Raw genomic sequence first — 144,179 nt, 5'->3', positions numbered from 1 at the left:
TCAAGATTATTCATTACTGTGGCAAGTAATAAGATACAAAAGTAACCAATGTATTGGACTGGAGAGTCCACAAATGAATGCCACCAAAATCATACCACAAGGATTTAAAAAAAAAAAAAAAAAACTCATGCACAAAGAATCACAGATTCATACCCATTACATAGTAACAATAAAGACATGAATTAAGGGGAATAATGGTAGTATACACAACAGTTTATTCTATTCAATTAATACCTTCATAATCACAGAATATTTGGCTCTGTGTTAAAAGTAACAATTGGGGAGAAGATATAAAACTATTTTCAAACAAGTCAGAGGGTTTTAAGTATACTTATAAAAGTAAGCATATTCTGAAAGTATAAATATATAATTAATGCTTCAGAAAAACTAGCTCACCAATATAACAGATCTAATAACAAATACTCCAAGAACATGTAGAAAACTGTAACTCTTCAGTTACTATTATCTTCTACTAACAATTTTCAACACAGAATCTTTCCAAAACATAGTCATTAGTTTCTTTAAAGACAGTTTTCCCCAATCTTTCCACTCATAAAACCTCAGCCTTCGTCTAGGAGATTCTGATAGCCCGTTTATATCTCCCAGCTGGGAGATATTACCCGGTGGCTTTTCCTCAAGCCCAACACATTAAGATTTTGTATTGAATATGGCTTGTCTCGTTTGAAGTTTGTATTATAAAAAGCAACACTTGTTGATTCTCCATTTTCCAAGTAAGTATAAAACTGTATTTTATATCAAACATGCCTTTTTGAACCAAGTACGCCTCTCTAAAGATACTAAAGCCCTCCAGATGGAATATTATTGATACAAAACATAGGGCAAAGGTAGAAATAAATAAATGCTTGTTGATATTAATAAGGCTATCAACATGCAGTCAAATCTATAAAAGGGATACTTTGGGGAAACGTTGTTCCTTAGATATAAACTGTAAAAAACTTGTTATACTAAAATGTTTACAAATCTTATAGCCCAATGCCTTCAAGATTTCTCTGAGAATCCCCAGAAGGCTCAAGGCCTAGCTGGGTGTCACCAGGATCCTGCCAGAGGCTCTAAGCCTCCTGGACCCCTGGAACAGAAGTCTTCAATCTAAGAAACATTATTCATTCCACAAAAATATTTAAGAGGAGAAAGAACACAGGCATGGTTTTTGAATCATTGAAAAAAGGTGCTAACGATAACCTATTTATGCAATAACAAACTAGAATTATAAAAATTCAGATGGCTAGGACTCACAATCTTTGAAACACTTACTAACTTCAAACATAGTAACACCTTTTTCTCCCCAAATCATAACCTTTTTTTCCAACTCTACTACCAGAAGCGTAATACTCATTTAAAAACTAAAGCCAGTTCCATCATACCAGTACTTAAATCAGTCATTACCAAGATCTACTGAAGAACAACCTACATCAAATTTCTGACGAACAGAAGAAAGCTTCTTCTTTCCCTTTGGTTTTCCAGGTTTGGCTGCAGAACCCCCTGTCCAGGGCAAAGATCCAGCACCCTCTACAAGACAGAAAAATAACAATCACCAGAGAGCCCAGGATAAGCTTTATCATGAGACAAATTTTTAATTTTTTTAAAAATTGTTTTTGACTAAGACTATAAGAGGTGACCTGTACCACTGAAGCTCCAAAAAATTAGGGGCAAAGAAACCACTCTGTCTATACCCATTTAGTTCGAAGTAACAGGCTTAGCTTCCACACACCTCCCCAACATGCTGCTACCCACTACCTTTGTTCTCACCAAGAGTTTGCCAACATAAGCCAGAGCTCTACCTTTCCAGAGCTCTTACCTTCCCTATGGCTATGGAAACCTTCTCCTAACTCCAAATGCCCTCTCTTCACACTCCTCAGCTTTATCATCCTGATGACCTACCCTCTTCCTCACCTCTCATTTAAGTGATCTAAATCCAGCTGAGCTAAATGGGAAATAAAGACCAAATGCCAGTGTAAGGACAGGGGGAATCACCTGCTTTAAAAAGTTTCTATGAGGAGCTCCCATCATGGCTCAGCAGTAATGAACCCAACTAGTATCCATGAGGATGTGGGTTCGATCCCTGGCCTCACTCAGTGGGTTAAGGATCTGGCGTTGCTGTGAGCTGTGGTGTAGGTCGCAGGTGCAGCTCAAATCCTAAGGTGTTGGAGCTGCAGCTCTGATCCCACCCCTAGCCTGGGAACTTCCATATGCCATGGGTACAGCCCTAAAAAGACAAAAAAAAAGGAAAAAAAAAGGTTCTATGAAAGAACCTGTATTACTACATAATAAAATATTTCTTCTGAGCAGTTCCAACAACATTTCATTTGCAAACAACAGATGTATCTGTTAAAGGAAGCTAAAGCCGAGTAAGCCCAGCTTTCAGTTCCCTGGTTTGCTGACTGACATCCCTGGAAGTTTTTCCACTCCCTTACCTGGTGTAGACACCAAAATCTGACAACGTGTGAGAATAGCCAGGAGGAAATCGTTGTGAGAATGGACTGAAAAAGGGAAGATTGTCACAAGTCAAATACAGACTATTTACAACATAAGGAAACCACTGTTTTAGTCCTAGCATTTAATTGGATATCCCCTATTCTGCCATTCTGTACACTTAATTTTAAATATCCACTTTGTTTAAATGCCCTTACATACCACTAAAACCAAAACTTTATTTTTTTAAGTGAAAAGACTTTAATTTACTGCAAATCTGGGAAAACTTCAGAATAGTAAAATAACTCCCCAGATAATTATTTTACCATTATCCTGTGTGAGAAGTCTATGAGCTTCAAGGTCAAACTCTTCTTTGCTGATCTTCTGCTTGAACCACAACTTTAAGTTAGCCCAGTATCTGCAGAGGCAGAAACAATATTAAGAATCACAGGGTTTGCTTCTTCCCCAAGTGCACCTTACCTGCCTCAACTCCCAGGGAAGGAAGGAAATTTTCCATTACTTAGTTGTGGCCCCCGAAAACCCTATGTTGAAGGCCTCAGTCCCAGCTCCTCAGAATGTGACTGTATCTGGAGACAGGGCCTTTAAAGAGGCCCTCCATGGAGTCGTCAGGGTGGGGGTGGGCCCTAACCCAATGTGACTGGTGTCCCTGGAAGAAGAGACACAGAGGTACAGCAGGCACTGGCCAATAGGAGAGGCCTCAGAAGACCACAACCTGCTTACATCGTGATGTCACTTCTAGACTCCAGAACTGTGAGAAATTAAATTTCTGTTGTTTAAGCCACCCAGGAATCAGAATATCATCGGAAGAGGAAAGCCCTCCCTAAAAGGGACTGACTAGTAGCCACAGAATCAGACTCATGAGCCAATGAATCAAAAACCACAGCTATATCTTTCCCTCCATACTGTCACCTTTCTAAAAGACCTACTACCCAGAAACCTACACTTAAGATTTATATTTTATTTTATTATTTTATTTTTTTTGGTCTTTTTGCCATTCCTTGGGCCACTCCCACGGCATATGGAGGTTCCCAGGCTAGGGGTCGAATCGGAGCTGTAGCTGCCGGCCTACGCCAGAGCCATAGCAACGCAGGATCCGAGCTGCGTCTGCAACCTACACCACAGCTCACGGCAACGCCGGATCCTTAACCCACTGAGCAAGGGCAGGGACCGAACCCGTAACCTCATGGTTCCTAGTCAGATTCGTTAACCACTGCGCCATGACGGGAACTCCAACATTTACATTTTAGAGCATTATTAAAATGATCAAATCCTGCATCATTAAAAATCGCTGAGAGAGTACACCTTAAAAGTTCTCATCACAAGGAAAAAACTTTCTAAACTATGTATGGTGAGAGTTGTTAACTAGACTTACTGTGATGATCGTTTCACAATATATATAAATAATGAAACATATTGTACACCTGAAACTAATATAAAGTTACATGTCCATCACACCTCAATTTTAAGAAAGATTTATATTTTATATTTTAAAACGTGTATGTTTTATGGTTTGAGGAATGGACATTAAAACTGATTCTGGGTGACCTCTTTATTTTCAAATGAACTCAAGTTTTAATCTGGCTGAAGTAATGGGTTTTAAAACACCTCACCACAAAGAAAATACTCATGCATATGAGAAACTTAGTGGTTTTTTTAAAGTGAAAACCATATACTAATAATAAAAAATTATTAGTTAACTGGTACCTTTTTATACCTTAGCAACATTATTAGAAATAGGAGTAAAATACTTTATTTTTCACATTCACACCCCTTGTTTCCATGCCTAAGGAAGCTTACTCCTTGCTCATGAAACAGAACTAAAAAATACTCAGTGCATGTTTTACCATCACTTTCAATTCACAATTAGCTACTTTCTAATGCTCATTTGGGTTTCTAAGAGGGAAAAAAAAAAAAAAAAGATTTCTAAATGGGAAGGTTTAATGCTCTCACTGCCCTGTTATACCTATGGCAGGGCTTCTCCTGTATATAAATTAGCTTAGGTTTGGCTAAGTAAATATGTAACCGCTTGGGTTCATGGGCTCCTCACCCTGTCCCCTGGAGAAAACCCATGGCTTTCGTGGAGTCTTAAAGATGCCCAAGACCCATTTCATTCAATAGCAAAACGTGTTTAATTCTAGAGCCTGGCACCATGTTTCACCTGACAGTCACACGCCTATTAGTCAATAATTTCTCAACGGTGAACAATGAAATGCACACCCTCTTTTTTTTTTTAAAGACAAGAACAATAAAAAAAAAGAAAGAAAGAAAAGCAAAAGTCTTTTCCTATCCCACAGAAAAGCAAAAGTCTTTCCCTATCCCATTCTATACAACAAAAGAGGATAGTAATGTGAAAAAAAGTTCATTATTTAAAAGCCCTGAATCCCGGAGTTGCCGTTGTGGCTCAGTGGTTAACAAATCCGATTAGGAACCATGAGGTTGCGGGCTCCATCCCTGGCCTCGCTCCGAGTTGCCCTGAGCTGTGGTGTAGGTTGCAGACATGGCTTGGATCCCTCGTTGCTGTGGCTCTGGCGTAGGTCAGCAGCTACAGCTCTGATTAGACCCCTAGCCTGCGAACCTCCATATACTGCGGGAGCAGCCCCAGAAAAGGCAAAAAGACAAAAAATAAAATAAAATAAAATAAAAAATAAAAATAAATAAATAAATAAAAGCCCTGAATCCTTATTTTACAAGAAAGATGCAAATACATATTTGGAATATGTGAACTTGTTCTAGAACTAAGGCCAACATGATGCTATCTACCTTCGCAGTGGCAAGCTTTCTAGCCCAAACAGCCAGCACTGGCTATCAAGCTGAAGTATTACCTCACTGTACAGCCATGAACAAATGACTATTTTTCTCAAAAACACCAAAAACAAAGTTAACCTCTATGTAGGTGAGGGTGATGGATGAGGAGTATAGTGGGTCAGACTAGGAAGCACTGGCTATAGCTGGAGAAAATTAAAGGCTAAATCATCAAAAAAACCTCACTAGGTACCCATTTGAACCTGACACTAAGAAAGGGAGTCAGCTAGCAAAGCTCATGTCTTTCTAGAAGCTGACATGAGCACACAACCTGATATAAAGGATATTATGGCCACTGCATAAACAGAAAACAACTTATATCTGAGTTTCTTATATACCTTATAATTTTTTTTTTTTTTTTGCCTTTTTAGGGACATACCTTCAGTACATGGAAGTTCCCAGGCTAGGGGTAGAATCGGAGCTACAGCTGCCAACCTACACCAAGCCACGGCAACTCAGGATCCAAGCCACGTCTGTGACCTACACCACAGCTCACGGCAACACAGGATCCTTAACCCACTGAGAAAGACCAAGGATGGAACCTGCATCCTCATGGATCCTAGTCAGGTTCACTACCACTGAGCCACGACGAAACTCCCCTTATATATTTTATCTATGACCAATGACCAAATTTAAATGGTCAGGTTGTACAAACCAAAGCAAACTACTCATGGAGGAAATGTGAGAAATTACTATATAGCAGTATCACAGATTGTTCAACCAAGAAGCACTTTTTAAGAAACATAAGGGGGAAAAAGACAGTGAGAGAATGGAAAAAAACTAATACAGAACAACACTGTACCAGGAACTGTTCCTGGCACAAAGGCATATTTTGATTGCACTGTTAGTAGAGATTTAGTTTAGATGTACCAATTTAGCTTTGGCATCTGTATTTGACCAACACCTGACAGCCAGTGTTGGCCTTTAAACACCAAACAGGGAATACTAACTTCAACATTTCTGGCAACCCCGAACCTGCGGATCAAAGGTCACCATCACATCTAATCAGTCAATTATACACACAAGCCTGGTCCTTCAGATTTATTGTAGTATGGAACATTCACTTTCAAGTGTTTGTAAGCATCCCAGATATAAAGCAAAGCGAAAAGTCTACGGTGTTTAAGAAATATACATTTTAGAAGTACCGGTTGTGGCTTAGCAGTATGGAACCCAAATAGTTTAACCCAACTAATATCCATGAGGATGTGGGTTCAATCCCTGGCCTCACTCAGTGGGTTAAGAATCCGGCATTACCCTGAGGTATGGTGCAGGCCAAAGATTCGGCTCAGATCCTGCATTGCTGGGGCTGTGGTGTATGCTGGCAGACGTAGCTCTGATTCCATCCCTAGGCTAGGAACTTCCATATGCTGGGGTGCGGCCCTAAAAAGACAGAAAAAAATAAAAATAAAATTTGTTTCTTTTACGTTTGAAAATAAAATTTTAATAACAACGTTTAGAAAATTCCCCAACTGGTCCTTGTTTCTCAGGAGGGCTCTTTCTACGACCTGGGCCTTTGCTGAATTACTGATTTTACACTAGACCACTTTAGCCTTTGATCCAATTACCAATTATGTAAACTCGGTCCCCTACTAGAACCAGGGTGAAAGTCTGGCTGGGCACCTCAGGGGTCCTTTGCAACCCTGTGTAAGGTATCAGAGGCAGAAATCAGACGCGAGGGTCCCAATCCCGCTGTGACTTTTGAAGAATTACTTAACCGCTCAAGATCTCAGTCTTCTCATCTATCAAATGGGAATAATAATGAGAATAACATCTCCACCGTGAGGATTAGATGAGATAGTACAATTAGCAATTACCGTGCTGAAAAGGTGCTCAATAAATGTCCGCTACTGCTATGTCACTATAACTGCAAAAGTGTTGGGTGACTATTATTTCTCAAGAGGGTCTGTATGCCTTCCAAAATAGTTGTTCACGCTTTACCGACAGTGCCTGCACAGTAAGCCTCCGCCTCCAGGAAGCCCTCCAGGAGCTGGCCGCCCAGCGTGGTGCCGACTCCGACTCGGGCCAAGGGAGAGCCACACGCCTCCCACACCCTCGCGCCCGGTCCGCGACTGCTCAACAGGCCCTTGAGCGTGAAGGCGTGGAGTGAGCTTTTCCTGCCCCACCCAGGGCAGAGACTCGGGTGAAGGCGCCCTCCTGGGTCCCCAGGGAGGCCCGGCCCCTCCAGACGGGTCCGAAGAGGTTGCTCGCCGCCCCGGCGCGGGCCGGAGGAACCTAGAGGGCCCGCCGACCGCAACGCAAGAGCTGCGCAGGCCTCGCGGCCGCGGGGACCCACACCCGGGTGGGTCGGCAGCCCCAAGCCAGGGGAGCACCCGCGCGGAGACTTGGACACTGCGTCCGGAGAGTTCTTACTGTTTCACGTTGTCCCCCAGAGCCTCGCTCAAGTTCTTCTTGGCCGCCTCCAGCTCGCTCACAAAGGTCGCCATTGCTCCCCAAGACTCAGCCCGACCTCGGACCTCTCAGCCACAGACACCAGCAACCGAAAAACCAACTCCGTGAAGGCTTCGGCTCTGGAGGCTCCGTCTGCTCCCGTCTGCCCCGCCCCCAAGCGCGCAGAGGACGTTTGTTTGGTTTTCGGCTCCGCCCGCCTTTCTGAAGAGAAAGTGCTGATTCAAATTCGGTGTTTTCGCGGTCCTCTTCCTCCCGCCCCCTCGAGTCACGTGACCCGCCCTACCTCGCGCTTCCCGCGCCCCACCTAAACCCGCCGGCAGGGCCGGGGCTGCAGCGTCACCTGCAGGGCTGGCGCATCTCAGTTCTCTCAGTTCTGCTGCTGGGCAAGCTCAGAAATTCGTTTTACCTGGTTAAATAGCTTCTCCCTCCAGGGCAAAAAGTAAATGCAGTATTGACTTTATTCTTTCTTTGCCTTATTCTTTTTTGCCGATAACTAGTCATCTAATATGCCATTTAAGTGACTTATCTTGTTAATTTTCTGCCTTCAATTAAAATGTGTAAGTTCTTTGAGGCAGGATTTGTTTTATTCACCACTGTCGTTCCCCAGTTCCTAGAGCAGTGTCTGGCACATAGTGGGCTCTCCACTGCTGAGTGAATGAAGTCATTATGAAAAACAGGGAAAATACACAGAACGATAAAGGAAAAAGAAAGAAAAAATGTTACCACCCCCAAACTCTTTTAACAGAGAGATTTCCCCCCTTCCCATAATTTATAAGCATACTCTATCTTCAGTTGTGCATCCTGGTAGGGTTTTTGGTTTGTTATTTAATATAATAATATAAATATTTTCCTCTGAGATTACATTGACTTTATAATCATAATTTTAATGACAGCATGTTAAATACCACACAATAACTGGTTTCCCAATTGTTAGATGGATTATTTCCATTTTTTCTATTAAAAACAATATTTTAATACACTTTATGCATAGTTTTTCCTCATCTAGGGTTATTACTCGAACAAAGTCCCATAAATAGAATTACTGGTTTAAATAATAGGAATTTATGAGCATCTTGGTGCATGCATATTGTCAAATTTTGTCCCCCAAATTTGAAATAATCCTAAATGACTTTTAAATCTTGTGTGATTTCTCCACAGAGTCTCCTTCAAGCTTCTTCATTCATTAAGAAAGGATACAGTGAGCTCCAGTTATGTGTCTGGCTGTCTTTTGAATGCTAGAAATACAAAGATGAACAAGGCAGGTAAAGTCTTCCTACCCGTGTCGTAAAACCTCAGATGAATTTTGAATTTTTAAAAAGTAATTATCCACTTACACTTTCCGTGGCTCCCCAGTGACTACTGAACAAAGTCTAAACTCCCTAACCTGGCTTTCAGATTGGCCTATGATCTGAATCTAGCCTCCTCTCCACTCACACCCAGGCCTGTCCCCATCACCCTTCATAATGCACTCCACATTCTAGTTACTTGACTTTCTATAAAAAAATCACATGACTCAGTCCAGATATATATATGTATGTATGTATGTATATGTGTATATATGTGTGTGTGTATGTGTGTGTATCCTTTCTTGTAGTTTTGAGACCTATGGGTAGCTACCTACATTTTTTGCAATCAAGTTCAAGTCTTCAAGGGTCCGTTCAGCAGGACTAGGAAGGGGCACAGATGTTTGGGTATATCTTCTAGGAACAGTCCTTGCTTCCTGACTCTACACACTAAGAAAAATATGACTCATCTCTCAGAATCAGTGCTTAAAACATGCATACCTCTACACATCCAGCACAGTTAAAGAGTCCTTTCTTTCCCATCACTTTGTACACCTATTAGCTCTAAGTTCCGTACAGTTATTCAGGTAAATGTCCATTTAAGCTGTAGTGTTACGCGGTATAACAAACACAGACATCTGACCGAACAACGTACTTAACAGAAATGAATACTAAAACCATTTGCAATTTGGTAATTTGTTTTAAAGAAACTAATTTTAAATCTTCTTTTAGCTATAGCAGTACTTGTAAAATGCATACCACATGTAGACAACTATTAACCAGCTTCAGAGAATGTGTGTGAAAGTCAGTTATAAAATGTAAAGAATTCTACCAATATTAATCTATTTTTTAAATTTTTAAATTATTGTTCTATAGCAATTTTCTCTTCCCCAATTGCAGAGTGGTTTAAGAGAAACCAGTAAAGTCAACTCAATAGGATATTGGGAACAGACAGTATAAAATATTTCCTTTATTTATATTATCCATATCTTTTTTTCCCATGTCATTAGGATGAATTGTTGAAGGCTGACTGTATTATTTATATATTGCCTATTTTATGCAGCTTCTTTCAAAATATTATATAAATTATAAATATAATTGTGTACAAAAGCAATGCAAAGGAAAAACCCCTAAAAAGGCTCTTTTCGTAACTATTTCACTTACATATCCATGAAAGCTTGCCCTCTGATTTTTCCCAATTCAGTATTATATAAAGCACTGGGTGGGCGTGGGGGTTGTGGGGGGGTTTTGGCATAAGATTTGATGTTGATGGAGTTGAGAGATGTCTCAGCTCTGGAGAGATGATGATAATAATGATTTCTCCCATATATGATATTTAGGTTCTTTAGACCTGTTTGTAAACCACCGACTTCTTCGTTATTTTGACTAGCCCCTAGTGCAGCAGAGATATTTGATTAACTTTCTTACTCTACTCATTGGCATTGAGGTTTTTTTTGAAGCACCATCTGCAAATGTGTGAACTGTTTCCATTTCAGACATCAGTAGCTCTGCTTAACTGAAAGGGTTGTTATAGTTCAGCTTTAAAATATTATTGATGGAGTTCCTATTTTGGCACCGTGGAAGCAAATCTGACTAGTATCCATGAGGACATGGGTTAGATCCCTGGCCTCAGTGGATTAAGGATCCGGCATTGCCGTGAGCTGTGTTGTAGGTTGCAGATGCAGTTTGGATCCAGTGTTGCCGCGGCTGTGGTGTAGGCCTGCAGTTGCAGCTCTGATTCAACCCTTAGCCTGGAACCTCCATGTGCCTCAGGTGTGGCCCTAAAAAGCAAATATATATATGTTATTGATAATATCTTTAGTTGCCCTATTGAAATTACCCTTATAATGTTCACAGTTATTTAATACTTATGTAGTATACTATGGACATATGGTACATGCATATGATATGTGTGTGTGTGTGTGTGTGTGTGTAACATACAATACCATAGAACATAGTGGCTCACACTCAATATTTCAACTGGTAGGATTAAATATTTTAGAAAATTCTATGAAACATTCTTATTCATCTGTATCTATATTAAGCTACAGATTTTAATATAGTTAGAGATTATAGACTAGAATGTATTAGGTCCTAGCAAAATTTATGGTTGAAAATTCTTGGAGAGGCATGTCACACTGACACCACATATATTTATTTTATGTCTGCCAGAAGAAGGTAAAGAGGTTCTTAATCTATTTTGTGTGTGTGTGTGCTATGAACCTCAACGGCAATCAGGTGAAGTTTTACAGTGCTGCTCAGAATAATATTTCGTAATGCATAAACTACATAGGATTACATTTTATTTTATTTATTTTTTCTTTCCTTTTCTTTTCTTTTTTTTTTTTTTAGGGCCACACCCATGGCATATGAAGTTTCCCAGGCTAATGGTCTAATCGGAGCTGTAGCTGCCAGCCTCCACCACAGCCACAGCAACCCGGGATCCTTAACCCACTGAGCAAGGCCAGGGATCAAACCCGAGTCCTCGTGGATACGAATCGGGTTAATTAAGCACCACTGAGCCAGAACGGGAACTTCAGGATTACATTTTAAAATAGTTTTATTGGAGTTCCCGTCGTGGCACAGTGGTTAACGAATCCGACTAGGAACCATGAGGTTGCGGGTTCGGTCCCTGCCCTTGCTCAGTGGGTTAACGATCCGGCGTTGCCATGAGCTGTGGTGTAGGTTGCAGACACGGCTCGGATCCAGCATTGCTGTGGCTCTGGCGTAGGCCAGTGGCTGCGGCTCCGATTCGACCCCTAGCGGCCCAAGAAATAGCAAAAAAAGACCAAAAAAAAAAAGATGCTAAAATAGTTTTATTGAAAGACAGTTCTATCCATGGGCCCCACCTCAACATTCTCTGAAGCTTTATAGGTATTTAGTTTGCTCAGGCTACTATAACAAATTATCACAGACTGGGTGGTTTAAACAACATTAATTTATCATCTCACAGTTTTGGAGGCTGAAAGTCTGTGATTAAGTTTGGTTTCTGGTGAGGGCTCTCACCTGGCTTGTAGACAGCCAACATCTCTCTATATCCTCACATGGCATGTCCTCAGTATGGAGAGAGAGGGAAATTGAGAAAGAAAGAGGGGAGCGCAGAAAGAGAGTGTTCTCTGGTGTCTGCTTGTAAGGACACTAATATATTTGATCAGGGCTTCACTCTTATGTCCTCATTTAACCTTAATTATTTCCTTAGAGGCCCCATCTCCAGATATAGCCACACTAGCAGGGGATGCAAATATTGAGTCTATAACAGTACTATGGGGTGGGGGGTGGAGGGGGGAGTTAACTATAGTTTTTCTTTCCCTTTCTCTGAAGCTCTTGGAAATTAAAGTTCTAGGACTCTGAGAAATGGAAGGCATCTAGGGATTTTAGTGATAAAAGACACCTATGCAACCCCCAGGAACACTAAAAGGTGAGCACTGTTTTTACAATGTGTTTTGGTAGTATCATGGTTGTAATTAATTCTTTAAAAAATTTTTTAGGTTTTTTTCTATTATAGTTGATTTACATTGTTCTCTCAATCTCTGCTGCACAGCAAAGTGGCCCAGTCATATGTGTGTGTGTGTGTACACACATTCTTTTTCTTACATTATCCTCCATCATGTTCCATCACAAGTGATTAGATATAGTTCCCTGTGCTGTACAGCAACATCTCATTGCTTATCCACTCCAAATGCAATAGTTTGCATCTACTAACCCCAAAGTGTCAGTCCATCCCACTCCCTCCTCCTCCTCCTCCTCCTCGGCAACCACAAATCTGTTCTCCAAGTCCATAAGTTTGTTTCTTTTCTGTAGAAAGGTTCATTTGCACCATATATTAGATTTCAGAATAAGTGATATCATACGGTATTTGTCTTTCTCTCTCTGACTTACTTCACTTAGTATGAAAGTCTCTAGTTCCATCCATGTTGCTACAAATGGCATTATTTTGTTCTTTTTATGGCTGAGTAGTATTCCATTCTGTATATATAGGACATCCTCTTTTTTTTTTATTTTCCCACTGTACATCAAGTGAATCAAGTTATCCTTACATGTATACATTACAATTACATTTCCCCCCCCCCCTTTGTTCTGTTGCAACATGAGTATTGAGACAAAGTTCTCAATGCTACTCAGCAGGATCTCCTTGTAAATCTATTCTAAGTTGTGTCTGATAAACCCAAGCTCCCGATCACTCCCACTCCCTCCCTATCCCATCAAGCAGCCACAAATCTTTTCTCCAAGTCCATGATTTTCTTTATATAGGACATCTTCTTAATCCATTCATCTGTCTTGATTAAAGTATTTTCCCTGCAGTTAGTGAGTCTTACAATAGAGGAACAGACATAGAAGGAATAGAAAGAAGGGGCATGATCCGCAATGTAGATAGAAGATAATTAGAAGCCTGTCAACTGTATAGTACTGGTCCATTATATAATAAAAGAAAAAATACTTGTTCATTATAAAATGTAAATAACTCTACAAATATTAGCTTAGTCTAGTTTCTTTAAAATTATTTTTTAAGTTACCCTAACAATTTTTCTTTCCCCAGTTAGAGGAGTATGAGTAAAAGTATACATATTATTGCAACTAAAAGAAGATTTAGAATTAGGACAATCACGGGAGTTCCTGTCGTGTCTCAATGGAAACAAATCTGACTAGCATCCATGAGGATGTGGGTTAGATCCTTGACCTCGCTTAGTGGGTTAAGGATCTGACGTTGCCATGAGCTGTGGTATAGGTCACAGACGCAGCTTGGATCTGGCGTTGCTGTGGCTGTGGCTTAGGCTGACAGCTGCAGCTCCACTTCGACCCCTAGCCTGGGAACCTCCGTATGCCTCAGGTACAGCCCTAAAAAGAAAAAAAAAAATTAGGACCATCAGCTGAGACCGTAGAGTTTACCTTTCAGCTAAGAGTGTAGGATATGTAGTAGAGCTGGACCACTAATGAGCTTCCCTATCAAAGAAGCAGTCAGTCATGAGCATGTTCCATGGGTCAGTCTCTCTAGGATAGTTCTGTATCTTGAAGGAAATCTCAGAAGCAGCTCTTCATTCTTTTCCCTCTTCTCACTCTAGAAGCCTGACAGCGAAGAGCCCCAATGGTCCTATGATAGCTGTAAGAATGCTACAAACAGTCTGCAAGGAGACAAAGCTTCCATAAAGGATGAAGTTAGTCCTGGGCATAATATCAGAGGTGTTTACAGAATCATTTTTAAAATTTTTCAAAACATGAGTTATTAAGCTGGAAACGTTGAAAACGAACTCCTCCAAGCCTCTGTGAGCAGCCAGCCAAACTAAAATTTGTAAAACTTGGCTGAAGCTTTTGGCCACTACTCAGAATGTAGATAAGAGCATCTCCGGGGTGCCAAAAGATATTTTCCTGTAGTGATGGAGCTCAGGCTTTGGAGACATCTTTGACACTGGAGGTAGCTGGAGATTCCAAACTGACCCACTATGTCTGGAGTTGCTAATAACATGCTGGATGGAGACCAGGCTCCACAAGTCACCCTCTGGAAGGAGGGAAAGCCACATGCTGATCCAGAAAGATGAACTGCTCTTTGCTGTTGCCCTGAATAGCCTGACCCCGGGGATGGAACTTGATAAGTGAAATTTAGAAGACTTGGCCAGGGCTCATTGTTTGATACCTAGGAGATGATTTGCTGACTGAAGCAAAAGCTGTAATTGTACCAAACAGAGCATCCCTCCACTTGCTGGAGTTTTGAGCCTGCTCTTTACCCATCAGAAGCAGCAAGCCTGCTAGGGGCCAGGGCTTCCTCCAAAGTAAGGAGCTCTGCCTTACATCTCTTAGGTTAGCTTTATGCCTAATTTCTTTGAAAGGTTTTGTTTTGTTTTGTTTTGTTTTTTAATGGCCGCACCTACAGCATATGGAAGTTCTTGGGCCAGGGATTGAATCCCAACAGCAGCTGGGACCTAGACTACAGGTGTGGCAAGGGACAAATGTCGGATCCTTTAACCCGCTGTGCCAGCTAGGAGAATGGAAGCTGTGCTTCCACAGCGACCTCAGCTGCTGTGGTGGGATTCTAAACCCACTATGCCACAGCAGGAATTCCCTAATTTCTTTTAAAGTTTTTGATGCTCTTATAAAGATATCTTTTGTGTCTATAACTTTTTTCCTTTATTAATGTAATCAGATTTGGTTTGTTCATTAATTGGAATGTGCAGAGACAAAATAACATAAAGTACAAGCTCTAGAGCTAGTCTGACTTGTCCTATTCTAGCTGTATGACTCTGAGCAGGTTAATTACTCTGCCTCTGTTAAGGTGGTAATAATAATAATACTTATTTAGGGATTGTTGTAAGATTTTTTTTGTCAGAATTATAATATGTAAGTGTATGTGAAAGCTTTTTGCACTGTGCCAAATGTATAGTAAATATCAATATGTGCAATTATTGTTATGCTGATCCTGTGTATAGCAACATTGCTAAACTCTTATTAACTCTGTAAGAGTTTATCTGCAGATGCTAATAGTTTTCTTAAATGTCCTGTCTACAGTTAGGGAAAACATTTTTTCTTTCCATTCCTTAGTCCTCTTACTTAATTTTCGTGGTTTTGTTGTACTAGCTAAACTAGCACTAGCTAATAGAACTTTATACAATGATGGAAATATTCAGTAGCTGGGTTGTCCAATATGGTAGCCATATATGACTGTTTAGCACTTGAAGTATGGCTAGTGAGACACGGGAATTGAATTTTTAGTTAAATTTGAAAAACCACCTGTGGCTAGTGGCAACCATATCAAATAGCTGAAGGCCAGACCCTCTGCTACAGTGTAGAGGAATGGTTATAATAGGGGACCTCTTTGCCTTCACAAGGCACTCCTCTGAGTTCACCAGTAAGTATGATATTTGCTGTATACTGAAAAATGCCCTTTATTCCTAGTTTACTGAGAGTTTTACCAAGAATTATCATTGAATGCATAAAAGCATTTCTGCATCTATTCAAAGGATTGTAGGGTTTTTCTCCTTTACTTTTATGGTGTGGTGAATTAACACTGATAGATTTTTATCTGATGTTAAACCACTCTTGTGTTTCTGGGATGAATCCTCCTTAATCGTGATGCATTTTTAAAATACACTGCTGTACTTGATAATATTTTGTTTAGGATCTTTGCATCTATGGTCATTAGTAATATGAATCTAAAATATTCAATATTTTGAATATTGTCTTTGGGTGTACACATTGCATCAGGACATGCATTGGGAGTCTTCCCACTTTTTCTGTTCTCTGCAACTGTGTTTATAAAGGGGAGGGAGGCTTCTCTGTTCTTTGAAAGTTGGGAAAATTTCTCATGAAACTGGTTGAACCTGCCCTGGTGGAGAAGAGGACAGGTTTTTCAGATTTCAAATTTAATTCCATGATTATTGGGTTTCTTATTTTTTCTTGAGCTGTTTTTGTTAAGTGAGGTGTTTTTATACTTTTCCATTTCCTCTAGTTTTCAAAGCAGTGCAGTGTTGACCCTGGGCTAATCTTGCTGGAGTCGGGGTGGGCTCCTGTAGGGAATGGGTCCCCCCCTTAACACCAGCACCTTGCTTCGAATCTCTGTGGACACAAGATAATGTTGCTACTATTTTCCTCACACCTCTAAGAACAGCCCCCACCTCCGGTCTACTTTATACCGACTTTATTCTAAAGAAAACTCAGGAAGGTCCCGTGGTGAAGGAAAGGCCGGATTGTGGGTTCTCTAATTTTACTTCCCAGTTTTTCCACTACTTCTTGATAAAGAGGCAGTTTAGGTTCTTGGATTTGCAAATCCAGTTTGGAGGCCGGTCTCCTTCCCTGATCTACCTTCCGCCTGGGAAATCTACGTTCAACCTCACCAAAGTGCACTCTGCAAAGCAGCTCTCGAGCAGCCCCAAATAATTTCTGCGCCAAGAAAGTGGATTCCCCATCCCAAGGCCGGTCGTGGTCCTGCCTCTCCCCAAGGAGGCCTAACTGTGTGGTGCCTCGGGCAGGTGGACCGAAAGCGACATAGAGCAGGTTTGGGGAGCCACGAGCAACAACTACCTTTCGCGCAGGCCAGCCTGCCTGCTGGTTTCAATCCCGTCACCCTTGGCCTATATGTCGAATTTCACGAGCGGCGACCAGGTGAGTCCTGGGCTCCCACAAGTTCAAGAACCCACCGGCGCGGATAGGACCTTGTACTTCAGAAAGGACCTTCCCTAGAGGTGCCCAACTCCCGAGGGCGGCTGGAGAGAGCCCGGGGGTCCCAGCGTCCCGCGCGAGCTCTAGGATTTCAAATCCTGCCTTCCGCAGGAAACTGGTGTGGGTGAGGCAGTTCCGTGGCCTTGGGTGGAGGAATCTTTCTGCGAAGCAGGCGATGCTGGTGCAGCACCACAGCAACTGTCTCTGTGAAGCCAAGCGAAGATTTCAGAGCTGGTCCCTGCCGCGGTGTCACCGCAGCAGACAGCCTCGGCGCACTGCATCGCCTGGAGGGCTGGTGTCTGTTCGACCGCCACCAGGGGGTGATACGCCCTCACCCTTCCTCAAGGATGCAGCGACTGACAGTGGGTCTCAGGCATCCCAAACCCGGAGTCTCAGCTCAGGGTGTCACCTAAGCCGGGCTCATTCCTTCTGCAGATTACAAGGCAGCCCTGGGAAGTCCTGGCTTTTGGACTTACACACCTTGGCCCTCCAAAGGTGGGAGTTCTCAGGCCATCCAAAAATGTTGGAGGGCAATGCCCTTTGGGGCGTTCGGGCTTAACTGATGGACAGTGACTGTGGCCTTTAGGCCACCATAAGGTTCCTGGCAGAGATGGGCTCAAAATCACTGCCAGATTCTAGACAAGGCTGTCACTGATAAAAACAAATTGATGAATCGCCAATTTGAGGGGGGAATCTGAGAGCTGAGGACTAAAGGCATCTTACAGCAGTGGTGATGGCCGGGGTGTACAGGGACACCCCCCGCCCCCGCCGCCGCCGCTGCCACCGCCGCCCCCGCCCCGAGGTTACCCAAGCCTGAGAGCTTGAGCCCAGAAGAACAGAGAGAGCAGAATGTTCATTGTGAGATCTTTCTCATCAGGTCAATAATGATAGATGTCCTTGACTGGCTGCCTACTAGGAGCCAGCTGGAACTACTACATAACCTCCTTTAGTCCAAACCAGAACCCAGTGAAGTTTGAACTGCTGCTGTCCTCGTGCTGTGGGTGAGGGAACTGAGGCTCAGGAAAGTTAGGTTACACCGGAAGTGGCAAAGTTAAGACTGAAACCCAGGTCTGACTGACGCCTAGTCCTCGTGTTTATCCCCTTTGCCATAATAACCGTAATAATCAAAGTTAACTCTACTGAGCATTTAATATCTGCCAAACAGTGTGTGAAATGTTTTTGTAATGCCTTATTTATCCTCATAACAACCCTGTTATTATCACAGTGCCTCATACAGGTGTCCCTCAACTTTTCAAAAGTTTGCTTCGCATTTACAGATTTGCCATCAGTACCCGTTTTCACTAACAAAGAAATTGGAAGAGGAATTTCACCTTGATGCCATAAATCAACAGCATTCAGCGTTTGTCTTGCGGAAGCCCTTATAGAGGCAGCACACTCCCCAAGCTGCAAGAGTGGCACCACCAAACTTTTTACCTAGAAACTATACTCAGTATCTCAGCATCAAGCCACCAAGCTTTGAACTGTGTCTGGGAGCATCTGTGCTTTATCTTGATTTGTTTTGTGCATCCGTTAGCAAGATGTGTCCTAAGGTAATTGCTTTTCCCTTTACACCAGTTCAGCTTACAACATGTTTCATGGGAATGCTCTGCTGTCAGAAGTGGGAGGAAACCTGTATTTATATACATCTTGTAGTTATCATAGTACTCTATTTAATCCTCATCACAACCCTACAAAGTAGGTATTATTATCATCACTCATTTTTTTTGTAAATAAATTATACTTTAATTTTAAAAATAACAGGCAAGTATTACTGATAAATATAGATGCAAAAGTTATCAATGATATACTAGCAAACCAAATTCAACAGTATAGTGACAGGTTCATACACCAGGATCAAATGGAATTTATCCCTGGAATGCAAGGATAATATATCTTATGTAAACCAAATATGCAATGTACCACATTAATAGAATGAAATATGAAAATCATATGATAACCCCAGTAGATGCAGAAGGAATTTATGAAATAATTAAAACATCCTTCCATGATTAAATAAAAAAACTCAACAAATTTCTGTACAAAGGACATTCCTCAACACAATAAAGGTCATACTGAAAAAATTCACAGCAAACATCCTATTCAATGGTATTAGCACTCATTTTATAGGGAGGTAAACTAAGACATAGAGGACTAAGAAATTTGCCCTCAGTTACACAGCTAATAACCAGAAAAGTTAGATTTGAACCCAGGCAGTCCCACCCCAGGGCTCATCACTAGCTACCATGTTTTCTTGCTCACTCTGTTATAGGCGCTCCACCCCACCTCTTCTCAAGAATTTCATCTGAGGCAAGCTGAGAAAGTGTGAAAACTCCTCAATGCCCTCTAACCAGTGTGGCTGATGTCATCCTTTCAGTCATCTGCATTATATATTATACTATGACTTGGTGCAGCCCCACAATTCCTGTACACCACGGGGATGGAGCTCATGCAGGCCCTATATTCCCATTACGAGGGACCCTCTGCCGAATACACTGGCCTCTTATCCAGTGCATATCAGCTAGGTTAGGAGATTTAGGCAGAAAAATCTTTTTCTTTCTTTTCTTTCCTTTTATTTTTTAAGCACGAATGTCTGTCTGGGTTTATTGCCTCCCCCAGTTACCAGGTATATAGAAGAGTCCAAATCTAGGCAATAAATATCTGAATTGTTGACTCAAGTTCAAGAAGATGAGGTAGGTCACACCCACGTGGAAGTAAGACTACTGCCATTTTGATGAGGTGTTTGAAATGGATTTTGTGAGGTTGAATCTGTATGGTAGAGCCTGATCCAGTTGGCTTTACTCTTACTGTTTCCCAGCAGGGTTCTTAAGGCTTAGTATGTAAAGAGAAAATAAATAAGTAAATACATACATACATACATACATACATACATACCAGAGGTATGCCTTACACTACTTCTCCATCATTATAATCTGTTGGGAACTTGTAATCTTACATTTCTCTATGAAGAAGGTTAGAGCCTGGGTAAACCAGACTCATGACATTTGGCTGCTTCCATGGCATGCCTGTTTGATACCAAATGGACAGTAATTGGAGGTCACCTTTTTTACTTGCTATGATGGACTGCTAAGTAGCCTCACATCCCATAGTACCTATTGTATTGCTGGGAGGCTGGGATGACAGCTTTTTGTCAAATGCCAATAGCAAGTGCTTCAGCCTTTTCTTCTATGTGCCAGTGGAAGAAGGATGCTGTCTGGGTGTTTTCTAATGCCCAGTAGAGCCAGCTTCTGATCAGATAATAATGCTAATATGCATTTACCAGTCGCTTTATAAGTACACAAATTATTCTAATGTCTGGTTTATTCCAGTGGTTTCCATGCCATGTCTAGTCTATTCCAATGGTTTCCACCACTATCTTAGGGAATACCTAGGAATCAACCGTAACAGGACAATGGGATCAATTCCAGCTGGTTGCTATGGGTATCCATCCCAGGGCAGGGAGGGGTGCCGTGGAAGACATGAGGGATGTCTACCCTCATGGAACCTGACATGGCCAAAGATTACTGAACTTTGATTGCTATAATAGAAATGATCATTTCTGCTTAATTTGTCCATTTATTAACTTTTATAAGAGCAGTTTCTCAAGTCTGGTTTTAGAGTCACTGGGGAAATCTAAAATAACTCCATGTACAGGCCACACCCCAGCCTGATTAAATCAGAATGTCTAGAGAATGGAACCCAGATGTCAGTATTTTTCAAAGCCTGTAGGTGATTCTGATGTGCAGCCCTTCCTCATAGTTTCCCCCCTAAACACCAATAAATGATTCACGGTTCAGAGCATCAACAGTACCAGCCAGGATAGAGGTCTATAAGATGGGGACACCAAACATTCTTGGAGATCCTGAATATTGACCTGACTGAATTAAAGGTAGTGAGTTCCAAGATGTTTTCTCAGCCCACATCAGAAATTGATTCTATAGGATCATTTAATAAAAAGGAATAGAGACATGTTGAGGGCATTCCAGGATGGAGCAAACTGGCTTCTGATACATGGAGGAGGTTGAGCCTGGGCCCTGGCCCCCAAGTAATCTGACCTGGTAACCACGTTTAAATTTCCCTTTGGTTATCCTTGAGCTTTAAGAAAACTCACATCCACCAAAGCAGCTTCTGCCTTGCTCTACCTGGTGGGCCCCCTCCCAAGAGGCTCCCACTCCAGGGGGCAAGCCCTGCCCAACAGAGCACCTGCAGCGGTTGCAGTTCAACCACAAGAGGGCACATGAAGCCCACACAGGGATACACCTGGAGCACCTGATTCTGATGAGGGATAGTGGGGGGCAGGTACTGAGCCCCACAAGACACCATCTACATAGGGCCGCTCTTTCAAGGTCAGGAGACACAGCTGATGTATTTAATTAATAAAGACAAAAACACAGATAGCTAGGCAAAATGAGACAAAGGAATACTTTCCCAACAAAAGAACAAGACAAAAGCCTCAGAAAAAAAAAAAAACTGAACTAAACAAAGATAGGCAATTTACCAGATAAAAGTAATTGTCATAAAGATGCTCACTGAAGAATGGGAGAAGAATGGATGAACTCAGTGAGAACTTCAATAAAGAGAGAGAAAATATTAAAAAAAAAAAGAACCAATCAGAACTGAAGAACACACAGGGAGTTCCCATCATGGTGCAGTGGTTAATGAATCCGACTGGGAACCATGAGGGTGCGGGTTTGATCCCTGGCCTTGCTCAGTGGGCTAAGGACCTGGTGTTGCCGTGAGCTGTGGTGTAGGTCGCAGACATGGCTTGGGTCCCGTGTTGCTGTGGTTGTGTGTAGGCTGGTGGCTACAGCTCCAATTAGACCCCTGGCCTGGGAACCTCCATATGCCATGGGAAGTGGCCCTAGAAAAGGAGAAAAAAAAAGACAAAAAAAACCCCAAAAACTGAAGAACACAGGGAGTTTCCTTGTGGTCTAATGGTTGGGATTCAGTACTTTCACCACTGCAGCCTGAGTTCAATGCCTGGTTTGGGAACTGAGATCCCATATTGAGCTGCTGAATGCCATGGCAAGAAAACAAAACAAAAACCTGAAGCATACAATAACTGAAATGAAAAATACACAAGAGGGAATCAACAGCATGTTAGAGGATGCAAAAGAACAGATTGGTGATCTGGAAAAGAGGGCAGTGGAAATCACTCAATCAGAACCACTAAAAGAGAAAAGTATTTCTTAAAAAATGAAGATAGTTTAAAGGACCTATAGGACAACATCAAGTGTATTAACATTGACATTATAGGAGTCTAAGAAGGAGAAGGGAGAGAGATAGGGACAGAAAACCTATTTGAAGAAATAAATAGCCAAAAACTTCCCTAATCTGGTGAGAGCAATAGACATCCAGGTCCAGGAAGCAGAGTCCCAAATAAGCTGAACCCAAAGAGACACATACTGAGATGCATTAAAATGTCAGAAGGTAAAGATAAAGATAAAAACAGGAGTTCCCATTGTGGTTCAGTGGGTTAAGAATCCAGCTAACATCCTCATGATGTGGGTTCAATCCCTGGCCTTGCTAGGTAGGTTAAAGGATCCAGCATTGCCTTAAGCTGTGGTTGCAGACATGGCTCAGATCTGGCGTTGCGGTTGCTGTGGCATAGGCTGGCAGCTGCAGCTCCCATTCAACCCCTATACTGGGAACTTCCATATGCCACAGGTGCAGCCCTAAAAAAGAAAAAAAGGTAAAAACAGCAAAAGAAACACAATTAGTTACATTCAAGGGAGCCCTTGTAAGACTCTTGGCTGATTTTTCAGCAGAAAATTCACAGGCTTGAAGGGATTGGCACAATGTATTTAAAGTGCTAAAAGGAAAAAAATAAAAACTTATAACCAAGAATACTCTACCCTGCAAGGTTATCATTCAGAATTGAAGGAGAGACAGAGTGTCCCAGACAATCAAAAGCTAAAAGAGTTCATCACCATTAACCCAGTCCTACATAAAGTCATTAAAGTGATTTCTTTAAATGGAAAGAAAAGACCATAACTAAAAACAAGGAAATTAGGAAAGAAAAAAAAATCCCACTGGAAAAAGTAAACATATAGTGGCTCAACCACCTATACAGATAGTATGAAGGTTAAAAGACAAAAGTGGTAAAATCATTTATTATAAATGATACACACAAAAATGTAAAATGTGATGTCAACACATAAAACATGGTGGGGGAGTAAAAATACGGTGCTTTTAGAATGTGCTCAACTTAAACTACTATATACCTAGGTTGTTATATATGAATCTTATGGTAAGCACGAACTAAAATCCTACAATAGATACAAAAAAAATAAAGACAAAGGAATGCAAACATAACATTAAAGAAAGTCATAAAATTGCAAGGGAAGAGAAGAACAGCAAAAACAACCAGAAAACAACAAAATGGCAATAAGTGCATACCTGTCAATAATGATTTGGCACGTATATGGACTAAGTGCTTCAATCAAAAGACATAGGTAGCTGAATGAATAAAAAACAAGATTTATATATTTCCTGTATACAGGAGACTCACTTCATATCTAAAGATACATATAGTCTGAAAGTGAAAGGATAGAAAAAGATGCTCAATACAAATGGAAACAAAAAGAAAGCTGGGGTAGTAATACTTATGTATACTTACCATTATGTTCACTGTAGCATTATTTACATTAGCCAAGTGTAAATAATGGAAATAACCTAAGTGTCCATTGATAGATGAATAAAGAAGATGTGGTACATATATATACAATGGATATAACTCAAGCCATAAAAAAAGAATGAAATTTTGCCATTTGTGACAATATGGAGGGGCCTAGTAGGTATTATGCCAAGTAAAATATGTCAGACAAAGACAAATACTGTATGATTTCACTTACATGTGGAATCTACAAAATAAAACAAGGCAGAAACAGACTCATAGATAAAGAGAACACACTAGTGGTTGCTAGAGGGGAGAGGGTGGAGGTGGGTGAAATAGGGGAAGGGGATTAAGAGGTACAAACTTCCAGTTATAAAAATGTCACAAGCTGTAATATATGGCATAGGGAATATTGTTAATAATTTTACAGTAAATTTGTATGATGACAGATGGTTACTAGACTTATAATGGTGATCAGTTTGTAACATATGAAAATGTCAAATCACTAGGTTGTACACCAGAAACTAATATAAAATTGTATGTCAACTATACTTCAATTTCATTAAATTAAAAGAAAATTCACACCCAAAATGCGAGGCTGGTTTGAGCTGTGCTTTGAGGATCAGGGAAGAGTCCAAGGATGGATTGGTAAAAGAGGAGCAATCACCTCTTTTAGGCTGACATGGTGGCTGGGCACTTCAGGAAGGGGTCAGTTGGGGTCTGAGCCATGAATGCAGCAGAGCAAGGATCAGTGTCCAGAGCCCGGGAGTGGCAGTGTTGTCACAGACTGATTTGGAACCTATGTGAATCCTTCTAAACCCAAGGCTGCCAAGGTCCCTGTGCCCCTGAATCTGGAGGTTCTGTGCAAAGGGTTGGGCAGGACAGGAAAAGGGCATTTTTATTTGGACATTATGATAAATTTGGCCTCACCTGTACTGATGAGCAGGTAAAGCCCATCACATATTGGTTGTAATCAAATAGTTCAAGGGTATAGCTCAAGCCCTCCTTGAAGATCTTATTAAAACTAAGCCTCACTTGCAACCACTCACTCACAAAGTTTCTCTTTGACTTTGTTGGACAAAAGTCTTTATGTTGTTGCAGAGAAGCAAGTGTAGGAACAGTCTCTACCAACCTAGCAGCCCGGGAATCAGAAGTCCAGGATGATAGAACACTTTCTATGTAATGCATGTCATGTTGGATAGCAGTGTCTATGAATAAAAGGCTCATCCCTGGTTGATGCATTCATGATTAGCAATGACCAAAATAAAGCTTGTGCTTGTCTTAATCTATGTTGTCTTCGAACTATATTGTTTCTAGCCTCCCTCAAACAGAACACTGGGAGAAAGCAAGGCCATAGCCTCAACTGAGTAAGAAACAATGTCAGTTTGAAACATACGTACCACATCTGTTTACCTTTTTCAAAATCCTCACCAGAGTTCCCATTGTGGCACAGTGGAAACAAACCCAACTAGTGTCCGTGAGGATGTGGGTTCGATCCCTGGCCTCACTCAGTGGGTTAAAGATCCAGCATTGCCATGAGCTGTGGTGTAGGTTGCAGATGCAGCTTGGATCCCAAGTTTCTGTGGCTGTGGCCCATGCTGGTAGGCCGACAGCTATAGCTCTGATTCGACCCCTAGCCTGGGAACTTCTGTATGCTGTGGGTGCAGCCCTGAAAAGCAAAAAAAAAAAAAAAAAAAAAAAAAAATTTTTTTTTTAAATCCTCACCAACAGAGTCACAGTATCCCTCTAGCCATAATTCCAAGCACTGTGTCTCCATAGTGACAATTCAGGCTCCTGTTGCCACGGTGATCATTCTGTGAGCTAAAACACTCCCATCAATCCTTCCCCTCCTTCCCATTACCATTGTCAAACCTTCAATCTAGGCCCTTATTATGTCTTCAGGACCAAGCACTGGACCTGGCAAATAATAGGCAGTCAATGTATTGAATGAATGTGTCGGACCAAGACTATTAAAATAGCTCTTACCTGGTCTTTCTGTTTCCAGGCCTTGTCTTCTGTGTTATTATGCTTTATCTTCTCTCTTTTTTTTTTTCCTTTACAGGAATTTTTGAATTTTTGAATCAAACACATGCTCATTTTAGAAAACTCAAACAATGTAGATGCCTATGAAGTTAAAGTAAATATTCTTCGCTTCACCAAGATAAATTCTAGCTGCACAAATGATTTAAACATAAGAAAATTAAAGTTCTAGGAGAATTTATAATTTGTGATAAGCAAAGCCATTTTAAGTAAGAATAAAACCCCAAAGTCTTTAAGAAACAAAATTAATGTATTTGACCATTAAAATTAATTTAATTTGACCATTTTAAAAAGTTGCATAGAGGGAAATGCCTTACACCAAGTCAAAAGATGAATGACAAACTGGAAAAATGTACTTATAAAACAAATGATAAAAAGCTAAATTTCCTCAATCATCAAAGAGTTTATATGTGTCAGTATGAAAAAAGAGGACTAACCCAGGAGGAAAATGGTCAAAAGAAACTGAAAGGTACACAAGAGAAAGGTACACAACCATCTGGAAAGCAAATGATAAGGTGTACAATCTCACTCATAATTAAATAAATGCAAATAATCAAAACTACAATGACAAAGAGATAAGAATTTTTTCACTGATCTAATTGGTGAATAGAGACGTTTGATGTCACCTAGTACTGTAAGCCTGAGGGGAAAATGAGCAGTCTCATAAATCATTGATGGAAATGTACATTGGTGCATTCTTTCTGGAGGATAATTTGGCAATATTTGTCAGAATTAAAAATAGCTATCTATCTCTTTTCACTAGTAATCCCTCTTCCAGAAATTTGCCCAATACATATAATATAGTTCAGCAAACATTTGGCAAAATATATGTATAAGAATGCTTATTGCTACATGGTTTTGCGATAGCTAAAGGCTGGACATATCCAGCATTCAGAAGTAGGGGACAAGTGAAGCTCCTGTCGTGGCTTAGCAATTAACAAACCCGACTGGCATCCATGAGGACACGGGTTCAATCCCTGGCCTCGCTCAGTGGGTTAAGGATCCAGCATTGCCATGAGCTGTGGTGTAGGTCGCAGATACAACTTGGATCTGGCATTGCTGTGGCTGTAGTACATGCCAGCAGCTACAGCCCAGATCTGACCCCTAGCCTGGGAGCCTCCATATGCCTCAGGTGCAGCTCTAAAAGACAAAAAAAAAAAAAAAGGCAGGGTACAAGTTAACTAAATTACCATAAATGCATGTGATGGAATAAGAATGCCTCTGTGAAAAGAATAAGGTAGTTTTGTGTCTTCAAAAGCAAAAGAACAAGTAGCAGTACAATGCGTCGCATTTTTACTAAATGCATAAATAGATGCACATATTATGTGAATATATGCAATCAAGCACTTTTTCCCTGAGTGAATTTCAAGAAACAGTTTTCAGTGGGATGGGAGCTAGTGTTAAGAAAAGGAAAGAAGCTCTCATTTTTGTTTTGATATTTTACTCATTAAATTCTTCATTTTATACATATTTTAAATATGACATTTAAAAAACCGTCAGCAGCAGTTTCCTTTTCTCCTCATTCCTTAACTGCAGTGCCCAGAGATACTTTTTACTTTCAGGATTTTTTTCTATATGTATAAAAGAACTATGCAAATGTGCATCTTTGCAAATGCACAAGTATAATTTTTGTTGTTTTACAAAATTGGGATTAATATAGTTCTGAAATTTGCCTTTCCTATTTTATGCATCATTCACATCTTTCCATGTAAAGACATACCACATAAAATTTCACAATAAGAATATACTATAACTTATTTACTCGTTCTGTTAGGGACCTTCCAATTATTTTTCCTTTACAATTAATTCTGCAATGACCATCATTTTGCACATCATGTACACATAATTTATTTGTGTATATGTGTATTTCTGTAGGGTCAATTCCCCAAGGTGGAATTCTAGGTAAAAAGTAGATGACAGGAGTAATATTCCATTGTGTATATGTACCACAGTTTGGGGGGTGGGGGGATGTGCTTGGGTTATGGGATGGAAATCCTGTGAAATTGGATTGTTATGATCATTATACAAGTACAGATGTGATAAATTCATTTGAGTAATAAAAAAAAAAAGTAGATGAGGAACACAAGAGGTCAGGCCAAACCATGCTAGTTGGTTAAAGCCTGTGTTCCCATCATATCTCTTAACTTTCCATTAGACAAAGGCAAGTCATGTGGCCAACCCAAAGCCAGTAAGGTGGGAGAAATACACTCTGCCCATCATTCAACCCTGGCAAGGATAGAAGAGGAGGAAAGACTTTGGTTATCTGTACAATCTGACTTAGTCTGACAGGTAACTTGAAAGGACGTCTGTATTTGGGGTTTAGTCTTTTTCTTTAATGATGTTAATTTCTTTAGCAGATGCTATCCAATGCCCCACCTATAATCCCCATAACATTCACCTCTGGAAGACAAGCTGCTAATGAGAGCATCCACAACTCTGCCTGAGGACTTGTCTTCAATCCAGCAAGGAGGACATGCAGGAAGTGCTGGGAAGTGAAGGCCCCGGAAGCAGCTCAACCAAAGATGGGAAGGGAATTGAAGGAGGTATAGACTCCCAATTTCTCACATCTCAGTTGAGATGATGCAGGCATTCCTGTATAATTGTTCAGAATCTTCCATCAGTGCCAGGGCAGGAAAAGCTAACTGCCCCAACAATGTGCACTTTTTTTTTTTTAATGGCTATACTCATGGTATATGGAAGTTCCTGGACCAGATATTGAATCTGAGCTGAAGCTGGAACTTATACCACAGCTGCAGCGATGCCTGATCCTTTAACCCACTGTGCTATGCTAGGGTTTTGAACCTGCACCTCTGCAGAAAACTGAACTGCTGTAACTGGATTATTAACCCACTGCCACCACAGTGGGAACTCCCAACAATGCACTCTTATTAGTGTCCTTCCTCTCCGTGTCTCACTTCCCACTCCCCCACAGTGTGTTCCTAGGACCCCCTCTCCAACAGAGCGCTCATCCTCGCATTCTTGTTTCAGGGTATGCTTCTTGGGGAACCGAAACCAAGACTACAAATGTTCACAAATTAATCTCTGTGGTTTGAAAGTGGAGTGTAAAGGTACCTAGAACCTGCCCGTGGGGTTCTAATTTAGTAGATTAAAGAGAAGACACCACAACAATACTTTAAAAAAATAGTCCAGGTGATTCTGGTATGCTTGACCTAGATGTCCTTTTGGAGATGACATTAATTTTAGAGTCCTTGACTGAAACTGATTGTAACTGATTGAAACTGATTGAAACTGATTGCAGCTGTGGATTCATTCCGGATTTGGGTGGATATCAGTGACCAGGGTTCTCACAAGAAACAAGAGAGGGAAACTTGAAACAGAAGCACACAGAGGAAAGAGCCATGTGAGAATGAAGGCAGAGATGTGAGTGAGGTGTCTACAAGCCAAGGGACCTCAAGGATTGCCTGCAGCCACCAGAAGCCAGGAGAAAGGCAAAAAACGCATTCTTCCTGAAAGCCTCCAGAAAGAACTAACTTGTGGACAGCTTGATTTCAGAATTTGGTCTCCAGAACTGTGAGAGGGAGTACCTTTCTAATGTTTTAAGATACACAGTTTGTGGTACTCTGTTTTGAGAGCCTTGGAAAACTAGTATAGCAGGGAAGGAATGGGAAAGAAAGACCCTTGCCTCTGCCTTCTCCTGCTCTCTGTTCTTGGCCAGTCTTCCCACTGGCCAAACTCAAATGGCAAAAGAGCCACAGAAGACAGAGTCTGCAGAAAAGGAAATAAAGTGTCCTTTAATCTAGGGTCAGTTGGGGGTGAGGGCAGACTGAGAACATGAGCACCATACATGAAGTAAAAATCATTATAGGAGTTCCTGTTGTGGCTCAGCAGAAATGAGTCCGACTAGTATCTATGAAGATGCAGGTTCCCTGGCCTCGATCAGTGGGTTAAGTATCTGACATTGCTGTGGGCTGTGATGTAATTTGTAGACACGGCTTGGATCCCACATTGCTGTGGCTGTGGTGTAGGCCAGCAGTTGTAGTTCTGATTCGACCCCTAGCCTGGGGACTTCCATATGTTGTGGGTGTGGCCCAAAAAAGAAAAAAAATTATTATAAACAAGGATAGGAAACAGGGATAGCTGGTAAATTGCTTGAGAGAAGCCATAGACCATGATGGATAGAAGTACTTCCTTTGCTGTTGGGCTGTTCAGAATCACAAAGGTAAGAGCTCATCCACCCAAGGATTTGCTCATTTTGTTCACAAAGACCCAGACTCACAGATATGTCCACTTTCACACAGTATATGAAAGAGTTGAGCCTGAAACTAAATCGGCCAGATCCTAATCAGTTTTCCATTTGCTGGTGCAATATATTCCTCACCTAGAGAAATTTCTTTCTTTAAGAAGGCCAACCTGGTGTTTTAACTTTGTTTTTAATATATTTTCAGAGGCCATCTGCAGCTCTCTTTTGCAGATGGCCTCTCAAGCAGAACTCAAAATGATACCACAAGAAGCAGTTGCTCCAACTTCTCAGGAGAAAGTGTCACTGATTCAGAGGGTGCTTCCTCAGAGGTCCGTGCTGAGAGATGTCCAAAACTACAGCTTCAGTAGGCACACTTTAGGGCTGCTACAGAGCTGCCCACAAGCTCTGTTTTAGTGAATAAGCATATGTGCATTAAGCATCTAATAGATTCCAGGCAACAGGAATGATGTACTGAGTCAGACACAGTTCTGCCCACAAGGGGCTTGCAGCCTAGGGAGGAGGTGTACAAGTAAATGCATGGGGTATGGGTGGTCCCTGCATTGAGTACTTCCCCACCCAATGCAGGATTTTAGGAGGCTGCTGAGCCTTAGAGAGTGTTGAAGGCTGCTTTTCCCTCAGACGTCACAGAAGCTCATGGAGAGAATTTTCCTCATTCTCCGGTGGTGTTTGTTTTGCTTGTTGGTTAGCAGACTTTTTTAGAGCAGTTTTAGGTTCATGGCAAAATTGAGCAGAGAGTTTCCATATGCCCCCTGCACCCATACATATGTAACCTCACCCACTATCAACTTACTGCATTAGAGTGGTGCATTTGTTACAGTTCAAGAACCTACACTGACTCGACCCTATCACTAAAGTCCATTGTTTACATTAGGATTCCCTCTTGATATACAGTCAATAGGTTTTGACAAACACATAAGGACATGCATCCATCATTATAATACCAGAAGGAATAATTTCACTGCCTTAAAACCCCTCTATGCTGTGCCTATTCACCCCTTCCTACCCTCCTAACTCCTGGCAACCACTGATCTCTTTACTCTTTCCACAGTGTTGCCTTTTCCAGAGTGTTATGTTTTTGGGGTCATAAAGTATGTAGTCTTTTCAGATTGGCTTCTTTCACTTAGTAATATGCATTTAATATCCCTCCATGTCTTTTCACAGCTTGACCACTGAATAAATATTCTGAATATTCTGCTCTTTAGATGTGTACAGTTTATTTATCCATTCACCTTGTGAAGGGCATCCTGTTGTCTCCAAGGTTTGGCAATTATGAATAAAGCTGCTACAAACATTTATGTGCAAGTTTTCTGTTTTGCTTTTTCTTTTTATGGCCGCATCTGAGGCATATGGAGGTTCCCAGGCTAGGGGTCCAGTTGGAGTTACAGCTGCAGGCCTTTGCCACAGCCACAGCACCTCAGGATCTGAGCCACATCTGTGACATACACCACAGTTCACAGCAACACTGGATCCTTAACCCACTGAGTGGGACCAGGGATCAAACCCTCATCCTCATGGATACTGGTCAAGTTTGTTACTGCTGAGACACAGCAGGAACTCCTATGTGCAAATTTTTGTGTGCATATGTTTTGTTTGTTTGGGTATTTTTTCCCATTTAAAAAAATTTTATTGAAATACAGTTGATTTACAAGTTGTGATAATTTCTGCTATACAACAAAGTAATTCAGTTACATATATACACACATCCATTCTTTCTCAGATTCTTTTCCCATATAGATTATCACAGAATATTGATTAGGTAGAGTTCCCTGTGCTTTACAGCAGGTCCCCATTGGCCAGTCATTCAATATACCACAGTGTACATGTGCCAATCTCAAATCCCCAGTTCACGCCTCCTCCCCACCCCACCTGTCTCCTTTGGTAACCATAAGTTTGTTTACAAAGTCTATGAGTCTGTTTCTGTTCTGCAATAAGTTCATTTGTATCTTTTTTTTAGATTCCACATATAAGTGATATCATGTGATGTTTGTTTTTCACTAACTTAGTATCTCTAGGTCCCATCCATGTTGCTGCAAATGGCATTATTTTATTTCTTTTTATGGCTGAGTAATATTCATATATCTATATCAATCTCACATCTTCTTTATACAGCATATATATGAGTCTTGCTTTTGTATCCATTCAGCTAGTCTGTCTTTTGGTTGGAGCATTTAGTCCATTTACATTTAAGGTAATTATTGTTATGTATGTTCTTATTGCCCTTTTGTTAATTGTTTTGGATTTGTTTTTGTTGATTTTCTCTGGCCCTTTATCTCTTGGCCTTTTTTCTTCCCTTTTGTTCTCTTCTCTTGTGGTTTGATGACTATCTTTAGTGTTGTGTTTGAATTGCATCTATTGTAGATTTTTGGTTTGTGGTAACCATTAGGTTTTGATATAGGAGTCTATATATACACACAAGATTGCTTTAAGTTGTTGGTCTCTTCATTGCAAATGCATTTCCAGGATCCTGCTTTTGCACCCTCCTCTTCTCCCAATTGCTGGTTTTGGTGGCATATTTGTGTGTGGATGATTACCTACATTTACTAAGTTTGCCTTTACTGGTGAGCCTCCTCATTTGTAATTTTCTTCTTTCTAGTTGTGTCCTTTTCTTTCCACCTAGAGAAGTTCCTTTAGAATTTGTTGTAAAGCTGGGTTGGTGGTGCTGAATTCTCTTAGCTTTTGTTGTCTGTAAAGATTTTGATTTCTCCTTCAAATCTGAAAGAAAGCTTTTCTGGGTAGAGTATTCTTGGGTGCAGGTTTTTTCCTTTCATCACTTTAAGTATATTGTGACTCTCCCTTCTGGCCTGCAGAGTTTCTGCTGAAAAATCATTGATAACCTTATCGGGGTTCCTTTGTATGTTATTTTTGCTTTTCCCTAGCTGCTTTCACTATTTGCTCTTTGACTTTAATGTTGATCAGTTTGATTAATATGTCTTGGTGTGTTCCTCCTTGGGTTTATTCTATATGGTATTCATTGTGCTTCCTGGATTTGAGTGAGTGATTCCTTTCCCATGTTAGGGGATTTTTCAGCTATTATCTCTTCAAATATTTTCTCTGGCCCTTTATCTCTCTCTCCTCCTTCTGGCACCCCTAAAATGCAAATGTTGGTGCATTTAAAGTTGTCCCAGAGTTCTTTTAGACTGTCCTCAATTCTTTTCATTCTTTATCTTTATTCCATCCCACATCAGTGATTTACACCAGTCTGTCTTCCACCTCACTTTTTTCTGTTCTTCTTCCTCCTGTATTATGCTATTGTTTCCTTCTGGTGAATTTTTAATTTCAGTTATTGTGTTGATCATCTCTGCTTGTTGAATCTTTAAATCTTCTATTCCTTTGTTAAATGTTTCTTCTAATTCATTGATCTTTGCCTCTATTTTTTTTTTCTGAAATCTTGGATCATCTTTACTAGCATTACTCTAAAGTCTTTTTCAGACAGGTTTCCTATTTCCACTTCACTTAGCTGTTCTTCTGGGGTTTTGTCTTGTTCCTTCATCTGACTCATGTTTCTCTGACTTCTCATTTTGTAGAGCTTTTTGTTTGGTGTCCTTTCTGCAGGCTAGAGGGTTGTAGCCTCTCTTTCTTCTGGTGTGTGTCTCTTTGTGGGTGAAGTTGATTGATAAAGGGGCTTGTTATAGGCTTCCTGATGGGAGGATTGGTGCCTGCCCACTGGTAGGTGGAGCTGCTTCTTATCTCTCTGGTGGGTGGGGCTTTATCTCTGAGTGTGATTCGGATCAGCCTATTTGCTGATGTGTGGAGCTGTGTTCCCACCCGTTTGTCGTCTGGCCTGTGGCTTCTCGGCCCTGATGGGTGGGGCCAAATTTTTCCAATATGGCAGCCTCAGAAGAGGTCACACTGATGATTATTCCCAGGACCTCCACCTCCAATGTTCTGCCCCCACAGTGAGTCATGGCCACCTTCAGTCTCCCAGGAGACCCTCCAAGACCACTTAGTGGGCTGATCCAGATTCTTTTTTTTCTTTTTGTCTTTTCACCTTTTCTAGGGCTGCTCCCACAGCATATGGAGGTTCCCAGGCTAGGGGTCTAATCAGAGCTGTAGCCACCAGCCTACACCACAGCCACAGCAATGTGGGATCCGAGCCGCATCTGCGACCTACACCACAGCTCACGGCAACGCCAGATCCTTAACCCACTGAGCAAAGCCCGGGATCAAACCCGCAACTTCATGGTTCCAAGTCAGATTCATTAACCACTGCACCATGATGGGAACTTCTTTATCCAGTTCTTATGGAGTCCCTACTTTGCCCTGTGATCCAGTGCCCTGTGATCCCTGTGTGCCCTCCTAGACTGAAGTCTCTCCCCAAGTCCTGTGGTGCTCCTGTGCTTAAGCCTCACTGGCCTTCAATGCCAAATGCTCAAGGGGCTCCTCCTCCCAATGCCAGACCCCCAGGCATGGGAACCTGACATGGAGCTCCACACTCTCACTCCTCTGGGAGACCCTCTCCAATATAGTTATTTTCCAGTCTGTGGGTCACCCACCAGGTAGTTATGGAATTGCTTATATCATGAAATCACCCCTCATACCATCTTGATGTGACTTCTTCTTTGTCTTTGGATATAGAATATCTTTTTTGTCAGCTTCCAGTCTATTTTGTTGATGGTTGTTCAACAGTTAGTTTTAATTTTGATGTTTTTGTGAGAGGAGGTGATCTTGAGTCCTTCTACTCTGGAATCTTGTCTCTGCTAATTATGTTCAATTTCCCATGTTCCCTTGTAGTCCTGTCCACATGTTATAAAGTTGGGATGGTCTTTCGCAGGATGCCATTGTTGGCTCTGAATTAGTGACCAATAAATTGTTCTTCCTCTCCTGTTTGTTTCTTGTCCTCTGTGCTGAGTCTAGTCTCACTGGCTCATGGGCACCTGGTGGAGAAGTCACGCAACCAGGCATTCAGACTGAGTTCCGGGAGCAGGAAAGCCCAACCCACAGTGTAGAAGCCCCACCCACCATGCTCATCTGTGTGCATATGTTTTAAATTCCTTTGGGTAAATGCCAAGGAACGTGATTACTAGACTGTATGGTCAGACTGTTATGTAAGAAACCACCAAACTTGCAAAGTAGCTATACTATGGTATATTTTTAAATGACTTAACCTTGAATCCAGGATTTATATCAAGTATGCCTTCAGACATTCCAAAAAACATCCCCAATCAGCCTCTAGTTGGAAGATGCCTCTTCTTCTGCTCTTATGTTTCATCTTTTTAGTTGGAGTCTTTGAATTCTGTCAAAATGCAAAACCTGTACTATTGGTAACAATTTTCATTGTCATCAATTATATATACCTTGAACAGGAACAAATGTTCTAAGAGTGCTTTGATTAAGCAAAATGTGGTTAAGGTTAAGGGGAAAAACAGCAACATATATAACTAACTGGTATATACAATTATTCTCTCAGAAGTATTTGCTGTATTCAGGGACAGAGATCTGTCCTGTTTAATCTAATAAGTGGGGAGCCAGCAGTCGGCATGCATTGAACTAGAACTGGGCATACAAAGGTGAAAAGGAGCAGTCTGTGTCCTTGAAGAGCTTACCACCCAAGTGTGTACAAACACAATTTCAATATAACATGATAAGTACTATAATCACAAAAACCATTTACCCTTGATTTTCAAATAGTCTGCCTAGTTGTCAGTTGATGTGTCAAATCATGTGTTGTAATCTTTGATGCAGAAAATATGGTTTGCTTGAATAGAGGCAAAAAGCACCATGGAAGTTCAGCAATGAGCATGACGGTCTCAGCCTGAAGGTTCTGAGAAAGTTTCCAAAGGAGGAAAAATTGGGGTTTAACACTCGACAGTATATGTGACATTTCCTCGCACAGAGAGATAGAGGTTTTAAGGCAGACACAGCAGAATGTGCAAAGGTGTAAACTAAGAAAAGAGCTTCTTCTGTTTGGGGAAGAGCAAGTGGTGACAGAGGAAAAGGTGCATGAACTGGGGGTGGGGGGAGACAGAATAAAAGACAGGCAGGAGGCAGCACGTGAAGGACTTTTACGTCATGGGCAGGAAGTTGACCTTGTATGGTAGGTCCAGTAGGATAACCACAAACCACATAGGGCTCTTGAGTACAAGAAATGTGGCCAGTGCCACTGAAGGGCAGAATTTTTGTTTAATTTCATTTTATTTATTTAAATTAAAAAATGGAAATAAAATGGATAATAGGGAGAGATTACATGTTGAAATGATATTTTAGATGCATTGGATAAATAAAATATATTACATATTATTAAAATTAACCTCACCTATTTCCTTTCATATTTTAAAAATCAAGCCTACTAGTACCTTTAACATTACATGTTCAGCTCACATTATATTTTGCTGGACTGTGCAGCTATAGGCAGTTGAGAGCCATTGATAGTTTTTGTGTAGGAAAAAAATGTGACCAGGTTGGGGGTTTATAATAACAATTTTTTTTCTCTTTTAGAGCCACATCTGCAGCATATGGAAGTTCCCAGGCTGGGGGACTTATTGGAGCTAGAGCTGCTGGCCTACATCACAGCCATAGCAATGCCAGGTCCGAGCCGAATCTTTGACCCCTACACCACACACAGCTCATGGCAATGCAAGATCCTTAACCCAGGTATGGAACCTGCATTCTCACTGATACTAGTTGGGCTTGTTATCAATGAGCCACAATGGGAACTTCCTATAATTACAATTCTGACAATAGAGTGGAGGATGGCTTGGAAAGTGCAACTAGAAGTAAGGTGACCAGTGAAGAGGCTATTGCTATAATCCACATGAGAGCCAATAAAGACCTAAAAGAGGCAGTAGGGATGGAATGGAGGAGCTGTATTGATAAAATAAATAGGAGGGGAAATCAGCATAACTTAGTGATGGATTGGCTGTGAGGGTATGTTGTATAGTGAAGAATTTGGCTTTGTCCCTGGTTTCTGGGAGGTAACCTTGAAGTCATTGAATTTTCCCAAGGGACAGAAGTGTCTTTGCTATTCATGATGGACCCCTTGGATCACAACTGAATTCATGCTAATAAGGTGACTCATGGTCAACTCCTTCATGCCAGGAAGACCAACCATATGATTAAAAGTGTGGAGATTTAAAGACTGTAACAAAAGTGTAAATACTATTTCCAAGTTAAAAGGTGATGGTACAAATACATCTATAATGGATTGTATTTTTAGAATGATCATCACATGACTCTATTCCACCCCCTTTATGCAATCTGTATCTGTCTGCCACATCACTTGCCCTTTCTTCTGGAGTCTTTTAATCCAATAATTGTATTACTGCCACTAAGGGTGCCATTGTTTAAAAAAATTTAAATGGAGCTTTGAGCTCTTTTTTGGGACTTTGAACCAAGTGATATCAGCTAGTCTTCCCAACTTCAGGGAGAGGAAGAGAGGCTAGAGATTGATTTCCATCGCATGGCCAACAATTCCAGCAACCATGCCTCTGTAATGAAATCCTAATAAAAACTCTGGACACTGAGGCTTGAGTGAGCTGCATGGTTGATGGTGCACAGTGATGCCCTGGGAGGGTGATGCATCCTGAGGACCCAGAGACTTCACATTTGGGACCTTATCCTATGGTCTTTTCTTTGAGCTGTTCCTGGTTTTTACTCTTTTATCTGAACTGTAATTAGAATGGTAACACTTTCCTGAGTTCTGTGAGTCTTCCTAGTAAGTCATCAAAACTGAAGGTGTCATGGGAAGCCCTCAAATTTATAGCCACTTGGTCAGAAGTGCATGTTATGTGGTAACCCCTGAGCTTGTGGCTGACACCTGAAGTGAGGGCCGTCCTGTGGAAGAATGTGCCCTTAGCCTGTGAGATTTAACCTGTCTAGCTAGTGTCAGGATTATGTGACTGGTTGAAAAGAGAACCAGTCAAGGATGACTGGACAGTTCCTAGATTAAAAATATAAGGACCCCAATAGGAGAGATAGGTCTGAGTCAGAGCAAAGGAAGATGGATTTGGTGTTATGACTGTCAACTTTGAGGATTCTATTGTCTTCAGGGTTGAGATGTCTAGAAAGCAGTGCACTTAGAGTTTAGGAGAGAATCTGAGCTGGAGACAAAGCTTTGGGGGTGTGTGCTCCATTTAGAGGAGGTTGAAATAGGAATCTTTCCACCTTGTTGTCCTCTAAGTCTCTTTGTTCCTCCCATCCACTTCCATCCCACTCTACAGATATTCCTGTGCCTTTGTCTTTTCTACCCCATCCAAGTTATTCCTTCCTCTTCATACTCTTCCCACTCTGGGCTGAAGTGGCCCACAGAACTGCCTTCCTGCTCAAGTCTTGGCTAATGATCTGGAGAGGCTGGATAACCAGATGGCTCTAAGCACACCCTCTGCCACCCTATGTACAATTCATCCCCTGCTCTCACTGATTTGTATTTGATCATCTGGCTACATGACCCTTACCTCTTCCACCTCTTTATCTAGGTGGAGTTTGTTATATCACTTGTGCATAGTATAACATGATGAGAGTTCATATTTTTATTTTTGTTTATTTTACTTATTTTTTTTTCTTTTTTAGCCATGCCTGCATGTGGAAGTTCCTGGATCTGGGTTTGAATCCATGCCACAGCAATAAACAGAGCCACAGCAATGACAACACTAGATCCTTAATCCCACTGAGCCACCTGGGAACTCTGAGAGTTTGTGTTTTTAAATGCCATAGACATTCATTTTTCTCCCAACAAATATCTGACCACCTAGTATGTGCTTAGTGTTAAGAACATAAAGATGAAAATACATGATTGTTTACAGTCTGAAGGAATCTGAACATTCATATGGTAAACAAAGTTTATTTTCTCCTTTTTAGGGCCGCAACCAAGGTATATGGAAGTTCCTAGGCTAGGGATTGAATCAGAGCTACAGCTGCAGTCCTATACCACAGCCACAGCAATGCCAAATCTCAGCTGCAAATCTGAGCTGTCTGCAACCTACACCAGAGCTCATGGCAATGCTGGATCCTTAACCCACTGTGCAATGCCAGGGATCAAACTGACATCCTCATGGATACTAGTCGGGTTCATTACCACTGAACCATAATGGAAACTCCAAATCAAATTCTTTATTTTTTCATCTTTTTTTTTAGGGCTGTACCTATGGTATATAGAGCTTCCCAGGCTAGGGGTCAAATCAGAGCCACATCTGCAATCCACACCACAGCTCACAGCAATGCTGGATCCTTAAACCACTGAGCAAGGCCAGACATTGAACATGCGTCCTCATGGATGCTAGTCAGATTCATTTCCACTGAGCCACAACAGGAACTCCCACAAACCAAATTCTTTTAATCATGTGAGTAAACTGTAATCTAAGAGGTAGCCTAATATAAATCCATCTTAGAACTGATGGGGTTAATACATTCAAGATGAGTCATAAGTCTCTTTGCTGTCTTCTCAAGAATTTGTCCATAGAAGAAACTGGATTTCAGAAAATCAAATATTTCTTCTTTTTTTTAGCTTTTAACTTGATGCCAAATATTTGAATTTTTAAAGCATTTTTCATTACTTTCATTCATATATATTTCATAAATATACTTTCAATCATATATATTTCACAAATATTCTTTCATTCATAAATATAATATTTCATTCATATATATTTCATATATATATGAAAGATTTTCCCCACACCACCATGACCTGGCACTTATGTGAGTATGGACATGTGGTCCAGGGAAAGAGGAAGAATTATTTGAGACAAGCTCCATGAAAGCAGAATGCAAACAAAACTATAAAAGTTCTAAAGACAGCCACTTGTCACAGGACAATGCAAGGATTGGCTCTATACCTTGCTACTCTGGACCACTTGAAACCTGGCAGCATCAACATGACCTGGGAGCCTATTAGAAATGCAGAAACTCAGGTCCCAGCAAGATATATGGAATTAGAATCTACACTTTTTAACAAAATACTCACGTTACTCAAATGCACAATAAAGTTTGAGAAGCACTGCTCAGAGACTTTCACCAAAAGTTTTGTGAAATGCTATTATTATACAAAGGAAATTAGATTTCAATCCCATTATAAGCACTGATTGCTCAGTAAAGGCTCTTGATGTTGTGGCTGGCATTTTCAATGAGCAAGTGGAGAGAACTGTCCACCTTAGGTATGGAGAAGAATCTTTAAAGAGGGCCCTTTGCTTGGCACAGTTGTGCAAGGATGGGCTTGTACTGGGGGTGGACCTAAGCAAAGTGAGCCCAGTTTCTTGATGCTCCAGTTTCTTGGAATGGAGTTTAAAAGAACAACAAGTCCTGCCCATCACTAATTGAATGCAGGATTGTTTTAGAGCCCAAAATGCCCCTTCTTTGGTGATTTAAGAAACTTTTGCTGGGTTCAGAATTCAGATATTCCCAAAGTGTTGCAGTTTGGAGGATTTAACCTGGGATTGAGAATGTATCTTCTCTAAAGGGCCTTTAGACTTGGGAGCTAATGGTTGGGGTCATCACTTGGAACTTGATTATATTGTACTTATCCATGGTCACCCTGGGGACCCAAAATCTCATGGAAAGTGCACAAGTTAAGAAGTATGGGTAGGAGGAAGGTTCAAGATGGCAGAGGAATAATACCTTCTCCCACAAACACATAAAAAAAATACATCTACATGTAAAACAACTCGCACAGAACATCTACTGAATGCTGGCAGAACTTAAATCTTCAAAAAGGGCAAGAAGCTCTTGGCGTAACTGGGTAAAACAAAAGAGAGAGAGAGAGAGAAAAGGAATCAGGACAGGACTAGCATTCCTGAGAGGGAGCTGTGGAAGAGAAAATGAACCCACACCCTGGGAAGCCACCTAGCTGACTGGGAGATCAGCCAAGACGGAGGGACTTCAAAGTTGCCAAGAAAAGCACAGCAGCTGGACTGAGGAGGGAAAAATAGAGTGGGAGCCACACAGATCATCTGCACCATTGCCCCAGACACCACAGCCTGAGATGCTCAGGTGGGAGCTGGGCACTGAGACTCAGGTGCCAGAGGACAGTTCTGGGGAGAGGACTAGGGTTAGCTGTGTGGAGATAGCCTGAGGGGCTAAGGAGCAGTGTGCCACTGGGAGCAGTGAGCTACAGGCTGGGGAGTGGAGTGCCACAGCTGAGGGAACCTGGGAAGAGGTCTGGACCTGCAGGAGAAGCAAGGCACCATCATTTGGGAGGAGGAGAGGGGGAGAGGGGGAGGGGTGGAGTACCATAGGAATCTCCCTGTGCACATGGGGGCTTTCAGAGGGCAGGGGGCCTCTGGTGCAGTCTATGGGTGTGGAGAAGCCACTTGCTCAGGCTACAGGAGACTGGGAGCTTCTTGTGCAGGCTATGGGTGGCCAGGCACCTCTAGTGTGGGCTAAGGGCAGTGGGGGGCTAAGTGCAATGTAGTGCCTCTTGCATGAGCTACAGGTAGCAGGGACAAACAAAAGCAGTCATCTCAGAAACCAGAGGAAGGTGGGGCCTGTCACCACCACTAGGGGTCTGTGAACAGTCTTCACCTGTGACCCTAGTTACCTCAGAGATCAGCAAAAAAGAGGGCACTGCAACAAAGTACCACCCATTGTTGCTCTCACTCCCCTGGGAATATACCTGTCCTGCTGCTGCCACTGCCAAACACTCCAGGCAGCACCCAGATGCTTGATCACTGTCCCTTCCCAAGACCCTGCAACTAGGAACAACCAGTGCAGAACTTCCTACATGGGCTAAGTGGGACAGGGTGATTCTTGCATGGTCTACAGGTAGTGGGGGCAAACCACCACAGTTATCACTGACTCCAGAGGTGGGCATGGCCTGCCACCACTAGGGGTCTGTGAACAGGCACCACTTGAGGCCCCAGTCACCTCAGAGAGCGCCACAGAGGAGGGCATTTCAAGGGAACACCAATTGTTGTTGTTCTCACTCCCCTGGGAATACACCTGCCCTGCTGCTACCACTGCCAAATGCTCCAGGCAGTGTCCAGATACTTGATCACTGTCCCTTCCCAGGACTCTACAACCAGAAGTAGCCTTTACAGCACCTCCTGTGGGGGATAAGTGGGATGGTGTGCTTCTTGCATGGTCTACAGTTAATGGGGCAAACCACCAGTTTTCACTGACTCCAGAGGTGGGTGTGGCCTGCTACCACTAGGGCTCCATGAACAGGCACCACTTGTGGCCCCAATCACCTCAGAGAGGGCACCACAGAGGAGGACATTGTGGCCAAACACTACCTGTTGCTGCTCTCACTCCCCTGAGAACTCACACACCCTGCCACCACCACTGCCAAATGCCCTGGGTACCTCTTAAATCTGTCTAAGGCTCATTACCACTTCTCAGGGCCCTGCAACATGGAGTAGCCTGCACCACCTTCTTGCAAGTCCTTGCTACAACCAGGCACTGACTATCAGACCTACCCATTTCCTCCTTCTCCCTGGAAACACACTCAGCACCCTGGGGATAACAGCTTGCTCACACCAAAGAAAGAGACTCCTGAACCAAAATAAATAGTAACTCCCCACAAAATACAAAGGGGCACTCTTGCATAGAAGTAGCCCTCCAAGACTACAGTTTGGCTTCCCTAAACTCACAGAAAAAGAAAAACATAAGCAAGATGAAGAAGCTCAGGAAACATTCCAAGTTAAAAGGATAGGAGAACTCACCTGAAGCAGCAAATAGGTGACTGAAACAGACCCTCTGCAATCTGATAGACACTGAGTTCAAAAGGGAGTAGCAAAAATACTGAAGAAATTAAGGCTGAATATCAAGGAACTAAGAGTGGATATAAATAGTAATGCAGATTACTTTAGATAGGAACTAGAAAATATAAGGAGGAACATAGAAAAAATAGAAAATTCATTTTTAGAGATGCAAACTGAACTAAAGGCACTAAAGAGCAAAATGAATAGTGCAGAGGAATGAATTAGTGACATGGAAGATAGAATAATGGAAATCACCCTATCAGGACAGCAGACAGAAAACACAAAATGAAAAAACATGAAAGCAATGTAAGAGATGTATGGGATAATATAAAGCAGGCCAACCTATGCATATTAGGAATCCCAGAAGGAAAAGAAAAGGAAAAGGGGATTGAAAATATATTTGAAGAAATTATGTCCAAAACCGTTCCAAATCTAAAGGAACAGATATTGAGATATAGGATGGCCCCAAACAAGTTGAATCCAAATAGGCTCACACCAAGACATATTATAATAAAAATGGCAAAAGTTAAAGATAAAGAGAGAATTCTAAAGGCAACAAGAGAAAAACAAACATTAATTATAAGGGAATCCCCCCTAAGGCTATCAGCTGATTTCTCTACAGAAACACTACAGGACAGAAGAGAGTGGCAAGATATATTCAAAGTTCTAAAAGGAAAAAATTTGCAGCCTGGAATACTCTACCCAGCAAGAATGTCATTTAAAATACAAGGGGAAATAAAGAATTTCTCCAAAAAACAAAAGCTAAAAGAGAACAGCAATACTAAACTAAAAGAAATACTGAAAGTGCTTCTCTAAATTAAAAAAAAAGAAGTAAGAAGAAATAGAATGGAGGAAATTACAATTGAAAAGCAATCACTTGGAGTTCCTGTTGTGGCACAGTGGTTAACAAATCCAACTAGGAACCATGAGGTTTCGGGTTTGATCCCTCGCCTTGCTCAGTGGGTTAAGCATCCAGCATTGCCATGAGCTGTGGTGTAGGTCACAGACGAAGCTCAGATCCTGCATTGCCATGGATATGGCATAGGCCAGTGGCTACAGCTCTGATTAGACCCCTAGCCTGGGAACCTCCATATGCCATGGGAAGCAGCCCTAGAAAATGCAAAAAGAGAAAAGAAAAAAGAAAAAAAAGAAAAGAAATTACTTAAGCCAGCACACAGGACTAAAAGGGGGAAAAATACTGTAAAAGTGATGATAAACAGAAGGAACAGCAAAAGGACAAACATGAAGATATTAAAAAAGGACTTCAAAATCATAGACTGTGGGGAAGGAAAGTAAGAAAATCTAGACTCTCTCTCTATTTTTTTTTAAATAATGTGTTTGAGCCTATATGATTATCAGGCTAAAGTAAGCAGATATAGGAAGGGGCTAACATACTTAAAAAACAGGACAACCACAAATCAAAACCAAACATTACATTCACAAAACCAAAAAGAAAAGTACACAATTATAAAATAAGTAGAAATCAACCAAAAAAAAAAAAAGAAAGGAACAAAGGAGAAACATAGAATTAACTGAAAAACAAGGTCTAAAATGGCAACAAATACATATTTATCAATAATTACCTTAAATGTCAATGGGCTGAATGCTCCAATCAAAAAACACAGAGTGGCAGATTGGATAAAAAAGCAAAAACCTACAATCTGCTGTCTATATGTGTCCTTAGGGCAAAGAGCACATATAGATTGAAAGTGAGGGGATGGGAAAAGATATTTCATGCTAATGGACAAGACAGGAAAGCAGGAGTTACTATACTCATATCAGACAAAATAGACTTTAAAATGAAGGCCATAAAGAAAGACAAAGAAGAACACTATTTAATGGCAAAAGGATCCATTCAAGAAGAAGACAATACAATCATCAATATCTATGCCCCTAATATAGGAGCACCCAGATACCTACAACAAATCCTAACAGATGTAAAAGGAGAAATGTATGGGAATACAGTAATAGCAGGAGATTTTAACACTCCACTCACTCAATGGACAGGCAACAGAGATCTTAAAGGGCACAATAAAAAAGTTAGACTTAATAGACATTTTCAGGATATATATGCAAAAAAAATCAGAATATATATCTTCTCAAGTGCACATGGAACATTCTCAAGGATCGATTACATACTGGGGCACAAAACTAACCTCAACAAATTTAAGGGTATAGAAATTATTTCAAGTATCTTCTCTGACCACAATGCATGAAACTAGAAATCAACCACAGGAAAAGAAATGAGAAAAAACTAACTACATGGAGACTAAACAACATGCTACAAAAAAACCAATGGGTCAATGAGGAAATCAAATGGAAGTTTTAAAATACCTTGATACAAATGATAATGAAGACACAACTATTCAAAATCTATGCCACAAAAGCAGTGCTTACAGGGAAATTCATAGCAATACAGGCCTTCCTCAAAAAAGAAGAAAAATCTCAAATTGACAACATAACCCCCCACCTCAATGAATTAGAAAAAGAACAAACAAAACCTAAAGTCAGCAGAAGGAAAGAAATCATAAAGATCAGAGAGGAAATCAATAAATTAGAGATTCAAAAAAGAATAGAAAAAAAATCAATAAAACCAAGAGATGGTTCTTTGAAAAGGTAAACGAAATCGACAAACCTTTGGCCAGACTCACCAAGAAAAGGAGAGAAAAAAACAAATAAAATAAGAAATGAAAAAGGATAAATCACAAAAGATACAGCAGAAATACAAAAAAACATAAGAGAATAATATGAACAATTACAAGCCAACGAATTTGACAACCTGGAAGAAATGGACCAATTTCTAGAGACTTACAGCCTGCAAAAACTAAACCAAGAAGAAATAAATCAACTGAACAGACCCACTACTAGTAATGAAATTGAATATGTAATAAAAACACTCCCTACAAAAAAAGTCCAAAACCAGATGTCTTCACAGGCAAATTCTACCAAACATACAAAGAGGAACTTACACCCACCTCCTTAAACTTTTCCAAAAGGTTGAAGAAGAAGGAATATTCCCAAAGACATTCTATGATGCCACCATCACCCTAATACCCAAACCATACAAAAATACTACTGAAAAAGAAAATTATAGGCCAAAATCTTTGATAAATATGGATGCAAAAATTCTCAACAAAATGTTAGCCAACCAAATCCAACAACGTATAAAAAAGATCATATACCACGACCAAGTGGGATTCATCCCAGGTGCACAAGGGTGGTTCAACATGTGCAAATCAATCAACATCATACATTGTATTAACAAAAGAAAAGTCAAAAACCACATGATCATCTCAATAGATGCAGAAAAGGAATTTGACAAAATCCAACATCCATTCATGATCAAAACTCTTACCAAAGTGGGTATAGAGGGAACAAACCTTAACATAATAAAAGCCATTTACGACAAACCCATAGCAAATATTATACTCAATGGAGAAAAGCTGAAAGCCTTCCCACTAAAATCTGGAAAAAGACAAGGATGCCCACCCTCACCACTGTTATTCAACATATAATTGGAAGTCCTAGCCACAGGAATCAGACAAACAAAAGAAATAAAAACTATCCAAACTGGAAAAGAAGAGGTAACACTGTCACTCTATGCAGATGACATGTATAGAAAACCCTAAGGACTCAACCCAAAAACGACTCAAACTGATCAACAAATTCAGCAAAGTAGCAGGATATAAGACTAACATTCAGAAATCAGTCGCATTTCTGTATACTAACCATGAAATATTAGAAAAGAAATACAAAAATACCTTTTAAAATTGCATGCCCCCAAAATCAAATACCTGGGAATAAACCTGACCAAGAAAGTGAAAGACTTATGTACTGAGAACTATAATACTTTAATCAAGGAAATTAAAGAGGATTCAAAGAAATGGAAAGATATTCCATGCTCCTGGGTTGGAAAAATTAATTGTAAAATGGCCATACTACCCAAAGCAATCTACAGATTCAGTGTAATCCCTATCAAATTACCCATGACATTTTTCACAGAACTAGAATAAACAATCCAAAAACTTATTTGGAACCACAAAAGACCCAGAATTGCCAAAGCAATTCTGAGAAACAAAAACCAAGCAGGGGGCATAACTCTCTCAGACTTCAGGCAATATTATAAAGCCACAGTCATCAAGACAGGGTGGTACTGGTACCAAAAGAGACAGACAGACCAATGGAACAGAATATAAAACCAAGAAATAAACCCAGATACCTATGGCCAATTAATCTTTGACAAAGGAGGCAAGAACATAAAATGGGAAAAAGACAGTCTTTTCAGCAAGCATTGCTGGGAAACCTGGTCAGCCGCATGTAAATCAATGAAACTAGAACACACCCTCACACCATGCACAAAAATAAACTCGAAATGGCTTAAAGACTTAAATATAAGACAAGATACCATCAAACTCCTGGAAGAGAACATAGGCAAAACATTCTCTGACATCAACCTTATGAATATTTTCTCAGGTCAGTCTCCCAAAGGAGCAGAAATAAGAGCAACAATAAACCGATGGGAACTAATCAAACTGACAAGCTTTTACACAGCAAAGGAAACCATAAAAAAAAGACAACTTACAGAATGGGAGAAAGTAGTTTCAAACCATGCAACTGACAAAGGCTTAATCTCTGGAATATATAAGCAACTTATAAAACTCAACAGCAAAAAAGCCAACAACCCAATTGAAAAGTGGGTGAAAGACCTGAATAGACATTTTTCCAAGGAAGATGTGCAGATGGCCAACAAGCACACGAAAAAATTCTCAACATCACTGATTATTAGAGAAATGCAAATCAAAACTACCTTGAGATACCACCTCATACCAGTCAGAATGACCATCATTAATAAGTACACAAATAACAGTGCTGGAGGGGATATGGAGAAAAGGGAACCCTCCGGCACTGTTGGTGGGAATGTAAGCTAGTATCACCACTATGGAGAACAGTAGGGAGGTACCTTAGAAACCTATACGTAGAACTACCATATGACCCAGCAATCCCACTCTTGGGCACATATCTGGACAAAACTTTCCTTAAAAAAGACACATGCACCTGCATGTTCATTGCAGCTCTATTCACAATAGCCAAGACATGGAAACAACCCAAATGTCCATCAACAGACGATTGGATTAGGAAGACATTGTATATATACACAATGGAATACTACTCAGTCATAAAAAAGAATGACATAATACCATTTGCAGCAACATGGATGGAACTACTGACTCTCATCCTGAGTGAAATGAGCCAGAGAGACAAAGACAAATACCATATAATATCACTTATATCTGGAATCTAATATATGGCACAAATGAACCTTTCCACGGAAAATAAAATCATGGACTTGGGGAAGAGACTTGTGATTGCCAAGGGGGGAGGGAGTGGAGGGACTGGGAATTTGGGGTTAATAGATACAAACTATTGCCTTTGGAATGGATTAGCAATGAGATCCTGCTGTGTAGCACTGGAAATTATGTCTAGTCAGTTATGATGGAGCATAATAATGTGCAAAAATAGAATGTGTACATGTATGTGTAACTGGGTCACTGTGCTGTATAGCAGGAAAAAATTGAATTAGGGAAATAACTATTAAGAAATAATAATAAAAAGAAGTATGGGTAGTGGCTCCTTGCTGTGCCCTTGTGTTAATTTCCTAATGCACTAATGTAATGCACTACCACAAATTTTAAGGCCTAAAACAATAGAAATTTGTTTTCTCACAGTTCCAGGAGCCAGAAATTGGAAATCAGTCTGTCTACAGAGCTGTTCTCTCTCTGAGGGCTCTAGGGAAGAACCTTTCCTGGGTCCCTCAGTTTCCAGTGGCTACAGGTGTTCCTTGGGCTTTGCCTGCCTAGCTCCAATCTCTGCCTCCTTCTTCAAATGGGCCTCGCCTCCATCTTTCTGTGTCTTCTCTTCTGTCTTTGATGAGGGCATTTATTATTGGATTTAGGGCCCACCCACATAATCAAGGAAAGATCTCATCTTGAGATCCTTAACTTCATTATATCTGTAGAAATTATTTTTCAAATAAGGTTACATTCACGGGTTTCTGGGGTTTAGAACATAAACATATTTGGAGGGGATCCATAAACCCATCTACTGTAGACCCTAACAAGCTGCGTGGCTCTGGACAGCTAGCTATAAAATAAGATAAGCCTCAGGTTTCTCATCTATAAAGTGAGATCTCTATTAACAATAGAGTTAATATTTTCTGACTCTTAAGTCTTTTATTTAAGTGAGCTCTCCTCAGGCAGACCAGGACAATTAAAGGGAACACTACCAAGTGTGTGTTTTTTAAATAGCACCATCCTTATGATTCACTGTTTTTGTATTAATTATTTAAACAAATATTTGTCCAGGACACAATCCCAAGCAAGGTGTTGGATTATGGCGATAAATTAACAAAATAATAAGATTTGTGTCCTCACGGGGCTTACATTCCTTGTAAGCTTACAATCCCTCCTACTGGAAAAGAGAAACAATAGGAAGTAATAAATAAATACTCAAGATGATTATTATATATAATGCCGCATGCCCTGAAGGAAACAGCATGATGGACAGAAGCTGGACTGGGAAGGCTTCTCCAAAGAAAGGACTGTTAAGCTGAGATATTAAAAATGAAGAAAGGCAGCCACAAGTCTATCCTCCAAGTCCATGATTTTCTTTTGTGTAGCACTGGGAACTATGTCTAGTCACTTATGGTGGAGCATGATAATGTGTGAAAATAGAATGTGTACATGTATGTGTACATGTATGTGTACATGTATGTATAACTGGGTCACCATGCTGTGCAGTAGAAAAAAAATTGTATTGGGGAAATAACTACTTAAAAAATAATAATAAAACATTCCTAGATGCAAAAAAAAAAAAAAAATGAAGAAAGGAGTTCCCGTAGTAGCTCAGTGGAAGTGAATCTGAGGAGTAAACATGAGGTTCCAGGTTTGATCCCTGGCCTCACTCAGTGGGTTAAGGATCTGGCGATGCCATGAGCTGTGGTGTAGGCCACAGACACTGCTCAGATCTGGCATACTGTGGCTGTGGCATAGGCGGTGGCTACAGCTCCGATTCAACCCCTAGCCTAGGAACCTCCACAAGCTGCAGGTGCAGGCCTGAAAAGAAAAAAGAAAAAATTTTTTAAAATGAAGAAAACCGGAGTTCCCTTGTGGCTCAGCAAGTTAAGGATCTGGTGTTGTCACTGCTTTGACTCTGGTTACAGCTGTGGTGCAGTTTTGATCCCTGGCCTGGGAACTTCCACATGCTGTGGCCAAAAGAAAAGAAAACCAAAAATAAGGCAGTTCAAGAAACTGAAAGAAGCCCATTTAGGAGTAGAATTGGTTTTTTGAAAACTCCATGTGAAAAATGAATCATGGAGCACAAAGCCAACAACATATGTGAAAAAGCTTGAAGGATTTTGACTAGGTGTCAGTACTATACATGCGTGCCAGTGAAGTCCCTGTGGTCTTCAGTTCATGCAGAAGTCTGGTCTCCAGTTCAGGGAAGATATTGGTCCTATACTGTCTTCTGCTGCCCAGAACACTCTCAGTGTTCTGTCAGAGCACTGTGTGTGGTCCAAGTAAAACCAGGCCAGTGAAAGACCATCTTTGGACTGTGTCAAGTTAAAAAAGATCCAGATGTGACTCTGAATGACTTGAACAATAACGTAGATCTTTAAGTTTTCTCGAATTTACAGTACGGATGTTTATATAGTACATCACAGAGAAAAATTCTTTAAAATGCTCTTCAGACTTTTTTTTTTTCACTGAAGTTCCTCTCATACCAGCCTCTCAGATTCTCTCCATAGCTGTCCTTTCATACCCTCCACCCCAGTGCCACCTCCCACCTCATCCCCTCCAAAAAGCCAGAGCCGTCCATCCCTGCTCCTTCCCGACATTCCACTGGGACAAGCAGCCTTCACACCACACACACACACACACACACAAAACAAAAACAAAAAAACCTTTCAACTCATTGCACTTTTAAGATAGCTATGGAGGATAAATACAAGAGACATTTATTTGTTTATTTTTAAATTTTTTGTTATAGTTGATTTACAATGTTCTGTCAATTTCTGCTAAACTACAATAGATATTTAAAATGTATGATCCACAGGATTCTGTAACTGGCTAATCATAACATACTCTAACAATTATTTTCTTCTTACTATGTGTCATGTCCTATGCTATTCTTTGAAGCAGATGCTGGTTCTTTTTTTTTTTTTTTTTCCTTCTCTTTTTGCCATTTCTTGGGCTGCTCCCACACTCCCACAGAGTATATGGAGGTTCCCAGGCTAGGGGTCGAATCGGAGCTGTAGCCACCGGCGTACACCAGAGCCACAGCAACACGGGATCCGAGCCACCTCTGCAACCTACACCACAGCTCATGGCAACGCCGGATCCTTAACCCACTGAGCAAGGGCAGGGATCAAACCCACAACCTCATGGCTCCTAGTTGGATTCGTTAACCACCGAGCCAAGATGGGAACTCCAGCAGATGCTGTTCTTATCCTCATTCAAATATGAGGAAACCAAGGCTCGAAGAAAGGCTCCATAACTTGCCTAAATCCACAAACCTGGAAAGTAGCAAAGATGGGGTTTGAACCCAAGAAGTCTGACTCTGGAAACTGGATGTTTCATCCCCATGCTGAGGTAGGAGAGTGAGAGAAGTCTGAGATGATGCCTAGGACTCAGGTTAACGAACTGGGGTTGGTGAGGCCATCAACACAGGTAGGAAAAACAGAAAAAGGCAGGCTTTTTGTTTTGGGGCTGGTGTGGGTTGTGCTAAGTTACCATTCCTCCTAGGATAGAACTCCAAGTTTATTTATTTTTTCTGTCTTTTTAGGACCTCACCCGAGGCATATGTAGGTTCCCAGGCTAAGGGCCGATTTGGAGCTGTAGCTGCTGGCCTATGTCACAGCCACAGCAATGCCAGATTGGAGCCACCTCTGAGACCTGCACCATAGCTCACAGCAACACCAGAGCCTTAACCCACTGAACGAGGCCAGGGATCGAATTTGCCGCCTCCTGGATGCTAGTCAGATTTGTTTCCACTGAGCCACAATAGGAACTCCTCCCAGTTTATTTCTAAGGGTAATGTAAAAACTACTTCTTTTCTATTTTTCTACCTTCTTTATTTTGCCTTTGTCATAATGGTTAATTCTGAGTTTTAGAATGCAATATATCAAACTCTTCCTGAAGAAATATAAAATGATAGGTGGAGCATAGTCCAAGCAGATTCAAAATGAGAAATGAAGTACTGATAGGTTCATAGCTTTGCCTGGTTTATTTGGCCACCTTCCATCTTTAGCAATTGGAGTTGGTGGCTTGGAGGTGGTACATTCCCGGGCTAATGTAGGTTCAGACTCTCTGTGTCTGATGCAAGCTAATTGGGTCATGCCCAAGAGCTTCATGTTCTTTGGGTTTGTTAGGGTCTTGGTAGCCACTCCTATGATTGGGAATAACTCTGCTCCCTTCCTCCTGACCCACATCAATCTTACAGTCACTGGGTGCTCCAGAGTTATCACAAAAGTTAACTAAGAACTTCTTCAAACAGCTTCTGTCCGTGGCCAACTGTGAGCAGCTTTGGAACAAGTTTCTTATTCATAGAATCACAAGCAAGAAAGCTGCCCTTGGAGTTCCCATTGTGGAGCAGCAGAAATGAATCTGACTAGGCACCATGAAGTTGTGGCTTCGAACCCTGACCTCGCTCAGTGGGTTAAGGATCTGGCATTGCTATGGCTCTGGCGTAGACCGGCAGCTGTAGCTCCAATTGGACCCTAGCCTGGGAGGCTCCATATGTCTCAGGTGCAGCTCTAAAAGGAAAAGAAAAAAAAAAAAAAAAAAAGCTTCCCTCACTCCCCACGCCCTCCCTCCGAATCAGTCTCCCTAGCCAGCAGGTGTGGCTTTTGATGCCACAGCATTCTTACTGGTTCTCTTCCTGTACCTCCCTCATCCTGGACCAAGGCTGCTTTTGCCCTGTATGGCACAGACACGGTATGTTTTTCATAGTCAAGTTCTGGTTTCCGAAAATGTCAGAGGCCTGACTCACAAAAGAGAGACAGTTTTAGGATTCTTTATGATCATTCTCCAGACCAAAAAACTGGGTTTCTAAAGTACAAAACCTGAGGACTAGCAAGAGTTTTCTTTTGTTGTCTTTTGCCCTGGCTCTCCCCAGGGCTGCTTGGACTCATCAGTCTCAGACAGCACATCTGTGTCACGCAAATAAAGTCAAGGACATAGAAAACAATCTATGCTTACCAAAGGGGAAGTGGGTGGAGGGATAAATTAGGAGTTTGCTATTAACATAGACATACTACTATATATAAAATGGAAAAACAACAAGGAACTACTATATGGCACAGGGAACTATATTCAATATCTTGTAATAATCTATAATGGAAAAGAATCCAAAAATATATATATACATATATAACTGATCACTTTGCTGTACACTTGAAACTAACACAATATTGTAAGTCAACTATCCTTCAACAAATATATTTAAAAAATAAAGTCACTGATAGTCGCATTTCATCTTCCATGCAGCAGTTTTACCCTGGGGTCCCTTCATACTAGAAGAGACCTTCCCTTTTAGTGTCAGAGAGACTCTAGCTCTAGTGTTCTTTCTTCTGACAGATACAGAATTCTCTCCTCCTCTGTCTGCTGAGCTTGCACCTACATCTTTGTCCCACTTCACAGATGGGGAGAAAGGTATAAAGAGCTAAAGCTCCCAAACACAAACTCTTAACCCTTTCTCTTGTCTTTCTCCACAGAACTTGATTTTTCCCAGGTGTCATGCACTACTCTCCATGCACCAATATTTTTTTTTTCTTTTAGGACCACATCTGTGGTATATGGAGTTTCCCAGGCTAGGGATCAAATCAGAGCTGTATTTGCCATAGCCACAGCCACAGCAACGAGGGATCCAAGCCATATCTGCAACATACACCACAGCTCATAGCAACGAGGGATCCAAGCCATATCTGCAACATACACCACAGCTCATAGCAACGCCAGACCCTTTAATCCACTGAGCAGGGCCTAGGATTGAACCCAAGTCCTCATGGATACTAGTTGGGTTTGTTACGGCCGAGCCACAGTGGAAACTCCCATGCATCAATCTTGACTCAGAGGACAATGGCTCCAACTCTAATCCTTATTCCTTTAAAAACAGTCCTTATTCCATCAGAACATGGCAGACCTTAGTCAGCAAATTCAGGCTAGTAGGAAGGACTTGTAATATATGCTTAGAGGAATGCCATCTCTCTTCATTCCTGTTGAGTCTGAGCATAGAAACACTTGCCGCAGTGGCTGACCCCGAAGAGAATCAGTTTTAGGATGAAGCCTAAACTTGGATGACAAAGAAGAAAGAGGCCAATGATAACATGCCTAAGCCACTTGAAACAACAAACCATTATGGCCCGTTCTACATTTTGTAGGCTAATATATTTGGGGGCTTTTTTTTGGGGGGGGCGGCCAGTTTGTGTCAAGATTTCTGGCTTTTTGCAATCAAAGCACACCACTCTACTTTCATCCTCTCCTCCTCAGGAAATCCTATCAACATCATGTCAGTTACTCAAGTCAGAGATTTAGGAATCATGCTCATTTTTCCTTTTTCTGCACCATCTCCAAAACTTAATAAATCAGCAAGCTACTTGCTCTAATCTGAAGAATATATTCATAATCCATCCTATACATCCATTTCCAATGCTACCATCTTGTTTCATTGTCTCTCACATAAACTTTACGATAGCCTTCTGTTTTCCCCTCTTCCACGCCGGCCTTCTTAAAATCTGTTATCCATGCAGAACTCAGAATGGTTTTTTGAAAACATAGGTTATGTTACTCATTGTTTGAAACTTCCTTTTTTGTTGTTGTTTTTAGGCCTCATTCATGGCATGCAGAATTTCCCAGGTCAGGGATCGAACACATGCCACAACCCCAGCCTCTGCTGTGACAATGCCAGATCCTTTAACTTCTAGGCCACCAGGGAACTCCAGGAACTTTCTAACGGTTTCTCACTTTGGAAACAAACAAACAAACAAACAACAACAAAGCAAATATCTCATTGATTTAGTTACAGAAAATACTACATTACTATAAAAAAGATCTCAAAATACAGTGACTTAAGTAAGATAGGAGTTTATTTCTTTTTCACAAAAGAGCCCAGGCTGGCAGAACAATTTTGCTCCATGAGGTCCTCGGGAGACCCGGGTTCCTTCCAACTACTTGTTCCCCCACTCCTGTAAGCTAGCACGTTGTCTTTATTTGCATGGTTGGTCACTCAAGGGCAGGGGAAACAGAGAAATTTAAAGATGAGCATTTTCCATTCAGTCAAGCAGGGTGTTGCACACTTCTCTTCTGCTCATATTCCATTGGTGATAACTTTGGTGGCATGGCCAGACCCCACCACAAAGGGAGCTTGGAAACTATGTCTGGCTGGGTGACCAGATCTTGTAGCAAGGAGGAAAAGCAGAATAGATTTGGGGAGGATGACTAGCAGTGTGCCATGCTTATTGCAGCCTTCAAAGACTAAATAACCTGGCCCCTGTAGCCCCTCCAGCATCATCTCCTGCATCCTTCCTAGTTCACTAATTCTGAGCCACAGTGGCGTCCTTTCTGTCCTTCAAACATCCCGAAGTCATTTTTACTTTCAGTTCCTTGTACTTGCTTTCCTTTGCCTGGAACACTGCCCAGAGATCCTCCCAAACTAGGTTCCTTCTTATGTGCAGGGAACTGTTCAAAAATGCATCCTCCTCCTGAGAGAGGCCTTCTCTGACCACCCTTCTAATATTGTCCTACCTCTTAATAGTTAATGTCTATAACTCTGCTTTATTTTCTTCACAAAACTGATTATTTTATGAAATCATTTCTTTATCTCTGTCTTTGCTGCCTCTCTCACTAGAATCTAACTCCAGGAGGATAGGGCTTTTTTTTTTTTTTTTTGTCTGGTTCTTGTTTACCAAGGATATTTGGTCAAAAACATCCTATAGACATGAAGAGTGCCCAACAAAATCTTTTTCAATCGACAAGTTCCCTGGTGATTCAGCAGATTAAAGTATCCAGCATTGTCACTGCTGTGGTGCAGGTTTGATTCCTGGCCCAGGAACTTCTGCATGCCACAGGCACAGCCAAAAAATAAAAAACAAAAATAAAACAAAATTGAATAAAAGGATAAAATGACCCTAAGCAATATCTCCCAATCTCATCCTGTGAAATTATCATTCATATCAGAATTTAAGACTTTGCATTTACTCCTCTTAATTTTATTCCATTAGACCTAGCCCATTGCCCCAGTCTATAGATCTAGCTTAGGATTTGATTCTGGACTGTCGACTGCCATTGGGTCTGCAGGTCCTTCCCAGCCTCCCATGCAAGTGTCAGCTTCTGGCTCTGTTAATGGACACTAAGCATTCCTGCTTCTTTAATCTATGCTGTGTTTTCACTGCACCTCCCCTTTCATATGTTCTTCCACAACCTCTACACTTGTTTGCAGAGCAAGAATTAAGTGTCATGGAGATTAATGAACTTGGATTCAAAAGAGCTGGGTGCTAGCTCCAGTTCCTATTATCTTTTTTAAAAAGTCACCTCAGGAAAGCCATTCCCCTCTTTCTGATTTCATTTTCCCAATTATATAATAGAGAAAAAGAATGCCTGTTATGCTTTCCTCATGATTCGTTGTAAGTACATAAACACGCCATGGAACAATCTGAAATTGTATTGAAATATGAGGTGATCTTCCAGGACAGCCAGGGCCAGATGACAGGAGTGTGGGAGGATTGTTGGGGATCCAGAGGCTATTCCTCTAGAGCTCATATCCAAAGTCATCAGTCTCCTGCCCTCACGCAATAAAACATCTTGTCATTTCTTCTCCCAGTTTTCATGCCAAGCATGGAGACACATCCTCAAAGACGGCACAAAGAATCCCTTTGTGCTAGAAGACAAGGAAGAGGCCTTGACATGAAGTGAGACTTTTAAAATTCTGTAATAGGAGTTCCCATTGTGGCTCAGTGGGTTAAGGACATGACATTGTCTCTGAGAGGATGTGGGTTCAAGCCCTGACCCTGCTCGGTGGGTTAAGGATCCAGTGTTACCATGAGCTGTGGTGTAGGTCACAAGTGTGACTCAGATCTGGCATAGCTGTGGTTGTGGCATAGGCCGGCAGCTGCAGCTCCAAGCCAACCCGTAGCCTGGGAACTTCCATATGCTTCAGGGGCAGCCATAAAACTTTTAAAAATTAAAAAAAATAAATAAAAACTGGAGTTCCTGTCATGGCTCAGTGATTAATGAACCCCGCTAGTATCCGTGAAGACGCAGTTCGATCCCTGGCCTTGCTCACTCAGTGGGTTAAGGATCTGGCATTGCTGTGAGCTGTGGTGTAGGTCGCAGACACGGCTCGGATCCCATGTTGCTGTGGCTGTGGGGTAGATTGGCAGCTGTAGCTCCGATTGGACCTCTAGCCTGGGAACCTCCATGGGTGTGGCCCTAAAAAGACAAATAATAATAATAATAATAATAATTTTTTTAAAATTTAACAAATAAAAACTTTTATAACCAATTTAACCCAAGGCCCCATGTTGGCAGATACTAAAGTTCCTCCAAAATGCCAGAGGGGATTTCATACACAACAAGAAAATAATGAAATCTTTGAAAGACTCTTTTTATATCTCCCTTAACATCTTACACCCCAAATCTACTTTTTTCCCTCTCTTTAAACACTCCAGCTCATCTTGACCATTGTCTTTTTTCTGCTCTCATACACTCTGCTCATTCCATATGAATCCACCAAGCCAGGCCAGGATGGTCTAGGGTCTGCCCTTACTCATTACGTTGTTTTATATCAAAATTGCAGATGCTGATCTGGCTGTTCAGAATTTGGTGTAGAGTGAAAGAGAAAGAGGTTAAGGGGTGCTCATAGCACTGATATTTCCTACCTATCTCACTGATCGTTAGGCTTTTAGACTAAGAGAAACTGAGGCTTGGGTATGGTGGAGAGGCAGGGAGCAGACCCAGGGAAGGTCAGAGATGGGGCAGAATTCTCTCATACTCACTGCTTCATCTTCCCCACTCCTGGGATGGAATGTCTGCCAGGTCCACCTGAGTTGTCCTGTCCTGATGTTTCTGTCTCAGATCCATGGTTAATACTCTTTCACAGTTCTCCTGACGTTGGGGATAGTCATGGCTAATCTAGGTGCTCATGAAAACACAAAAAAAACAGCATGTGACCCAGGGACTGCTTGCTTCCTTTGTGTCTCAGTCACAGCATCATCAAAAACCTCTATGGATATAGGGAGTTCTCTGATGGCCTATCAGGCTGAGGATCCTGCATTCTCACCACTGTGGCTCTGGTTGCTGCTGTGTGGTGTAAGTCAGATCCCTGGCCCAGGAACTCCCACTTACTGTCTATGTGGCAAAAAAGAAAAAAATACATACAAAAAAAAACAAACCCAAGAGAGAAAGAAACATTGCAACTCTCATTAAAAACAAACAAACAGGGTGTTCCTTTCATGACTCAGAGGTTAACAAACCTGACTAAGATCCATGAGGATGTGGGTTCGATCCCTGGCCTTGCTCATTGGGTTGGGGATGTGTTGCCATGAGCTGTGGTGTAGGTTGCAGACATGGCTTGGATCCCACGTTGCTGTGGCTGTGGCATAGGCCAGCAGCTGTAGCTCTGATTCTACCCCTAGCCTGGGAACTTCCATATGCCTTGGGAAAAGCAAAAAACAAACAACAAAAACAAACAAAAAACGTCTATGGATATAAATTGTCAGCTGGAGTGAAGAGCTGAGGTTGGCAGCCCATGTAGAGCCTCAGATGTTTCTATCCTTGGCCTCGTGCCCATGGCTTATAAGGAAACACAGCCCCCATCTCCTGCCCTCCAAACCTTTCCAGGCTCACGGCATGGAAAAAGGGCCAAGTTTCTTGGAAAGTCCCTTTCAAAAGTTTTCAACCTCTACTTTAGCATATGGCTAGGAGGAAAGCCTCAAGGTGACCGAGATCGTCTGTCCTGGCTGAGCAGCAACCTGGATACGGAAGGGTTCGGGCATATTCAATCAGCATGGAAGTGACTGCTCTCCAGAGCTCCTAGGATCAGAGCTTCCAAAATATCATAACATTATCTCACTTCAGTTTAGTTCGGCAAACGCTGGAGAACTTATTGTGCATCACACAGCACAGTGATTTGAAGGCGACTAAAAAAGCTTACTTTCAAAGAACTTGCATTCCAGTGGGTGGACAGACACAAAAAGGGATCCTTCTGAATTCATGCTGAATACAGTGCCAGGATGAACACTGCCATGAAAGCATGGAACTAGGGCTCTTAGCTCAGCCTGGTGGGAGCAGGGATTCCTAGAGGATGTGACACCCAAACTGAAAACATGTGGAAGGAGGTCCCCAAAGAGGAGGAGGAAGATATTCTGCAATAAAGGCATGAGGACTCAAAACAACACAGTGTATCCAAGTGCTATAAATGTTTCTGCATAAGAGAGCACAGCAAAGAAACAAAACAAAAGAGAAGTCAGGCATTCCTATCGTGGCTCAGTGGTTAACAAATCCGACTAGGAACCATGAGGTTGCAGGTTAGATCCCTGGTCTCGCTCAGTGGGTTAATGATCCAGCGTTGCCATGAGCTGTGGTGTAGGTGGCAGATGTGGCTTGGATCTTGCGTTGCTGTGGCTGTGGCGCAGGCCGGTGGCTACAGCTCCTATTTGAGCCCTAGCCTGGGAACCTCTGTGTGCTGCGGGTGTGGTCCTTAAAAAAGCAAAAAACAAACAAACAAACAAAGAAAAAAGAGAGAAGTTGAAGTAGAAATTGACAGTGAAGCTGCAATGGCAGAAAGGAGTTGGAGCACAGAGAGCCTCATGTACTTTCTAAGGCACTTGACCTTGTGTCAAAAGACTAGGGAGCCAGAAAAGTTTTAAGCAGGGAGTGACAGAGTCAGACTTTGGTCTTGGCAGGTATTTTCATTTCAACTGAACTATTTACTTGAGTTTTCTGATTAGAAAATATTTGCATATCTGGAACTTTATAACTGAGAGTCATTATCAAGGTGTGACACTGCCTGGTGAGAATGTTCAGGCTGTCCCTCTTGGATATATGTGCTGCTACATTTTTTTTTTTTTTTTTTTGCCTGGATGCAGGGGCTCAGGCATCCATCCAGTCCATGGCTCCCAGCCCAGTGCCCCAGCACCCTGTATTCTGTGTGTGGGTCAGCACTGCCTACTGCCAGGCTGCCTTCTGCCACGAGCCAGTTAAGTAGCTCCCTTTGATCCCTTGCAATTCTTTTAGTGAGAGTCTTTTGGTAGACTTTTTTCTTTCTTATATTCTGAGGAGCATTTGGCAGTTTTATAAAAAAAAATCTAGATCTCCTTAAGTCAAGAATTTAAAACATTTTATTTGGTCTCTATTTCCTTGAGAGGAAAAAAAAGTGTTGATAAGTTTCTTGGAATGAGAGATGCATTTGCTGTGGTGAAGAGCTGTTTGCCAACTCTTGAAGACTTGTCCTTCTGAGACACTGAAAGTGGACACAAGAGCCCTCAAATACCCAGAGGAGAGGTTTCCTTCTGATGAATGCCCATGACCTGCTCTGAGGGATGAGAGTTTGGATTATTGCGAAAATCCACTTTCGTCAGATAGAATTATTTACATCTGAAGAATCTCTATGGGCACTGGCTCTTCAAGTTCTCCTCATAGGGAGGCCTTGAATGTGATGGTCACCTCTCTTGAGGGAACATGTCTTAATAAATGGATATAAATGGATTTTTTTCCCCCTCAAGAATCAGCTGCCCTAAATTCATTAAAACTTGTTCAAAATATTTTCTTTGCATTTCTATGTCAAATGCTGGAATGGTCAGATGGGCATGAGATATTGGTTGCCTGGTAGCAGTTAATAATTTTTTTGAAAGGATATAAACTTTATTTTTTAATGAACATTTATTTAATTAATTTATTTATAATTTTAGGGGCACACATGTGGCATATGGGTCCCAGGATAAGGGTCAAATTGGAGCTGCAGCTTCCTGACTACACCACAGCCACAGCAATGTGGGATCTGAGCTGCATCTGTGACCTACACTGTGCCTCATGGCAATGCCAAATCCTTACCCAGTGAGCTGTGTCAGGGACCAAACCCGCATCCTCATGGATACTAATTGGGATCTTTACCACTAAGCCACAATGTGAACTCCCTCAATAAACTTTCTATAGCATGTAAAAATATTCTTTGGTTCACAAGTGTCCTCTCCAGCATTAGTGCTTTGGGGTAGCCCAGACCTGTTCTCCCATGACCAAGGCCACCTACATGTACACATAAAGACCACAAGTCAAATTAGGTCTCTGAGGAACAAATATCTCCCTAGTTGCAGGGCTGGCAGTACCCACGTGGGGGAATGCAGCTTTGGTCTGAGGCAGAGATGCCTGATGATGACTCTACCCAAGTGTGCCCTGCCCTGAGGGAAGCAGGCACAGAGATGCTGAGCATCCTGAGAACAGGAAATGAAAGAGGACACAGGACCAGAAAAGAGTGTGCAGTACGTGAAGTGTGACACAGTGAGCTTCCCAGATTCTCAGAAAGTTAGTGAGTTTTCCTCTCCTGCTGGTACAGAGAAGAAAGAAGAAGTAGATTAGGAAGCAAGAAGTCCCCAGTTCTATGGAGCTTGGAGAGGAAAAGAGAAGACACTTTGCTCAACATCAAGTATTTCTCTTGAGACGGCCTAGGACTTCTGACAGCAAAGTAGAAGGTGAATTATTAGGTGACAACACTGGAGATGGCAGAGAAGAAAAGGGGTGTTTGACTAATCCAGGAAAAAGATGAAAAGTCTTAACTAAGATAGTGATACAGAGGCAGATTTCTGAATTTAGAATGAAGAGAGTATAACCAAGGAATACAGGTATATGGAAGGCTTTGGTGGGCTTTTTCACTGAATTGCAAAGAAAACAGCTTCTTAATGTCCTGGACAAGGATATTTCATCTGAGGTGTGTTCAAGGCTCTATGACTACAGGAGAGGAAATTTTTATGATGAAGTAGTGGATGCCTGTTGTTATCGTGTTCTGTCTCTCCCACATCCCTTTCCCCACTTTTATTAATAATACCAGCCTCTCTTCTTGGGAGAAATATTCTTATCCCACTATCAAGCCCATCACCCAATCTCACGTTCCTGGTCATAAATGAACTTGCCATCTCTCTGGCCATAAGGATGAACTCAAAGATGGGCCGAGGACTCAGTATGGGTCAATCACAGCCTTTCCCCTGGATTATTCCCATAAGTAAGGGTTCTTCACCTGTCTGGCCACATGAGCTGGAAAATTATGACTCTTAGACCTCTAGTGGTTATATTCCTGCCTTTTAGAGAAGGTCTGCCATCAATCGGAAAACATACAGACACACACAGACACGAGTGTGTGTAATAGACAGAAAGAGACTCTTAATACCCCACAACCCATATTTTCCCTCAGTTCTTAAAACTCATCTTCCATCCCGTTATCTATCCCAGGATCTTTCTGATAAACAACCTCCATGTCTTCTTTTTCCCCCTTAGGCTAGTCTGAGCTGGCTTTCTGTCATTTTTCAACCAAAAGATTTTTGACTAATAATGCTGCAAAAAGAAAGCAACTTTAGCTGGAACTTCAGTGGATGTCTTCCTGCCATGAAGGAATAAGAAAGACCGGTTGCCTGGACCATAGCAGCAACACCAAGAGGCTATGGGGAAGAGGGGATCACAGTAATCCATTATAAATGAATTCCATTCAGTTGAACAAAAGGCTTTTATAAGAACAGTGCTAAACAGAAATTGGCATCTCTCTCTCTCTCTCTCTCTCTGGCTTTGCTCTACTGGAGATTGAACTTCTCAGGAAAAAAACAAAACAGGCCAGGAAGAATACATTGGTGCCAGGCTGCTGCACAAGATATGTAAACAAAATATAAGAAAACATCTCCTGAGAGCAAGGATTGTTTTTTATTAAAAGTATTTTAATATAAGAGACTATGGAATCCTCTACTTGTTTTTTAGAGACAGAGTAAGAGGGAGGGAGAGATAGTCATCCTTTTATAGCCAAACACCAGGGAACGGACTATTTAGATCCGTTGGTTGCACAGTTCAATTGTCAGAACTGTTGCTTGTTAATGAGAAACTGACTTCTCCGAAACTCTGTAGCATTGGAGTCTGACCTGACCTTAGTACTTGTACCTCGATGATGTTAAAAGAACACTTCAAAATAGCTTTAGATCAAGGGAGAAATGTGCTTCATGTCCATTTGACCCCAAGCAAAAAACATGAAATTTTCCCCAAATGGTACTCGCAGAAGTCTGCCTGAAAATACAACATGGCAAGATCTAAACTTGCCAAACACAGGGAAAAACTCACTACTTCTAAATAAAGAACTCCTAATGCACTTAATTTCATTAGCCAAAAGCGAATTCATACACAGCTTTTAAAAATACCTCTCTTAGACAATGTGAGGTACAACTCTATCCAATACTTTGAGTGCTGGAAAGTTAACACCAGAGGCGCTCCTTTAGATGTGAGCCACTAGATGGCGGGTCAGGCTAACTCACTTCCCTCTTTGAGCACCTTGCAAGCTACTTCTCCAATTTCTGCCATATTTGGTGAGTCATTTCAGGCCACCCGATAAATATTCAGGCAATGCTTAAGACCAGTTCAGCAGCAAATATAATTTTCACCTAAATGATGTGATGAGCATTAATGGGATGTCTTTGCCAAGATTTTTTCAGAGCCTGAAATCAGCCTACTTTATTTCTTGAATTGAGTGTATACAAAAATATAAATGGAAATCACTAGGGTGAAAACACAAAATAGTTGACTTTTACCCACAATTGCCTAATTTTAATCCATCCTATGGGTCTAGTCCTTCCTTTCTTCTTGAATGAAATCTAGATCCCCAATTTCTTTGGTCACTCATGAAGAATTCATGACCTTCTGTTCATTTTTAACACCCTCAAATAGTTTTATCTCTGTAAGTAAAATAATGATTCTTTTATAATGATCAAACTCTGGACAATTTGTAAAGTTAAAGCTTCTTGCTCTCTCCTATTGTAGGCTCATTTGAGTCTAGAAGACTGCATTAGTGAGAAATGCATGTACCTTCTAGATTTTCCTCACTTAGCACTTCCATTCCTTCTTCCTTCAATCACTCATTCTTCTTGGACCTGCCCCCCCCAAGTTGTGTACATGTGTGTTGATGTAGATTATGGAGAGAATGAGGACAGGTGAGGAGCAAGAAAGGTCTTTCTTGACTGGCATCAATTTAATACAGTATTTACCAAACAAGAATTCGCAATCAAAAACTGCAAAACATATAAGGAAAAGAGAAACCATGAGTGATAGTTAACAAACTTCAAAATTAGACCCACAAAGACTGCGGATATTAGAATTATTCAGTATAGAGAAAAAAAATTACTGGAGTTCCCGTCGTGGCGCAGTGGTTAACAAATCCGACTAGGAACCATGAGGTTGTGGGTTCGGTCCCTGCCCTTGCTCAGTGGGTTAACGATCTGGCGTTGCCGTGAGCTGTGGTGTAGGTTGCAGACGCGGCTCGGATCCCGAGTTGCTGTGGCTCTGGCCTGGGCCAGTGGCTACAGCTCCGATTCGACCCCTAGCCTGGGAACCTCCATATGCCGTGGGAGCAGCCCAAGAAATAGCAAAAACAACAACAACAGCAACAACAAATGTACTACATTTCATGCTTTTAAAGAAATGAGAGAATTGTATACAACAGTAAGGAGAAAAACACTATTGACAATGACCATGCAGATTTAAAAAATAACTAAATCGAATTTTTATAAAAGAAAAAACCTATTAAATTATTAATTAAAAGTAATACTCAAAGGAGATTAGTGGCAACCGAAGAGAAAAGTAGTGAAACGGAAGATAAAGTTGAAGGAGTTACACAGAATAGAGCACAGAAAGATAAAAAGAGGAAAAATACAAAAGATAGAGTTAAACAGTATATAAAATAGAATGAAAAGGTCTAACAAACAGTCAACTGGAACTCTCAAAAGAGAGTTTAAAGAGAAGACATATCTGCTATGTTAACAGTGGAGAGTTTTCCATAATCAATGAAAAAATATACACATTTAGGAAGCACAGCAGGTCCCACTGTGAGTAAAGAAAAAGAAATCCACAGTCACATGTTGATTAAACCAAAGGATACAAGAAACAAGAAGAAATCTTTATTTAAAATTATTTAATTATTTATTTATTTATTTTAACGACTGTGCCCACACATATGGAAGTTTCTGGGCTGGGGACTGAATCTGAGCAGCAGCTGTGACTTACACCAAAACTTGGCAACACTGGCTCCTTTAACCCACTGTACTGGGCTGGGGACTGAACCTATGCCGCTGCTGCAGTCAGACTCTTAAGCCACTTTGCCACAGCAAGAACTCCAAGGAGAAATCTTAAAGACAGCCAGAGACACAAGACAGATTATGTGTGAAGGAAGGCTAATTAGATTGGAAATTAGATTTTGAGATTGGCTTCTCAAAAACAATAAGGAGTTCCCTTATAGTGCAGCGGGTTAAGAATCCAGCATAGTCAGTGCAGCGGCATGGGTCACCACTGTGGCTCGGGTTTGGTGCCTGGCCTAGGAACTTCCACATGCTGTAGGTGTGGCCAGAAAAACCAAAGCAGCAATAAAAGCCAGAAGGAAGTAGAATAATACCTTCAGTGCACTGAGAGAAAATAACTATTGATTTAAAATTGCATTATCTTTCAAGAACAAGAATGAAGTAAAGATTTTGTTTTAAACAAATAAAAACTGACAGACTAATCCTACCAATAGACCATCACTAAAGAAAACTTCCTTCAGAAACAAAGGAGAAGATTTCAAAAGCAGTTCTTAAATGCAGGATAAAAAGATGTGCAGAAAAAAATATGTAGGTTTGACTACATAAGTCAAACTCTGTATTTTTTTTTCTTTTTATAGCCCTACCCTCAGCATATGCAAGTTCTCAGGCTAGGGATCAAGTCAGAGCTGCATCTGAGACCCAAGCCTCAGCTTGGGGCAACGCCAAATCCTTAATCCACTGAGCAAGGCCAGGGATTGAACCCACATCCTCATGGAGACAATGTCAGGTCCTTAACCCACTGAGCCCCAATGGGAACTCCAAACACCATATTTAAAAAAAAAAAATGTTTTTAGGGCTGTACCCATGGCATATGGAAGTTCCCAGAATAGAGCCTGAATCTGAGCTGCAGCTGCCAGCCTACCACCACAGCTACAACCATGCCAGATCCAAGCCATGTCTGCGACCTACACCACAGCTCACAGCAGCACCAGATCCTTAACCCACTGATCAAGGCCAGGGATCAAATCCACATTCTCATGGATACTCGTCAGGTTCATTACCACTGAGACACAGCAGGAACTCCAAAAACACTGTATTTTATAAAGCTGCAAAGCAAGATGGAATTAAAACAATGGATGAAACAGCAGCAAGGTACAAGGGGTAAACAGAGTTAAACTGTTAGTGTCTATCTTTAAGTTAAATCCACATGTGAAAAAGTTAAAGTTAACTAGTTAAAGGAGAAAATTGAGTCCAGATACTCCGAGCAAGGACAAAATTTCCATTCAACCAGGACCCTAAAGTCTGAAATTCCCTTGGGAGGGCTTGGCCAAAAGAGAGGATGAAGAGTCCTCTGAGGTATTCACCTCTTCCTTTGCTAACAAAGGTTTTAGGTCGCCTCCTCTAAATTATGATGCTGTGGAATTTTTCAAATCTCTTCCGAACGTAAAATGTCTTCCCACAAATAGTTTCCTTCCTTCCTTCCCCACGTGCCGCTTCTAGGAGGCAAAGGCCTATGTTCTTGAAAATGAGCTCAGTCTCATCTCATTACCCAACTACCTTTTCTGTTCCTCATCTCCTGAGTGTTAGACAGTCTGTGGAGAGTAATCAGAGCGGCCACAGAATGTACCCAGGCCATAGCTTATTAAAATCTATAAAAACAGACATTATGCTCTGCCAGGATTGCCTCTAGTCCCATGAGGAGTTTATTCCTCATCACAGTACTGAAAACAATCTGAGGAGGTCATGTATTGTATGGTTTCTTTTTTTTTTTTGTCTTTTTGTCTTTTTTTTGTTGTTGTTGTTGTTGTTGCTATTTCTTGGGCCGCTCCCGCGGCATATGTAGGTTTCCAGGCTAGGGGTTGAATCGGAGCTGTAGCCACCGGCCTACGCCAGAGCCACAGCAACGCGGGATCCGAGCCGTGTCTGCAACCTACACCACAGCTCACGGCAACGCCGGATCGTTAACCCACTGAGCAAGGGCAGGGACCGAACCCGCAACTTCATGGTTCCTAGTCGGATTCGTTAACCACTGCGCCACGACGGGAACTCCTGGTTACTTTTTCTACTGAGGTCATTTAATGTCAGATCATGATTAAACATAGTTGTGTAAAATCATGAGTTCTTGATAACAGATGTAGGTGAAAATGTTTTATTTAGCTCAAACGTTACAACCGAATCCACCTTGTATGTTAGACACTGAAGAAAATCATGGGCAACAGTGATACAAAAACATTTCAGTTTTGATGCCACAGACAAGGCACAAAAACCACTGGGCAGGGGACTCTCATGAAGCTGCTTTCTGACCCTTCTTTGTCCTGTGGCTCCTCCTATTCCCTTTTCGGTTAGTCCCACAAGGGAAATTCTCATTGGATAGTGTCTAATACCTTTGATAATGGAGTAGCTTTTCTCAAAGTCAAGATGAGAGGCAAACTATTTGTGTCTCATTCAGCACAGCCTCCCCCCATCCCCCGAAGAAATGGGCCAGACCACATTGACCTGTGTCCAGCCCCACTGACAGACCTCAACAAAACTCTTAACTAAACTGCTATTTTGGCTCCCTCTATATATGGCCCCCCTGAGAACCATCCTCTGAGTTCTACCTAAAATCCCCTTATGCAGGGAAGATGCCAGATGGTTCGCTCCAGGCAGGTCACCTCCAAGCCCTGGAATTCCAAGTCTACATGCAAGTCTAATTTGGCTCAGAAATTCCTCTTGAGGAAAGATTTTAAAATCTTTCTTTTTTCTTTTTAAGGCCACACCCTTGGCATATGGAAGTTTCCAGGCTAGGGGTCGAATCAGAGCTGCAGCTGCCAGCCACAGCAACGCCAGATCCAAGCTGCGTCTTCGACCTACAATGCAGCTCATGGTGGTGCCGGATCCTTAACCCACTGAGTGGGGCCAGATAGAACCTGCATCTTCATGGATACTAGTAGGGCTCGTCACCGACAAGCCACAACAGGAACTCTGGATTCTAAAACCTGAAGCACATTTTTACCAAAGCCTTTCCCCCGCACAGCACAGCTAATGAAAATGAAACTCCCCTTGAGCAGAGGTGACCCCCCCCTCAGAGCAGCGTGTAAGGACCAGTGCTTAGGAAGAGGAAGTGACCAGTATCTGTCTCCATAGCTACACCCTAGTGATGCCTTGAGTCAGCATCTCGTCAAGGACTCTTCTCCCCAAATGTTTGGCTGATTCTAGTCCCACAGGTATTGTAGGAATTGGAAAGAACCCTACACGGACAGTCATTGGGCCTGGCTCTATAATTTAAATAATCATTTGGGCGTTCCCACCATGGCTCAGTGGAAATGAACCTGACTTGTATCCATGAAGACGCAGGATACCTGACTAGCATCCTGGCCTCGCTCAGGTTAAGCATCTGGCATTGCTGTGAGCTGTGGTGTAGTTTGCAAGTGTGGCTCAGATCTGGCATGGCCGTGGCTGTGGCATAGGCCAGCGGCTACAGCTCCAATTCGACCCCTATCCTGGGAACCTCCACATGCCGTAGGTTTGGTTCTAAAGAGACAATAAATAAATAAATAATAAATAAATAATCATTTGTCTGCAGGCAAATCAGGCTTTTTTTCAGGCTCGGTTTTATATTCTGCTTGATGGGACCATCATATCCACCCTCTTACCAAAGGGCTTATTGTGAGGATCAGATGAGATAATGCATGTGAAAGTAGTCTGTAAATAGTAAGATGCCATAAAATGACACACGTTGTTCTTATCACCCTCAGGCAGTGATAAAGCTCAGGCTTCTTCTACTTAAAGCAGCTCAACACTATCCTTCCTCCACTCTGGTGTTAAAAGCTCCTTAACTTTGAGCTTCATTGATCAGCTTCCCAGGTGAGGAGGAGGAAGGATTCTGGCAGGAAAACACTAGGCACTTTTCTCTTTAAGTACCTGGGCCCCTATTTTAGCAGATTTGAATCTCTAAATCTTATAAATCAATTTCAAGTTACTGTAAGATTCTGGCAGCATTTACATCGGATGTTGGAAGGACCTGTAACATAGATTTTACTATTCCTGCCCATCCCACTTTGGGTCTTGAGATGGAAGTAGTTGTTGACTTCCCAGGCTGATAATTTGAATGCTTCAAAAAAGCAATTTATTTTTGCCATTCCCCAATGGGCTCTTTTCTTTCTATTCTTGAAATAAGTTTTGCTCAGAATGACATCAAGGGAATGAGACAATTACCTGTAATTCTTGTTGTCAGATCTGAGATTGTCACAACAGATCTCTATTCTAGGACTGGAAACATCTGAAGCTTCCTGAGGAGTGCTCCTTGCGTTCTTTTCTGCCTCACAGTCTTCTTACTCCTGGACCCTGGTGAACCAGTCACCACTGTCACAGCCACACTGCAGGGGGCTTCACCATTGCCAGCCCCAAGGGAATAAGAGTGACTTCACAAGACATTTGAAGAAAAAATTTCTACACCCAAGGAAGCCTCAGGACCAAGTATTCAGGGCATACAATGGGGTATGATCCAGTGCAAGAGTCTCCAAATACATGTGATCATAGGAGTCTCCTGAAATACATGTTAAAAATACAAATCCTAGCTCCAGACCCACCCAATCAATCTCCAAGGCAGGGCCAAACAATACATTTTTTATTTTTATTTTTTGCTTTTTTTAAATGGCTGCACCTGTGGTATATGGATGTTCCCAGGCTAGGGGTCTAATCAGAGCCGCAGCTGACGGCCTACGCCACAGCCACAGCAACGCCAGATCTGAGCTGAGTCTGCGACCTACACCACAGCCCACAGAAACACCAGATCCTTAATCCATTGAACAGATCCAGGGATCAAACCCACATCCTCAAGGATACTAGTCATGTTCATTACTGCTGAGCCACAATGGGAACTCCCCCAGTGATACATCTTTAACAGCAATCAAGTAATTCAAATGGTTAGGCAATTTGGGGAAACACTGATCCAACAGAAAAGCCCTTAGAGTCTAAAGACCTGATTAGGTGTGTGACTTCCCTAATGGGAAGTTCTCCATCTATAGAGGGGGTGGATTGCAACACTGACCTCAGCCTCTCTCAAAGGCTGCCTAAGGTCTAATCAGATTACCTACATGAAGTTTTTTGCACTATTTAGAAATATTTACAGATGTAGCTAGGTATTTTTAGCATAGAGTATGTTGAAAGAGAGTGGCAGGCTCTCTCCATGCTCAGTTTGCACAGCCCTGCGCCAGGTACAGAGAAGGGGGAAGAGAGGCCCCTTATCTCTGCAAGACTTTCTGTGTGTTAGCCACTCACAGCTGCAGAGCTGAATCTCTGGAGAAGCAGACGGAGAGCTCCCTGGTGATCATGCTTGGGGTGGAACAGCTGGCACAAACTGCCAGGTCCACGGCAAATGTTCCTAGCTTCCTCACGAGTCTCTGCATGACCGTGAGAAGTTCATCTACCCGGGGACACCTCTTGCCACCTGCATCCATGCCCGCTCATCCAACACATCCTTGACTCGGCTGTAACTCACAGACCGACATTCTCAGCATCACCACCCTGGGCCCACTGCCTTTCACCCCTCCCCATCCTAACTCACCTTCCAGATCTGACTTTTAAATATGGGTTTTTCAGAACATTGAGCACATCATTAAATAGGATGGATGGACAAATGCACACAACACTGAAATATCAAAATATACTCACTTAAATTAAAAAAAAACCTTTAATTCTCTTGGTTTGTTGTAATTTATCCAGAGATATTTCATATTATATGCATAAAATCTTCCCATTCTTTCTTGGACCTGTCTTATTGCCCCTATTCAATTGCAGAGTTCCAGTGGCCAGAGACCATGTCTTATACAAGACTTTATTTTGTACCCCCAATAAAACCTAGGAAGGAAGCTAATATGTATAAGCACTTCCTACACAGGACACGCTATTCAGGACAGAGGAGATGAAAGGATGGGTTGAGAAAAGGTGGGGTGCCAAGGATGGCCAGCTTTCCCTTTACTTGTCCAGTCAGTCTCATCTCTGGTCCACATACTCAGAAAGGACTATTTCCCCTCTCGACTGGAGGCCTGGAAGTTTGGGTGATTGATGCAGCCTTTCAGAGGACAACCTGGTTCCATCTCCCCAGGTTATTTCAGTAGCCTGTTATCATTGTGGTATTTTTTTATGGTCTGTCTGTAGTTTTGTTGTCTTTGGAACTGCAGGTTTCCAATTCTAATAATTCTTTCCCATGGCTCCTTTCAACCTTCACCAAAAGCATACCTGCCCCCGGCTAATAAAGGCAGTATTTCTGGTCTCCGCAGCTGGTGCTATGGGGCTCTTTGGTGGTGAGAAGCCTGACACAGTGCTCAATATGAAGAGATAATAGCTACTGCAGCCATCCAATATTCTCCAGAATTGCCTGAGCAAGTTGAACTCCAAAGCTGGTGACTAAGAAATGATGTCCTACTCATCTTTTCCATGGGAATTGGGGCCCAAACAGACAGACTAGACCTCAGTTCTCAGAGGCCAGGAACATCAGCAAGCCTAAAACTCAGCACCAGGGTTATGGCTTGTGTCTTCCAGCCCTTGGAAGTGCCAGCACTGGGCTGAACTGTCCTCCTGGTTTCTCTCACACAGGCCAGGGCCACTGAGAAGTCCTTTGGAAGGCCACCTCTCCCCCAAGCAATCATACCAACTCAACCTTCTGACCCTCATCCAGTGACTTCTTTATTTCATTGCACATAGAGGACTGGTTTGGCAACACCATGAATTAAGTGGATACCAGTGGAATGGTACTCTGAGAAAAGGGCCAAGCTCCAGTCAGGTGGTTCTGGAGAAGATCCAGGAAACGCTGAAGAAGAAACCGTCTTCAGAGATTGTCCATGGATCCACTGATAGAGGACGGACCACTACTGGGAGTGGAGCAGTAGGGAGACCAAGCATGATTGTCCTCCAGTGATCTGACACAATCATGTATCCCACCACAACAGTGTGGGCTGAAAGTCTTTGACAAAAAGTCTGTCAAAGAAGGGAGACTGGGAAAGACCTAAGGTTAAAGAGAGTCAGGGCCAAACATTCAGACAAGAAGAAAAGGTCAGTTTTTCCTTGAGGAGGAATGAACATTTAAAGACGGCACCGACTTATCATGCCTTGAGTAGGAATCAGCAATTTGGGCTGGGCTCAGCTAGGCAGTTGTGTTGGTCTTGGTTGGGCTCACTCATGGGTGTGCAATCAGTTGAGAGTTGACAGGCTACTGGATAGGGTGATGGAGGTAACTAGGCCTTTTCCTCTCATCATGCAGCAGGGTAACCCAGGCTCATTCACCTGGTGGTGTCTGCAGGGTTCCCAAGAGCAGCAAAAGAGGACAAGCCCCATGCCCCAGAATTTGTCAAGTCTCTGCTTGTGTCACACATGTTAATGGGTCACTGGCCAAATCTAATCACATGGCCAATCCCAGATTCAAGGGGCAGAGAAACAGACTGCACCTCTTGAAGAGAAGGAGAGAGTTTGTGGCCATTTTTCACAATCTATACACATGCCAAAAATCCAGAGGGATCTAGCTTTGGATTTTAGGCAACATCTACCATTTAGGCAAGGGTGGGAATAGGAAGATCTTCTTCTTGAGAAAGCTGTTTTCCTCATCTGCCAAAAGTATCTAGAGTGGCAGCCTGGTGAGGTCCAGGGATGCCTGTTCCACGCTCAGGGATCCTGGAATGGCAAAGCTAGGATGGCAGGGACGACTCATGGTAAACGAAGTACCAAACACACAGAAGATCCAGTGGAGACTGTGAGGAAAATGGCCCATATTCAGAATATAATGAGAACGTGTACTCTTTTCCTCCTAGATTCTTTCTCATTCTTCATTTTACAATACCGTTTTCTCCTCTTTTTCTCCCTCTTCTCTTTCGTGGGTGTATTTTAAGCATTTGTCAAAAGGCACCTGATAACAACCTAATCACAGCATAGAGGGAGGCGGGGCTCTGTGGAGGGTCCAGGAAAGGGGAGGACGAGGAGAGCCCTTGATGTCCCAGACTCAGATGTTGCTGTGCTGTGCCCAAAGGGAAAAAGCAGTTCATGTTCTCAGAATGGAAAAGAAACAGTGCCTTGACAGCACTTGTGTTGTTCCAGCCACTCAAGAACTGTCATTCAGAACAGCAAATTGAAGTCATTTCTGTGATTGTCCAGCAGGTCATTGTCACTGAGCTCACCAAACGCCTGATTTCAGTATAACAACAGTCATTGACTAGTGACTGGGAGGTGATGGGGCTAAAACATATATTTTGCCTGAAGCTATTTTCCATTGCCGGTGAAGGCCTTCTAACAGCAGTAATAAATTCCTCTGTCTCTCAGCACAGCACAGGAGGTATAGAAAAGCAGACTGTAGGTATAGGCATTTTCTGAAGATTAGCAGTCCAGAGCTAACTCCCATTCAGAACTGAAAAAGGAATCCTGGTTTGGCTAAGGAAGGAGACTGTGCAGGATGAACTCTGGGTGAGAAACTCCATGTGCGGGAATGTGCTCACATGTAGTTATTTTCTTGATACGTTTCTCAAACTCGTTAGATGGGCACTTAGATTTGGAATCAGCCTCCCTTAAAGGCTGTCCCCCCAACCCCTGCCAAAGCAAAAATCAGCAAATCTTCCAAGGTGGTGGCCAGAGAAGATCTGGGCCTGATGGCTCTTGGATTTGTGTCTTGTTTCCATGTTCTGCTTCTGATTTCCAGTCATCCAGAGAGATGTCTTGAGAACAAACATCAGACCACGAGGGACATTCTGGTTGGAAAGTCACTCTGGGGGAAGGGCAGAAAAGATCCTTATGTGAATTGACACACTGATTAAAGAAACCCACCCCGAATGTAAACTGGTACAGCCACTATGGAGAACAGTTTGGAGATACCTTAGAAATCTATACATAGAACTTCCATATGACCCCGCAATCCCACTCTTGGGCATCTATCCGGACAAAACTCTACTTAAAAGAGACACGTGCACCCGCATGTTCATTGCAGCACTATTCACAATAGCCAAGACATGGAAACAACCCAAATGTCCATCAACAGATGACTGGATTCGGAAGATGTGGTATTATACACAATGGAATACTACTCAGCCATAAAAAAGAATGACATAATGCCATTTGCAGCAACATGGATGGAACTAGAGAATCTCATACTGAGTGAAATGAGCCAGAAAGACAAAGACAAATACCAAATGATATCACTTATAACTGGAATCTAATATCCAGCACAAATGAACATCTCCTCAGAAAAGAAACTCATGGACTTGGAGAAGAGACTTGTGGCTGCCTGATGGGAGGGGGAGGGAGTGGGAGGGATCGGGAGCTTGGGCTTACCAGACACAACTTAGAATAGATTTACAAGGAGATCCTGCTGAATAGCATTGAGAACTTTGTCTAGATACTCATGTTGCAACAGAAGAAAGGCTGGGGGAAAAATGTAATTGTAATGTATACATGTAAGGATAACCTGACCCCCTTGCTGTACAGTGGGAAAAAAAAAAAAAAAAAAAGAAACCCACCCCAATGCAACAGATGGTTCCCTGGGCAGAATCCACACCTGTTCAGAGCCTGGCACACCGTGACTTTCAGGACATTTCATTGGGTTTGTGACTACTGTCCCTAAGCCTCAATTGATCCTAAAGCCAACATACATCTGCTAGAGCTTAGTTCCATGACAACAGAAGAATTCTCATCCCTTTAGGGTTAAGTAACTCCACAACAGCTAGTGTGGATGATATACCATAAACCTGACATCACCTGAGAGTTCCTTCCCTACCCACAGTACTCTGGTCATCACAGTTTTTGTTTTGGAGGGATTAATAATCATGCCAGAACCTTTTTCTGTTCATGTTCTCTCCCCACATTACACAGTAAATATCTCCCTTGGAATCATGAAAACAAAATGGCAGGAAGGGCAGGATAACTGGGGAGGGGGCAGAAGCACCCTGGCTTGGAGAGTGGCCTCCAGAGCACAGAGGTAGCTTGGACACCCACAGTGGACATCTGTGATTGTTCACCAACATTTCTCTGGGGTCCAGAGCTCACATTTGGGGGCTGAGGGATGGAATGGGCTGCTCTGGGCATTTAGATGGAGAACAATCAAATCAAAACAAGGCTGCTTACACAAGAGACAATTAGCTGGACGGGGTGGAAAGATTTCCTTCACATACAGTGGGCACTGTACACAGTTTACCCTCAAGAAAACATCAAAAGAAAAAAGAGTGAGCGGCCCTTCATAAATGGAGATGGCTACTAACCTTCTCAGGAATGTGGACTCTTTGGGGCATCTGATGCAAGTTACAAACCCTCACTCTAAAGGGGGTGGGGACAGGAAGGAATGCACATATTACAGGCCTGCAAAGACTTCCAAGCCCACCTAAAGGCCTGTGGTGGTAATGACCCCTAGAATCCCTCATGCTAAAGGCTTCTTCCTTTTCCTTCTTTCCTTTCTTCTCTCTTCCTTCCCTCTTTCTTCTTTCTTTCCTCCCTCCCTCCCTTTCTTGTAGGTTAGCAGAGATTTATTGAATATACTGCTAAAGGAAGCAGTGGGCAGGAGAGCTTGTCTGCCCTGGAATAGTGGTTTGGGCTTTTTTTTAAGGGAACTGCCTTCCTCTCTCAGTTCCCGCCATGCAAATAAGGGATTCTTGTTGGTTCTTGTTGCCTGATTTTCGAGGCCGCTCATTAGTCAGCTGGAGGTTAACATAAAATGGCTTGTGTATAAAATAGCTTTCACACTCCCCCTGCTAGATCGACAATGCCAAATCTTTGGCATTTCTAAAGGCTTCTTAAAGCTGGTCATCAATGATCTCTACTGCTCTACACCCTACACACCTGACTTTTCAGCCTTTCTCTCTCTCTCCCAAGCCGCACGCTCACTTACTTCACCTGGTCCTGAATAGAGGTGGGTGAGAGCGAGCGTCCGTTCCCTCCACCTGGGCTCTCCTCACTCCCTGATCCCGAGGCCCCTGTACCGAGATTCTGCCCATTGGCTCCCCCCGCCCCCACCTTGGTGCCCCAGCCCCTTGGAGGCCGCCCGGGCCTCACCGTCTTCTTGGAGGGCTCCTTCTTCCTCTTCTTCTCCGAGTTGCTGTGATAGGGCAGGTCGCGGCCGCGGTAGGACGGACCCCGGCTGAGCTCACGCTCGCTGTAGGGCGGCAGCGCGTCGTCCGGCGCATCCTCCTCGTCGCCCTGGGGCGAGCCCGCCTTGTAGGTGGACGGCGGCGACCAGGCGGCGTAGTAGGAGGCGCTGCGCGGGCCGAGCTGCGCGCTCAGCTTGGACGGCGTCTCGAGGCTGCCGCCGCGGCTGGCGCCCTCGGGCCGCGCCTGCCGCTCCAGGCCGCCGCCCCGGAACGAGTGGTCGTACTTGGGCGCGGTACCCGGCGTGCGGCTCACCAGGCGCGGCAGGTGTGCGTCGTCAGGCGGCCGCCGGCGCGGAGGGCTGTAGGTCCAGCCGCGGTCGGCGTCTGTCAGAGGCTCCCGGCTGCGGCTCCGCTGGCCGTAGTACTCCTCCAGGGAGCTGTCCTGGTAGAAGCCCCCATGCGCCCGCGTCTCCGAGCGCTCGAAGCGGCTCCCGCCCCGGGTCTCGTGGCTGTTGCCCTCCGCCCTGCGGGCCCGCGGGCCGTAGGAGTCGGCGAAGGCCGCCAGCTCGTCCATGGAGACGGCCGGCACCCCGGTGGCAAAGTTCTTCCGCGACAGCATCTCGGATTTGGAACGCTGCTGGCTGCGGGCAGAGGAGGCGCTGGTCAGTTCAGGTAAGGCCTAGGTCCCCAACACCTGGCGTGAGGAAGGTGGGGGAGCTTGAGAGGGGATCTAAGGGCACCCCCACCCCCTTAGTGTCTGGGCCTTGGTCAGAAGACCTCGGCAGAGCCACAGCTCCGCTCCTGATTGGATGAGGCACCTTGGTCACCTCCCATTCCTCTGAATCTCAAAGAGAAAAGTCAAAGCCATCGTGCCCATCTTGTGAGTTTAAGTATCAAAATGGGGTCGTTTGGGTAAAACTACATTGTGGTCTACGCGGTACTGAAACACACACGTGAAGTCTTTATTATGCTGTGACTTCTGGTTATCAGCCTCCTGACTCACTTCTCACACCCTGAAAACCAATAGGTGGTGTGACCCACAGAGTCCCTGTGGCATTTAGTGATAAACAGGGCTTTTCCTTCCTTAGAGCGGAGGCCAAGTGACTTCCTGGGGCAGCAGGCCAGAGGGACCCTGCAGTTGGTACCGAGAAAAGCGGTGTCTACTGCCCTTAAAGATACAGAATAGGTGAGTGGTGAAGGTGCCATCAGTGGTGATTAGCCACACAAAACTGGACACATATCTTGGTTCCCCCCGCCCATTCATTGGCCATGAGACCCTGGGTAAATTCCTTACCATATGTAAGTTTCAGTTTCCTCAGTTTAAAATGGGGACATTAATAGTGTCTGTCTTTTAGAATTATGAGAATCAAATGCAACAATATAACATGTTTGGCATTTGACCATTCACCAAATAATCAAAAATGATGGCGATGACGGTGGGGTTTTTAGAGACGGGCAGAGGAATGTTAATGCAGTTCATTAAGGGGTCTAGAGTATCCTCTTCAAAGAGCCTTGAGGGATTAATTCTAGACACAGTAGCCCAAGTGTGCCTTTGCTTAATGCAGGTAGGAAAGGGATGTTCAACAGCTCATAGACAGATGCAGCAGGATAACCCAGAGAGGCAGACAGAGATGCTATGGAGTCGTAACAGCCTCAGATCCACCCTGCCTCCAAGCTCCTGCCCCCTCACACCCAGCACCAGAGCTGCCCTGCCACAGCCATCCTCACCTGTGCCTGAAGCTCTCCCGATCCTCTTTGTTATACTCCATGGCCGAGGGCCCCCGGCTTGCACCACTGCTGCCTCCCATGACACCTGACCAATAGTCAGGATTGCTCTCCAGGTCCCCAGACACTGGGAACTGCTTGCCTCGCATCTGATGGTAAGACTGGCGGAAACTGCTGTCCTCCTCATGCAGGGAGCTGAGTTCTGAGATGGTGTTGTTATCTGCAGGGACAAAAATCAGGCATGACAGAGCTTTCTACCTGTAGAATAGAATGGGAATGCTGTTAAAGGACTGAGGCTAGAGGCTTTGGGAAACTCATATCCCGGGGTCTCAATCCTGTCCAGGGTGAATTGTAGACCTGAACTAGCAGTATTTGTGTTCTTAGCTCAGCAGGAACTGGCTCAAGCTAGAACCCTACTTGCCTACAGAGAGAGAGGCTTCCTACATGATCTGTTCTTAGAAAAACAATTGTTATTGTTCCACCTAAGGCAGGCTTCCCAGAACTTGGGCTCTCTGCAGCTGGTCTCCTCCTGATATGTCATCATCCTTGCTCAAGTGTTTTTCTTCTTCTTGTTTAATTCTGTGATGAGCCCGAATGATCCCAGGTATGTTGCACCAAAAGGGGCAAAAAGAGAGAGAAGCCACAGATCATAGGATCTTCCCTACTGTTGGCCAAGTCCCAAGATGGGGTCTTCAGAACCAGTACTGCCCCGTGCTTTAGAGGCACCTCATTCCATCCTCCTGCAGCTATACTGCCCCCCTCCTCCCGCCCCCCCCCCCCCACACACAGGGCCAAGGGGATGTGCACACCTAGTGTCCATCCACCTCCTTTCTGGATGGTCATCTAGGATCTGGCATATCTTCCCATACAGTACCAATTCCATGTCCAGGGCCTAAGTGGACTTCTTCTATTCTCCAAAGAGTTTTCCAGGTGTATGTCGCCATAGGTGGCCATGGCAGCTCTTTAGAGGTGTGGGAAGAAAAAGGGGGGTTGGGCCACACTTAAGGCCTATGGGCCTCCATTGTACTCTTGCCCCAGACCAAAAGAAAAAAAAAAGGAAAGGGGGAGCGATGGCCACAGCCTCCTCATTTCTTAGGGTGGCCTAGCAGCTTTTTGCAAATGCACTTGTGAATAAGGACCAGAATCACAATCTGGAAAGAAAAAAAAAAAACTGTTTATTTATAAAACTTTGAAATGGATTGAATTTCACATTACTTAAAAAATAAATCTAGTGAATCTATTTGCAATGAAATTGAATCCATTTGTTTTCTAAAATCCTTTGAACCTCAAACTGTTATCAAAATCAACATTTGTAAGGTGTAAGCCCTGCCTACGGAGCAAGAGGTAAACCAAGATAGGATGTGGGAAGCACAAAATTGTGTCTCAGGTTCCCCTCCACCTTGTCTCCTCCCTATCCCCAGTGGTCCTGGGAGAAGCAGAGAATTTTTGCTGGTTCCTACCCATGAAGGGGAGGGAGGGCCTCCTTCCACAGCATAAACACAGCCTCCTTGTCCTGCTTTACCAGGACACAGTGCTGACCAGGAATGCCATTCAGTTTGGTCATGTGATCAGTTTTGAATTCGATAATAATCTAATTCTAAGCCTTTTTCCCCCTGTAAGGAGAATGGACTTAGTGCCAAGGAAAAAAATCTCAGACATTATTGTTTAATCTAGAAGCTTCCTTTTCTCCTGATCCCAGTGAATTCCAATCTCCCAGAGAACCATAAAGACAAGCACTGTAAAATGCACCGTGTGTTTATTGAAAAATTACATTATTGGCTCAGAAGGATAATGGACATTTTCCATTTCTCCAGATAGTGAGGGCTGTCTCTGTTTCATCACTCACATGATAGACTGTCCAGGCTGCATGCTGCTCTCAAATTTATGCCACAGCGAATATGAATATCAACATCCCCCACTTCACAGACATCTAATAATACAACTCTAGAACAGAATAGGCACTTTTCTGCAAAGGGCCAGATAATAACTACAGTCCATTTTGCAAGCCATATTGTCACAACTATTCAGCTCTACCATTGCAACATGAAAGGAGTCGAAGATAATACAGAGGTGGACTGGCAGGCTGTGTTCCAAGAAAATTTACTTCCAAAAACAGGAGGTGGAACATAAGTGCCTGGGGAGGTGTAGTTTGCGCTACACCTAGCGCAGGGATTCCAGATGAAAACATCCCCCAAGCAACTATCTACTTACAAGAGGCAGGGAAATAAGGATCACACTGACTAGGAAATTCATGGGTCTGACCCGTGAAACTCCCAATTCTTATAGAATCTATCACCCCCTTTGCCACACCTGAAACTATCAAGACTGTGATGAGATCTTCAAGACTGTCCCATGTCCATGATCCATCCCAGAGTTTACTTTACTCTCCAGATATAGGACCTCTCAAAGTAAAATGAACTAGGTTCCTACTTCATCCCTATGCAGGTATTGTTATGTCAACCTGCAGGTTCCATTTCTGGCATCGGCATGGAGTACTAGCACTGGTTACTTTCCCTCTCTGCCTCCCTTTCCTCCTCTGTAAAATGAGGGAAGTGGATTCAAAAACCTCAGTCTCTTCCAGCTCCAGCATCCTAAAGTCCCACAAGCTTGAAGACTGTTGTCTCTGAACAGAAACCACTGCTGCAGCCATGGCACCATCCACAGTTGGCACCAAAGTTTCTAGTTTAACAAAAGAGCATGGGACGGGAATCGGGGGAGCTGAATTCTAGTCCTGATTCTGTCACTTCAACCCTCTGGGCTTCTATTCCCTCATCAGTACACTGCAAAGGTCGACCCAGGCCACCTCTAAAGTCTCCTTGGACTCTAACATTCCTTGGTCATTACTTTATGACCAGCTGGCCCTTGGAGACCACTTTAATCCAGGCAAACAGGAGACATCACCTAAACAGGGGTCCACTTAGTTTTGTTTTTTTGATTTTTTTTTTTTTTCAGGGCTGCACCCACAGCATATGCAAGTTCCCAGGCTAGGGGGTGAATTGGAGCTGCAGCTGCTGGCCACAGCCACAACCACACCAGATCTGAGCTGCATCTGCAAGCTACATCACAGCTCACGGCAATGCCAGATCCTTAATCCACTGGGCGAGGCCAGGGTGGGTTCGTTACAATGGGAACTCCTGGGTCCACTTAGTTTTAACCTCTGTCTTTCACTTCTTCTCTGAGCTGTGAGAGCCACAGATTTCCTCCACAGGCTTTTTCTCCTTGATCTCTATCTATCTCTGTCTCTGTCCTCTTACAGGGATCCATGACTACCCTGTTACAACTAGCTTGTCAAGTGCAATGACATCTGCATTCCTGACATTCCAATCTGGAGATGGTCTTTTTATAGTCAGTGTGGTGGGAGGAGGCAGCAATGGATGCAACTCAGACAGGATGAAATTAGAATTGCAAACTGGGAGGAATATGTTGTCCTTAATCTGAATAAAGCTCCTCTAGTCTGGGACTGTTTTCCCAACAATGCCATCGAGTCTCTCATTGGTTCCAACACGAGGAGGGTTCAAAGAGGGAAACGTGGTGACCTCACTCCCATGCTGCCAGCACGCTCTGATAATTAGCCTATCCATGGCAGACCTGCCCTGTGCTGCCTCTCATGATAGATGGTAATTTGGAATCCATCCTAAAGAATCAGCAGTGTCAGCTGCAAGGGCTGTGGGTGAGTTAGGGTGGGGGCCCTGCCACCTACAGATTCAGTAATTACCACGTTCCTTTGACAAGAGGAGCAGTCTTTTGCTTGCCCCTCAGTCTCTGCTGCTGGGCCTCTCAGAGCAGTGTGGGCCTCTTTATAAGATTCTTCTGGCAGGTTTGTTCTTTTGCTTTCATTGATGTGGCAGGTCGGCAACTGGACTGTTTTCATGTTGGAAAAAACTGATACTCAAGCTTCCATATCTTAAATCATTATTTTGAATATATTTTAAAGGGAGTAGTAGAGAAAGTATTTTAATGAAGTATTTCCAACCCCAGGATTGCACAGCCCTAGCAATGCTGACTGCCTCCTGGAGAGATACTACATAAACCAACATGTTTCAGGATTGCTCCATTCTTCACATCAGAATCCCTTTTGTCTTTCCTCTGTGTATTTTTTTTTCTTTTTTTTTTTTTTGCCTTTTTGCCTTTTCTAGGGCTACTCCCGCAGCATATGGAAGTTCCCAGGTTAGGGGTCTAATTGGAGCTGTAGCCGCTGGCCTACGCCAGAGCCACAGCAATGCAGGATCCAAGCCAAGTATGCAACCTACGCCACAGCTCACAGCAACACCAGATTCTTAACCCACTGAGCAAAGCCAGGGATCAAACCTGCAACCTCATGGTTCCTAGTCAGATTTGTTAACCACTGAGCCATGACAGGAACTCCCCCTCTGTGTATTTGAAGCTACTTTCTTTAGGATGGTATCACCAGCACCCCTACTAACTCCAACCCTGAAAGCTCAGGGATGCCCACCTTTGGTCACCCCCAAATCCCCTTTAGCATGATGTGCAGATCACATAAAGCTAACAGATGCTCACATCTGCCTCTCATCCTTCTGGCTGGGTCAAACTGAGCCAGTTCCTTCTCCACATAGTATAGGACCTTCATGGAGTCTCTCTCTTTGTCAGCTTGGATCCGGTAACCTTTGCGAACTGTTGAGAAAAGGACAAGAAGGTGAGCTGAAAATTCAGAAGGAGGCATTCGTTTATTTTACTAAGTAGAAAATATGATTCCCACTTCTAGCAACTCTTTTTGAAATCACCCAGAAATAGTAAATTTGTTTATATGTATGGAACCATACCTGAGATCGCCCTTATTAGATGGTTCCACTTGAATGGAGGAACAGCAGGTCAACCATAAAATTCTGTCATAGTATATTTTTAGTCCTTTGTTAACCTCTGCTTCCTAGCTCCCCACCTCTTACAGCTCCACTTAAAGCTCATCTTCTCAAAACTTAGGGGAGTATACTCACACTAAAAAAAGACCACTTTTTAGATGAGGCACACGTCACTCTACAGTCTGAGGATTGCACACCTTCACCTGGTGGGAGCACACATAGCTTTAAACAGATACTCAAATGTTAGGGACCTTGACACAGGTGGCCTGAAAGCCTCTAGTTGCCTGGGAGATGGTGCCAAAAAAAAAAAATTCCATAACTAGATGATGCGTAAGAGGTACTATTAGATTATAGGCTTTATATGAATTAATACAAAATAAAATGCAAAATACATGGATCCCTAATTATGGTTCCATTGTTATTTCTTTAGCATTTTCCCCTTAGGAAAAGGAATACCGTATTTTAGACATGATTGATTAAACCTGCTGCTGTGTAGTTTCAGGCAGGTGTTATTTTCAGGGCTTAATAAAAAACAAAACCTAAGCATGAGAGGTAATACCATCTCCTACATTCCCATCATTCTTACTGTCAGGGAAAAAGGCTGTTGAAGCTACATATCACTTAAGCATCAGTCTAGACCAATACCAGCCAGAAGGGTGATCAGACATGGGCGGGTCTATCTTCACAGAAAGAGAAAACAAGAAAGAGAGGAATGGGATGGGGACAGAACAATAAGGGTAGTAGACAACACTTATTGGGCGCTGAAATGTGCCAGGTACTGTGCTAAATGCTTTACATGACCTTGGTTCCTTATAGCAACTTAAGGAAGTTACTGTTAGTAGCCACCTTTCACAGTTGAGGAAACTGGTAGAGAGAGGTTTCGGAGTTCCCGTCATGGCTCAGCATAAACGAACCCCACTAGCATCCATGAGGATGTGGGTTCAATCCCTGGCCTCACTCAGTGGGTTGCTGTAAACTGTGCTTTAGGTGGCAAAACGCAGCTCAGATCCTGTGCTTCTGTGGCTGCGGCATAGGTGGGCAGCTCTAGCTCCAATTCAGCCCCTAGCCTGGGAACTTCCATATGCCACAGGTGTGACCCTAAAAAGCAAAAAAAAAAAAAAGGTTTTGTAACTTGCTCAGAAATAAGTGGCAGCCTTGGGACTGGAACTACATATCTGATTAAAGCCCAATCATATGGGGCATCTTCCTCTCTGGAGACTAGGAGCAGAGGTAGTATGGAGAGATAGGAGAACAGGACAAAAAGGAAGAGCCCAGAGTAGAAAGTGCTCCTTGGTGTGCCATGGGTGCTGTCATCTGAGGCATGTCCAACCTTCCAGCTGATCAGGACTGTCCAATGGGACAAAATCAAGTGACCCACCTCCAACATCTCTGTTCCCAGAGTAGGGCAAATACCATAGAGAAACCACATGACTGCATGTGCCTCTGAAAAAAAATCCTTTGTGCTCTCTGGTCATGTTACCCTGGCCATGGACAAAGCTCCCCACACAAGCATGTACATGAAAGATTAAAATATCATCTTCCACAGACTCTAATCACAGCCCTGGCACTGAAGACTAAGAAAAACACCCACACACCCATTTGCAGGTGCATTGGTTTTCTATAAGAGAGCTTGCTGGGCAGTCCACATTCAGCTCCAGTTGTGGAATTAATTTAAAAAATTAATGAATCTAGGCACACGCTTTTTAGTGACACTTTCTCTCGGAGGTTAGATCCATAATCCTTACACAGGAGCAATTATTAGCAGAAATGATTTTATTTATCAAGCTACACACTCTTCCATCTCTGCAGAGGCGTTTACAGAGTAGTACAGACAGTTCAATTAAAATGCAATTATCCCACGGAACTGCTATGTCTGTTCTGAGGCCATTACTGCTGATGGATGCAACACAGGGCTGGGAAGTGGGGAACTGGGCATCTTGTAGGTATGCCGCTGGTGGATTGAGGGACCTCAAGTAAGTGGTGACCTATCTGGGACTCAGTTTTCATGTCTATAAAATGCAGTTAATACTTCTCAACTTTTAAATAATTTCATGAGGCAGAGAAGACAAATATATAAACCAAAATGAAAAAAGAAAGCAGAGGAGACAAGAAAGACCAAATCAGTGGAGTGCCTTGAGTTCTTTGTAATTATTCGGGGCAGCTCAAATGTCACCTCATCCAAAAGCTTTTCTTCTTCTCTGGCTAGAAAAGTTCTCTCTCTTCTCTCTCATTTACTTTGAACTTTCATCATGGCCCTTAATACATTCCAGTTTGTTTCAAATTATCTGTATAAATGTCTAATCTTCCCAAAATTCTTAAGGGAAAAGAATGCTTATCATTCTAGCTTGGCGTAAAACCCAGGACAATGTTCTATACATACATGTACTTAAATGTTTCCTTGAGCTGAACTGATGCCAGCCTGGGGATGGGGGTGGATTGGGTTAATGCTTTCTATAGAAAGAGTATTTTCAGTAGAGTTTCCTTCTCTAGACTATAAACTTCCTGAGGTCAAGGACCTGTTCACTCTGTTTATCTCTGCATATCCAGCACCTAGCATAGATCCTGGCACGTTGCAGACACTCAAAATATGTATGTTTGTATGAATGAATGAATGAATGAATGAAGTGAGTGAATGAAAGGAAATCAGGAATTGAAACTATATTACAAAGAATTACAAAGTAAGGCAGAAGAGACCATGTGATGGATTTGTTGGAGAAGCCTGACCAGGAAGGGGAAGGCTTGAATGGTAGCTTGAGGGAGCAGCAAGGTTTAGGTAAGTTTTGTTTGTATTGATGATTTTTTTTTTTTAAGTAAAGAAAACTAGCATGTTTATAGGCGTCAAAGAAGGGGTCTACTCTACCTGCAGCTGCAGCTTTATCTAGGTGTTCTTAATATGTGAAATGCTATTATGGCAAGCATTCAATAACACTGCGGTAAGGGGAAGTATTAGTATATGAAACAGTGTACCAGCTATCCCGTTTGAGAGATGAATGCCACCCCGAAGGACAGTTGAAAATCTCCCCCTTAACTGCAACTTGGGCTAAAGCTTAGATTGCTTTCTGTGTCATTATAACAAATTAACTCCTCACCATGAGACAGATTTGATCGTGTGTGCGTAGGTTCTCATGCCCCTGAAAAGTTACAATAACTATGTACAGCCTCAAATGAAGATAGCAGCTTCACCTTTCAGTACTGGTAAGAGACTCCACCGTGCTAGATACTTTCAGCTTTGATTTCTCGGTCACACCAGCTCATGACTTCCGAAGTACAAATCCCTCTACTTTGTCAAAAAGGACAGAAGCAGAGTATTGATATTTAGATTTTAGAGGTGGCACCCATTTTGTTTCAGGAGTTAAAAAGCTAGGCATTTCTCCCTTTAAAAGGTTCCCCCCACTACCACCACCATCAAAAGCTGTAAATTCAGTTCGGCAGCACTCAGTAGCAAATTCTCTCATCACGGTAAAACCTGGCTCTGTGTCACATATGTGCTTGATCCTGCCAGCAGATGAGGCTTTTCCTTCTCTGAGCTGGCATCAAAAACAGTCTTACCATACACTCCTTTCTATTTTTCCCTCATTTTATTTCCATCCACAATCCCCCAGAAACCACTCTGCTGGACTGTAAACTCCTTGAGAGAAAATTTGTAGGCATTCATTAAATTTTTCTCAATTTAAAAACAAATTGAATGGTGTCAGGTTTTTATCCATAATTTATCTGAAGATCACAAAACTCTCTGATGTGTGGTGATATTTTATTTGTTTTTTAGGGCCACAAGTGCAGCATATGGAAGTTCTCAGGCTAGGGGTCAAATTGGAGCTGCAGCTGCCAGCCTATGCCATAACCACAGCAACATGGGATCTGAGCTGCATCTGCAACTACACCACAGTTCACAGCAACACTGGATCATTAACCCACTGTGAAGGGTCAGGGATTGAACCCATATCCTCAAAGATACTAGTTGGGCCTGTTACTGCTGAGCCACAATGGGAACTTCCTGTGATAATATTTTAATAAGAAATGTCCTATAGTATTGGCCAAAGTCCTGCATTTTTTTTGAAAATGACTTTTTTTCCTGGTTATGTTTCAGTTTAGGGTTGATGGGTGAGTTCTCTCTCTCTCTCTCTCTTTGTGGCCACACCAGTGGCATATGGAAGTTCCCAGACTAGGGGTCAAATCAAAGCTGCAGCTGCTGGCCTACCCCACAGCCACAGATATGCCAGATCCAAGCCATGTCTGCAACCTACACTGCAGCTCATAGCGATGTCAGATCCTTTAACCCACTGAGCAATGCCAAGGATCGAACCTATATCCTCATGGACACCAGTAGAGTCCTTAACCTGCTAAGCCACAACAGGAACTCTGATTTATTTTTCTTGTGAAGTTCAGTCTGTTCCAAGTCCTTTGTTTGGTGTGGCTTTTTATACTTCAGTTCCTCTAATTTATTAGCCTTGGCAACTTTGATTTTTCCTGGAGAGAGAATACTGGGATATTCATTTTTATGTCAAACTATACTTTTAAAAATTCTTATTGTTAAAAGATTTAAGCTGATACTTTTGACCCAATTAAGGCTCAATGATTTATCAGCTAATTTCCCCCTTACAGCCAAATCCAGCTTAAAAAACTTGAAAAAGAGATGATACCCATGGATATAGCCTTGTTCTTCCTATCCTATCTTAATAAGCTACGGAAGGCTGTTTATGGATAATGGAACAGCTGCCAGATTCCACCCCCAGGGTGACAGCAGCTCAGTTGTGGGAGAAGCGATGCTTAAAATTTGCATATTCTCTGTATACATACAGTAGGCATATATATAGACACACATCCTTATTAGTTTGAAAAATGACATTTCAAAACCCTACTTGCCTACTCAATCCTTTTGTAAGAAGGATGAGTGTAAGCCAGGTAGATGTGAAAATCAGGTGGATTGGAACAAGAGGAGAATAGGTATGGAAGTGACCAGGTAGGAGATAACTGCATTAATCAAGGTGGGAGATGATGGCATCAATGACAAGGATAGTTAAGTAGAGATGGCAGAAAGTAAATCAATTCTCAAGGTTATTTTGAGGTCCAATCTGAAGGAGTTGGTGACCAACTTGGATGTGAGAAGTGAGGTAGGGTTGAGAAGTCCCTGCTTCTGGTTTGGCTACTAGGTGGACAGCAGTGCCATCTGCTGAAATAAGAAATGTCAGAGTTGGTTCGAGGTTGAGAAACAGTAGATGAATTCCATTCCCTAGATAGAGGTTGAGTTTGAAATGCTTGTAAGACATCCAGAAGGCAGTTAAATATCTGGGACTGAGGAGTAGGAGAGAGGTTGGAGATAAAGACTGGCAATAATCCACATATGGATGATGACTGAAGCCATGGACCAGATAAGATTTCCCAGGGAGAGGACCTCAGACAAAATAGGAACACCAACGTCTGGAGGGTATGCAGAAGAAGAACAGCCAGCACCTAGAAAAATAGGTAGGAGAAACTACAAAGTACAGTGCTGAGGAGGGCAAAGAAATATGAGTGCGTCAGAGGTGGCAAATGTGCTTGAGATGTCCAGAGAAGCAAACTCTGTGAAGCATAATGGATACTTTAGCAATAAGGCCATCTTGGCGAGAGCGGGTCTTTGGAGTGGCAAAAGCAACAGCAAGACAGAAGTTAGTTGAGGAGTTGGTAAGAGCAGAGGAAATGGAGACAGTAAACATTCAAAACTCCTTCAAGGAGTTTAACTGGGAAGAGGAGAAAATGGATAGGGAAGTGGTACCAGAAAATGATAGGGTTTTTGCAAATTGTTGTATTTTAAAAGTAGAGATTTAGGCATGTTTTGAATGCTGATAGGGAGTCACTAAAGAAGGGAAGGCTGGAGATGTGAGGTGGGAATGGGGTGGGGTGTGGAGATTCAATAAACAGAGAACTTTGACAAGGCTGAAGGGGACGGATCACCAGAGCAGGGCAGGAGGAGAAGGGCTTCTTTTAACAGAGGTAACAAATAGCTGCTAAGAAGAATGGGAAAGAGAATCAGGGTGCCTTTTATCTCTCTCCCATTTGGTAACTAACTGAATATATTATACATAACTCATCAAAGATGCCTTTTCAACTACACAGAGTGTTCCAAAGAGTATTGTGTACAAATGTAATCTGAAAAATTACTGTTGCTAGATGATTACCCTAAAATTGAAGTAGCATAAAAATATAAAATAGGCTAAATTTACATCTTTATAAATCAGCATTTCTTAACACTTCTAAACTCTTTAAAGAACAATCTACATGGGACATTGGCTTAAGCCACCTTTCTTAAAGGAGAAACAGCCAAATACCATCATAATTCTGACCATGAGACCATGTGTACAGAAATGTGCCTGGTGGGGCTCATGAGGGACTCTGTCCTGACTCAGTGATCCAGATAATGATAACATGAGCCGGACTAGCTGTGGCCAACACAAGGTTGTGCATCCTCCCCCTTTTCCTTGCTAACAGAACCCTGATTTTGTTCATTTCCAAGGTGAATAGATGTTTTGGCATAAGAGATGAGTCTTTGTTTTGGTCCAAGCCAGTCTGGTTTAGGAATGGAGATGGGACACAATTCTTGCCAACAAACTACATGGAGAAGTTTATAGAAAGGGAAAGAGGCTTCTGGAAAAGTTTTCCTCACTCTCAAGAAAAGGAGCACAAAGAAGAAGCATATCTTTCCCATCTTAGAATGCATCTGGGACCTGGGACTATGGCAGTCATCATGGAATCAGGAGGGGAGCCAGCTCAGGAGGACAGAGGATGCACTCAGGATGCCAGAACCAAAGATGAGAACTAGATCCTTCAGTAATTCAACTTGACTCTTCCATTAGCCAACCCCAAAACCACCTTACCTTGGGATATCTTGCTGTATGAAATAAGGGGTTTTTCCCCCCCTATTTTTCCAGCCACTTCTACTTGAAGTTGGTTAGTATGGCAGGGTGGAGCCAAAATGACTGAACTACAACTAGCAGGAACTGGAAAAAAGTTGCAAACAGGAGAGAAGAAGTATGTGCCAGTCTATGAATAGAAGTAATTTTATTATGAAAATCCATTCAATAAAAAGTAAGGGGGAAAGGTTCTGGTGGGAAGGAGAAAGAAGATTTGGCCAAAAAACGGAAGATGCAAATAGAGCATGAAACAAGTCCCCTTAATGTCTCTTTTGCCCACTCCATCCTTTGAGGAAATGGACTATATTGTCTTTATCTAATTCCCTGTGTGTCCTTGATCATTAACTTTTACTTCTCAGTCTGTGACTCATTCCCAATCTCAGACGTCAGAATTCTACTAATAGTTCCTGAGAAAGAAAAAACATAAATACCAATTACTCACTGAGTGTATCTACTCTTTCCAGGGTGGAGTACTGATGGCAAATTAACTGGACTAGATATTCTTCCCTGCTCCCCACTGAAGGCAGTTCAGATACCTCCAGAAATGTCTGTTTTATCAATCCTAGTAGTTCATTCACATCTAGAGATTTAAAAATCAGCTCCTAAATTTACTACTCGCAGAGTTCTAACCATGATTACTCTGTAATCCTATTCAGATGCTCCTAGGAAAGCTACATTTTAATGCTGCTCTACTCTACCCCTACCAAAAACTGACTCCATCATGCCCTCAGTGGAGCTACGCTCCATCCAAATAAACTGTCCTTACTGTTATTTCATTTATGTATAGGATACACACCACTGGACAGCTTGGGTTCATCTTGAAGCCATCACACATCTAATGTATTGCTCTTTCAAAGCATCTCTCGGATTCACCCCCTCATTTCAGCTCCCATTGTCTCCATCACAATCCAGATGTTCACATGTCCCACCTGAATCACTTCAACCACACCTCAGCTCAAGGTCTCCAATTCTACTTTCTCCTACTTACCACTTGTGGCAGCCTGTCACCTCCCCACTCAGCAGCCTGCCTGCAGTGGCCCTCATGTGCTGTGCTGCCAAACCCCAGCTCTTCTGGAGGGGTTTCAAGGCCCTCTCTTCTTCCACTGTCTTCCAATCAGAGAGGCAAGCTGGACACTAACACACACACACTGTGCTCTCCTAGCTCCGGGCTTCAACTATGCTGGCCCGTGTGTGTCTCTGCTTTCCTTCTCATGCCTCTTGGCCCAGCTCAAATCTCACCTCTTCTCTAAGACTTTGTAACCATTCCAGCTCTTCCTTCTTTGAACTCCTGGTACCATACGCTTTAATGTCCTAATAAAGGTCCACTCTCCCTCCCTGGCTGGGCCATACTGCTTGTTAGACAAACCATGTCCTACACTTCAGGGTGTTCCTCACAGTACCTGTTCCAGTGCTAGGTAGGGAAGAGATAACTATTTATTCATTGGATGATCAAATTCAAGGGGTACCCTGCCTCTTTTTCTTATCCTTTTAGTTACTGAGGAGCCTGGGAAGAAAGCAAGAGGCAGCTATGTCCTGCAGCCCTTGGAAAGCCTGACATACATGCCAGGAGATAACTACAGCTGGCAGGATCCCATTTCCGGAATGGAGATAATCATTGTCCAAAGAAGCATCACTGAGTTGTTGGTTCTAATTGGCAAGGAACCAGAGTGGAAGCCGGATAGGAGCAAGGGGTAGGGAAGTCTGGAACTACATTTACCACTGTGGCTTCCTCCAGTGGAGTCACTTGGTGCCAGGGGAGGTGGATGCGGCTTGTCCATCAGCATGCCAGATGAGGGGGCTCCTCCCAAGGGGACAGAGGGGATGGAGTAAGGGCCGGGGACACCGGAGACAGAGGGAGGATACCCGGCCTTTGCTGCTTTCCCTGCTTCATACACTGTGGAGGGAGATGAAGAGCAAGAGAGATTACATCACCCCACCCTCCACAACCCTTACACCCAAAGTCCCTTAAGCTACACTAAAGGGAGCTCCTGGGCGTATGTGCACTTGCGTGCATGCATGCGCATGTGTGCCCTACTAGGCCTGAACCAATTCACAGGCACCACTACTCCCACTCTCTCAGGCTCCTCCAGCTCTGCCAAAAGGCAACGACATAAGGAATTACAGTGTTTAGTAGTACCTGGCAACTGAGTAATTAAGTGGTGCCGGGAGCTGTCACAGCAGCCTCCCTTGTGACGGCAGCAGCCCGCTCTTAACCACACTGTCTGTAGGCTGTCTCAGCCCCTCTGGAGGAGGCCTCGCACTAGGGCTGCCCGGGCTGCTCCCAGGAGTCTCCTAATCTCCGCTAGAGAGGCACAGCTAGTGATGGGCTTGTACACGGCCCCCACTCTGCGGACACAAAAGCAGAGCAAATAACCCGACTCCTCCCAGAAACTGCTTTGTTCCTGAGGATACTAAAGATGCACATCGTGTCTCTCTCCTTTAAGATGTGTTTTGGTTTATGGAAGGGGTGCCAAACTTAACGTCTCTATGGGGGCCTGGGAGGTAAAATTGTGAACCCCAAATGAGGACTAGTTCTTTTGTGGACCATTTTGTCCTAGGAGAAAATTCAACTCATCTGTGGCTGGATGGGACCCAAAGGTTGTGGTTTGCATATGATGTTGGTAAAAAGAGGAGTTCTCTGTCTGCAAGAAGCATAACCAGCGAAGGTTTCCTCTAGTTTGGATGCCTGAGGAGAGGGTAAAAGCCTTACCCCACAACCTCACCATCCTGAACCTACCCTTCCTTTGATCAATAATGTCAATGAGAATTTCAAATGCAGGGGTGACAAGTGTGGATAAAAAGCATGGAGAGGTGCATGCAGGTTGGAAGGCAAACAAGAATGGTCCTCTTGGGAAGCTGGGGGCTCCCAGCAAAGGAGAGAATCTAGAACGATCACTTTGGGGGTGCAAGGAAAAGGAGGCAGAGAAGGCACTCAGGGCACAGAGCTGTCCGATGGAAAGGTGACGTTTCTTCTGATCACTCGCCATCTCCCCATTCATCACTTTACTCACAGGCCTGTGGGCAGCAGCAGGAATCTGGGCAACATGGGCAGCGGATGTAGCAACAGCAGCTGTGAGGGCAGCACTGGCACCAGCAGATCCCCACCAGGACGAAGAAGAGGAAGACTCCCAGGATCACCAGGCCAACAAACACCCATTCTGGAAGGATGCACAGAGAAACCCACACTCGAGGTGGCCCCTGTTGGGACAGGCACCCTCTCATCAGCATCTCCCTGTGAGGGGGATGAGTAGGAGGGACCCAAGGGAAGAAAGCATCTTTTAACAGGGCACAGAGCCCCCAAACTCAGGAGGAACCCTAAGAATGAGAAGTGCAGACCTTCCCAGGGCTGGGACATGGAGAGGAAGGAAGGTACCCAAGTCATACTGAGCACACATATGACCTATACAAAGTGGAGGGCCTTGGGGCTCCTTCCTGGGGAAAGGGCTTACTTTATCAGCTCAAGTGTCAGAATAAATATGGGACAAGAGGAGAGGGACTCCTGGGTGGGGAGGGGGGACCTTTGCTTGCTGAGCTATTAAGTGGTGGGTTCTGTGAATACATATCTTCTGTAGTCAAGTTACTCTTGTCCCTGAAAGTGTTACGTTCTAAATCATAACATATTTAGGTGGTCCAGGTCCCTTATGTATTCACCTGCTCTGCTTGCTGACTGCCCTGGACACCATTCCTGCGCTCAGCATTGGGGCTGAGATCTAAACTGTCTACTAGAGAAAACTAGAGACAGAGGCTCAGATAGAGAAGATGCTGTCCCTGTCCCCTGAGAATGGCTTGCTCATTCTCAGGCTGACCATGCTATACAGCCAGCACAGCCATGGACTAAAGTGGCTCAGGGCTCCGATGACTGGCAAGGCTAACACGTGTACATCTGACCATGTTTGTTAACTCTGCCAGAGGCTGAACATGAATTTAACTTAGGTAATCCAAAAGATTAACAGAAAGGAAACACATTCCATTTGGCTTAGATAAAAATGATTGTGGCCTTTGAGTGACTTGTCTTGATGTCATGCTTTGGGGACTCGCCTCTAGGAACCAGCATTCCACTGAAGGCCCAGGACAGACTGGAGTGAGCCATGATTTCCATTCAAAGCAAAAGGTGAAAGTGATTCATTTTGATTGAAAACCATCTACCAAAAATCTCTTTGCAATCAACTTCAAGTACACATTCTTTTGTTTGAATCTTAGTTATTAAATATTCCTTCAATGAAGTGGATATTCAATTGGAGCTTGAATATACGACATTTTGGTTACAGAAAGGGTTTTGTGATAATGATAAAAAGGACTGGACCTTTGTTTAGACCAAAATTTCCTCAGAGAGAAAACAAACAATTTATTTTTCCTGAATGCACCTCCCCACTCACCCATCATAAATACATTCCAATTAACCTGGTCACCCTCCCTGCAGGGAGGAAGTGAGAAGGCCTTGTGCCTGGCTAGAATGTTGTGGAGAGCATTCTTGCTGAGGACAATAGATAACGGAGGGCTTTGGCCTGTGCCTTAGTAATAACATAGTAACACAATGTGGCCTGAGATAATATGGGCCCTGAGGATTAGATGAGCAGGGTAGTGTGGTGGCTGCAACTTGGGTCAGGCAGTCAAGGGTAACAGACTGGCAGGTTACCTTGGAGAGACAAAGACTGTTATCCATGAAAGGATTCTTGGAGTCAAAAGGGAGGGAAATTCAGGAGACCAGAACCAGATATGACAAATACAGTAACTCTTTCTTAGGACTAGGGGATATAATATCTAGTTTGAAACAATGCAATGTAACATTGTCTTTTCGTGATGAACAAATGGTACAAACTGACAGAACTCTGGATAAGGGGGATTACAAAGAAATGTCTGTTTGTTTTTTAACCTCAATGGAGGCATGTGAAAGTTCCCAGGCCAGGGATCGAACTTGAGTCACAGCTGTAACCTGAGCCTCATCAGAGATAATGCCAAGTCGATAACCTCTAGGCCACCAGGTAATTCCAAGAAATATCTATTTGTGTCCTTGGGGATCAACATCAATAAGAAAAATGTCTGTATTTGGGTTTGCCAACTAATGGGAATGGACCAGGAGAATTTATGGAAGAATCATTAGTGAAGTATAACTGTGAAGACTCTTCAATGTTTCTTAAAACTCAAATCTAAACCAATGACCAGAAATATTTTCTATCTCTTTGTTGCTCTCAACTATTAGGTAGCTATTTCCCACTTTGTCAGGAGCCCTCCACAGCAAGACTGACTCATACCCTTTCCTACTTCCTGTGTTTGGGTATGTCCTCTCCTAGAGTTCATTCTTGTTTTTCTCTTAGCCTCCTTCTGTGATGGACTATGGTCCAGCATCAAACTGATGTTGGCCTGTCTAGCTGGTACATTTGATGGATGCTACATAAAAAGACAAAAGTGGGCATTTGGCGCCAGTGTCCTTGACATACAGTCCACAGACCCCAGGGACTTAGGGGGCCATGAAACCCATGAAATTGTATACAAAGCAATGTAGATCTGTAAATGTATACTTTTCAAGGGACGAAGGGTGCCCAGTGTTCATAAGGTTTGAAAAAATATTTTGATAGAGCTTATAAAAGGCAATTCAGAGTAACATGGTTGTAATGAATGGGTAAACATTAAACTTAGGGAATAAGGAATGCAGATAAATAATGACTCCGCTAAGGATACTTATAGCTATCTGGGTGCTGCTGAGATACCGAGGTTGCCAAAGGGCCTGCATACCTGACACTGAAGGACTGGGCCCCCATCTCACCTATTTTTAATTAACATTATTCTTTTAGGGCCTAGTAACAGAAGAAATACAGTTTAGAGACTCTTCCAGTGGGCTTAGTTCATCCTGGAAAATACTATAGACATATATAGACAAATGTGCAAATAAATTAAAGGTGCAATTAGTAACTAATGCAGAAGCAAGACAGATGGAAGGATAGCAAAATAAGCAAATATAGAGTTAAATGACTGAATACCTGGCATAATCTCCACAGCAAAACTGGGCAAGAGATCAGCAAGCAGCCCTGTTCTGCCTAGAAGAGGTGGAAGGAAAAGAAGAAGGAAAGAGGTTACTGCAAAGGAAAATACAGCCTTAAACCTGGCTCCAATTTCACCATTCCTGCATGGGGCTACTGACCCATGCTCTTTGGGTCATGAGAGGCTGCTCAGTAAGAGAGTCAATCTTTGGCAGCCATCTAAGTGAACTCTGCATCTAAACTAGGCAGAAGCAGAAACAGAACTTTCTCTCCAACTATTACAGAAGGAAATCTCTGCTTCAAATATGAAAAACCCTGGTTGAGCAGATTGACATATACCATCTCCATTCATTTATACATCCTGCTCCACACATTTTACTGGAAAGTCAAACCCGTCTGTATCCAAACGTTCAACCTACATTTTCATACATCCACACACAGTCCTATGTCCATATAAAAACAAAAGTACATATTTGGTTTTAACTCAGAATTATCTCCCTACATGATTCTATTTATCGCCTAAAGATATTTCAATGATTAAAATTTTCAAAGGCAAGGAAAAGATAAAGCTAGATCAGTTACACACTCTTCGACACTCCTTCTGGCTTCAGAAATACTCTGTACATATGTATATGGTATGGCTTTTCCATATGGCACCCAAGTGCCTTCTGTGGGATATGGCATAGAAGTTAAGGGTTGGTGTCAGAACAGGTGCCCTGCCCAAAGAGATGCACAGGAAACGACACACTGGAAGATGTGGGGGAAGAGGTTAGTCCTTTTAAAAACTAGCTTGATTTATATAGAAATAAGTGTGAATGCTTTCACCATATTCTTATATTCAGGTAAATATAAAGACTGTGATAAGATTTCTGCCCCTGTATGAGGTATTTCTATGACAATGTAGTCTTGCTAACAAACAAGCTGCACCAGGAAACATCCCTCCTTTCAGACTTGGGATGGCAAAAGGTCGCTGTGACTCCTAAGCCTGCAGCTGAATCTTACTTCATTTATAGATACCACATATTCCTCTAAAACAGCTCTGTCCAGTAGAAATACAATGTGACTGACTGGTAATTTTTAGCTTTTCTAGTAATCACATTAAAATAATTTTCTTAAAGATGAAATTAACTTAATATTTTTACTTGTACCAATGTAGCCAAAATACTAACACTTCAAAGGCTCAATGGCCACATGTCGCTATTAGAAAGCACGATCCATGTATATGGATTTGGCTCATTTAGAAAACAACTTTTCCTGCTAAAGTTTATTGAAGTGCATTAGAGAAAGAGTTACCCATGTGTGTGGTTTATACTTTGAGCCTACAGGTCATGGCTGATCACTGGTCCTCTCCTCTATCAAATCTCCCCACAGAAAAGCAGCTCTGGCCAAGGTCAAGGAAAAAGGAGCCCTTCCAGGACACTCGAGGGGATGCTGTAGCAGGGGCAGAGTGTTAGGAAGTGGAGTAAAAGGGCTCTTTGCTCACTTTGCTCTTTCTTGGCTCAGCTATACAAGGCCAGTGTGGTAAGATGTGTCTTGGTCATGTGTCCTGCATGGGCAATGCCCACACATTTGAAAAGTTAATTGGGACCAGAGTACATCCCAAAGAAAGGGAAGCATGGAGTGGGTGACTAGGCTAGATCGTTTTAGGTTTTGATAAGAAGGGCTTCCTTCTTTGAGTTTTCCATCTTGTTCAGCTAACACAGTAAGAGTGGTCCGCTGCTTGCAAGGTCTCTGAGGAAGACAAATGGGAGCCAAGTGGGCCACTGGAAAAGAGTATCCTGAAGGAGAGTCCCCAGCCAGCCTTTGGCCCAAGCCTCTAAGGCTTACAGGTGCTCTAGTCCAGTTCCTTAGGATAGGAGACCAGACAGGGATTTGGTGCCAACATTCGAGCAAGTGATTAAGAGCATGCATTGGTCTCATATAACATGTTCTCTGTACAGATATCTCTTGGAAACTCAACAAGGCAACAGACAGGTGGTCCAAGAATTGGGAATTTGGGATCTTGGAGATCTCTTAAAGGCATGATTAACATTAATTACCAGCCAATAGCTAATGATCAAAAGTCAATATACTGTGTTTTTAGCAAGGCAGTTATCAGATGCTTACTTAATGGTGTTTTCATTTTTAATATGGACAATTAGCACTTATATCTTATTAAATCCAGTAAAATGAGAAGCTTTTCTTGCATTTACTCTCTGGTTCTCAAACCTACTGACATTTTACACATCTCTGTATGTGCTATAACCTAAACCATTTACTATATTCATAAGAGAAATATTATTGATGATATAAGCTGCTGATTGTATATAATTTCTCACAGGAAATTAGCTATCTGATAATCATTAACCACAAAAATATCCATACATTCAAGGAGGATATGGTGCTCACACATATTACACAGAGCATGTTCCATTGGAGAAAACAGTGGAGTGGGAGCCAGGGTATCTGAGGCAGCTTGGCCATAAGTTCACTTGGGGACCACTATAGGCAAATTACTTCCTCTTTCTAGGACTCAATTTTCTCATAAGATAAATGCAGTGGTTGAATGAAGAGATCCATAAATAGGGAGACCAAACATCTTCATTTGCCTGGGACAGTCCTGGTTTATGCCTGTTATACTGGTATAATTATGAGTAGCACCCTTTTTTAATGTTAAAGTATTTTAATTTGGACAATGATTTATATTTTTTACAATATTTTCAGTTCTCAAGCTGATATTTAATGATTAGAGTTATAAACTCAAATCTATATATTTACAGGGACCACTAGATAATGGAAATAAGTGCATTGGCCAAATGTAATACAACTGGGAGCAGGTGGGGGTATGGCAAATGGCATATTGGGTCTGTAGGGGCTGCTAGTACTCACCTCTAGCCAATTGTTGCCTCACAGAAATGTGCCTTCAGGGTTGCAAGTCTTCCTATTTTTCAAGATTAGCCAGACCCCATATTTTTATGTGAACTATCCTGATTTTCAAATGTTGGCAACTGATTCATAGATTAAAAAAAAAAATCACTGGGCAAGCCATATAAAATAAAATATGTTTGGGGGGCTATATAGAGCCCAGGGATCCATCATGGGCTTGCAACCACTGAGGGGTGTGTGTGTATGTGTGTATATATACACACACACATATACACAGACACAATTATGAACAGATAAAACACAAAAGCTGAATTTCCCCACATGCTGTTTAGAACAACACCTTGATGATTTTCTGACACTAGTTCTACACACAGAATGTTAGTGAATATAAGCTCTAGGCACCTATGTTCAAATTAAAATCTGAAAACAACAGTATTACATACCAAACTGTTAGCCCTTCTTATGTCTGGGGAGCTGGAATGGGCAGAAGAACAATGAAGGGGCTTTCATTTTTTAGATTTTTTTTATACATGTAATTGAAAAGGTTAAAATAAGAAATATGGACAGGAGATTCACAAAGCTTGTCACTCCAACAGAAAGATATACACCAAGCTTCTCACTCTCCCTGAAGCAACAGACAATAGCTAATGCTTCAGAAGATGGTGAAGGCTTCCCATAATGCACTTGTGTAGTGTTAGCCCCAGGGTGGCGTGGGTGACAGACTTTTGCAATAAAGTGGGTAAAATTAAATGTCTTCAGAATTTGGAACACAGTAGGAGTTTGGGGACAGCAGACGATACCACTATGTTATGTCAACAGTAGAGAGAGAACGGAGATCCCACTGTGGCGCAGCAGAAACAATCCAACTAGGAACCATGAGGTTGCAGGTTTGATCCCTGGCCTCACTCAGTGGGTTAAGGATCCAGTGTTGCCATGAGCTGTGATGTAGGTCGCAGACGCGGCTTGGATCCCATATTGCTGTGGCTGTGGCCAGCAGCTATGGATCCAATTAAAGCCCTAGCCTGGGAACCTCCATTATGCCACCTGTGTGGCCCTATAAAAAGAAAAGAAAACAAAACAAAACAAAAAACTAACAGTAGAGAGAGAGCAAAGCTTTTATACCATGACTTATATTTTCCTGGTGCTAAAGGCACTTTAAAAAGTGGATTTATGCTGGAATCCTGTATTTCTCAAAGTCCTTTTGCTTCCAGCTTCTTGCTTAACAATTCCTAAGAAAAGCTTTTGCCAGTTAGAAATGCTCTAACTTGTCTTCCTATTCTAACACATCCAATGAAAGTCCTGATCTTAGAAAGTCCAAACAATTGCAGTAAATACATTCCAGATTTCAGGAGCACTTTACCAACACTTGTGAATCACTGTCATTCTTCCAGGATTCAGTTAGAGTGGCAATTACTAGTCACTTTAATGTCTAAGAAAAGGATGGAAAACAGACCCTGCAAATAGAAGACCACGTTTACTCTTTTCAACCTCCAGCTCAAGCTAAGAGTAGAAAACACAGTTTTCATGTAAGCACTCAAACAGTTTTCCCCCAACCTTGTAGAATCCATTACTCTTAAGAAATTTCCACATGAATAGACCAAACGAATCAGGCATACTAATAGTTTATACACACACACACAAGCAAATGCCAATATCATACCACACCCTCACAAACTTCAAAGCCAAAAACATTCACGCATTTGGGGTTGAATGATGAGGGCAGAAACAATCACTGTGGACAAAACATATTACAGATTTTACCTTTACAATTCCTCATTTTAGCTGTTTTCTGCCTCTGCAACCTTGAAGTTATCCCCAACTGAACTCTTTGTACATATTCCTCAGAACAAGCTCACTTCTGGAATGTCTCCAATTCATGCATCATTCATTCATTCAATCAACAAAGAAATGTGTATTGTGCCAGGTGGAGACCACAAAGAGGAACAAGACGTGATCCCTAGGCTTGAAAGCCTCAGACTAGCCCGTGCAGCTTGTCCAATGGTGTGAGGATAAGAACTCACTTTTACGTATCTGTGTCTGTGTCACAAGACTTACCAAGGGCAAAGGACTTTCTTCCTGCCAAATCCAATGTTTTAATCAGCCTTTTTTTTTTTTTTTTTCAGTTTTGACATCATGTTTCACCTACTCACGAGGCCTCCCCCCAGAGATGCAGTCCTTGCCTGGTTTCCTACTTCTCTCCTATCAATGGCAATATCTTTCCATATTTTACAGCAAACTATGTCCTAGTGACATTTCCCCAAAGTGCTAATACCCTTTTCTTGGCCGGCCAGGCCCCCAAAGCGGGATGTACTTAACTTCTTTACTAAGAAAATCAACTAGTGAATTAGTCTATCTCCTGCTTTGTTCAAATCCTTACCACAAACAGGACTCTGAAATACGTTCTGACAGAGCCCTGTAAGAATACTGCCCTGAGGAGTTCCCGTCATGGCTCAGTGGAAACAAATCCAACTAGTAACCATGAGGATTCGAGTTCGATCCCCAGCTTCACTCAGTGGGTTAAGGGTTTGGCATTGCCATGACCTGTGGTGTAGGTCGCAGATGTGGCTCAGATCCCGTGTCACTATGGCTGTGGTGTAGGCCGGCAGCTGTGTAGCTCCGGTTAGACCCCTAGCCTGGGACCTTACATATGCCACAGATGTGGCCCATAAAAGCAACAACAGCACAAAAAAAGAATACTGCCCTGAGAAGATGCACCCTCCTCCGTGTTCCCGAACACCACTGTTCACACCTTCATGAGAGCACTTATCTCTTAGCTGCAGTGATTCTTTTATCTGTGCTTCCACTAGGAAGGTGGAGACCCCTCTGGGCCAGGGACCGCTCTATGCTGCATCCCCTGCAGGCTAGCAGGAGGAGCCACCTCCCCCATCAGGACCTTGAAGTTCTTCTGGTAGTAAATCCCCAGTGTTTGCTGTGCTATACTTCTGGCTGGAAGTCTGATTTACTGCTCATGATAGTGCTTTTCATCCATCCCCGATGGAAATAGACTCTTGATGAGAATATGAAACAATTGATCTTTCATTCAGCACTATTCTATGTATTGGAGAATGTTTAGCACTCTTGGACTTGGGGCTCAATATCAGGAGCACCCACTAGTCACCAGAACATCCCCCAATGCCATCTTGCCATCTCGGGGATTGAAGCACCAACCCACCCCACCAGTTAAAAGCCACCAGGCTACAGTATTTTTAAGGTAGCCATTACAGAGAGATACAATATGCCCCCCAAATCAGTTTTTGTCTCTAGTCAAATCCAAGCTGTGATTGTTAGTCCAAGCCTTCAAAGTACAATGGTATGTTCCGAAGTTCTAGATGTAGGACAAACTTATTTTCAGATCCTAGATCTGCTACTCATTTACTTGAATGACAACAGACACATTATTTAGTGCATTGGAACTTATGAAAAGGAGAGAAAACATTACTTCCTTCACCCCTGTGATGTCACCACTTGACAGCATAGTGATCGCCATTCATTTCTTTGAAACATACTAACTTGGAGTCAGCCTCAGGTTTGCCAATATATTATGCAATTGAACCTTCTGTTCAAGATGACCTAGAATGCTTTTCTTCCCCAGCTCCCTGAGGCTCCCTTCTTTCCCCTTCTGCTTAATGTACATCTGGGCTTCATCCTGCTCCCAAGCTTTTCTAAGATGCCCTGGATCCACTTTCAGGGATGTACTGTATCCACTCCTCTTCTCTCAGTTCCTAACCCTCCAACATGTTTCTCTACTAAGTCTTTGAGGAGAGCAGATGTTTTTCTCTGGCTTTTTTAAGTGTAAAGTTGTTTCTATGGCTATCTGGAATCCCAAATAGATTGGAAATTTCCCAAGGGCACGCATATCCCTGCTTTTATTCTATATTCCCATGGCAACCATGCATTCAATATAGTTTATGATTATCCATCACAAATGCGGAGATAGCCTCCCTTTATTTTATATCTATTTATAAACTCTGTACTTAAGCATTTCAGCTGTAGATTTTTTTCTTCTTGTGTCCCTTACATTTTCCTTCAAATATAGTGAATAATTCTGCCAGGGAATTCTCTCCACAAAATGACTAGTATCAGACCATCTGCAATTAACTGTTAATAAATGTTTCAGGCTTTGGGGTAGTGATTATAAGCCTGGCCTAAGGCATTGACTTTTTCTGTTTACAGAGAATTCTAGAATCACATTGTATTGCTAGAAAGGATCTCAGAGGTCATGTAACCCAGAATTCACTCCATCTTTTCAGGAATCTGAGGCTCTCAGAGAGTTTAAGAATCTTACCCAAAGGCACACAGCTGACTAATAATCCAACCAGAAATAGAACCTGAGTCTACTTCCCCCCATTCCTGTATTTCTTCCTGATATCTCACTCCTCCTCAAGCTTTGCTTATTCTTAATTTAGAAATGTTTGAAATGGGCAGCACTTCTAGTCTCCCAGTAGTTCCAGTGAGCAATCTGGAAATTTGTGTTTGTGGCATTATTGCTCTACTTACATTATTAAAGTATGATTTTTGAATATACGAGTGTCGGAGATGGTTAACAATTTCAGCACCTTTTAAAGATGTGACCAGAAAATGATTACTGAATATAACACAATATGAGCTAATTAAAAGGCATTCACCATGCTGCTATAAACTAATAAACAATAATAAAAACAATTGCAAAGCACTCTGCCTTTGCAAAGTGCTAAATTGATCAACCCTCTAGCCCCAGAGAGTGAATAGATGCAAAATATTATCGTAATACAACATGCTGAAGTTGGCCTGAGATGAAATGCCAAAGACAGCTAGATTTGACTCCAAAATGATGTGGAGGAGGGTAGGATTTAATGGAAGGAGGAAATTGAGCCCGGTGTGATTTCCTGAGCTCACCATGCTCATCCATCAGACGGGCACAGACACCTTAGATGCAAAGATATCAAGAATAGCTAGTTTCCTGAACTAAAAAAAACCCAGGTAGTCCGAGGCAGGCCAGTAAGAGCACACAGCTTGTTAGGTCTTGGATTGTCAAAGTTCCTGCCCTCTCCTCCATGGCCAGTCCTCCCCTCTTAGTGTGAGGGGCTTGAGCATGGAGCATTTCCCAGAGCAAACTCAGAGGCACTGCCCCCGTGTGAAGGCAAACCTGAACACTTGAATAGAAGCAGCTGGCTTTGGAGAAAAAAAATGCCATGACTCTCTCCTGGCTGGCTTTGAAGGGCTGCCATTCTTTCTTTCCAGGACTGAGCCGATTGCTCGGTGACAACCACTCTCCTGTGGGCCCCCAGTGCCTCCCCTCTGCTGGGCCCGGTCCCCTCCCTCCTCCCTCACAGGCTTTGCATTTTTGCCTCCCGCCTGGGTCCGTCAACTACAATGAGGCTGTCGGGCTGACCCAGCTGCTCCAGCTCCCACCCGGGTAACCAAGGCAACCGCGGGCTTCAGGAATGCGCGCTAATTGAAGGCCGAGTTTCCTCCCACAGTGATGAGCAACAAGTGAAGCAAAAATAGTGAGGCGGGATAAAGGCTGCGAGGGAGCAGGGGGAGGAAGGGGTGAGCAGTTATAGCGGGGGGTTGGGGGGACTGGGTGGCTGGGGCAGGGGGGGCGAAGGGAGGGCGAACAGTGCCTTCAAGACCTCATTTGTTCTCTTTACAACCCAGGGCAGGGAAGAAGAGCCTGAAAGGACGCCCCTTACCCTTCAGAAATCTTACCGCACATTTTCAATCAACTATTACCGCAAACCACCACCTCTTTGCTTGCTTCTAGTAAGACAGTGGAGATGTGCACATCTCTATGTCCCCTTGAACAGAATGCCAGCTAACATCTAGGATTCAGCAGGTGAAGGTGAACTGAAACTAAATTGCTCCCAGCTCCCCTGGATCTTCTGTTCTCTTCAGTCAAAAAAAGAACTTTCCAGGTGATCTCTAAAGATGGCGTGACCATCATACCAGTATGCTGTTGTCTTGACATAGAGTGTTAAAAGTCTACCCTTTCCACTCTCAAAAGTATCCTAGTTTGGATGATAAATTTTAAAGTCCCCCTATCTACAGTCTTTCCAGGCCAATGCAGATTCTAATCCAAGACTTGGGTGTTCCCCAAACCCTTCCAGACTTCTTCGAACGTCCTATGTGACCTAATCCTTGTATTCAGGTTGGGTAGTAAACACCCCGACATTAACTGAGAAGTTGCGGATTCCAACAGCTACCAAAACATAGCAACCAAAAGATATCATGCTGGGACAGAATGCCCGGAAACCCACTAGCAGGAAGATTCCCACAGGGCTGATTAGGGTCACCACTCGAAAGGCACTGCACAGATGTGACTGAGAAAACATGAATCTATTAGTAATAGGATTGCCGATTCACAGATGGCTCCTTAAAGCCTCTGCCTATGGAAAGGGCTAAAAGGAAATCAGCTGTCTAAAGAGGAACACAGAATTCCCTAAAGAGGGTTCCCTCGGATTAGAGATGACACACTAGCAATGAGATGTGGGGGGTGGGAAGGGGTAAGAGAATGAACTGATATTCACTCGGTTCATATTATGTGCTTTTTCATCCTCATAATCTGTCTCCTTGTAACTTTTATTTTCCCCTCCCCTATTTTTACAGATAAGGAAATGGAGACTCAACAACATTGACTTTATCGAAGGTCATACTGCTGCGCTGAGTCAACAGATATCTGACCCCCAAAACCATGTTCTTCACGGTAGAAGAGTATCCAGTATCCAAACTGATCTTTAGCCAAGATCAGGGTTTTGCAACCTAGGCACTATTGACTTTTGGGGCCAGATATTCCTGTTGGGGGCAGGAGGGCTGTCCCCTGCCTTGTAGGATATTCAGCAGTCTCCTTGGTCTCTATTCACTAGACGCCATAGCACCCCACAAGCTGTGACAACCAAAATGTTTCCAGACATTGACAAGTATCTCCTGGGGTGGGGGGGTGCTGGGAATAGGACCCTCTTGAGAATCAATAGCCTAGATATTTACTATCAAACACAGTTTTAATATATTCTTGTATTGTTCTCTCATTGCTTCAGAAATGCAATACTTTACCAAAAGGCAGTAATTTTTAGAGGGACAAACTGTCATTTATTTATATTGTATCCTCACTCTGCTAAAGACATAAGAGGCAAAAAAGACTGGTTAAAAGTTAAATCATAATTTAAATACAAATCACGCATGAAGTAAAACTGACTCCATTCCATGGTGCCTACCAAAAAGTAAGATTGTGATAATGTACTAGGAAGGTCTGAAGGCCATAGGGGGCTTCTTGCAAAAGGTAAAAGGTATGATCCTTACAACAACCACAAACCCCATTTCACTCCTCAGATGGTAGAAAGCTCATTATTGACGGCCATTAACCAGAATTAGATTCCACCTGATGCCTGGCTCGCTCTTCTGGTTCTTCCTTCTCCTCCATCCCTTCAACACATTTTTCTAGTTCTTTTTGAAACCAGGACCAACAGAGACATCTAGGCAACTCAGGGCAGAGTAGGCCAGAACTAGGGGAGAGGGCTAGAAGAAAAGACAGTGGGGCTATAAAGTCTAAAAAGCTCCCTCCTGTTATTAGTTCTGTGTCTCTCCTTTCATGGGAGCCGGTGCTGTTCTGGAAATCCGAGGAGAGATAGAATAGGTCCGTCCTACTAGAAGAATCAACTCGACTTGAAGTCTTTCAAGTGAAGCCAAGATCTTGGAAGTATAATCAAGTCTACAAACGAAAATATGTCTCCAAATCAAACGATGTTCCAAAGGAGTAACCCTCAGATTTATGGCTAGAGTGTGGCTCTGTAATTAATTCCTTCTCTTCTTTCTGCTAAGAGTAAACTTTCCATTCTTCTTCTCTAATTCTTTCCCCCTCTTCCTCTGTTTGTGAATCTTCGGAGAGAAACAGCAGAAGCCACTATCAGAGATCAAAGTTTTAGCAGGCAACAAAGACCGCCGAGGAGGCTGTTGCCATGGGAACTCTCTGAGCTGAAGCCCTTCTTAATCGGTAAATCTCCTTGGTTAGCAGCAATGGGCTGAGGCTGGCAGAGGAAGAGAAGGGGGAGGGGGAGTCTTGGCAACAAGTAGCCTTTCAAAAGAGGCAGAACTCATGTCACGGTGGCAGGGTAGGATGGAGTCAAACTGAGGCAGCATTAACACAGAGGTAAGTGCTTGAGTATTTCTGCAAAGCTACAGAAACAAACTCCCATCAAAAATCCCTAAAGCTGATCACAAGTTCTGAGATGTTCCCTCCCAAGAATTCCCTAATTTCTTATTATGTTCTTAGTGGCTTTGTAATACTAATGGGGAGTTCCCTTCGTGGCATAGCAGAAACGAATCTGACTAGGAACCACGAGGTTGTGGGTTCAATCCCTGGCCTCGCTCAGTGGGTTAAGGATCTGGTGTTGCCGTGAGCTGTGGTGTAGGTCGCAGATGAGGCTCGGATCTGGCATTGCTGTGGCTCTGGCGTAGGCCGGCAGCTATAGCTCTGATTAGACCCCTAGCCCGGGAACCTCCATGTGTCATGGTGCGGCCCTAAAAAGACAAAAAGACCAATAATAATAATAATAATAATAATAGGTGCAAAGGTTGATTTTAGACCAGAATAACAATTTCAGGCACAGTATTGTGAACGACTTGATTTTTGAAAAAATTAGTGCTGCCTGTTTCTCCACCTCTTGTCTAGGTAATAGACGTTCTTTTGGGGAACTCACAGGAGAAGATGGGAGGAAAAATAGAAGCATGACAGAAACACAAAGGTAATTCTGTGGCATTACCTTCATAGAGAAGAATCAATCCCAACTTAGCACCTTACTCACAAGGGTTGCTGGGAGCAAGCCTATTTCAGGCCTCCTTGGAATAGCATTGCATTTGGCCTATAAAGATGCAGAAATTGATGAATTCCACAAAATATTAACAGTGTGTGTTTTTTGCCTGCCTGGCATTCTTTTCTTCTTCATTTGGAAACAAATGCCCAATTTCTTTTTAGGAAGCTATTCCTTTTCCCTTCAATTCACTGGGTTCATTTTGAGCTAGTGGTACCTTACGTTCCTATCCCAATGCAGGGCCCACCCTGAACAAGAAGACTTTTGCTGAAACTATGGAGAGAGGCAACTGAGTTTCCTGAGATGGAAGGTGTTAAAGACCATGGAAGCTTGGACCTGCTGGAGGCCATGTCTGGCCCAAGTGGAGACAGACTGCCTGAGAATGAAGCTGATACAGAGAAGACAGAGATACTTTAGAACATAACCTGAACACTAGTATTCAGCCATGTTTGAAACTAGGATACCCCTGGACTTATTGGCTACCTAAGCCAAGAATTTCCCCTAAGTCAGTTTGAGAATCTGTTCCCTGCCATTAAAAGGGTTCTGCAGAACAGTTAGCTCTGGATGGTGAGGTTTTAGGAAATTATTTTCTTCTTTTGTATTTTTCTGTTTTGTTTGAAATATTTATAATCAACAGGAATCATTTTTTCCTAAAACAGAAACAATATTAAAACAAAACAAGAGTCTTTGGGGCATCACCCTATACAGAGAATTAATTCTGCAATTTGGGGATCTTTTAGATAAATTCACAATTATAGGACTCTAAAGCCATCTTGTTTGTCCCAATATCCTGGACAAGAGAATAAGTTCCAGGTTGACAGCTGATCAGAGAGGGAGTCTCTATAATTTCAAAAATTGTTATTTACCATTAGAAAAGTCTTCCTTAGCTTTAATTCTGAACACTCTTGGCTCACATCCTGTTATTCTTTTCTTGGTCCTGAGGTACAAGTGTTCATCCAGCCATATTTGTTTCCACTGGGGCCCTTTCCCTCCTTTTTCTACTTGGCCCTTAAAAACAAGCTACCACATCAGACATCAGAAAGAAGGGGTCAGGCCTTTATATTGTGTATAGAGAAAAGTAAGAACAAGGCGAGCTGCTTTTAGATTTTAAAATAACAACTTCCCAACTTGAGCCTTCCTGAATGGCGAAGTTCTTTTCCTGCCAGCTGGAGCTGCCCAAGAGAACTTTATTCCTATCCAAACAGTGGCATGGTTCCAGGTTATAAACAGACTGTTCCTGCCACTAATCCTAGACCAATGCCTAATCTCAGGGTGGCAGATTTCTGGACACTTCCACCTTCTGGGTCTCTCTGCTGGTATGGCCCTACGATCCCAAACGCCTGTCTAAATATTTCTAAGGTATCTGTTACCGTCATCTCAAAGCACCCAAAACACCACGTGCATTTCCAACTTCAGAATGACTCTACCTTCTGAATCATCAAAAAGAGACTAAAGAGTGTTCTGTATAGTTTTTGTGTTTAATTTGGAATCAGCGGTTGTCTTCCCATTTCTCTGAACCACATCTTTGGATATTTCTGAAACCTCTAAGAGAAGCATCCGCAGTGATTTGTAGATGCTTCAGATGTATGGGAAAAAGCATGCTCAGTGGGGAGGTATGCAACCTAGACAAAAACAACTCTGTCTTTGAAGTGAGGGCCTACGTCAATGGTGATAGGCAGTGTCACTGAGAAATAAAATGAAATACTAAAGAAAATCTGGGACAAGTAAAAATCATTATCTATGGCCTCAAGCAGCAACCACATTTTTTAAAACATGGCTTATGCAGGGGAGCATTCTAAGGCTTAATATAGATAGGTCATGTGGTATCATGGATAGAGATGAGGCTGGGAATCAAACACTTGGATTAGATCAATAACCCTTTTTTTTTCCCCCCACTGGGATAATAGTTTCAAAACCTGAACACTAATTTCTTCATTTGGAAAACAAAGAAAATAATGCCTGCTCTCTTACAAGGTTATTACAGAAAAATTTTGTGAACTCAAATCATTATCTGTATACATTAATATTAATAGTAGATTTAGTAATAACATCACTTTGGTGGATATGTATTGCTTTTGGGGGGCATCTCAAAAAAATTCATTCTTCCTTTTTTGGTAACAGTAACCCAGTTTACTTTGAGGAACTGATTCTTCTCCATAACTTGATGGACTAGCCATCTAAAGCCTCTAATCAGCAAAGGCCAAGCAGTGGGCACCTGCCCAATAGGGCCAGTGGGACTCTCTCTCCTGAGACTGATTCTTGAGTGAGAAAATGCAAGATCAGAAAAAAAGAGTTGAAGGAGTTCCCACTGTGGCTCAGCAGAAACAAACCCAACTAATATAGATGAGGACACATGTTCCATCCCTGGCCTCGCCCAGTGGGTTAAGGATCCCACATTGCCGTGACCTGTGGTATAGGCCGCAGACTCTGCTTGGATCCCATGTTGCTGTGGCTGTGGCACAGGCCAGCAGCTGTAGCTCCAATTCGATCCCTAGCCTGGGAACTTCATATGCTGTAGGTGCGGCCCTAAAAAGAAAAAAAAAAAAAACAGAAAAGAATAAAAGAATTGAGTTTCTTTTTTTATGTCCATGGACCCCTAAAGATATTGTCTATTAATTCTTATTACATGGACCCTGGGACACCTCTGGCAGGGCAGGGACTGTGCTGTGTTCATCAAAACATTTTTATTTTCTTCCGAGGCACAAACAAAATAACAGAAGTAATTCAGGTCACTGATAGACCTGACCCCTAAAAAGTTCCACATGACCTTCCTCACTTTTTCTTTCTGTGCAGCTGGAAGTGAAATGCTCCAATATGGCAAGCTCAACAATGGAGAAGCCTAGACACCTACACATGACTTGCAAGTGAGCTTCCGGGTAAGCCTCCTAACCACAAGATAAAGTAATGAACTTCCATTGCGGCAAGTCACTTAGATTCGGGGGTTGTTTACAGAAGACAACAAGTGTCACCTTAATATACTACCCTTTTTGGAGACTGATTTTCTAGTCTTATTTTCACTTTTAACATGCATTCTTTTCTTGCCTCAGTTAGCCAGTCTACTTCTGTTGCTGTCTACCCAATCCCTGATGGATCTACCTCTAATAATAGTAAAAACTCAGATAAAGAATCATGACCAGAAACCAAAAAGAAAACAAAAAGACAACTTTAAGAATGGGAGAAAATAGTTTCAAATGATGCAACCGACAAGGGCTTAATCTCTAGAATATATAAGCAACTTATACAACTCAACAGCAGAAAAGCCAATCAATCAATGGAAAAATGGGCAAAAGACCTGAATAGACATTTCTCCAAGGAAGATATACAGATGGCCAACAAACACATGAAAAAATGCTCAACATCGCTGATTATAAAAGAAATGCAAATCAAAACTACCATGAGATACCACCTCACACCAGTCAGAATGGCCATCATCAATAAATCCACAAACAACAAGTGCTGGAGGGGTTGTGAAGAAAAGGGAACCCTCCTGCACTGTTGGTGGGAATGTAAACTGGTACAGCCACTATGGAGAACAGTTTGGAGATACCTTAGAAATCTATACATAGAACTTCCATATGACCCCGCAATCCTACTCTTGGGCATCTATCCGGACAAAACTCTACTTAAAAGAGACATGTGCACCCACATGTTCATTTCAGCACTATTCACAATAGCCAAGACATGGAAACAACCCAAATGTCCATCAACAGATGACTGGATTCGGAAGATGTGGTATTATACACAATGGAATACTACTCAGCCATAAAAAAGAATGACATAATGCCATTTGCAGCAACATGGATGGAACTAGAGAATCTCATACTGAGTGAAATGAGCCAGAAAGACAAAGACAAATACCATATGATATCACTTATAACTGGAATCTAATATCCAGCACAAATGAACATCTCCTTAGAAAAGAAAATCATGGACTTGGAGAAGAGACTTGTGGCTGCCTGATGGGAGGGGGAGGGAGTGGGAGGGATCGGGAGCTTGGGCTTACCAGACACAACTTAGAATAGATTTACAAGGAGATCCTGCTGAATAGCATTGAGAACTTTGTCTAGATACTCATGTTGCAACAGAAGAAAGGCTGGGGGAAAAATGTAATTGTAATGTATACATGTAAGGATAACCTGACCCCCTTGCTGTACAGTGGGAAAATAAAAAAAAAATAATAATTAAAAAAAAACTACCATGAGATACCACCTCACACCAGTCAGAATGGCCATCATCAATAAATCCACAAACAACAAGTGCTGGAGGGGTTGTGAAGAAAAGGGAACCCTCCTGCACTGTTGGTGGGAATGTAAACTGGTACAGCCACTATGGAGAACAGTTTGGAGATACCTTAGAAATCTATACATAGAACTTCCATATGACCCCACAATCCCACTCTTGGGCATATATCTGGACAAAACTCTACTTAAAAGAGACACATGCACCCGCATGTTCATTGCAGCACTATTCACAATAGCCAGGACATGGAAACAATCCAAATGTCCATCAACAGATGACTGGATTCGGAAGATGTGGTATTACACACAATGGAATACTACTCAGCCATAAAAAAGAATGACATAATGCCATTTGCAGCAACATGGATGGAACTAGAGACTCTCATACTGAGTGAAATGAGCCAGAAAGACAAAGACAAATACCATATGATATCGCTTATAACTGGAATCTAATATCCAGCACAAATGACCATCTCCACTGAAAAGAAAATCATGGACTTGGAGAAGAGACTTGTGGCTGCCTGATGGGAGAGGGAGGGAGTGGGAGGGATCGGGAGCTTGGGATTATCAGACACAATTTAGAATAGATTTACAAGCAGATCCTGCTGAGTAGCATTGAGAACTATGTCTAGATACTCATGTTGCAACAGAACAAAGGGTGGGGGAAAAATGTAAATGTAATGTATACATGTAAGGATAACTTGATTCCCTTGCTGTACAGTGGGAAAAAAAAACTGAAAAAAAAAAAAAGAATCATGACCAGTGAGATTAAACTGCATTATATCTCACTGGAAAACTGTAGATGTTTATTGTATTAACACTTCATAAGTCAGCAAATATATACTCAGCACTGACGAAGAGGCACAAAGTAAATATTAGTTACAGATTCTGTTCATTTATCACTTTAAAAATTCTCTCAAGCTTCTTTATTATAGACATTCTGCCAAGCATTGCAGATAGAAAGATGAATGAGAACTGGTCCTTGCCTCTGAAGAGTTCATGGTTCAGTGCTACTGAGAAGCATCCAGTGTTGTAGGAGAAATCAGGACAAGTATACATGCAGTACCAGTGTTACCACTCACATGAAGTTGAGCTAGAACAGAAGACTGATACGGTTCTGTCCTTGGCCCTTTTCACTTTATATAATCTTCCTGGTGACTCATCTATTCTTTCATTATTGTGACTATCACTTATGACTCTCAAATCTATTATCACAAACCCTTATTTCTCCACCAAGTTCCAGACTTATATTTCTTTTTTTTGTTTGTTTCTTTTCTATATATATATGTATGTATGTATATATACATACATACATATATATATAAATTGTTATTTCCCCAATACAATTTTTTTCTACTGTACAGCATGGTGACCCAGTTACACGTACATGTACAGACTTATATTTCTAATTGTCAGCGAGGCATCTCTATTCCACATGTCAAGATCAAACGCATTCTCCCACCTTTCAACCTGCTTTCCAACCTGTGGCCTCTCTCTTGGATGGTGGAACAGTTGGCTCCCCAGCTAGCTAGAAACTATGGTGTTCTTTGACTCAGCCCTCTCTCATTTTTTAAAAGTGCATTAGTCACCAAGATCCACCACTTCCATTTCAGAAATGTTTCTATGTTGTCTCTTCTCAAATCATTATTCTGGTTTAGAATATCATAAGTTATCATCTGTGCTGCTGCAGCAACGCCATAACCAGTCCCTCTGTTCTAGAACTCTAACACATTGTCTACCCTGCTGCTAGTTATTGTTCTGACCCTGAGATTAATTTCATTCCTCCATTATGGTTTCTCTACTGGCTCCCCAAAGTCTTCAGGTGAAGTCCAAACTTCTTACTCTGACACATAAGACATCTTGCTGCATCAACTTTTCCATCTTCACCTTTATGCGTATAATGAAAAAACCCAATTCTTCTTAACTTTGCCTCTGATTTATCCCTTTAAACTATCTTTCCTTACTAATTGGTCATGTGTAATTCCAACCAGCTTTCTACTCCCCATTGCAATCATCTTCCAAGAACAGCTAACATTTCAGCTCCTTCAAGTCTCCATCAATAGTTTCTTCTCATTCTTGTGGAATTAGTCCTTATAACCCTGACCCACAGTTTACTCCCTCTGGCTTCCTGTAAGTATCACCCTGTATGTTCTCATAACCCACCTGTAATACTTTTTATTTCTGTCATGAGGATCGAATTCCTGGGAGGTCGTTTTCTCATTTATCAAGGTTGTCACATCACTCATGTGCATCTACTTTTTAATCGAAGAATTTAAAAATTGAAATAAAGCTCAAAAGTGACTTAATTGAACACCTTTCCCTATACATAAGTGCCTGACATAATAACTCATAACAAATCCTCCACCTTCTTAAGGATATAGAAATGACTACTCCTAAGAACACTTATTGCATCTTTAGATGTCTCTCCAATTGTTAACAGTTCTTTATTTATCCCGAGATGGACAACCCCCATGTAACTTCCACTCCTGGTTCTGGTTTTACCCAGCCACACAGACAGAGTAAGTTTCCAGTCTCTCTTCTATATAATTTCACTTCAGAATATCTGGAGACATGTGCCATGCTCCCTTTCCCAATTCCTTTCTTTAGACCAAATCTTCCCAGTCCCTCCAACCATTCTTCAGGTTAAGTTCAATGACTGAACCAGTGGTTTGTGGAGGTTGTAATTAGGCAACTGTGGACCCAGTTACCTTCCCACTGAGGTCTTTATCTCCCTGAGGTTGACTTCAGAAATCAGGCTGCTCTCCTCGTCTCACATAAAAAGAATACCTAACAAAAAGGCCTACAGGATATAATGACCAAATAATTAGAGTTTTTAAAACTGTGACAGTATATTGAAAAATTCCATAAAATTCTATTAAGGAGAATCCAGATAGAGAAGACTCAGAAGGCTGTATCTGGAAAGTAAATATAATACTTTCTGCACCCAGAAAACTGTCACAGGCTTCAAACTAAGCTCTTTAATTAACAAACACAGAAAGTATTGCTCTAAAAAGTTTACGTGGCAAATTTATCACACTTTGAACATTCCTAATTAACGTGGAACATAGCAGAATTGCATGTTGTTGCCTCCTCACAAACCCTAGAACGTTATCTGTGGATCTCACAGATATGCTGTTTCTACTGTGATAAGCTGATCTGCAGTGTCCTCACTTTCCCTTTATGATTCTTTTTAGAGTAACGCTGATTTCTGTTCTTCTCGCTCCTTCCATCATTGTTGGCCACTTTCATCTGAGCCTTCCTTTCACCCACCTTTTAGTCACGAGGACAGCATCTTTGCCCAGGTTGCTTTGTATGTTTCCATCCAGAGCAATGCCCTTTGTGCACTTCAGTACATCCTCAGATGACAAGGCTTTCACTCTATTTATTTCTCCACATTTGCAGAACTAGGACCAAGTTATTTAAAGTGGTTTTTACCTGGCCTCCTTTTCCTGCACAGGCAATTACTTTCCTGCAAATGACTGCATTGGCCAAATAACTGTGTTCACAATTAGCTAATTGCAGGCTCAATGAGCCACTTGTTCCTTCCAACTTGGCCATTTGAGTTGTGTGATTAGGCAGAATTTTATCTTTTTATTCTCTTCGGATTTAGGGTCACAGTGGATCTCAAATATGATCGCTCTGTGTTCTTTTACAATGTCAATATAAACCTTTTACTTTTTTAATTTCCTTTTGAATATCTATCATAGATCCCATTCTTTTCCAAATCACAGCAGTTATGCTTTATATACTAGATTCAAGAAATATGTATTTGAATTAAGTCAACCATCTAAAAAGGGCTAATATTATTAATTAAGGGGTTAATCATTAACACATAATTATTACCTTAATCCATTTTGTAAACTACAAAATTAAGGCAGCAGAATAACTGATTTGACAAAGCCATGATAGAGTAAAACTAAATATCCTAAGTAGCAAATTCTGTTTCCTCCCTGGGCATGGAGTTCCCCACAGCAGGTAAAAATTAACCTTCACCCTCACTTGCCTATAAAAGAAAGCACCTTAAATACTCCCCTAAATTGTTACCTAAATTGTTAGACACTACAAAAGATGTAATTTCTTTTGAAAAATGGCTTCAAGGTTTACCTTTCCTCCAATTAATATCATTTCTTAATTTCAGTATGTCTTATTCTAATTTTCTGGTTTCCACCAACAATTATAGATCACGAAATATGTGCTCAATTTTCAGTTTCATACAGGGAGGTCATTGCCCGCTAACACTCCTCCCATTCACAAAAGAGGATAGTGGCCAAAAGTAATGAGTTTTCATTTATGAAGAAATTAATATTAATAAGGGTTAGATTATATTCGCTTTGAGAATAACTCAGACACTTAGGTTTCAAGAAATTTGCCTTCCAATTAAACACTAGTCTATCTTCCCAATAGCTCTTTTCACAGGGCACCTTTTATTATTAACAGTTTACAGCCATTTTTCCTTAAGATTGTCGTAAGTGGAGATAATTGAATGGGAAAAGATTCCCATTGTCTCAGGAGATCTTAACACACCACACCAGTGAATTCTTATCTCTCAGCTGTCTCTACCCTGCTTCAAAGGTGCCTGGCATTTTCTCAACAATTAGCATATAAAAAGATAAGAATAATAGCAGAGAGAAGTCAGGGTTAAAGGTGCAAGTGGAAAGGGGTGTGGGGCTGAAAAAGCAGAAGAAGCCCTCAGGACAATGCTATAAAAAGGGGGCCACAGCCACCAAGAAACAAAATATAAGTCCAGCTACTGCTCATAAAGAACATATTCCATAACTGGATTGTCTGTGTACAGAAGATAAAGCCGGTGTATGCAACCTGCCGGGAGAAGTGAGAGGTGGGAACAGTGCAAGCGGTCTACGATGAAAATGTCACTGAGGGTTTTCACTTACCCAACACCAGCAGTTCCACTGAGTCCTCGTTCTTGCCCTCCAGGTCATCAGGGGTGGTGATGATACAGTAATAGAGTCCGCTGTCTCCCCACATGAGTTTTCCAATTTGAAGATCCGCATCTGTTATCACAAAGAGAAGGACCTGGTCCTACACTTGTCTTCTGGAAGGACAACACTGAACAATGGAGGGTGAGAGGTGGGCCCTTCTAGGTGTCTGTAGTAGTCTATCTCTTTACCTGGATGGTGGCTGCTGACAAGATGTCTGCTTTATTTAAAACAAAGAAACAAACAACCGAACAATAATAAAAACTAGCATCCCTAAGGTGAGAGAATTAGAGCACTCCCAGAAACTGGTCTAATTCCAGTCTGGCTTCAGGAATAGAAGACTGCTTTCAACCTGGCCTGCAGGGGTCCCTTGAAAGCCAAATAAATTCCTGAATTACTCTGGACTACTGGAAATGAGCTGGCTTGACAGAAGTTCTTCAAAATTCAAATCATCCAATAGGTCCTACCACACTTTGGAACTTTTCTTGTTCAAAGCTTTAGGGACCAGGTGAAAAGGTTAAACTGATGAAAAACCACCTGGGCCACGGCATTGACCTGGCTCTGCAACTTGTACTCTTACACCCCTTCTCCCAGCAGAGGAACTTCAAGGGAGGTCTGCCAAGTTAGGGAAAGGGCAATACAGACTGATGTCAAGGTATAAGGTATGTGACTGATAAAGCTTTCCCTACAACCCATTTCAGTTCAGTTCTGATAATAAACTCCTCAGAATGGAGGTCAAGCTCATGAATGGCTATTTCCCAAGCTTATCTATGTGTCTTCTGGCTATTACACCCCTCCATTCTTCCTCCCCACACCATCCCATTAAAGCAATTTGCTAGGTTATTGATGCTCCCATATCCCATAAAGTCAAAGTCTTGAGGGATCGAAAGGGTGTGAGGCTGACATCCTCTTGCCCCTGGGAAATAGGGAACCAACCTCCCTCTCATTCCCTAGATTCCAACCAGAGGCATGATTACCATGAACAATCGTGATCTCTCTGCCCCTGTAGAAATCTCCCAGGGTCACAGCCGAGCCCTGTTTGGAAGCTACCACTCGAACAGTCCTCCGGCTGTCTAAACAGTCCAAGTAGGGGTCCCATTCCAGGTTTCTTTTGCTGAGAGACTGGGCCCGGGGAGACGACATGCCCAAAGATTCCCCCATGCGATCCTGACAGTAGGACTTGAACTTCCACTGCACAACAGCAGGCTGATGGGAAGACGTGGAGAAGTGGCAGCGAAGCACAGTGGGCTGGAAGAGCATGGCTACCTTCTTCTTGTCAGGCACTGTGACCTGAAGGCCTTCAGTCATGACTGCAAAACAGAAAAAACGTGTCCAAAGGGTGTCTGTATCCTGGACCTTACCTCCTCTTACCTTCCATCTTACCTCCCTAGCCTGTCCCTCCCCTTGTTTTCTCCATTACAGTGAATAGCATCAATGTCTTACCTGGTTGCCTTGTCTAGAAACCCATACTCCCAAAATCTAATTGGTCATAAAGTCATGGCAACCTGACCTCTTAACATCTTGAATATTTCCTTCCTTCTCTTTACTGCCATCACCACTGCTTTTGCATATGCCCTCTTCACCTCTTGCTTAAAATTTTCCAATAATCTCTTATTTGGGCTCCTGCCTGCTGTTGCTCACATGCAGTCCATTTTCCTTGCTATAAGTTCACGTTATCTTTCTAAACTTGACTATTATGGCTCTCCTTCTTATAACCCTTCACTCACCCTCCATGGCCTTCAGGAAGTTTGGGCACTCTATCATCTATTTCTTCCTCAGCCTCTCTTCGTGCAGCATCTCTATTTGAGCACCAACATTCAAGGTAACCAAATGAATAGCTTCCCCAAGAGGGATGTGCCATTTCACACCTCTAAATCTCTCGGCACATGATGCTTCTTATTTTATTGAATGCTTTTTCTTCACTTCCCTCCCTGGGAAACCCTTTTCCATTTTTCAAAACCCAGTTCAAAGGCTCCTTGTCAAGCCTTCTCTGACCAATCCATTTGTCACTTAGTGCCATCAGTATCCCCAGCATTCTCCTCTAAACATGTACTATAATAATTTTGTAAAAGTACTTATTTTTATGCCTCTAGACTTGTCAGGTCAGGTCAGGAATGTGTCTTATCCTGCTGTCCTGGTTCCTGAAGCCCATAGATACTCAACAAATATTTGATAAATGAGGACAATGAAGCCAGGAAGTATGACTTCAGGAGGAAGTGACTTCCCTTCCACCTGGTGACCAAGCAAAGAAGACAGACATTAAGGGGGAAAGAAGGCTTTGAGAGAAATGGAGAATTTCAGATCAAAAGAAGTAGACTAAGTTTAAAAGCTTTGAAGGATAATCCAAAAAGAAGGGGGGAGGCTGGAAAGCAGATGAGAAGTTTAAGTGCTGAAAAGATGGATTTGAGGCTTGGTGTTTGAGACAGAGAGGTAAATTTCAGTGAAGGAGAGATCAGGGAGTGTTTGAGAAGCAAAGGGCTTCTATGAACTCGATGGTAAGATCTAGAAATTCCAAGCAAAGAGAACATAACTTTTTGAGGTGAATGGGAGAGTTAAGAGTTTCTAGCTTGATCTGAGGTTAGGAGCAGAACCAGAACTATGATGAGAGGCAGAAAAAAGGGGAATATGACTAGAAATACATGATAAAGAGATTCAGAATTAATCCAAGAACCTGCCATGCCAGCTTCAAATAGCCTGAAGTAAAGAGTTTCACCCTAGAATTGCAGGTGGACTTGAGACATACAAGAAAGAACTAGTTTCCATGGGGAGCCTCCTGTCCTTTATCACTGCCCATATTCACAGTGACATCCCACAAAGCAAACTCACTCTCACAGCTCAAACTTGTGCTTACTCATGAATGTCTCTTTATAGAAGTTCTCTTAACAAGAGCAAGATACCCTATTTGTACATACGTCTTCTGATTTCCAGATCAGTGCCTCTCTTTATCAAAGCACTGTGAAAACTAGAGTCTTACTCCTGTTAGGAAGAAAAGGTTTCTGCATTCTGTAGAATTGGGAAGTGAATGCAACAGAATATTTGAGATTACTGCTTGGAACCTAAGGGCTCAATAGCTACTATGGCACAAATAAAGGAATGGGTAAGCAAATGAATGACTATTAATATGGGAATTTCCAGGACTTTGCAAAGGAAACAGATTAAATGACTCAGAGAGCACGGGATAGTAAAATAGCAATGGCATCAAATAGGGCTTTGAATCTCATCAAGTCATGTACTAATGGTGAGGCCTTAAGGAAGCCTGTTAAGCAATCCTCACCTGTAAAATAAGCCTCATATTCCTTACCCAACAGAGTTGTGAACAAACTTTATCTCCCTGGGTGCCTGAGTGGACTTTATGGCAGAGCCATGTGACTGTGACCAGTAGAGAGGATACCTCAAATAGGAATCCTCCCTCACCTTTTCTGTTTTTTCCCTCACCTCCTGTCCTAAGGCTCTTGAATCTTGATGACCATCCACCAAAGGTTTGATTACAGCCAGGTTACATAGATTAGCCCCATCAAGGGGCGAATAAGTCTCATCTGGAAGCTAAGAACCCCAGTGCCCAGGCTCTACTGCTTCCCTTCCCCACCCCCAAATGCTGAGGTGACTGATTCCATTCTCCCCAACTCACACACCTGGATGAGGAAGAGACTTTTTTTTTACAGTTTCTCCTTAAAATCTATCACATTAATTTTTAACTTTGTAATTTCTCCTCCAATCCTTATTCACACTCCAATTTCCCAGGTAACAAAAATGGGACAGAGAGGTGAAGGGTCTTCAATTAGCGGTGGCTGAGGCTGGATAACTAATCACAGGCATTGTTCCCAGTACAATGCTGTGAAGCTGACCAAGTGCCTTTCTTCTCTGCTGCCCATGCAGATTCTACTTGGGAAATCATATTTCCTGGCCCTTCTCGAATAAATGAAACCAGCAAAAGAGGCAAGTGCAGGCAACACAAAAGTGTTGAGGGGAGGGTTGTTTTTGTTTTGTTGTTTTTGAGAGTTTAAGTATGCCGTTTTCTTCATTAGATAATTACTAAGAATAACCCCCTTCTCAGCTCTCTTCTCTGTTAATGAGATTAGCCACTTGACCAAGCCATCGGACTCCCTTAATTATTATTTTTTAAATTGTGGACCTCCTTAATTATTAATAGAGGTTAGCTGATTTGCAGTTTCTTCTATGATGTACACATAAGCTCTAGCTCCAAAGAGAAAAGAATACATTTTCAGAAATCTCTGCCTTTTTTATAGCATGATAGGTAAAGGCATGGATTTCAGAAGGAGTCCTAATTGAGAATCCAAGCCCTACCACTTCCAAGTTGCATGACTTAAGACAAATTACTCAATAATTACAAGTTGGTTCCTTACCAGTAAAACCAGACTAATAGTAATTATCTTATGGAGCTGTTCCAGGATTAAATAAGATTTTATCCTAAGCACTTAGGATAGTACTGGTATACAGCAAGCATTCAATAAATGTAATGGTTGCTGCTGCTGTCAAGAAGAGTCTGTTGACTTCTGGGAAGCCATGAACCTAGAGCTAGGTTAGCACAGATAACAAAGTAAGATGCTGAGTGTGTATAGGACTGGATGGGCAGAAACTGCACAGGAATGCTAGATTAGGTAGTTAGATGTTCAGCAGTGGCTGGGTGGGTTCATCACTGCACAGTCACACATGCACATCCTGGAAGCTGTAAACAGGGTACCCCTGCATATGTGTGCACCTGCACAGCCACATATAGATGTTCAGGTGTCATAGAAACCCTGGGGATCTAAGCTGAGATATACATCTGGGTAGCTGGAGAGGATAGAACTAGGAATTTCAAGGAAATGTCAGTTCATTGGATCTTTGAGGACCATGAGACTGAAAAGTTAGAGAGAAAGTTGAAAATGCCAATTTCTGCTTTAGGTCTAGAAGCTTCAAACTATAGGATGAATGGCACCCAGGTCCTGAGCCTGTCCTGGCCAGGCCTATTAGGAACCCCATTCCCATTGAAGGATGAGCTCACAAGTCCTCATTTCCTCCTTGGTTGTACAACAGCCTCCTCAGTGGTCTCCCTACTTCCAGCCCAACACACGCTCCACATTTTTTCTATCTAGAATATTCTTTTTAAAAAAGATATATCCAATCACGTCAGTCCCCTGCTTTGTGGCCTCCAATGATTCCCCATTCCCTCCAGGATAAAACTCAAAAGCCTTAACATAGCATGTGAGGCCTCTCCATGATATGGCCCACACCCTCTCCAGGCACACCAAGATATTTTCCATTCTTTGACTATATGTTATTCCCCCAGTTGGGGAAGCATCAGGGCATGTAACTTAGGAGTTTCTGGGGAGTGGACAGAAAGAAGCACTGAGTGAGGGTCAATCATACTCTATAGAACACATCTGTACAGCACAGGGAACCATATTCCATATTTTGTAATAACCTATACTGGAAAAGATTCTGAAAAAGAATAGATAAGTGTATATATAATCACTGTGCTATTTGCTGAAAACTAACATGACATTATAAATCAACAATACTTCAATTAAAAAATAATTTAAATGGGAACTGAAAAAAATAAAAAATAATAATTTAAAAAATTTTTAAAAACAACACATCTGTAAAAATTAGGATTCCTGACTTGAAGAAGCACCCGATGGCATTTTGAAGATTGAAGGTGATTTTCTGCATTTGCAGAGGAGGGAGTCATCCTTCTTTGACCACCAGACCATTTTTTAAGTTTTTATATTACCCCCGATCCTCAGGAAAACTGCCATTGGCTATCTAATTCAAATTCACCCAAAAGCATGTTTTATAATATAATGTTAAGTTCTAAGAAAACAGATTGAAGAGACCAGTCTCTGATCATGAGACATTCCATATAAACTTGGTTTCTACCTCTAAGGTCCCTGAGGGCAAGGAACAGGATTTGGATGATTTGATATCTGCAATATACAGCAAGGCCATAAAATATAGCTGAAGCTCACAAAATGTGGAATGAATGAACAAATGAATGAGTGACTGAAGGGCTTTTCTTAGCAGGTGGCCCTCAGTGCAGAGAATGGATCCTGGCCAATCACTGGGAAAGCTGCCTAAAACTAGAGTGACGAGTGACACCTCAGAGCAGCAGCCCCAGGGGTCACCAGGCCAGGGAGCATCAGCTCCAAGTGCAGACAGTGGCTCCCTGCATGTGGCAAAATAAGTTCCTGTCCTAATTCTCATGTAAAGAAAAGGATTCTATACATGACAAATAGTGTTCTTGCCAGGATAACAAAAGCAGTATCTACGGCACTGCTATTCCTATTTTAGCACTTGCATTTTTTTCAAAGCAAGTTCTTTTTCTCCACTAGTTGTAAGCTATTCCTGCCAGCATCTTTGAGAAGCTAACTTATAAGCATGGCCCCATTTTAGAGAATCAAAGACGGCTGCTAAAGATCATGGAAAATTATTATCACCTCAGAGAGGCATCTTTAGAAATTTTGTATCAAACTTACCCATCCCTTCACTTTTGAAGTCCCAGAAGTGGGATTTGATCCCAGAATTGCCCATTCACCAGCATATCTTGGCTTTCAGACTTCTGAGTTTTTTCTCCATTTGGTCTGAAAATATACATCTTTTACCTGCCTTAAGTTAGATCTTTAAGAAATTCATCTTTTTTGTCTTTACATTTTTAACACACTGTCCCAATTTCTTAGGACGTTGTTTTTAGGAACAGTTGATGGGCAGGTTTTCTAAGTGTAGGAGATAAATAAGGAGTGTCTGAGCATCTCCACCAGGTTTGGTCCTAGCACATCCATCCTTTAGTAGAACTGTCAGCACAGGAAGCAAAGCATCTGGGGAAATGCTCAACCATAGGCTCAATTTTTAAAGACAAAGAAAACACAGCTTTGGAGTTCCCATTGTGGCTCAGTGGTTAATGAATCTGACTAGGAACTGTGAGGTCGAGGGTTTGATCCCTGGCCTTGCTCAGTGGGTTAAGGATTGGCATTGCCATGAGCTGTGGTGTAGGTTGAAGACACAACTCGGATCCCTTGTTGCTGTGGCTGTGTAGGCCAGCGGCTGCAGCTCTGATTGGACCCCTAGCCTGGGAACCTCCATATGCTGTGGTGCGGCCCTAGAAAAGACAAAAAAGAAAAAAAGAAAAAAAAAAGAAAGAAAGAAAACACAGCTTGAATCTTCTCCCCCTAGAAATAGTAACCATTCACTACTTTACTGAGAACAGTAGACATCCCCTTGGTGTTTGCCCATTTGCTAAGCCTGGTTCTCCAGTTTGCCTCTTGGACCTGTAAGTTAATCAGTTTTCTTCCAATCAATTCCTTTCCTGATTAAATTGGGCAGAATCAGTTTCTGTCGTTTGCTACCATAGTACCTCATGGCTTGATCCATTTTAGGTTAGGGTAACCATATGTGCCATTTTGAGATTTAGAGAGAAAAAAAAAGACAGCAATCTTGCATGTTTTCTTCCTAAGACTCCTAAAAGGCATGAGTATCTCTCCCTTTTCCATGGGGCTAAACACCAACGTTGCCCTTGCCCAAACGGGCATTGCTCATGCCCTAGTTATTATTTGCTGCCAATAACTCTGATATGTGTATGTCCTGCATGTCTCATGGAGGCATGCTTTCCCCTTCTCTGCCACCACTATGCAGATGAAAGAGAGAAGAATATCCCCTTTCTGTCTGATTTGCCTTGTCTTCCAGAGATCTGAAATGAGCTCATGGGCAATGTCAAGCTGGCTTACATGCTGTTCCAATGCAACTAAAGCTGTACTAAAAAAGGTCAGTCTCTACCTTGCAAGGCAGAGGTACTTTGGAAGCTGTCCTGACTCATTCATGTGGGTCAGACTTCTAGGACGGGACCTGCCATTTGGACAGAGAAAGTTCCTTTAAGAAAGTTCTTATCCATTCTTATCACCTTATTATCTGTATTTCCAGTCTAGATCTCTCACCTGAGCTCCAGACCCAAATATATGGGTGTTACGCAAGCACCCCAAATTCATCATTTTATAGCTGGAGATGCTAACTGTTCCCTTCTTTTAGCAACAGAACTTCCCAGGTTTTAATCTGGTCAGCCAAGCCAGCCGCATATTACATTCCTAGCCTCTCTTGCAGTGAAACTGTGGCCATGGGACTAAGATTGAGGACAGAGGTATATAAGGAGAAGTGATATGTGTAATGCTCTATCAACTCTCTAAACACAAATTATTTGCCTTGACCCCTTGCTTTCCTTGCTCTATTGGCTGAAAAGTTCTTATCACTGGAGCAGTCTTGGGAGCCACATGGGAATGGTAGACTCAGTCTCACTAGGTCTCTACTGTTACAAGAAAGAAAAAAACTATTTTGTGTGGGTTACTATATTTTAGAGTCTATTTCTTATAGCATCTTAGGCTACACTCTAGCTAATAAAATGCAAAAAACTGAACCTCTATCTCCCTCCCTTATATGTTTCTCCTCTTGTATTAGTTCAGGCTCATAAATGGCATCCCCAGCAATGCCAAGCCAGAAACTTGGAGGCATCTTTGACACTCTTGTCTTTCAACCTCCACAGGCAACCAAGCCAGGACTAGTTCCTCCATCACTGATCACTTTGTCCACTTCTCTCATCCCTACTGCTCCACAGGAGTTCAGGATCTCATCACATCTTGCCTCTCTTTCTGCAAGGGTGTCCTAGCTGGTTTTTGCCGCAAAACTGCCTATGTCTAATCTATCCTCCATACTGAGGTCCAAAGGATATTTCTAAAATGCACATCTGATCACATCACTCCCTTGTTCTCACCCTTTTTAAGACTCCCTCCAGGCACTCAGAAGTACAAGGGCTCATTTCAGATGGGGCCACTGTCTTCCACTCTTGATTCTTGGCTTTTTCACATGCTGTTTCCTCTGTGAATTTCCCTTCCTCCATCCCACTCTTCCCCTAGTAACTGCTACTTATCCTTCCAAACTTCCTCAGCATCACTTCCTATAGAAGCTCCTTCTTGATCTTACTGCAGTCATAGTACTCTAGAGAATCACATCACTTGGCCTAAAGAATTTCCTATTTAGTTATCTGTCGGTCATTAATAACAAGCTCTCTCCTACAGGCTTTTAAAGACACTTCTGCATAGTAAGTACTCAACACATTCATTGAATCATTTAACCCAGCTGATAAATTGTATTATTTGTTCTCAATTAATTTTCCCCTCCACTCTTATATCACTCCCTGAAGGCAGAGTCCACTCCATAGACTATGGGCTTGGCCACGTGACTTGCTTTGGCCAATGGAATGTGAACAAATGTGCCATAAGACTTGTTGTCCAAGCAGAAGCTTGAAAGGCATTTGTGTAGTTTGGCTCTGTGTCTTCCCTCTACACACCTTGAGTCCTCTGCCATAAGAGCGGCATGCCCAGAGAGTGGCTGCTCCTTCATCCTAGGCCTTGAAATAAGAAGACATTTGGAATTAATAATTCTAGCCAATTCACAGCTGACCTGCAATGGACTGCAGCTCTCACATAATATGAGCAACTAAATGTTTGGTGCTATGAGCTATTGAGACTTGGGGGTTACTTGTTGCTGCATCAAAATGCTGACTAATATTCCTATTTTGAGTTCATAATAAGTACTGAGAGCTTACTATATGCCAAATATTGTGCTAGGAGTTATACATAATTTCATTTTAATTATCACAACAACCCTATAAGGTAAGTTAGCTTCCCGCATTTTAAAATTCAAGAAATTAAGGTAAAATATGAAGCTAGTATTCAAATCCAGGTCATTCTGAGTCTAATCCCTCTCCCTTAACTGCCTCCTGATGAGGGCATGGAAGGAGTGATGCAGGATCGAAGCTGAATGTGAAGGTTCTGTTCCTAATTCGCAGCGCCACTTCCTGCAGAGCTCCAGGCACTATAGGAGAACAGGGAAGCAGCATGTTCTTCTGAGGTCTTCCTTGTTTCTTGGCCCATAAAGAACTCTAGTCATCCAAAATGCCTTCTTTCATTTTCAGAAAGCCAGAAACTATCTTGAAGACCAAGATTTTAAGCCTACACATGCCACAGCTATATCCTGTGCGGCTCCTGGGTGCACAGCAACAGCTCCTAGTCCCAGATGGGCTCTGATATGCCAGCAGTGTCTGCTGTTACAGGGTCACATCCGCTGCTCTCCCGTGCCCCACTGGAGCACTCCTCATTCTTTCTGTTCCTGTAGATCTTCGGATTTAATTAGAAATACTAAATGCTATTCTTTATCACTTTTCCCTATAATATTTCTCTTAGTTCTAAGAACAGAGCCTCACTATCCAGTGTCCCAAAATAGATACCATGTATATTCAAGTAAATCAGGAGTTCTAGTTTGATCCACCTTAACCAGAAAATAATGTTTTCCTTGGATTCAGGCATTTGAAACAACCAAGTCATGTATGATAGTGACACTATTTCTTATTATTTTAATCAAGAAGATACCATGGACTTAGACAAGTCATCAACTCCGAGCCTTGTTCTTCATAAGTCTAGGTAGGTAATATCAACCTTACTTACTTAGAAGGATCAAAAGGGATAATGTATGTGAAAGCCACCTGAAACACATAAAAGCACTATTGCATGTAAGTAATCAAGAATGATCAGATTATACTCTTATTTACATTCCTGATTGGGGGGGAATTGGTATAAGAGTTAAAATAGCTGGAAAAATGGACGAAGTGAGTGCATCCTGGAACAAAAGGCTGAAAGTAAAAGGGACATTCTAGGGCCATGTTGGCTAGAGTAGGATTCATCCCATCTGGCCCAAAGCACTTGCCTCACTTTAACAGTCCCCATTATGACCGCATTTAATTGTTCAGAGTGGACCCTATTCTGTCCACCAAGCACTAGGTGCTACTCCACTTGTTCCACTGAAAATGCTAACAAGAGATCTCCCTTTCCTGCTGCTGTTTTTTTATTCCAATCATCGCTGGTCAGGAAAAGGCTGAAGACAACAGGGGCTCCCACGTGGCACTTCAATAAGGACCTGCTGTTCTGTAAATTTGACTTCCATCGCATCAAAATTAAATGGAAGGAAGTTCAGCACTGTCAAATCTTAGAGCTGAAAATGATCTAAAATGTGACTTCATTCAAAAGATTACAATATATGCAACCAAAATTCACTGCAGCTTTATTTACAATAGCCAAGATATGGAAACTACCTAAGCATTCATTCATTAAGTATTGTTTGTTCATTATTTATATACATGCACTACAATGGAATATTATTCAGCCATGAAAATGAATGAAATCTTGCCATTTTCAACAACATAGATGGACCTTGAGGTCATTATGTTGCATGAAATAAGTCAGAAAGGCAAATATTGTATGATCTCACTTCTACATGGAATCTTAAAAACAAAAAATCAAGGTCATGGATACAGAGAACAGACTGGTGGTTGCCTGAGGTGGGGGATGGGCGAAGGGAGTCAAAGGGTATAAACTTCCAGTTATAAAATAAAGTCCTGAGGCTATAATGCACAGCATAATGACTACAGGTAATAACACTGTTGCATATTTGAAAGTTGCTAACAGAATAAATATTGAAAGCTATCACAAGAAAAAAAAATTTGTAACTATGTATGGTGATGGACGTTAACTAGACTTACTGTGGTGATCATTTCTCAATATACACAAGTATGGAATCATGATGTACACCTGAAACTAATATAGTTTAATATGTCAGTTACATCTCAATTAAAAAAATAGTAAAATTACATGTCAAAAGGAAAAAAAAGTTACAAGATCCAGATCCCATGAATATACAGTTAATTTGCAGAGAAGATGGGACTGGAACCCAATCCTCAACTCCCAAGTCAGGGTTCTTTCCACTAACCTAGTCTTGGTACTAATACTACTAACACGTTACTGAGCACTAGGTACTTGCACTAAGACCATAGCATAGTACTGGTATAGTATTGTACCAGGACTACTAGAACTAATGCCCAAGTCTGTATAAACTAGACACTCAACAGAATCATGATATGAGTCTAAAATCTAACAAGTGACGGGAATATTGAAACAACACTCCTCTCCTAGTCCACAGAGAAGCATCCAGGCTGAAGATGGTAGGCAGTGGAGAAAAGTGCTTAAAGAAGATAAGAAAAAGGTCTATTCCACTGGGGGAAAGTCAAACAGATGAGCGAGAGGAATGGAAAGATATGCAGGATGGGAAAGGAGATAATAGAATTGAGGTATCAGGAATATCTAAAAACAACTCTTCTTTCTCTGGAGCTAATAACACTTTAACTCTATGCCGGAACCCATCCTCACACTGTCACCAGGCATCTATCTGAATGCAAATCAGACAAGGTAACAACCATTCCTGGATACCTCCCTTCCTGCTGCAGGCTAGGTTAGGAACAACCTGGAGGCACCCACAACACTTGGAGGTTCCAGGATCCCCTTTGCCCAGGGTACTTCACAGCTCTATCAGTGGCTTCTCCACCACCAGACTGTAAGCTCCCAGAAGCCAGGGCTGTAACTCAGTAACTCAGCAGCCAACTACACATGAATATAGGTCTTAACTCAGCCATTATCCCTTCTGGGAGTTCCTTTCAGAGCCTCTCCACTCCTTCCCCAGGTTTGGGGTGGGAATGCCTTGTCTGTGCTTTCTTAGCACCTGTGTGGCTCTCATGGCTCTTATCACAGGGCCTTTTACCTCCATGCCAGCATTACTTGAAAACCCATTTGAGTCACTGACCAGACTAACAACTCTTGGAGGGCAAGGACTATGTCTTTTCTCCCTTTATTCTCAGCACCTATCGTAATACTTAGAAACCACAGGAATGTGATACATGTTTGTAGAAAGGATGAATATATGAATGAATACAACCAAAAGGGTATCAAAAAAAAAAATGCTAATAGAGAAATCGCTTTTCGTCACAGAGAGACTCAAAAGAGTCTTCAGGAAAACGCACTGCCTGCTCCCAGAGTGTGTTCCCAGAGTGTCGCCACAGCTCCAGCATTTCTCACAGCGTCTGCTACCAGGAAGGGCTGAACCGCCATCCATATTCAGAACAAAGACAGAGTGAACCCTCCTCAAGTCTTATTGCTAGATAGCACCTGTTGCTAAAATAGCAGCTGGTAAGCATTTTGTTTTGTTCAAAACAACAAGGACAACAACAACAACAAAACAGTCTATTACAGGAAGCAGCATCACAATGACAAGAAGAAATTATGAGGCTAAATATACAGCAGAGAGAAATACAGAATGTTTGCAATGAGAGACGAAGAAGGAGCTGTTGGAGCCTGAGGAAAAAAAAACTGAAGTGTTGATTAAAAATTGCTCAGCCTGCATTAAAAGAGAAAAACAGGGGAGTGGGGAGGATGGGAGGAGAAAAAGAGAAAAAGAAGGGGAGGAGAGAGAAAGGGAGGGAGAAGGAGAATGAATGCATTTTTTTTCCTGGCTCTCTGACTCATTTTTAATCTGTCCTTTCCTTTCTCCCTCCCCTTCTACCACCCCCTCAAGAGAGAATTCATTGATTGGGCTGGACTAAAATGTCTTACCTTTCCTCTCCTGGTTGCCCTGTGAACGGGGAATCTGAAGCCATCTCATCCCTGACTGCTCCTCTCTCCTCCCTCCCCTCCCCAACCGCCATTGTTAGCTCCTCTACTTTGCTGAGGCTGAGAGGCTAGTCCAGGTAGGGTGAGGGGAAGCGGAAGCTGGACGCAGGGGATGCCAGGGGGTGATCATTGGGATCTCTGCCGCCAGCCTCACTTGCAGAGCTTGGCAGTCCCAGCCCTCTGACAAGTGAGATGCCCCTGATAACCAACCTGTTGCCTGCTCTGCAGGTGCAAAGGGAAGAAGGCATAGACAAAGGTGCACTTCCCACCCCCAACACAGAGAGGCAGCTTAGGAGGGTGCAAACTGGACTAGCCTGGGGTTTGGGAGAACTGGGTTCTACTCCCTGCTCCAGGACAAACTTGCTGTGTGCATATTGCCTCTCTGGACCTTCATTTGCATAAACTGAGAGAGCTGAACTAGATGGTCCCTTTCAGGGATATAATTTTATTTCATAAAAAGCTGTCAGCCATCTACCAAGGCATATATGCTCTCCTTGAGTCCTGCTCCCTGCAAATCTCTAGAGAGCTTTTCTTGGGCATACCCCAGGGTCTGGAAAAGCACCTCTGACTCAGGGACCCCTCCCCAAATGCCTAGCTGACTTCAGGGAGGCAGTGATAAAGGCTCAAGGCCAAAGATCCCCCTCAAATACAATGACTGAGAAACAGAGGCAAATTAAGGACGTTGAGAATCAGTGAGGGCGGAAGTGGAAGGCACTGGGAGGCCAGGGGAGTGGGGAGGCACGGATCAGCCAAAGCCCGAAATTAGAGATGATTCATATTTGAATAATGTGGGAGGGATGAACTCAGAGCAGCCAAGAGAAGAGGCTAACTCTGCTGATGCCCCCCCAACCTAAACCCAGCAGGGGGCAAGAGCCAGTGTTTAGGGGCCCTTCATTAACAATAGGAAAAAAAAAAAAAAAAAACCTGGGACAATCTATAATGGTTTTCTGAAGCTAAGGGAAATAGTGTTTTTGTCTGTCTTCTTAAATGTATATTACCCTCTTTGAATCACTTGCCTTAGCTATTTTAATCTTGTTCCTCTTTTCCTACTGACTTTCACCCCAATGCCCCCAGAGGGGATAAAACTTTATTTTTGGAGCTATCTTCCATTTTCTCTCCTGCCCTTCACTGCCCTGTCCTGTCCTCACAACCTTTCTGCTCCCTTGTTCCTCTCTTCCATCACTCGGTTTCCACCTTGCTTTAAATCGTTGCCTCAGACCCAGTCCAAACTACCCAAGCTTTCCTAACCCCTCTATCGCCAACCCATTGCTCTGTGAATCTCTCAGAGGTGCCCACACTGCCTGGCTTTCAACCTCGAAGATCGTTCTACGCGACAACGTGTTAGGAACCTGAGTCTTTCCAGACCCCAGGAGGGTAGGGACAAAGTTCACAGAAAGAGAGGGGGAAATAACAGAGGTCCTAGCTCCAGAAAACGACTCTGATGCTGAGAGGTCCTGCCTTCTGAATATGTCCGCAAATTTTCATTATTAGGGAGGGTTCTCCCCTGTTTATACTGTTTAATGGGGGAAGGAAGGCTCTTCTCTTCTATAGGACCATTCCCCAAATGGTACCAAATGAGAGAGAGAAGGGTCCTAAACTCCACAACTAATTAAGTCTCCATCCCCATCTCCTTCCTCATCCCCGCTCCCATGCACCCTGTGAGCTACAGAATGTCCCTGGAGCTCCCGGCTTCTCTAGGGAAGGAATTAAGGAGACACTCCTCTACCTCCAACCTCCAGAAAAACATTCTTAATCAGTCTCTCCCAAGCTTTCTCCAACCCCCACCCCCAACCACGCTTTTCTCGGGACTCACAGCATTACAAACTCAGGATAAGACCGAAGAAGAACCGTTGTATGGAAGGAGAAAGGCACATTTCAAAGAACAATTTCTTATCTCAAATGAGTCAAAACACCTGCCTTTCAATCCGTCTCACTTGATACAGGGCTTCTTCCCCGCCTCCCCCATCAACACACACACACACACACACACACACACACACACACACACACACACAGCCCCCTCCCCCACTTACCACTAGCCTGCTAAGCTTCTTTAAACACAATCAGGGGGAAGGGCGGGGGGTGAAAACAGTACCGGTACCAGAATACATACAAAGTTATCCGTGTCGGTAGAAAATGTCTCTTACCTGTTAGCCAGAAGAAAGCAATCCACGCCAGCACGACCCTGTCCATTTTCCCCAACTTCCCATCCAGATTAAGGAGTGAGGGAAAGTGGGAAGCGGCAGAGATGGGAGGATCGAGGTAACCGAGTGGCGGAGGCGGCGGCGGGCGCGAGCGGGCCCCTGGCGTCCCTGGGATCCGCCGCCCGCCGGCCGGGCCGCGCAGGCGGGGCCCGGGGCTGACCGCGCCGGCGGCGGCACGCGCGCTACCGCGGGCTCCCGGGATCCACGCGGCGCTCGGTGGCGCCTTCCCCGCCGGCTGGCGAACCCGCACGCCCAGGCAGCGCAGCCGGCCGACCGCCGCGGCCGCAGAGAGCGCCGCGCGGGGGAGCTCGGCTACCGGCTCCCCGCCCCGCCGTCCGCCCGCCGTCCGCCGCCCCGGGGCTTCCAAAGTTTCTCGGTCACGTGCACACCCCCGCGACCTCGAGGTCAGCGCCGAGTGACAAAGTACACGGGACAGGGGGCGCGGGGGTGGAGGTCAGTCAGGCTGCGCGGAGCCAGGAGCGATCGGGCTGCTCCCAACGAAGCCGGCGTTTGGGACCCGAGCCAGTAGCGGGGTTGGAGACTTGAGGAGGGAGAGTCTGGGTACGCACGTGGTTAGAGCCATTCTGACCTGGGAAAGAGGGACAGACGGACCTATGGGGACCTGACACAACTTGTTAGCAAGTCCTCTGGGCACGGATGTGTGCTTTCGCTGTAAGCCCCCCGCCCCTGCCCTTCAGTGCGGTTCCCTTTTTGACAGTGCAAGGGACCGAGGGGCAGAATTAAAATGTAGGCCGGAATACTGCATCATAACTTTCTCCTGTTAAAACATTATGAGATAAAGGCATACAGCTCTTTAATAGAAAATATGTAAAACTAGAATGAAATGAACAATTACACTGCTTACAGTTGTCTTAATCATTTTTCCTCGACCTTTTGGCTAAGATCAAGTGCATTTGTCCAGCACTTTTCAGTTTGCAGGGCGCATTCACATGGATTACTTCCATTTTTTTAAAGGATCTGGCTTGTGTATGTAGGAAAGGATTCTAAATGTATGTGTTTCAAGATGATTGAGAAATACATCTGTTAGCCAACGTATATTAAGCATCTACTAGGTGCTAAGAACTAAGGCTACAGGGATGAAGATGTATCCCTGCCATTAGGAAGCCTCATTTTGGGTCCAGGAGAGGGAGGAGGATCAGACCATTAAGCATAAAACACAAACTGGTAGTAAAACAGAGCAAATGCACTGATGGAGATATCTAGAAAGTGCCCTCAGAACATGAAGGAAGGAGCATTTTAGTTGGGGTGGGGGAGCGTAGGCAGCACCACTTTGAAGAAGGGGTAATGCCTTAATTGGCATTTGCAGATCGGGCAAGATGTGGTCTATTGAGGGATTGGTGGTGGAAGGGAGACAGGGCAGGGGGAAGTCTGGGCAGAGGAAAGAAAAGGGATAAGGCAGAAAGGTATAAAAGGTATAAAAAGGTATAAAAATAAAAGGTATAAAATTCCTTGGGAAACAGAGCGATCATAGGAGAGTTCCTAAAGAGACTCTACACACTTAAGATTGAATTTACATATATTTGAAACCAGGGATAAGATGTGAAATCAAAAATAGTGAGAATTGAGTCTAGACAGTGGTCGTTCATGGCTGCCTGACATCCGAATTCCCTTCTAATTTTAAAGGAATTCCAACTATGAAATGCAAAAAATCCAGAGTCGTCTCCCCAACCAGCGACCCTCTCATTCAGACCATTTGGAATCAAGAACACGTGATGCAGGAAGCAGAGCCAGCTGGGAGAATGGGTTTTGCCTCTGAGGGGGACAGTGGCGTCTGGTGTTTCCAGGCCAAGGGTGGCAGAGGTCAAGCCATCAGACTGCTATGGTGTGATTTTTGGCTTTGCTCTTGGTTGTGTAGCCTCTCTGGATTCCTGCTCATTTTCTACACCTGGCTCTTCAGCCATCCTGGCAGTTCTGTGAGCTATCCAATAACCTCTCATAAATTCCCTCTTTGCTTATTTTGGCTAGAGGTATTTCTGACATTGCCATGAAGAATCCTCACTAATACACTGTGTGAGAGAAATTTGGAGGATTGTTTTCTTTCGGATACAGAAAGAAAGAAAGGGGGGAGGGACAGTGGTGGGGAAGGAGGAGGGAAGGAAAGAAAGAGGGAGGGGAGGGAGGAAGGAAGGAATGAAAGAAGGAAGGGAGGGAGGAAGGAAGGAAGGGAGAGAGAATGAGGAGTTCCATTGTGGTTCAGCAAAAATGATGCTGACTAGCAACCATGAGGATGACGGTTTTATTCCTGGCCCAAGGATCCAGTGTTGCCATGAGCTGTAGTGTAGGTTGCAGATGCAGCTCAGATCTGGAGTTGCTGCGGCTGTGGCATGGGCCAGCGGCTACAAGTCTGATTCGACACCTAGCCTGGGAACCTCCATATGCCATGGGTGCAGCCCTAAAAAGGAAAGAAACAAACAAACAAGAAAAGGAAGAAAGAAAGAAAATAGAAATGAGGGTGATACCTAACATTTGTGGGTTTCCTGGTAGGTCCTAGACACAGTCCTAGATGTTTTACAACTGTTCTCATTTAATCCTAATGAGAAAACTCAGGCCCAAAAAATTTAGTTAACTTCTCTAAGAAGAGGTAGCTGGTAAGTGGCAGAGGTCGGATTTGAACTGAGGTCTTTTGACTCCGAAGCATAGGCCCTTTGCTTTCTAAAAGGGACATCTAGACCAGAGTGTTGGTATTTATATTGTCTACAAATTACTTGCCCACCTTTACTGTGGGGGTAGCATGTGCACACAGAGTTTGAATAGTGTTTGGTATCTAAGCATACATAACAATGGTATTTTATGCAAAACTTGGAGTTAAGGGCTGAGAAATTATAAATGGGAGATGGACTGACCAAAAGGAACCTGGAAGTGCATGGAGAGTGGAAAGTAAAAGCCCAAAGAAGTGTGCTTTGAAGGTATGCTTGGAGTTTGTGCCTCTGTGTATGTCAGCAGGGAGTCAGAGCACTTAGGGAAGAGCTTATGCCAGAGTCATAGAGCACAGGGGCCTTGCCCACCATCCTGGGAATTTGTTTTCTGGGCAGCACCCTGCCTGTCTATCTTCTAGCTAGAGAGGTACAGTTGGTCAGCATCTTCCTGAGGAAGTGGAGCCTGGGCCATCCCTAAGAAAATGCGAAATTGGACTAAATCAGTGTTTGCCCCTCCCCAGGGCACGTGTTCTTACCAAGGTGATGGGGGGTAAGAGAAACTTAAGGATATACCTAATGATTAAAAAAATGCGCCTGAAAGGATGGAAGTACTGGAGGAGGGTGAGACAGTGGTATAATTTTGCTGTATTGGTGGTGGTCTGACACCAGAATCCTGGTGCTTTTCCATGACGGGATTTTGAATTTCTGGCATCAGAATCACATGAAAGTGTTTGCTTAAATACAGATTCTCAGGTTCTACTAAAAACTATGCCGTATTAGTGGTGGTGTGACACCAGAATCCTGGTGCTTTTCCTTGCCTGGATTTTGAACTTCTGGCATCAGAATCACATGAAAGTGTTTGCTTAAATACAGATTCTCAGGCTCTACTAACAACTATGAGGTCAGAAACTCTGGGTGGGACCTGGAAATCTACATTTTAACTGCCTTCCTCACATGCTTCCAAAGCTCACTGATGTTCAAGAAGCACTACCTAGTCACTTTTTTGTTTGCCTGGGAAGATGTTGAGTTGATATTTGCAAATGAGCCTCAGGTTCACATTTGGCTGTATTCCAGTTGTCCATTTATCCTGATCAAATAGAACAGGACCCCCAAAGAGATGAATTTTTCATGCTCAAGGGAGCGTCTGGATCCCCAACACTTCAAACTTTCTGCTGCAACCAGAGACAAAATGTCAGATCATAGGCCTGTGTGGGGCCAGATGAGGATTCCCAGAAAGCCACAGCTGGAATTGGGTATCATGGAGAGAGGGTGTGGACTGACAGGCTGCTTCACCATAGCTGCATCCTTTAGAACAGAATTAGGACACAGAGAAAAGAGAAGTGAACCACCACAAGGAGACAGGCTGGTAGCTGGTAGCAACCACATGGTTATAAATATAATGCAGCTGAATCCTCTTTAAAACATGATTTCATTGCAGGCACATAGGCATGCATGCACATGAATTCTGCTGAACGTAGGTCTTTTTAAAGCACACAGATAATATCACATTTCTGCTTCTCTCTGATCTCGACTTCCAGTAGGAATCTATGAGGTGTGACTTTAAAACAGATACCATGCTGCTTATCTAAGTTCTACTCCTCTTTCCTTCCCTTGTGCTACCTTTTCAGTTTGTTAATCTCCCTTATCCCCATATCTTCAAAACTACCTTCAATGAATTAGAATTAAAAAAAAATTTATTATAGTTGATTTACAATGTTCTGTCAATTTCTGTTGTACAGCAAAGTAGCCCACCAGTTATACATACATATATATATATATATATATATATTCTTTTTTTCACATTATCCTCCATCATGTTCCATCACAAGTGATCAGTTCCATGGGCTATACAGCAGAATCTCATTGCTTATCCATTCCAAATGCAATAGTTTGCATCTACTAATCCCAAACTCCCAGTCTCTCCCCTCTGGCAACCACAAGTCTGTTCTCCATGTCCATGAGTTTGTTTCTTTCCTGTAGATAGGTTCATTTGTGCCATATATTAGGTTCCAGATATAAGTGATATCATATGGTAATTGTCTTTCTCTTTCTGACTTACTTCACTTAGTATGAGAGCCTCTAGTTCCATCCATGTTGCTGCAAATGGCATTATTTTGTTCATTTTTTATGGCTGAATAGTTTAATTAGAATTTTTTTAAAAAAATTTTAAATTGAAGTGAGAAACTAAAATAATTAAATAAACAAACAAATAAAATACCGGAGACTCTAGGTACCCTGTACTGGAAACTGGAAATCTTTTCAATCTGGAATCCCTTTCATATTGAAGAATAAATTGTTTCATTAAGAAAATGCTTTAAAGAAGGGAAATGCAAATATAAAGTGTATTATGCCAAAAAAAAATTTTAAAGCTGCATTGCCAAGAACACTGGTAAGTATATAATAAGTAAAAGATTGGGAAAATGTGCTGAAAATTCCACATACTTGAAGCAGATTTAACCCAAGAGCCTTCTGTCTTGGGCTTCAAATCAAACTGCAATGGAACATGTACAGAATTAGATGATGTCGGCTTGCCCCATCTGAGGCCAGACCCCACCAACAGTGGGCAGCTTTCACCAGACTCAGCTCCCTATGCTTTCCCCACAGAGGTCCATCTAAGGATAATATGCAGAAAAAAAAGAGCAGAACATCAAATTATATTTAAACATAGTCTCAAATATGGAAAAGGCATTTAAAAGAGATAATGGAAACAACAGAAGAGTAATAATGGTTGTCTCAGGTAGGATAGTCATTCATTTCTATTTTCTTCTTTACATTTTCTGTATGCTCTAGTATTTCTACAATTTAGAAACAGTTGCTGGACAAAAGAGACAGCTGTACCACAATGAACTCAGTCTCTGGGCCATGTGTCTTTAGCCCAATACAAAGCCCCCAAACGTATACATGCTCCCATTCTGTCTCAGTCATGAGCTGTTAATCAAGTTAATTATGAGCATTTGAAGCCCAGGGAGCCCTTACTGACGACAGTTCAGCCTATAATTTCTTTGTGAGTTACAGAGCCAAAGATGAAGTAAGTCTGCTTCTCTTTTATGAGCCCTGTCTCCAGTTTTTGCTTTGGTTTCTGCTTTTGTTTCAAGGTTAGCATCCTTTGGAAACCAGAATAGTGTCAGTGGCCCCCCAAATGAGCAGCAAAGCACACGCCAGTGGTCAAGCAGCATCCTTTAGCCCAAAAGGAGAAAGATGAAGGGAGTCTCCATTTCTTTATTTTATCAAGGCTTTGGGTGCTTGGTGATTAAGCCAGAAGATTGTTTCTCATCCCTAGGTATTCCGCCAGAGGCCTTCTCTGCTGGCACAGGTCATGATGGAGCCTAAGGGAGGGAAATGAACTAGAATAAGTATGTCATCCAATGACCTCACCCCCAGAAAGCAGGCAGGTAAGGAAGCTGGAACAACAGAGCCAGAACACTGAGCATCATGAAAGGAAGCAGCTCAAACAATAGAAGTGTCATTTGTGGGCTCTTGAAAGCTAGTATCAAAAAACAGCAGCCTGACCTTCATGTTGGGATTGTGGTATGAGTCCCTCTCATAGAATTGTTAATTCTTACCCCTACTCCAATTCTGTGTGGGTGCCCTATACGCGGAGATAATCAATATGCATTTTTGTCTAATTAATTACAAACTGTTCCAGGGCCGCCTTCCCTTTTCCTCATCTTTTCTCTTCTGTGAATTCATTCATTTATTCCATACACATTCATTGAGCACCTACTATATTTTAGATTCTATGTTGTCTAGAAATTCAAGATGAGTAGGAATTCAAAGATGGATGAGTCACAGCCTCTTCTGTCAAAGAGCTTGCAGCTGAAATTTAGCTATGTGTATATGTTGGGATAGGGGAGAGACAGACATACGGCCTTTAAATGTGCTAGTGTAACATGTACCAGGTACGGTTGGGGAACAAAGGGAAAGGGGTCAGTTTCCCATCAGGAGTGCTGGTCAGAGATGTCTTCATGAAAAGGTGACCTCCAGCTAAGTCTTAAACATGATCTGGGAAGAATTTCTAAAATCAGAAATGGAGCAGGAGATAGTGCAGACGCACAAGCAATGGGCCAAGGTGAGAGTGGAGCCTGCTGCCAGGAGTATGAGTCAGCAATGAGGCTGGAAACGTAGGCTGAGGTCAGAACAAGGGGAGCCAGGCTATCAGGTCTGGACTTAACTCTGCAGGCAATGGACCTCCCATAAAGATATCTAAGCAGAAGAGCAAGATCAGACATGCATTTCAGCCAAGTTATTGTGGTCATGGGGTGTAAGAGGCATTGGTGGAAAGAGAGACAACAAACAGAGGTTTCTTTCTTGGGAGAGCTCATCATAAGAGCCCAAGAAGGAACAAGCACCAGAATTAAGCTATAGGGTAGCAGAAATAGGAAGCAAATAGTATGTGAGAGAGACATTACATTCTGCAAGAAGCAAAATCCACATGACCTGAGAAGAGGTTGTGTGTGTACAGACTGAGCAAGCCAAGAAATCAACCAGATTTCAGGTTGAATTATTTAAGAATGTATGTGCATTTAGGCAATATCTAGAAATGATGGGGAACTTGGAAATTCTCCTTTTTTACTTTGGCAAAGTGCCATGTAATAAATATCCCTGAACATCTATAATGAACAGCTTGGAATACTAGTGTAAAAGCAGGAGGGATCTCACTGATGAGATCAGAGCCACTCATGGGCTACGTGGACTGAAGAAGTTACTTTACCTCTCTGAGCCCCAACGTCCCATTCTACAAAGTGGGGATGATCATAGAATCTATTTTACAGGGTTGTAATGAAGAGAAGAGATGTGATAACTCTTGTGCAATGTTTAGCAGGGAGTCTGACACAGTAGCTTTCAATGAATGTTAGCTATTATTGCTATTATTATTAGCACAGGTTGGAGGATGTACACTTTATTGTCAAGGCCTTAATTTAAACTAGCACTAGGAAAAAAAAATAGCATGAGGAGAAACATTTTCCTAAAATGCTGTACCTTTTGGAATGGTTTCATAACACTCAGTTGAAAACCTCATACTTAATATTTTTTTTAAAGTAGAGATCATCTAAATTTCCAATGGCTTCTCACCCATTTAGATTGAAATCTAAAGTCTTTACAGTGGCTTTGTAAGCCCCGTATGATTTGGCCTGAGCTCCCTCTCCAATATCCTCTCTGCTCTCCCCCTTGCTCACTTCACTCCAGTTACAGACTTACTTTACTGTTCCTCAGACATCCCTAACATATGCCAAACTTGGTGTCTTTGCACTTATTATTCCCTTGGTCTGGAATGCTCTTTGCCTAACATCTTCATGGTTTGCTTCCTTCCGGTATTTGCTTAAATTTCATTTCCTCAAATAGGGCCTTTTTTGACCACTCTAAAACTGCACCTTCCATCAGTCCCTATTCCTAAAATAGAACCTGATACTCTATATATCTTAATAAATATTTATTGAAAGAATGAAGCACTTTCTCTTGGAAACTCTTCTCTTAGTTTCCCTAGTTTTCTCCCTGCTTCTTCAGATGTTCCTTCTTCCTTACCTTTACTCAGTTTTCTTTTTCTGACTTCTAAATGCTGGTGTTCCTCAGGACTCCATCCTGGATCCTTTTTTTTTTTTTCTCTCTCTCTCTCTTTTCTCTCTCAGCCTAAGCAGTCTTGTCCATTTCCATGAATTTAAGTACCAGCTTTATGTGGCTTACTTCCAAATTCTATCTCTAGCCCAAAACTCCAGACTTAGCGATTGCCTGCTTGACATCTCCACTTGAATGTATAATAAGTATTTCAAAATTAGCATGTCCATAACTGAATTCTTGATTCCCCACCCCACCCCCCTTGCCATGCACACCCCAGTGAAAACCTGACACCCTTTAACATTTCTGAATAGGAAGATTAATGTAGTTGCAAAGAGGGGAAAACTATTCTGTTTGCACCAGACTTTAAGTAAGACTGGGAAAAAAATTAGTCATATCAAAGAAGAGCATCAAGTAACAGAATTATGAGGAGCAATGGAACCTCTTTAGCACCAACACAGCCCTTGCTCTTTTAGAAAAAGATACCACTTGCCACTGGGTTACTCAAATCGGAACCCTAGGATTCCTCCCTTTCTCTCACTTCTACAGCGAATTCATCAGCTAGTTCCATTATTCCTCAAATTGCAATCTGAAACTATTCTCATCCTTCCATGTCTTCTGCTGCTTCTCTGCTCTAAGTCATCATCACCTCACATGGACTCCTGAGGAGCCTCCTAACTCATCTCCTTATGCCCATTCCTTCATCTTTGAGCCTACTCTCTGATGAGCATCAAGAGAGATCTTCTTAAACTGTAAATCATATGATGACACTAAATGACCACCCACGTCCTTAGAGTAATACTTAAATCCCTGACATTGGCCATGCCCAAATCCCTGCTGATCACTCCATTCTCAGCGTTCACTATTCTCCACCTGACTAGATACAAATAAGCAACACTAACCAGTCTTCCATCTGTTCTGCCGATTCAGCAAGCTCTTTATTATGTGAAGCCTTTTTATATGCTGTTCCCTCTGTCTGGAATTCTCTTGCAACTCTCCATATACTTTTGCATCCTATCTCATTTTAAATGTCAGCCCCTCAGAGAAGTTCGCCTCTGACCACCTATCTAAACATCTAGCAGTTAAAACCAACTATTATTTTACTGGCAAGATGGAGTAATAGGAAATGAATTTATCCAGGCATCTGGAGACAACTAAAAACCTGGTCAAAATATATGAAACAATGTTTTCAGACATTGGATAGCAGAGAGCAGAGGTGAGTAATCCCCGAAAGAACAGACACATACAAGGTAAGCCCTGTGATTGTCTCAGGTTGCTACCTAGAGAGAATATTTGGAATTCAGCATCAAGATGAGTAACCTAGTCAGAGCCCCATGATCTCCCTGGGTTAAGAAGATGGAGTTGGGTGTCTGGGGAGGCCAAGGTGGCTAGAATTCACTGGGCGGAGTACCAGAAAAGAGAGAACAGCACAGAGAAAAAGCTCTGGAAATCTGCTGAGGATCTCCCTTGGAGTTTCAACTGAATACTGATCAGTGCGTGTGTGGGAGGAAACTATACAGTGCCAGGGAAAGAACAACCTGAAAGGATTAGAAGGAACAATCCTTGAAATTCACATAGGGCTAGAAATAGTCTGTGTTGCCATTAACCAAACTGGAAAAAACCTCCAAACTCATGGGTTGTCAGGCAGAGTACTCAAAAGGGTGTTATATCAGCAGAGGAGAAAATTAGTCCTAAAGGTTGCTCTGATTCTGAATAACAAAGCATAAAAGCAAAAGGAGGAAAAACTAGACTCAAATTGTTTCCAAATAACATATCACAAACCACAAAAATATTTATATGAATACAAAAATATACAGTAACAGTATTCAACAAGGTAAAATTTACAGCTGTCATCCAGTCAAATATTACCAAGCAGAACAAAATACAACCCATAATAAGGAGAAAAATTAACCAGTAGAAACAGACCCAGAAATGATACAGATGGTGGAATGAGTAGACATTTAGTAGTTATTATAACTATATTCTATATTATAACTACATTCCATGTTAAAGAAGGTAGAAGACAGATAGACTGTGGAGATAAAAACTAAAGATTTGATACAAAAAAAATACACTGGATGGTATTAGTAGCAAATTAGGCGTTGGAGAAGAAAAGATTAGTAAACATGAAGACATAGCAGTAAAAACTGCAAAATGGAAGTTCCCTTTATGGTTCAATGGAAATGAATCTGACTAGAAACCATGAGGTTGCAGGTTCAATCCCTGGCCTTGCTCAGTGAGTTAAGGATCTGGCTTTGCTGTGAGCTCTGGTGTAGGTTGCAAACACATCTAATCTGATGTTACTGTGGCTGTGGTGTAGGCTAGCAACTGTAGCTCTGATTGGACCCTAGCCTGGGAACCTCCATATGCTGTGGGTTGTGGTCCTAAAAAGAAAAAAAAAAAAAAAACTTCAAAATGAAACAAAGAAAAAAGACTAAAGAAAAAAAAAAAAAACGAACATGGTGAACACGGCATTAGTGAACTGTGGGGCAACTTCAAGCAGCCTAAGAAGGTGATTAGGAAACTTGGAGCGTGGATATGTCCATTATCTTGATGCTGGTGATAGTTTCACAGCTGTATACATATATTAATGCTCATCAAGTTGTATGCTTTAAAGATACATAATTATTGTACTTCCATCTTGTCTCAATATTGGTATAACAAAGCAATCTGGGAGTTCTCTTGTGGTTCAAAGAGTTAAGGATCTGGTGTTGTCATTGCAGTGGCTGGGGTTGCTGCTGTGGCATGGGTTCAGTCCCTGGCCTGGGAATTTCCATATGCCACAGGTGCAGCACCCCCACCTTCCCCCAACAAAGAAAGCAATCTGGAACTAAAATCCCAGATAATATCAACATGGGAGATGGAAGTAGGGTGGTGAAGGAGTAGGTTGGGATACTAAGTGAGGGGAAGTAATAGTTTTCTGAGGGTCTGTCTATTTAGGAAGAGTGGGTATGGATACCTGTTACCTGTATAAGTTCTTATAAAAATGTGTACCTTGAAAATAGGGGTAACCACTGAATGAAGAAAAAGAGAATAAACTTGAAGCCAGAAGAAGAAAAGGAGAGCAAAAAATACTGATCAATCCAACTAAAGTATAAAAAAGGAAAAATAAGAAACCTAAAAAGATAGTAAATAGAAATTGAAAATACTTGAAGCTTTTATTCAAGAAACTAGAAAAAAAAAAAAAACACAAAATAGCCTGAAGTAAATAGAAAGAGGGAATCTATAAATTTAAAGCAGAAATGAAAAAGAATAGGAAAACTGTAAAGTTAATTAATAAAACCCAAACCTATTTTTTTAAAGATCAGTAAACTTTGGCAAGTATTAAGAGAAAAAAAGACAGAAGGTAAAAATCACATTAGGGATGAAAAAGAAAGGCAAATTGGAATATATATATTTTAAATTACAAGCAAATGTAATTATTTTCTGCCAATGAATTTTATTTTTTAAATAAACTTTATTCAAATATAATATATACAAATAAAATGCACATCTTTAAAGTGTATTACTTGAGGAGTTTTGACAACTATATGCCACCTGTAACCACCACAATCACCAAGGTCTAGACTATTTCTGCCAACCCAGAAGGTTCCCTTTTCAGTTTTCAGTCAGTCCCCTCCCCCCACCTCTTTGTCCCAATCTTGATCTGATTTCTGTACAATGATTTTGCCTTTTCTTGTTCTTGAATTTCTATAATGGAATAATACAGTGCCTACCCTTTTATGTATGCCTCTTTTCATTAAACAGAATTATCCTGAAATTCATTCATGTTGATTATCAATAGTTCATTACATTTCACTCCTGGATAGCAGTTTACTTTGATATACCACCATTTTTAATAAATTCATCTTTTTTTTTGTCTTTTGTCTTTTTAGACATATGGAAGTTCTGAGGGTAGGTGTCAAATCAGAGCTACAGCTTCTGGCCTACACCATAGCAACTCGGGATCCAAGCCGCATCTGTGACCTACACCACAGCTCTGAGCAACGCCGGATCCTTAACCCACTGATCAAGGCCAGGGATGGAACCTGTGTCCTCATGGATACTAGTCAGGCTCG

The 144,179-nt window shown here is 42.4% G+C and overlaps 2 protein-coding genes and 1 long non-coding RNA gene across 3 annotated transcripts in view; 1 reads left to right on the top strand and 2 right to left on the bottom strand.

The window, feature by feature from the left end:
* TADA1 (transcriptional adaptor 1) overlaps positions 1–7,834 on the bottom strand; it is a 12,980-nt gene extending 5,146 nt beyond the window's left edge. The window contains exons 1-4 of the mRNA XM_047784017.1: positions 7,624–7,834; positions 2,757–2,848; positions 2,433–2,498; positions 1,430–1,527 (exon numbers count right to left, since the gene is read on the bottom strand). Of these exons, the coding sequence (XP_047639973.1) occupies positions 1,430–1,527; positions 2,433–2,498; positions 2,757–2,848; positions 7,624–7,697 (330 nt within the window). The 5' untranslated portion in view covers positions 7,698–7,834. The remainder of the gene's footprint in view (positions 1–1,429; positions 1,528–2,432; positions 2,499–2,756; positions 2,849–7,623) is intronic.
* A 62,724-nt stretch (positions 7,835–70,558) lies between these two features.
* On the bottom strand, positions 70,559–132,494 carry ILDR2 (immunoglobulin like domain containing receptor 2). The gene is made up of 11 exons (XM_047782872.1): positions 132,379–132,494; positions 131,855–132,309; positions 117,150–117,482; positions 116,128–116,247; positions 95,350–95,406; positions 92,383–92,529; positions 91,089–91,265; positions 82,186–82,299; positions 77,671–77,887; positions 75,908–76,583; positions 70,559–73,634 (listed from the first exon to the last, which is right to left on the bottom strand). The coding sequence occupies exons 1-11, from the start codon at positions 132,492–132,494 to the stop codon at positions 73,599–73,601; spliced, it is 2,448 nt and encodes an 815-aa protein (XP_047638828.1). The 3' UTR covers positions 70,559–73,598.
* Positions 106,864–110,167, top strand: LOC125129380 (uncharacterized). Its single transcript, XR_007135467.1, has 3 exons — positions 106,864–106,931; positions 109,791–109,873; positions 110,045–110,167. It is a non-coding gene; the product is annotated as an uncharacterized LOC125129380 (long non-coding RNA).
* Positions 132,495–144,179: the final 11,685 nt, after the last annotated feature.

This window comes from Phacochoerus africanus, chromosome 6 (assembly GCF_016906955.1).
Source record: "Phacochoerus africanus isolate WHEZ1 chromosome 6, ROS_Pafr_v1, whole genome shotgun sequence".
Lineage (NCBI taxonomy): Eukaryota > Metazoa > Chordata > Mammalia > Artiodactyla > Suidae > Phacochoerus > Phacochoerus africanus.
Note: the sequence above shows the minus strand (reverse complement) of the source record. Positions and strands in the feature narration are given on the sequence as shown.

Excerpts from the sequence above, each read along its gene's own strand:
- ILDR2 (XM_047782872.1), bottom strand. The coding sequence starts at position 132,494 with ATGGCTCTAACCACGTGCGTACCCAGACTCTCCCTCCTCAAGTCTCCA. Across the intron at positions 132,310-132,378 it reads CCGATCGCTCCTGGCTCCGC|GTCGCGGGGGTGTGCACGTG; the intron begins GCAGCCTGACTG and ends GCTGACCTCGAG. Across the intron at positions 76,584-77,670 it reads CGGGAGAGCTTCAGGCACAG|CCAGCAGCGTTCCAAATCCG; the intron begins GTGAGGATGGCT and ends CTCTGCCCGCAG.